The sequence below is a fragment of the Grampus griseus genome (assembly GCF_964374135.1).
Source record: "Grampus griseus genome assembly, chromosome: 6".
Lineage (NCBI taxonomy): Eukaryota > Metazoa > Chordata > Mammalia > Artiodactyla > Delphinidae > Grampus > Grampus griseus.
The window spans coordinates 88,414,277-88,536,172 of record NC_139000.1 but is presented as its reverse complement, the minus strand read 5'-3'; the positions used below and the strand labels follow the sequence as shown (position 1 = coordinate 88,536,172).

Below are 121,896 nucleotides of genomic sequence, written 5' to 3'. Positions count from 1 at the left end.
GAACGGTTCTACCTGGAATGAACCTGCCTGGTAGCAAGAACTATGGCCCTGCCTCTCAGACAGATGGAGGCTGATTTCAGGCTGAGGGTCTCGTCCTCACTTGGTATCAACCCAGCGACCATGTTGGGTCCTATACAAGTGCTCCCAAACTCATGCATCTGGGAAGAAAGATCTTAGGTCTTCCCTGCTTAGAGAGATCCCTGGATCTCCATCGGTCCTTTTGTCCACCTGTTGGTCATCTGGGCCCACTGGGGCTGGCGTTGTGCTTGTTGCTGAGGACTCAGCCATGAGCAGAATAGAGACCTCTCTGTGCTGTGTCACGTCACCTGAGTGGACAGTCATGTGGAAATGCAACGAGAAAAAATAAACCCATGTGAAAATGCAACAGCAATGATAATATGCTCTATGAAGGAAAATGCAGAGGAAAAGAGGAAATTACTATGGTGGAGGAAGGTGTCAGGGAATCCTCTGATGAATGACCTGGAAGCCAGGTGGGAATTACCCAGGCAGAGTTTGAGCTGCATCAGGGTGGGTACCCTGGTTGGCCTTAGCCTGCTGTGTCTGGCAGGCACTGGCACCCATAGCAGACCTAGCCAGACCACATCGCGCCACACCCCCTCGTGGCATTTGTGCATGTCCATCCCTGCAGACCTGAGTGACCCCAGTGTGGGCTATAGGAGGGCCACCCTGGTCCCAGTTGGACCAGAATAGCCTTGTTTGCCTCTGTTCTGGTGTTTTATTAATAGCACCCTTTTGGATAATAAATTATATGGCCATCCAGCTGAGTGAGTTTGGTCTACAAACTCACTGCTTCCAAACATCACAGGACCATCCTAGAGATGGACAACAAGAAGGGCACACTTTCGTACCCATCAGAAAAACCCAGAAGGCTTTCAAAGTTCCTGTGGCTTACTGTTCATTTCAACTGGTTCTGGTTCTGATCACCATGGTCCAAGTAGCCCAAGAAGCTCTTAGAATTTTCTTTGCATTCATCAGATGGATTCATCTGATACAAAAGCACACATCCAACCTTGAATTGGTATGTCCTTTCTGACATCTCCCCGCAAGACAGTTATTAGTTTTCTGTCTCCTGCTCTGGCATATGAGCTCCTTGGAGGTAGGAATGGTGTATGCCTTGTTCACTACTATGACATCTGCAGTAGTTGTGTGCCAACACATTGGATAACTAGATTAAATGAACAAATTCTTGGAAACATACAACTTACCAAAACTGAATCATGAAGATATAGAACATCTCAATAGATCTATAACTATTTAGAAGATTGAATCAATAATCAAAAACCAAGAAAAGCCCAGGACCAGATAGCTGCACTGAATTCTACCACACATTTAAAGAAAAATTAACACCAATCCTTCTTAAACTCTTCCCAAAAACTGAAGAGGAGGGAATACTTCCTAATCCTTTCTATGAAGCCAGCATTACCCTGACAAAAGCCAGACAAAGATTCTACAAGAACAGAAAACTACAAAACAATATCCCTTATAAACATTGATGCAAAATCCTCAACAAAATACTAGGAAACCAAATTCAACAGCATATTAAAAGGATCATACACCCTAACCAAATGGGATTTATTTCTGGGATGCAAGGATAGTTCAACATCCTTAAAATCAAGAAAAAAAAAACAATCAATGTAATACAGACCACATTAACAGAATAAAGGGGAAAAATAATCATCTCAATTGATGCAGAAAAAGCATTTGACAAAATTCAACACTCTTTCATGATAAACAAACAAACAAAAAACTCTACAAACTAGGATAGAAAGAAACTTCTTCAGTGTAGTAAAGGCCATATATGAAAAGCCCAAACCAAACATCATATTCAATGGTGAAAGACTAAAAAAAGCTTTCCCCTTAAGATCAGGAACAAGAGAAAGATGCCCATTTCACCACTTCTATTCAGCGTGCTATTGGATGCTCTAGCCAGAGTAATTGGGCAAGAAAAATAAATTTAAAAAGCATTCAAATTAGAAAGGAAGAAGTAAAATTATTTCTGTTCATAGATAACATGATCTTATGTCATGTAAAATCATCAAGATTTGGGAACTCTAAAGATTCTACAAATAACTGTTAGAACTAAAAAACAAATTCAGCAAACGTGCAAGATACTGAATCAACATACAAAAATCAGTTTTGTTTCCATACACTAAGAGTGAACAATCCAAAAAGGAAATTAGGAACATAATTCCACATACAATAGCATCAAACAAACAAAATACCTAAGAATAAACTTAGCCAAGGAGACAAAATATCTGTACACTGAAAACTTATATAAAACATTGCTGAAAGCTATTAAAGAAGATACAAATAAATAGGAAGACATTCCATGTTAATGGATCAGAAGGCTTACTGTTGTTAAGATATCAATATTACCCAAAGTGATCTACGGATTCAACACAATCCTTGTCAAAATTCCAATAGCTCTTTGTGCAGAAACGGAGAGGCCAATCCTCAGATTAATATGGAATTGTAAGGGGCCCAGAAGAGCAAAAACAATCTTGGAAAAGAAGAGCCAAGTTGGAGGTCTCACACTTCCTAATTTCAAAACTTACCACAAAGCTACAGTAATCAAAATAGCGTGGTGCTGGCATAAAGATACACAAACAAACCAATGAAATACAATAGAGACCCCAGAAATAAACCCTTGGCCCATATGGTCAAATGATTTCTGACAAGGGTGCAATGACCATTCAGTGGGGAAAGGAGTGTCCTTTCAACAAATGGTGCTGGGAAAACTAGATAACCACCTACAAAAGAATTAATTTGGACCCTTACTTCACACCCTATACAAAAATTAATTGAAAATGGATCAAAGTCTTAAACTTAAGAACTAAAACTACAAAACTCTTAAATGAAAACATACAGTGGAAAGCTTCATGACACTGGATTTAGCAATGGTTTCTTAGATATGACATCAAATACACAGGCAACAAAAGGAAAAAACAGATGAATTGGGCTTTACCAACTCAAATAAAAAATGAGGAAAAGATGCAAAGACATTTCTCCAAAGAAGGTATATAAATAACCAATAAGCACATAAAAAGATGCTCAACATCACTAATCATTAGGGAAATGCAAATCAAGACCACAATGATCATGGAGTTTCAGTAGAACCAAATTGTTGCCATTAAAAACTATTATATTGGGCTTTCCTGGTGGCGCAGTGGTTGAGAGTCTGCCTGCCGATGCAGGGGATACGGGTTCGTGCCCCGGTCCGGGAAGATCCCACATGCCGTGAAGCGGCTGGGCCCGTGAGCCATGGCCGCTGAGCCTGCGCGTCGGGAGCCTGTGCTCCGCAACGGGAGAGGCCACAACAGTGAGGCCCGCGTACCGCAAAAAACAAAACAAAAAACTATTATATTGCACTATACATTGAGAAATCAATCAAAATAAAAATATTTACTTCAAAAAAACCCCACAATGAGATACCACTTCCCACACATTAGGATGGCTTTAAAAAAAATTAAAAAAAAAACAAACAAAAAACAAATCCCAAACCAGAAAATAACGTGTTGATGAAGATGTGAAGAAATTAGGACTCTTGTGCACTGTTGTTGGAAATGTAAAATGCTGTAGCTACTGTGGAAAACAGTATGGTGGTTCCTCAAAAAGTTAAAAATAGGATTACCATATGATTCAGCAATTTCACTTCTGGGTATACACACAAAAGAAGTGAAAGCAGGGACTTGAACAGACATTTGTATACCCATACTCATGGCCAAATGGTGGGGACAACCCAAGTGTCCATCAACGGTAAGCAGATAAACCAAATGTGGCATAGCCATATAATGAAGTATCATTCGTTCTTAAAAAGGAAGGAAATTCTGACACATACTATACCATGGATGAACCTTGAGGACATTCTGCTAAGTGAAATAAGCATCACAAAAGGACAAATACTGTATGATGCCACTTATGTGAGGTCCCTAGAGTAGTCAAATTCATAAAGACAAAAAGTAGAATGGTGGTTACCAGGAGCTGGAGGTAAGGGGTAATGGGGAGTTAGGGTCAGAATTTCGGTTTGGAAAGATGAAAATAGTTGTAGAGATGGATGATGGTGATGGCTGCACAATATTGTAAATGTACTTAATGCTACAGAGCTGTACACCGAATAACGGTTAAAATGGTAAATTTTATGCTGTGTATGTTACCACAATTTAAAAAAAAAACCAAAAGCCCTGTACCTGCAATTCAGTACACTTTGTTGAGTAGTAGGTGAGTGAATAAATACATACTGGAAGATGCTGCTTTTCCACTGGGTAATAAGGTGAATAAAACACGTCTTGTCCTCAGATGCTCACTGCAGGGTATGCGGCACTGCAGTCATACTTCACCAGAGTGCCAGGGCGGAGGGGCAGCACATGGCCTTGTAGTTTGGAAGCCCAACCACCTTACCCCTACAGCATGCCAGGCTTCTTGGGGTGGGTGGTGAGGTCCTGATGCTGGCACAGACACATGGGTGCTGTGCCCTGGAGAATGAGGCAAACTTGGGGGACGGATGCTGAGGTAATGGGCAGACCACATGGAGGGGACACTGAGCTTAGCGTGGCAGAGTGCTAAGGCCACCCCTATTCCTTTCTGGGTCCTTGCAAGTAATTTCCCTTCGCTCTCCTTCCTCAACTCACCCCTTCCAGGCCTCTGCTTCCAGGTCACCTCAGGAGCTCTCCGCCTCTGCCCAGCCCCCAACCTGTGCCAGTTTCCCCAGGGCACTGTGGTACCCAGCCCACTATATGTGTTGCTGTCTCCCTTTACTGCCATATGAGCTCCACAACACTTGGGGCTGCTGAGTGCTCCATGGCTACAACACTGCTCAGCACACAGCAGATGTTCAATATATGTTGACGTAAATGAATGAGAAAGAGGGAGGACATAGAGATAAGGCAGGCTTTCTGATGGGGGATAAGAGGGAACTCATTGGGAGAAACCAAAGAGAGGAAGAGTCTGGGACCCATACTGAGTCTTATTTTAGTCTGTAGCTGGCAGGCAGCCTTGGAAGAGCTTTGAGTAACAGGAAAGTATTTCAGTGGACACTTCCAGATGCAAGTGGACACAGCTGTAGACAGGGGAGTCCTGGAGGGCAAGGAGTAGAGGTGGGTGGTGCAGGGTGACCAGAGCCATCCCAGAGGTCAGCAGTGAAGGACTTGGGGGTCAAGGATGGGCTCCCATGCCTAGTGTATGTGCTCAGGGTGCCCTGGGAGGTGAAAGAGGGGCGGCAGTGCAGGCTTAGGCCCTGGAGAAGTCTGGGTTCCTGGCTTGCTCCTTCCTCTCACTAGCCAGCTGACCTCCTCCATGAGGCAGTCAACTGCTTTGGGCCTCAGTTTTCACTTCTGAAAAATGGCACCAGTACTATACCTCTCTCTGATACCTGTTTATATACCTATCTCTAAAGTGGCAGCAGTAACACCTAAGGTGTCAATGTGAGTGCTGCGTATGTAATAATCACTACCCAGGGGGTATGCTGAGTGCTTTATAAGCAGCTGGGTGAGTTCTGGTCCATGTCTGAAGAACTAAGCACAGTGCACTGTACCTGGTAAGCATTTGACAAATGCTGGGTACCTACTATCATTATTTGTAAACTAGGAAATGGAAGTGGCAGAGATGAGGACTGCCCACAGTCAAGTTGGTCTCCAGAAGTTTCTGGCTTCGATGGATGATAAGTGGGGGGATGTGGACACTGCTAGTTTAAGTGCTTCTGTACTGCCATGGGGGAAGGTAACTCAGCAGTGCCCAGGCCAGGCTCTTCGGGGCCTCCTTGCAGACTTTGATCTACAGGCTGAGTACTGTTTATCCGCACCAATTCACATTAGGGTGTTAATTGTGGACAATGCTTAATAGTCACTCCCTAAGACTCTGGAGGGGAGCGTGGCGGCTAGAATTCAGGTTGGAAGACCTTGTGCTCCAGATCCTGGGCAGCTCACCAATGTGTGAGAGGGTGAGGGAGGGAGATCATCCCTTTCTCCCCATTTCCCCCTTCAACATCTTCTTTTTCCCACTCTCACATTGTCCCTGAAGCTGAACCACTGAAGCTGCGGTTGAGGGGTCACCTGTAGAGGGAAGGTGGCTGACAATGTGAAGGCAGATTTTGACTCAACAGGAGGGAGAGCTGCCTACAAGTGGAGCAAGTTGCCCTTAGCAGCTGTAGGTCTCGGCTGGGTACCTGTCAGGGATGCTTCTGTGAGGTGAGCTGGGCCAGGTTTCCTGCCCCAAGCCTGGAATTCTGTGCTTGTGGTGGCCAGCATCTCCTAGCACCATGCATATTTTGCTTAGGGAGGGTGGGGAAGACCGACAGAGTGAGGGAGCACAGACAGGTTCCTTACTCTGAATTAGGAGCCAGCTCTATTCTAGCATCCTGAAATGATCACAGATGCCCAAAGGATGCAGCAGCTGGGTAGGGGGCAGGGGAGAGCCTGCTACAGAATGCCTTGGGAAAAGATCCCTCAGAGCCAGGCCCCCTCCCCATCTCACACTCAACAAAGAGCCTGACCACCACAGGTGAGGAGGGAGGACCACTTTAGGGCAAAGGATGCTGGGCCCAGAGCAACAATGCAGCACCTCTCGGTTCCCCCCTCCTCCTATATCCTTGTTGCCACCAGCAGAACTCAGCAATTTGGGACACAGACAGGAGGCCTGGGACCTGCTGTCCTCCCTGCACCTTAGGTCTCCCAGGCCTGGGGGCTCCCTCCAGGGCTCCTGGGCAGCTCAAATTCCAGGTAACTCCTTTCTCTTTACAGAGCTGACCCGTCCCAGCATGCTCCCGGGTCCCCTGAATTCTGTCCTCCACTGAGGACTGAGCATCAAGGGAAGTCCATAGATCGTGTGAGGGAGGGTGGGCTGTCTCCAGCCAGGAGTAAGGGCGAAAGGGAAGTTGTATTCCAGCCAGAAACTCAGTCGGTAAGGTAGGAAGGAGGAGGGAACAGGAGGAACCCCCCACCCCTGGCTGCCCCCTGCTCCGCTGCTTATCAGATGAAACTTAGAGCCAAGTAGTTGCTCCTCGGCCTTCTTAACCAGGAAGGACGTCGTCCTCCTCCTCGGGGTTCCACCTCACACCCAGAGGGTCTCTCAGACCTGCCTTCCCCCTGTACCCCCAGTCCACATTCTCCCCGGGGAATCCCCCTACCCACCTTCTTCCAGGTGACAGTCTCCTAGCCCACCTTCTCCCCTGGAGGGGTGTCCCAGTCCACCTTCTCTCCCTGCAGGTCCCCCGACCCACCTTCTCCTGGCAGGTCCCCCGGTCCCTCTTCTCCCTCAGCAGTGTTCCCCCGGCCCACCGTCTCCCCCGGCGGTGTACCCCGGCCCGCCTTCCCCGCGGTCCCCGGCCCGCCTTCCCGCGGCGGGAGCGGCGGCCCAGGCTGGCGGGCGGAGGCGGCGCCACCCGGGGCGCTGACGTAGAGGCCGCTCGGCGGCCGGGGGTCCCTTCGGTGGGGCCGCGGCTCTCCGCCCGCCGCCCCCGCGCGTCCATTCCCTTTTGTGTCCCGCGCGCGGCCCGTCCCCCGCGCACACTCGCGCCCTGCGCCCCGCGGGCCGGCGGGCGGCTCCCGGCGCGGCCCTGCACCGCGCGCCCCGCTTTGTGTGGACGCGCCAGCCGGGTGCGCGCGGGCTGTAGTGCGCCCCCGGCCCCGTCCCCGGCCCCGTCCCCGGCCCCGGCCCCCGCCCGGCCCGGCCCGCCCGGCCCGACCCGGGAGCGCAGCGCGGGCCGAGGGGCGGGCGGGCGGCGCGGCGAACATGGCGACGGTGCCCGTGTACTGCGTCTGCCGGCTCCCCTACGATGTTACCCGCTTCATGATCGAGTGCGACGCCTGCAAGGACTGGTTCCACGGCAGGTGAGCGCGCAGCCGCCCGGCCCCGGCCCCGGCCCCCGGCCCCCGGCCCCGGCCCGGCCCGGTGAGCGCCCCGCAGGCCCCCGCCCGCCGCCTCCCGCCGGCCGCGCGCCCTTTTGTGCCCGGGGCGGGGGCCGGGGCTGGGCGGGCGCCCCTCGCCGCCGCCGCTCACAAAGCGGGCCCGCGGGGGGCCGCGGGTGGGGGCCGGGCCGGGAAGTTGGGGCGCCCGGCCGGCAGGGCCGCCTGACAGCGGGGCCGCGGAGGCCGGGCTCCCGAGGCCCAGGCCCCGCGCCCGCCGCCTCCCCCGCGAAGTTGCAGGAACTTTCCCCGCGCGGGCCCCGGAGAGGCGCGAGTGGCGGGTTCGGACGCCGGCGGGGCTGGGACGGACGTGGGGCCCGGCCAGGTGGCGGCCGACGCGCCCACCCTCCGCCGCGGCCCGGAGCTCCGGCACCTCGTCCGGGCGGGCGGGACCCCTGCCCGGCCCCAGCAGGGCTCCTGGACCCGGCCGGCCTGCATGTCCCCGGGCGGGAGTGCGGGTGACAGAATGGTGTCTCTGTGTGGGTGGGGGTGTTGTGACTTTGCCGCCTCCTCCTTGGCCATCACATTTCCCCATTCCCCTCCTCTCTGTTTTCAGACACAGGCCCACCCTGGTTTTCACTTGACCTTATGCTCTCAGAGGAAGATGGGGTGGGGGGAGGTAAAGCTTGGCCTTTGCCTGTGACCATGACCTGGCCCTGTGCCGAGTTTTCAAAAGCCCGAGGCCCCTTCCCACCCGAGGCCCCTTCCCACCCAGAAGTAAGTGGAGGAGGAGGAAGAGGAGGTGATACTGGTGCCCAAACTGCTCCAACAGGTTCTCATGTGTTTGGGCCTCAGCGGGACCGCCAGAGGCTGGCCGGGGTAGTGTACTCTCCTATGCTCCAGTCTTAAACCCAGCAGGAGCAGGGCTGGGGGCAGGAGATGGGTGTGTGGTGGTAGGTGGTCCCTCAACCCCCAGAGAGGAGAGCCTCCCCCTGGCTTTAACTGTGGATGGGCCGGTGGCCCTTAAACATGGACTGTGGTGTCTAGTCCTGCCAGTTTACATGTGGGGAGCCAGGCAGCCAGATGTGACAGGGCTCGCTCAGGCTGATCAGCACAGGCCTGATTCCCAGCTCAGCGCCTGTGACGGTGACCCCAGTGAGGATGGGTGGGACTCCATGGGACAGGGACTCCCACTGAAATCTCCTGGGCTTCCTGGGCTGCCTTCCCGTGGATGTCCAGGGTTGCAGAGACCCCACAGAGCAGAGGAGCCCAGAACACTGCTACTATGCACACCCACCAGTTGGCATCCTCTCAGAGTTCGTGGCTGGATCAAGGGTGAGAGCTGCCATGTGATCCTTCATGGCTCCTCAATTCCAGAGATACTGAGAAGCGGGCCCTGAGTGCCCTGAAAGTGGTAGGGCCTCTCCCTCCTCCCCACCCCTACCGGGGGCCTGCAGAACTCCCTAGGTGCCCAGGCTGGGGGAGTGTGAGCGCCTGGGAGGACCCTTGTCTGGCTGCCCAGGGGCCCTTTCCTCTGGGTGGGGAAGGCAAGACCAGTTCTGAGCTAGACTTCGAGAAGGGAGGTAGTGGGTGGGAGGAGTGGAGGAGGTAGGGAGAGACCCAAGAATGCGGGGCAGGCAGGGGAAGGGGGCTGAGGGCTGGCCTGAGGGGCTGGTGGCATTTGCTCGATTGGCTTAGGCAGAGGCAGGGAGAAGGATGCGTGCTGACACCTTAAAGGGGATGTTTTTGGGAGGTCTTATTTCTTTATTTCTTATTTTTCATGTGAGGTCTTTGATTTGATCTGATATACGCACAGATCATTTTGATCAGCACAGATTCATTTCCACTTATGTGGGGTCGCCCTAGGGTCTGAAGGGGGCTGTGCTTTCCCCCTGCCATGGGGCACATCTTCTCTGCATCTAATCAAGGGTCCCTTAAGGAAGTGAGTGAGCCCTGAGGCCAGAACACCTCCTGTAGTCCTTAGTCCCCTGGGTGGCTCAGGGGAGGTGCTGTGATGCGGGAACACAGGGTCAGGGGTTGGGACCTTTGTGGGCAAGGCTGCATGCGGCCCTCACAGCCCTGGGCAAACCCCCCACCTCTCTTGGTGTGGCCCTTCTCCACTGTGACAGGAAGGTGTGTGACAGGACCCACATGTTTCCAAATCTGATATTCTGGATGGATGGCCCTCCACTCTTTCCAGATCCGTGTATCATTTGTACTGTTGTTTACTTCATATTCAACAGCTCAACTCACTTTTTAAAAGTTTGAATACTTTGTAACTTCTTATTTTGAGAGAATTTTAGACCTAAAGAAGAGTTAACAAAAAAGGTACAGTTTCCTTCTATCCCACACCCTGCCTCCCCTGAAGTTAACATCTTATCAAATTATGCTGGAAGCATGGAAACTATGCTGAGGCAGAAACACTAGGACAGTACTGCTAACCAAACTCCAGGCCTCGGGCAGATTTATTTAGTTCTAGGACCCCATTTCAGTCTTGTGTCTCCTTACTCTCCTGAATCTTTCTTTTCCAAGGAAACTTCATATCATTCCCTGAAATAGAACATTAGTATAACTTGCCATAGACAGTACTTGTAAAAATAAACATAACTGTGAAAGTAACAGGCTCCCTCTTGTTCCGCCTGTGACCCCTCACATCCCTACAATGCACCCCATTTTGGATGGATTGGAAGGGGGTCTCTGAGGTTACTTTCACTCACAGTGGCCAACTCTTTGCTGGTAGGACTCTAGCAGCATCTCTGGCTGAGATCATGGTCGGGACAGTCCCCTTCTAGGGGAAGAACCTGCTCCCAGGATGTGTCCACCTCGGCAGGAATCTTTGAGCAGCCTGACCACCCCTCCTGGCATTCTTTGGGGAGGTCTCTCCGCTGGACTGTGCTGGTACTCATTCAGCCAGGAAGTCAGGAGCTCGTGTTCCACCCCATCTTGACCATGGCTAGTCACTCCTGGGGCTGGGATACCCTGTCAGCCTAGTCTGCCTTCACTGGCACCTGCTGTAGTATCGCCTGGGAATCGGCTTTGACTGGGAGGGGATGGATTTTGCGGCTGGTTGTCTTCAAAGCTGTCTTATCTGTGTGTTTGATAGGGAAGCACAGCACTACTCAGGCATTGGGACACTTCTTCCCCAATTAAGGTGCCACAAAGCCACTTAGGGACAAGAACTGGGGGGCTTCTCATGACTGTGTCTTCTGTCAGACCCCGTGTGTCCTTCCACCCCTGCCTTCGGCAAGGCATCTGACCACGGACCAGTCACTCTAGGGAGTGACCTGGGCCTCTCACCTTGTCACCATCTTGATGTGAAGAGTCTCTGTCTGTGGGAAATAGGAATGATTCTGTTAAAGTATCAGATATCCTGAAGCTTCCTGGCCCTCTTTAAGTTCCTGTTGTATTAAACTTGAAGGGTTTTTGGAAGCATAATCAGTAAAGTTGATTTTAAAGAGTTTGAAAGCTGAAGGTGCTGTACAAGTCCTTCAGTGGCAGAAGTTTCATTTATCCCTCAGTAAGTACTATGGGGTGCATGTTCTGTGTGGGGTGCAGTGCTGGCCCTGTGGGTTCCTGGGGTAACAAGGCAGCTCCCTTGCCTCTTACAGGGTGTTTTCTATGGGAATCAGACTTGTGGATCAGGAGTTCCATGCCAGCCTGGGGAGCTGTTTCAGAGCCCTGAGGAAGCACTGTTTGGGGCAAGGAAGCTGCATCAGGGACGGCCTGCAGGTGTGGCTAGGAGGCAGGAGCCACAGTGGGGGCTCTGAGCAGAGCAGCAGTGGGAGGGGACTGAGGATTTGACAGGGTCCTTCTGGCTGCTGTGGGCACAGTTGGGGAAGAGGGTGGGGAGGGACAGGAGCCTTTGTCCAGGTGAGAGGTGACAGGCAGGACCTGGGGGTGGGGACTGGGGTGTGCAGAAGGGGTCGAATTCTGCAAGTACTCAGAAAGGTGGGCTGACTAGACTTGCCTCGTGCAGATCCCCTCTGATTCCTGTGTGTTTGTCCTTCCACCTGGGGTCTGCCTGCCCTCCTCTCCAGGGCCCTATCTCTGTGCCCATCATCCCCAGGACTGGTTGGCCTTTGTGGGCTCTCGCTGTGTCTTTCACTCCATCCAGCCTTAAGCTTCCTGGGGCAAAGCCTCTTCCTGAGTCCTCGGCCCTCATGGCTGCTCAGTACCACAGAGTGAGACTGTTGGCTGGCCCTGTTGGCCAGCAAAGTGTGCGCACTTGGAGGGAAAGGAGGGCCTGCCAGGGGGTCAGGCCTCAACGTCGCAGTCTAGGTGATCAGAGCTGACAATTCAGCCTTCCAACCTGAGATCCCTTAATACTGGGGGAAGTACCGTTCACATGGCAATGGAGTTGTGACGTGTTTGACGTGGTTAGGAATAACGGTTCATCATTTTTAAATGAGGAATTCTCACTGTGTGAGTTTAAGAAGTTCCAGAGGAGGTTGGGGGAATGTTCTGCCAACTTACAGAGGGCAGAGCAGATGTCCCCTGTCCATTGATCCTTTCCAAATGAGATGAATCTCAAAGGAAGCGACTTGGAGCTCGTGGTAATCACCAGAATGTTTGCTTTTATTGAAAATATTGGCCCAGAAACATGCTTGGTGTGAGCCTCTGTACTGCAGCCCACATTTGTTTGGGGCTGCTTTGGCTCAGGTGCGGCTGCAGTTGGCCTGAGATCGGGCAAAGATTTGAGGTACTTCATGTGGACCCTGCCACTGCTGGGTACCCAATCCTCTGGGGCCATCACTTCGCCTCTGTGCTCGTGGCACCTGGCCATGTGGCAGGGCCTTTTTCAAAAAGAATGAGCAGATTTGCTGTTGGGAGGGAGCATTGGCCAGAAAATAATGTTCCATGACAAAGTGTGCTAGAAGAATCTAACTCCTAAGATTCCGGTGTGGGTAAGGCAGAGCCGTCAATTGACTTCTAAATGACTGATGTGACTAATAGCGCTGCGGGGCTCACACTCAGGCTGGCCTTTATGGCATCAGGATTAGTTCACAGTTATCCTCTTTATTGGTTCTCACAGCTACCTGGGTGGTGGGCCAGGTGGGCCACCTTGTCCTCCCACTTCAAGCAGATGAGGGGGTCGTCTCGTCTCCTCACCTGCAGCAGGTGTACGTACCTCTGCCAGGTGCAGGGACAGAAGTGGCGTTTGGCATATTCTTGGCGGAGGGTGCTGAAAACCCCATTACTGTCCACGGTTTTGAAATGCTATGTGGATGGAAACATCTTCTCAGCAGGAAGGCCACATCTGGTGCCAAGTAGGGAAGCTGGGCCCTCTGCAGCACCCTCTGTGTCTCAGGTGTGCCCAGTGTCCCGCTGGCTTCCCATTGAGAGTTGTGCCTCCATCCCTGCACCTCTCCTTCTCTGTCTCACTCCATTTCCATTCCCCTACTGCTGCCTGTCTTGGTTCTCAACTTTTTGGTTTGGTGGGAAGTGAGCCTAACCGTGCTCTTTGGAATGGGGCTTGGCCCTCTGCTTCAGGGTGCAGGGTCTCTTCACTTCCACCCAAAGTGCTGGGTCATCCGTGGAAAAACATCTGTGGAAAAACATAGTTAGAATTCCAGCCAGTGACTGGCTTTGACCTCAGAGCATAAGAACTGAAGGTCTTGTGGTTTGTCCAGCAAATGGTGAAACCCACCTTTCATCCTTTTTTAAAAATTTAGGGTGAAATTCATATACCATGAAATTAACCATTTTAAAGTGCACAGTTAATAGCATTTAGTGCATTCAGAATGACTTGCAGCCATTATCTCTATCTAGTTCCTAAACATTTTGGTCACCTCAAAAGAAAACCCATTAAACAACTTCCCTGTCCCTCCCCCTCTCAGCCCTGGACAACCACCCATCTGTTGTCTGTCCCTGTGGATTTATCTATTCTGGACATTTCATATAAATGGAATCAAACTATATGTAACAGTTTGTGTCTGTCTTCTTTCACTTAGCATAATGTTTTTTAGGATCAACCATGTTGTGGCATGTATCAGAACTTCACTGATTTTTTTATGGCTGAATAATACTCCATTGTAAGGATATACCACAGTTTGTATATACATTCCTTTGTTTATGGATACTTGGGCTTTTTCCACCTATAGTTATTGTCAGTAGTGATGCTGTGAACATTTGTGTAAAATATTTGTTTGAAGACCTGTTTTCAATTGTTTACGGAATTGCTGGGTCATATAATTATTCTATGTTTAACTTTTTGAGTAACCAACAAACTTTTCCACAGCAGCTGCACCGTTTTACATTCTTACTACCAATGCAGGAGCAATCCGATTTCTCCTCATCCTTATCAACACTTGTTGTTTTCTATTTTAAAAATTATGGGCATCCTAGTGGGTGAGAGGTGGTATCTCATTATGATTTTGTTTTGCATCTCTGTAATGGCTGATGATGTTGAGTATGTTTCCATGTGCTTGTTGTCCATTTGCATATCTTCTTTGGAGAAACGTCTGTTGCAACAGTTTGCCCATTTTAAAATTGGGTTCTTTTTTTTATTTTTGAATTTTAAGAGTTCTTTATATATTCTGGACACTAGACCCTTATCAGATACAAAATTTGCACATATTTTTCCATTTTGTGGGTTGTCTTTTCACTTCTGTGGTCATGCCCATTGATGCACAAACATTTTAATTTTGATGAAGTCCAATTTGTCTTTTTCTACTGTTGCTTATGCTTTTGGTGTTATATCTAAGAATCCATTGCCAAATCTGAGGTCATGAAGATTTACCCCTTTGGTTTCTTCTAAGAGTTTTATAGTTTTAGCTCTTGTATTTAGTTTTTGACTCATTTTCAGTTAATTTTTATATAAGATTTGAAGTAGGGATCCAACTTCATTTGTTTGCATGTGGGTATCCAGTTGTTCCAGAACCATTTGTTGAAAAGACTATTCTTTCCCTATCGAAAGTCTTGGTAGCCTTGTTGAAAAATATTTGACCATATACATGAGGATTTAATTCTGGACACTATTCCATTCCATTGGTCTGTATGTCTGTTCTTATGCCAGTACCATACTGTTTTGATTACTGTAGCTTTGTAGTAAGTTTTTTTTTTTTAAATTTTTTTATTGCGGTACGCGGGCCTCTCACTGTTGTGGTCTCTCCCGTTGCGGAGCACAGGCTCCGGACGCGCAGGCTCGGCAGCCATGGCTCACGGGCCCAGCCGCTGCACGGCATGTGGGATCTTCTTGGACCGGGGCACGAACCCGTGTCCCCTGCATAGACAGGCAGACTCTCAACCACTGCGCCACCAGGGAAGCCCTGTAGTAAGTTTTGAAATCAGGAAGTATGAGACTTCCAACCTTGTTCTTTTAAAAAAATTATGTTGACTTTTTGGGGCTCCTCGCAATTCCATATGAATTTGAGGATTGGCTTCTCCATTTCTGCAAAAAGAGCTGTTGGAATTTCGACAGGGATTGCATTGAATCTGTAGATCGCTTTGGGTAGTATTGACATCTTAGTATTACGTCTTCTGATTCATGAGCATGAGATGTCTTTCCATTTATTTAGATTTAGGTATCCCCTGATTTCTTTCAGCAATGTTTTGTAGTTTTCAGTGTACAAGTTTTAAATTCTTGATTTAGTTTATTCCTAGGTACTTAATTCCCTTGGATGCAATTGTAAGTGGGATTGTTTTTGTAATTTCCTTTTTGTATTGTTCACTGCCGGTGCTTTTACCCTTTTTATTAAAAAAAATCACCCTTTAACATGTGGCAGCTGACTTTCCAGAACCAGACATGTGTGGGGTGTGGGTGTTCATGCATGTGCTGGGGTGTGCACACACTCAGCTGGGTGCCTGTGGATGTCCTGTGTCCAGAGTGTGTCTGCATGCCCTGGGGGGTGTGCTGCTTTCCTTTTTAATCTTAAGTGTTTGTTGAGCCTTGCCTATGTCACATCCTGGGCTAGGCATTTTTCATACACAAGTGTTGGGGGGCTCCTTCTTGTATTGTGTGGGGGTCGCCATGCAGGTCTTTATCTCCTTTACCCTGACTGTTGAGGAAGCTGCCACTGAGTAGATCAGGGCCCACTGCTGGGCATGTACTGCACATGGCCTTGCTGAACTTCGCACTGCCCCTGAGGGCTTGGTGGTGGTGGGCTGCTCTGATTGGGAGGCAAGCAAACTGAGGCTGGAGAGATCAGCTCCCTGAGGTTAACACTACAACATGATAGGCTGGGACAGCAGCAGTGTGTGTGTCCTGGAGCTCCCCCTGCCAGCGCCCCTTCATTGATGTTAATGACAGGGGACAGTGCCCAGGACCCCAGAAGGCAGGAGGTCCCAGGGAATGCAGACCTGTAGCATGGGTCGGCACTGCTCCTTGGGTTGAGCAGGACATGAGGGCAGTGAACAAGCCCCTGGGATGGTAGCCCAAGCTGCTGACTAAACCGTGAGCCTTATGCTGGGGTGGGCCAAGTACCTAGGAAGCTTTGGGCACAGTCTCTGGCCTGGGTCCTTCAAGTGTGGTGCCGTTTTCTGCTTCACACAGAAGTGCAGAGTGGAACTCATTTCTTCTTGTGCCCTACACACCGTGGACTGGGCACAGGTCCCATGGTGCCGGTTAAGTGTGAATGGCTGGATGGGCTTTGGAGAGTGCCCTGGGGCCAGGTCTGAGCTCACAGATACCTACCCTTGGGACAGCCAGACTTGGGCTGGCAATCCCAGACTGATGTACAACCAGCCCAGCTACACGAACTCTGATACTTGAAAATCATCTTGTAACTTTGTGAATTTGCCTCTCATTTTATCCATCCCCTTAGAACTACCCCCCGAGTCAGAGTCTGAATGTGAATTTCAGGGAAGTTGGGCTAAGTGGGAAGGGCAGTGAGAAAGTGCTTCTTGGGGACATGAGCGTGTCCCAGTGAGGCACAGGACCCTTCCCTGCCCAGACCCCATCTCACCACCCTCCTGGGCTGACTTGCCATCAGCTGGAGAGATGACACAGATTTAGGGGTTCAGCTCCCATTTCCTGCAGAGGAGACTGAGGCCTGGTGCAGCATGACTTTTGGCACCCTGGAATAATCAAGAAACTGCAGCCTGATCCAGTGTGCCTCCCAGATGAACAACGCCCAGGGAGGTGTGCAGCGAGCTCCCCAGGAGAGCTCCCCAAACCCTGAGGGGAGGGGGATCCCTCAGCACTGCATGAGGCAACACAGTGGGTGTGCATCAGAGCTCGGGGTGGGTTCTCACTAAACATCCTTCTGCTGACATTTGCAAAACTCCAGGATTATTTGCCATTGGTGCTTGTAGAGTTTCTTTCCTGGAAAGTCTGACATAACTATGGCTAATCTCCCAGCTGTTTTGGAGCTATAGCTCGTAAAAAAAGGGGCACCTGGGACGGTGAGGGGTGTTTCTTGCCTCTTGTTTGCTCCCAGCAACAGATACTTTCTGTCCTTTCAGCAGCTCCCCAAGGGCACTAGACTTGGGTCTGCTTAGGAGACTCTGGCTCGGAGAGGGCCAGCAGCCAGCCTGGGTCACTGGCTGATAAGTGGCACATGCGGCTTTGCCACTCTGACTTCCCCTTGGCAAGCTCGAAGTCTGCCAGGCACTGCTCTTTCCCCATACTTCACCCATGCTGTTGGAAGGTGGAAGTCTTAGCTGCTGTTCAGCCTCCTGGTTCTCATGGTACTGTGTTGTTATGGTGACCTTTCGATCCCAGTCTGGGTGCTTGTGTAGCCGGCCCCCATCTGATCCTGGTACTGCCCCTGGGACTCTCCAGCATCCCCCTCAGCAACCTGGACCCCTGGCTGCCAGGGCGCCTGCCACCTGCCCACTGTACAAGCATCAGGCATTTGCATTTCAGCCCTTGGCTCCAGATGTGGAGGTGGACAGGTAAACCTGGGGGTGGCTCACTAAGTGAGGGTGGGGCATCTTTGTGAGTCTAGGGGCCGGTCATATCAGCCCCCTGTTCACTGAGCCACAGCTAGGTGTGGGACTAGGGATCTGAGGACCTTTTACCTGGGTTCTGCCCCAAAAGACAGGTACAAATGCTTTTCCCGTGTTCTCAGCCCAGTTCTGCCCAATGTGTGCTGTGTGGCCCTCTCCTGGCCTTGAGATGTCCCCTCCCAAGTCCCACAGCCACTCCCCCCACCCCGACTCTCTAAAATCCCTATGGGGCCCGAAGGTAATGCTGGGCAGAAGTGAGGGAGAGACCCTGGAGCAGGGAGCCATGAAGCCACTTTCCCAGGCCCCCCATGCCGTGTCCCAGTCCTGCCCATCCCATGCCCTTCTCCAGCTCCACAGGGCACGTGGTTCCTTTCCTTTCATCCACAGATGATGTGACCCTCTGGTATAGAAGGTGGGTGTTGGTGGGACCAGAGAGCACCACATGGCTCTGCTCATCCTTGCGCTCAGCGGCTGAGCTCCGGAGGTGCAGCCCTGCGTGATCCTTCCTTCTGCAGAGCAGCCGTCCCAGCCTCGGGACTGTGAAAAAACCAAGTGCTGGATTGAAGCTTGGAGAATGAGGCAGGCAGATTTGCATTCAATTTGAGAAACAACTTTTTAATAATTGAAACTGACCCCAGACTGGACACGTCTGGGGAAATAGTGTGTACGTTAGAGTAGGGTTTCTCAGCCTGGGCTCTGTGGACATTGGGCCCAGAAAATTCTTTGCTGTACAGGATGTGGAGCAGCATCCCTGGCCTCTGCCTACTAATCCAGTAGCACCCGCCCCCCCAGCTGTGACAGCAAAAGTGCCTCCAGGCATGGCCGATGTCCCTTGAGGGACACAGTTGCCGCCAGTTGAGGGCAAGGGGCGACTGAACTTCTGCAGAAACATATTCACCTTTATTGGGTAGAAAATGGAGCTTCTGACCCCTTTTCTTTTCTTATGTTTATTGTGATAAGGAATAACTGCATTTGTTCACTTCAAAATAGTTAATTGAAAAATTTGCAAACGGAACACTAGGACATGGGTTTTTAAAAAGGAGTATGAAAGAATATGTAGTGAAAAGCTGTCTTCTCACCAGAACCAACTCGATGGCAGCCCCTTAGGAAAAACTGCAGAGAGATTTCTGTCTAGACAACGTTTGTGTCAGGCAACCACCCCCCTCTCTCTTTTCTCAGGCACATAGGCACACAGACACACGTTGCGGGCATGGCTCTGCCTGGGACATGGTTCTCAGACAGGGCTCTGTTGTGTGGGCTGCGCTCAGGGATGCGTTTTCCCTGTCTCCTCTGGCCTGGTTGGCGTTAAGCTTGTTTCTCATCTGGAGCAACTGCAGTTTTGCCCAGGGAGCATCCTGGTACATACGGTTACGTGTGCATATGGGCAAATTTATCTGTTGGATAAATTCCACGACATAAAGGTGCTGAGTTGAAGGGAAGCGTTTCAGGTTTTAAAATCGCCAGATAGGTTGTAGAGATTTCTCTACGCACTGGCAGCACATTTTCTGAACTTTTTGATCTTTTGTCAGTTCAGTCTGGAAGGTGAAAAATTGTATCTCACTATGGTTTTGTAGTGCAGTTTTTATATTATATATTATTATATTATCATTTCAGTTTGTAGTTGTCTAATTATTAAGCTCACTCACTTTTAAATCCTTTTCTCCCTACAATTGTAGGATTTTGTAAGTGGCCCAGATGCTTTCTAATAAAGACAAAAAGAGCAGGTTGAATCTGAGAAGTGAAATGAGAGGCAGCCTTCCTCTGGTGGGTCTGGGCAGCGGGGGGCACTCCCGTCCTCTCCCTCCTCCTGCTGCAGCAGTGCTCTGAGCCCCTGCGAACCTCCGGGGCTGGCAGAGGGTGAAAGCTCACTTGTTTGCCAAATATCCCCTCTCCCTTCCTTTTGAGTCTTACTGTGAAGTCAGCCTCATTTGCTTTTATTTTCTTCATAAACTTTTATTTTAGACTTGTTTTAGGTTTATAGAAAAGTGGCAGCCATGGTAGAGTTTGTGCATGCCCCGGCTCAGTTTACCTGATTGTTAGCATTTCACATCACTTGGATACCCTGGTCACAGCCCTGGAGTCCATGTCGCTCCATTGCCATGCACTTCCTACCCCTAGTCCTCCCCACAGAACCAGGTTTACTGGAGGCCTTGCACACCCATCTGCTCCAGTTGTGGTGGCTTCTTGGACCCCTTTGTCCTCTGATCCTGACCCTGAAGATCCTTCAACGTTTGTGTACCTTTGAGGAGCCATGTCTCCAGCTCGTGAGGCCTCCCCCCAGGCGCCTTCACACATCCCTGAACCTAGGACCCCAGCCCCAGTGAGGGCACCCTGACAGCTCGCGGGGCTACCTGTGACCCCGTGAGGGAGCTGAGTGTCACCCAGCAGCCCTGCGGTGGTCCCTGCAACACGGACATGGGGCGCTCTCCACGTGGTCCTGATCACAAGGGCTACCATTTAGGACCATGGTGCTGGTCCCCTTTCACAGTTTCTTCTAGATCTCAGACTTGTATTGTTTTATTAGATTTCAAACTACTCTTTGGAAAAGAAAGATGTAATTAGAGTGCTTTTTGCACTGCCTCTCTGAAAAGCTAAGAGAGCAGTTCCCCGCCCCCCCCCGCCCCCACTCTTACGCTCTGCCTTAGGGGCCAACATTACCACCATCCACTTGAATGGCTCCCGCCCTCCAGACACACTACTGGAATAGGATGTGCAAGTTGGGCCTCCCAGGGAGGACTTGGTCCAAGCCCCTCTTTCACAAACGAGAAATAGAGGCTGCCCAGCAGTCTGTGTCCTTTCTCAGCCTGGTGCTCTTTCCAGACCCTGGGGTGTTCCCCACAGATGGGCTGGAACCCTCTTGGTTGGTTCTGCCCTTGGGGAAGCCCCCCTGCCCCCAGTCCTGAGCAGCACACGTTTGAGTGCGGGAAGCCCTGTGCCTCTGTGATTCGGTGAGTGACGACTGTCGGCCCCCATTCCAGAACACCTCGCTGTGTGGCTGGGCTGCCTGTCTGCAGTGGGAGGCTGTGACCAGCTGGCCTTGAGGTTCTGGGGTCAGGAGGAGGTGGCCTGATGCCTGTCCTGGTAGAGGCCTGCCCCGCTCTGGGGTCATCCTGCTGGGGCCTCCCTTCCCTGCCTGCCCATTTGCCTTTTCCGCAGGACCTCTGTGTCACCCGGGCGGCCTGGCCAGCTCTCCAAGGTCCCTTGTTGGAACCAAGGATCAGGATCCAGCCCATCTTCAGCCGCCCTCAGAGCTGGCCACTGGAGACCTGAGGGGTGGCAGAGCTGGGCCTGGTTGTCTCCTTGCCATTTCCCTCCCAACACTCCGGGGTTCCAGGATTCAGATTCATTTTAAACTCTTGGGGGAATCCCTGCGCAGACGGTCCCTGTGATGAGGCCGCTGGTCTGGATGACGGCACGTGGTCACAGAGCCTTGTTGTACCAGCGTGTCCCCTCTGGGAGCGCGCAGTCACCTCCCGGCACCGGCCTGTTCACCGTGATCTGCACACACTGTCAGTTAGTGAAGGAAAAGGCTTTTGGCGAGGTCACCCAGCAACACTTGGCAGCCTGCCATTCTTACCCGTCGCTTGGCAAGAGAATCCTTCAAGGCCTTCCCGGAAGTGTCCTGTCTGTCGGGGGGAACTATGGACAAGGCCTAATGCTGTGCTTGCGGGTATCTGTCAGTGTGAGTGTCCCTGGGATGGACGGAGGGCTCTGGTGCCCTCTGCACAGTGAGGTCCAAGGTATGTGTGTGCCTCATCTTGTCCTCAGGACCCGCTCCATGAGCCAGGCGAGGTCCTTGATTTAGGGATGGCAACATTGATGCTCAGTGTTCCCAACACACCCCTAGGTTGGAGGTGATCAAGCACAGCCAGTGTCCTTTCACCACACTCCCTGCCCACTGGTCATGCTGGCTGCTGTTGAAGTGTGCCTTGAGGCCCAGCTTGTACCAAACTAACCTCATGGCCCCCGTCTCCTCTGGGATAGGGTCCATCCAAAGGCCCTCACCTCAGGGGGCCACAGTACATGTCTGCTCCAGGCCCTACACCTTGCATTTGTGCCTCCTGGGAGTCTGGGGCAAGGGCCCGCTGGAGCCCATCCAGGTTTCAATATCCTGATCTTTGCTTTTCTTGTCCTTTATGGTTAAAAAAGGAAAAAAAGATAAAGAACAGATATTAGAATGTTCCAGCAGGATAGGACCTTGGAGCACACCAGTCGCTCCTCCCTCCAGATATAGCAGCAATCGGGACCACAGCCTTCCCTTCATTCTGGGCTGCCCCCTGTAGGGTCACAGCACAGTTTGTTCCCAGGCCCCACCTCTAAACACCCTCCAAGTTGTTGCCCTCAGGGGTGTGGTAGGGGCTGAGGACAGGGGCCTCACCTCTCTTAGTCTAGAGTGGTATTTCTGTTAACATGACCTTGGATTGCATTTGCTCTCAGGTGAAATTTGTCTTCCCAGCCACCTTGTGAGTCTCTGAGGGTTTTATCCAGATGGAAGGCTGTAATTCCCAGAGCTTCCTGACAGAGGTATTTGCTCTATAGCTGCATACAGTTGGTTTCCCTAGAAACTGCTGGAATAAATACTCCAAAACCTGCTTCTGATTTTTAAAGAGACCATGCCATTTATCTGGAATATCTATTAAAAATCCAGTGGAACAGGTTCAAAAATATATGAAGAGAGATTTTGAATATTCATTTAATATATCAAGGATTCTAGACTCTTAGATGATAGAATTGAGGGGAGGATTAAGTAAATTATAATGTACTCACAATAGGACATTATTCCGTCATCAACAGTGATGTTCACAACAAGATTTCAATGATACGGGAAAATGTTTATGCTATAATGTTAAATGGGAAAAACCCCCAAGATTCTACGTTGTCTATATAGGATGTTAGTTGGTTTGAATCAGTTAGAAGACATGCTGGAAGCAAATGTTAGAGGGTTGAGAGTGGTTTTTTTCCTGTTGCTTTCATACTTATCTCCACTTTCCAACTTGTTTTCCAGGAGCATAATATCACTTTTATAATCAGAAATAAAATAAGCATGAAAATGAGATTTCAGAGTACAGAGGTCATCCTGCCCTGCCTCTCATTTCACAGGTTTAGTGGACTACAGGTTTTATAGACACTTGGGCTTGAGTGTCTCCCACTGCACAGCCGCCTGGAGGCAAGGGTGAGGGATGCTTTCTTTAGGACCCTTGACTCTAAAGGCCCTTCTGGCAACCCCTCTTCAGATGTCACCCCCCCACCCCAATAATGCACGCTAGCCTAGCCTGTGGCCTGTCTGCTGAGGACGGGCTCCGTCAGCCACCCAACAGCCCCATCTGCCCCAAGCATCTTTCTGCAAGTGGAGCTTTAAGTCCCATAGGACCCTGTCCAGTCAGAGGCCCCCTTTGGGGTCATCCCAGGGATGAGGCCTCAGGCTAATGGGTTGAGGTTGGGCCCCCCCACCACTACCACCTAACTAGGAGCAGTGACTGAGGCCCCATGACCACTTCCCAGAGCAGCAGGACCATCCTGTTACCAGCTACACTCACGCCGGAGTGTCCCACCCTAGGTGGGGACCAAAGCATATGGCCAGCTTTGGAGGACAGAGCCTGTAAGCCAAGCTCCTTCAGGTCTGTCCTCACATTTCTCTCCTGCAGACTGGCAGCTAAGCCCCTAGTTACTGCATTCCACATGAGAGAAGAAAAGTGAGGCCTCAGTGCCACAAAATGTGTGGTTTGCAAGGCTGATGGGGGTGTGACACAAGAGGGGGCCCTTGGGGAGATCCCAGCAGACACCAGCCTTACAAGACATGCTGAAGGCACAGGCCAGCATAGATTAGTTCCAGTCTGAGAAGCTAAACACTGCTCTATGAACGGGGAGTCCTCCTTCACAGAGCTTTAAACCATTACTTACAGATACTAAATGATTACTCAAATACACTTGGATACTTACAGATACTAAATTATTATTTACAGATGCTCCTCCTAAAGATAAAGAGTAGAGTAACCTAAGGCCAAAAATATGGGGAGCCACTTCCAATCGGATCTTCTTTAGGAATGACAGCAAAGAATTCTGAAAATACAATGTAAGCCTTGAGAGATTTAGGATTTGATGTTACAGAAAATATTTCCTGGCCACATTCATTGTGTGACCATTCATTTTCAAAATGCTCATTCTGGTGACGCTGGGTCAGAGGATGGAGAGAACTATTAAGAACACTGTAATTTCTTCTTGAGTCAGAACTGCCATGTGGCTGACAGGGTTTTGGTGCTCCGGGCGGGTGTCAGGCCTGAGCCTCTGAGGTGGGAGAGACAAGTTCAGGACATTGGTCCACCAGAGACCTCTCGGCCCCACGTAATATCAAACAGCGAAAGCTCTCCCAGGGATCTCCATCTCAACGCTAAGACAGAGCTCCACTCAATGACCAGCAAGCTACAGTGCTGAACACCCCATGCCAAACAACTAGCAAGACAGCAATACAACCACACCCATTAGCAGAGAGGCTGACTGAAATCATAATAAGTTCACAAATACCCCAAAACATACCACCAGACGCGGTCCTGCCCACCAGAGAGACAAGATCCAGCCTCATCCACCAGAACACAGGCACCAGTCCCCTCCACCAGGAAGCCTGCACAACCCAGTGAACCAACCTTAGCCACTGGGGACAGACACCAAAAACAGTGGGAACTACAAACCGGCAGCCTGCGAAAAGGAGACCCCAAACACAGTAAGTTAAGCAAAATGAGAAGACAGAGAAACACACAGCAGATGAAGGAGCAAGATAAAAACGCACCAGACCTAACAAATGAAGAGGAAATAGGCAGTCTACCTGAAAAAGAATTCAGAATAATGATAGTAAAGATGATCCAAAATCTTGGAAATAGAATGGAGAATATACAGGAAACGTTTAACAAGGATCTAGAAGAACTAAAGAGCAAACCAACAGTAATGACCAACACAAGAAATGAAATTAAAAATTCTCTAGAAGGAATCAATAGCAGAATAACTGAGGCAGAAGAACGGATAAATGACCTGGAAGATAAAATAGTGGAAATAACTACCGCAGAGCAGAATAAAGAAAAAAGAATGGAGGACAGTTTCAGAGACCTCTGGGACAACATTAAATATACCAACATTTGAATTATAGGGGTACCAGAAGAAGAGGAGAAAAAGAACAGGTCTGAGAATATATTTGAAGAGATTATAGTTGAAAACTCCCCTAATATGGGAAAGGAAATAGTCAGTCAAGTCCAGGAAGCGGAAAGAGTCCCATACAGGATAAATCCAAGGAGAAACATGCCTAGACACATATTAATCAAACTATCAAAAATTAAATACAAAGAAAAAATATTAAAAGCAGCAAGGGAAAAGCAACAAATAACATTACAAGTGAATCCCTGTAAAGTTAACAGCTGATCTTTCAGCAGAAACTCTGCAAGCCAGAAGGGAGTGGCAGGACATATTTAAAGTGATGAAAGGGAAGAACCTACAACCAAGACTACTCTGCCCAGCAAGGATCTCATTCAGATTTGACGGAGAAATTAAAACCTTTACAGACAAGCAAAAGCTAAGAGAATTCAGCACCACCAAACCAGCTTTACAACAAATGCTAAAGGAACTTCTCTAGGCAGGAAACACAAGAGAAGGAAAAGACCTACAATAAAAAACCCCAAACAATTAAGAAAATGGTAATAGGAACATACATATCGAGAATTACCTTAAATGTAAATGGATTAAATGCTCCAACCAAAAGACATAGACTGACAGAATGGGCACAAAAACAAGACCCGTATATATGCTGTCTACAAGAGACCCACTTCAGACCTAGGGACACATACAAACTGAAAGTGAGGGGATGGAAAAAGATATTCCATGCAAATGGAAATCAAAAGAAAGCTGGAGTAGGAATTCTCATATCAGAAAAAATAGACTTTAAAATAAAGACTATTACAAGAGACAAAGAAGGACACTACATAATGATCAAGGGATCAATCCAAGAAGAAGATATAACAATTGTAAATATTTATGCACCCAAGATAGGAGCACCTCAATACATAAGGCAAATGCTAACAGCCATAAAAGGGCAAATCGACAGTAACACAATCATAGTAGGGGACATTAACACCCCACTTTCACCAATGGACAGATGATCCAAAATGAAAATAAATAAGCAAACATAAGCTTTAAATGATACATTAAACAAGATGGACTTAATTGATATTTATAGGACATTCCATCCAAAACCAAAAGAATACACTTCCTTCTCAAGTGCTCATGGAACAGTCTCCAGGATAAATCATATCTTGGGTCACAAATCAAGCCTTGGTAAATTTAAGGAAATTGAAATGTTATCAAGTATCTTTTCCGACCACAGTGCTATAAGATTAGATATCAGTTACAGGGAAAAAAATGTAAAAAATCCAAACACATGGAGTCTAAACAATATGCTACTAAATAACCAAGACATCACTGAAGAAATCAAAGAGGAAATCAAAAACTACCTAGAAACAAATGACAATGAATACACAACGACCCAAAACCTATGGGATGCAGCAAAAGCAGTTCTAAGAGGGAAGCTTATAGCAATACAATCCTACCTCAGGAAACAAGAAACATCTCAAATAAACAACCTAACCTTACACCTAAAGCAATTAGAGAAAGAAGAACAAAAAAACCCAAAAGTTAGCAGAAGGAAAGAAATCAAAAAGATCAAGATAAGAAATAAATGAAAAAAATGAAGGAAACAATAGCCAGGATCAATAAAACTTAAAGCTTGTTCTTTGAGAAGGTAAACAAAATTGATAAACAATTAGCCAGACTCTTCAAGAAAACAAGGGCGAAGACTGAAATCAAGAGTTAGAAATGAAAAAGGAGAAATAACTGATACTGCAGAAATACAAAGGATCATGAGAGATTACTACAAGCAACTCTATGCCAATAAAATGGACAACTTGGAAGAAATGGGCAAATTCTTAGAAAAGCACAACCTTCCAAGACTGAACCAGGAAGAAATAGAAAATATAAACAGACCAAGCACAAGCACTGAAATTGAGACTGTGATTAAAACTCTTCCAACAAGCAAAAGCCCAGGACCAGATGGCTTCACAGGCGAATTCTATCAAACACTTAGAGAAGAGCTAACACCTATCCTTCTCAAACTCTTTCAAAATATAGCAGAGGGAGGAACACTCCCAAACTCATTTACAAGGCCACCATCACCCTGATACCAAAACTAGACAAAGATGTCACACACAAAAAAAACTACAGGGACTTCCCTGGTGGCACAGTGGTTGAGAGTCCGCCTGCCGATGCAGGGGACATGGGTTCGTGCTCCTGTCTGGGAAGATCCCACATACTGTGGAACGGCTAGACCTGTGAGCCATGGCTGCTGGGCCTGTGTGTTTGGAGCCTGTGCTACGCAATGGGAGAGGGCACAATAATGAAAGGCCCGCGTACCACAAACAAAAAAAAAAGAAAGAAAACTACAGGCCAACATCACTGATGAACATAGAAGCGAAAATCCTCAACAAAATAGTAGCAAACAGAATCCACCAGCACATTAAAAGGATCATATACCATGATCAAGTGGGGTTTAGCCCAGCAATGCAAGGATTCTTCAATAGGCGCAAATCAATCAGTGTCGTACACCATATTAACAAATTGAAGGATAAAAACCATATGATAATCTCAATAGATGCAGAAAAAGCTTTTGACAAAATTCAACACCCATTTGTGATAAAAACTCTCCAGAAAGTAGGCATAGTAGACATAGGAACCTATCTCAACATAATAGAGGCCATATATGACAAACCCACAGCCAACATCATTCTCAATGGTGAAAAACTGAAAGCATTTCCTCTAAGATGAGGAACAAGACAAGGATGTCCACTCTCGCCACTTTTATTCAATATAGTTTTGGAAGTTTTAGCCACAGCAGTTAGAGGCGAAAAGGAAATAAAAGGAATCTAAATTGGAAAAGACGGAGTAAAACTGTCACTGTTTGCAGATGACATGATACTATACATAGAGAATCCCAAAGATGCTACAAGAAAACTACTAGAGCTAATCAATGAATTTGGTAAAGTAGCAGGATACAAAATTAATGCACAGAAATCTCTTGCATTCCTATACACTAATGATGAAAAATCTGAAAGAGAAATTAAGGAAACGCTCCCATTTACCACTGCAACAGAAAGAATAAAATACCTAGAAATAAACCTATCTAAGGAGACAAAAGACCTGTATGCAGAAAACTATAAGGCACTGATGAAAGAAATTAAAGCTGATAAAACAAATGGAGAGATATACCACGGTCTTGGATTGGAAGAATCAATATTGTGAAAATGACTCTACTACCCAAAGCAATCTACAGATTCAATGCAATCCCTATCAAACTACCAGTGGCATTTTTCAAAGAAGTAGAACAAAAAATTTCACAAGTTGTATGGAAACACAAAAGACCCTGAATAGCCAAAGCAATCTTGAGAAAGAAAAATGGAGCTGGAGGAATCAGGCTCCCGGACTTTAGACTATGTTACAAAGCTACAGTATTCTAGACAGTATGGGACTGGCACAAAAGCAGAAATGTAGATCAGTGGAACAGAATAGATAGCCCAGAGATAAACCTGCACACATATGGTCACCTTATCTTTGATAAAGGAGGCAAGAATATACAATGGAGAAAAGGCAGCCTCTTCAATAAGTGGTGCTGGGAAAATTGGACAGCTACATGTAAAATAATGAAATTAGAACACTCCCTCACACCATACACAAAAATAAACTCAAAATAGATTAAAGACCTAAATGTGAGGCCAGACATTATAAAACTCTTAGAGGAAAACGTAGGCAGAACACTCTATGACATAAATCACAGCAAGATCTTTTTAACCCACCTCTTAGAGAAATGGAAGTAAAAACAAAAATAAACAAATGGGACCTAATGAAACTTAAAAGCTTTTGCACAGCAAAGGAAACCATAAACAAGATGAAAAGACAACCCTCAGAATGGGAGAAAATATTTGCAAACGAAGCAAGTGACAAAGGATTAATCTCCAAAATATATAAGCAGCTTATGCAGCTCAATATCAAAAACCAAACAACCCAATCCAAAAATGGGCAGAAGACCTAAACGGACATTTCTCCAAGGAAGATATACAGATTGCCAATAAACACATGAAAGGATGCTCAACGTCACTAATCATTAGAGAAATGCAAATCAAAACTACAGTGAGGTATCATCTCACAGTGGTCAGAATGGCCATCATCAACAAATCTGCAAACAATAAATGCTGGAGAGGGTGTGGAGAAAAGTGAACCCTCTTGTACTGTTGGTGGGAATGTAAATTGATACAGCCACTGTGGAGAACAGTATGGAGGTTCCTTAAAAAGCTAAAAGTAGAACTACCATATGACCCAGCAATCCCACTACTGGGCATATACCCTGAGAAAACCATAATTCAAAAAGTGTCATGTGGGCTTCCTTGGTGGTGCAGTGGTTGGGAGTCTGCCTGCCGATGCGGGGGACGTGGGTTCATGCCCTGGTCCGGGAGGATCCCGCGTGCTGTGGAGCGGCTGGGCCTGTGAGCTGTGGCTGCTGGGCCTGCACGTCCGGAGCCTGTGCTCCGCAACGGGAGAGGCCGCAACAGTGAGAGGCCAGTGTACCACAAAAAAAAAAAAAAAAAGCGCAAAAACCAAAACCAAAAACAAAAGAGTCATGTACCACAATGTTCACTGCTGCTGTATTTACAATAGCCAGGACATGGAAGCATCCTAAGTGTCCATTGACAGATGAACAGATAAAGAAGATGTGGCACATATATACAATGGAATATTACTCAGCCATAGAAAAAAATGAAATTGAGTTATTTGTAGTGAGGTGTGTGGACCCAGAGACTGTCATACAGAATGAAGTAAGTCATAAAGAGAAAAACAAATACCATATGCTAACACATATATATGGAAACTAAAAAAAAAAAGAAAACCGTTCTTAAGAACCTAATGGCAGGACGGTAATAAAGATGCAGACATAGAGAATGGACTTGAGGACACGGGCAGGGGGAAGGTAAGCTGGGACGAAGTGAGAGAGTGGCATGGACATATATACACTACTAAATGTAAAATAGATAGCTAGTGGGAAGCAGCCGCATAGCACAGGGAGACCAGCTCGGTCCTTTGTGTCCACCTAGAGGGGTGGGATAAGAGGGTGGGAGGGAGACGCAAGAGGGAGGGGATATCGGGATATATGTATACATATAGCTGATTCACTTCGTTATACAGCAGCAACTAATACAATATTGTAAAGCAATTATACTCTAGTAAAGATGTTAAAAAATAAATATATAAATATAAAACTTTTATAAAAGTAAAAAAAAAGAAAAGCCTATTCTGAAATGCCCTGAGAACACGTGTATCTGTATGCCGGTGCACACACCCTTTCTGAGTGTGCTAGGTGCACTTTGCAATGCACGAGGATGAGCATTCCTACAGATGCACCCACTGGACACACGTCGTTTACAAATATGTGTGTCCACATGGCTGGTGTGCACCAAATATGTGCATATTCAAAGATGCCCTATTCTTTTTTTCTTATACATTTTACAAAATTCAGTTTTATTCTTTCCAGCTTTATTGAGTTGTAATTGACAAAATTGTAATATATTTAAAGTGCACAATGTGATGATTTAATATATGTATACATTGTGGAAAGATTCCTGCAATTGAGTCAATTAACATATCCATCATCTCACATAGTTTTCTTTTTCTTTTGGTTAGAACACTAAAGTTTTACTCTGTTGGCAAATTTCAATTATATAATACAGTGTTATGAACTCTAGTCACTGTGTTATACATTAGATCCTCAGACCTTATTAATCTTACTGCTGAGAGTTTGTGCCCTTTTACCAGCCTCTCCCCACCCCCCGCTCCCCCAAAGATGCCTTCCTTGTTCTTGGAGGGATGGTAGACCTGGAATTCCTAAGACGATTGCATCAAACAGAAAGTCAATATCCCTAAGTTGACCACTTCCTTTACTTCACCAAGCTTCGTATTATTGTTAGTTTTGCTCCTGTACTGTGTCAGATTTGGTAACTGGTTTCTGTTTGAATTGTTGTGTCCACGGCAGCCAGCAGGAGTGGACATTTTCCCAGCTCCTCATTTACCGACCATCCATCCTCTTGGGTGAGCTGCCCCCAGCCGTTCCTGACTTTTCTTTTGAGCCGGGCTCCCTCCTGTCCTGTTTTCTGGTTGTGGGATCTGTGCTGAGACATCTACAGGGTGCTTGAAGCAGAAGAGGCAGAACCAGGTTGAATGGGTGGCTGTCCTGGGGGGTAACTTTGAACAACCGTGGGCGAGGAGAAGCCAAGGAGGTTTGCTTGTTTCTGTCAGGACCCAGTGCCAAGAGCGGGAGGGAGGGAAGCTGCAGGTAGTGCTGGGACAGCAACCCAAAGGGGTCTGGAGGTGCCCCCTGAGAACCAGGGCAGAGACTATTCTATAGAGACTGGTAGCCTTGTTGGGCCACGACTTCTTCACTTAGCTCAACCCAGTTCTGCACCTGGCAGGTTCTGGGCCTCTGGGAATGATGAGCAGTGTGGGCTCACGGGCTGCCAGGTGTGTCCGAGACCTCTGTAGGAGGAGACAGGTGATGTCAAGTACTTTCCCAGCCCTAAAATCCCACACTTCTTGAATCTGATTGTTTTCTGTGGTGGGTTGGGTCTATCCTGGTGAGAGTGAGGGCTCCTGGTGGTCCCAGCCGGCCCCACAGCTTTGAGGAGATGGCAGGCAGGGCAGACGGGTGGGGTTGTTCTCCCTTCCTGGGGCTTCCCTCCCAGGATGATGCTGATACAGACAACTGAAGGTGTGTCCCTGGGCAGAGTTAGGGAAATCATGCCTGAGAGTCTCAGAATTTCTGCCACGTCTTAAAAAAATAAAAAGTACCTGGCTTTGAGGTTCTGGAAGACGTGCAACAGGAGTGACAGGCGTTCTGGGACTTTCGTCCTGGTTCCTCTTGGTTCCCGGACCCCCGCCTGCTGGCTGTGGGAAAAGCAGAGACAGAGCCCTGGAGGGAGGAGCTGTGAAGGGGCGGGGGAAGGAGAGCAGAGGCTGCCAAACCTCAGTTTCCCTACCTGCAGAGCTGGAAGCAGCTGTTTGCTGGGTGCACGGGGCTGGTGGACGTGCAGTGCCCATGGAGGGGTGTGGCTTTAACAGCCCTGCCTATGCTGGGATGCAGGAGATCTGCTGGGGAAGGGCCCCTGTTGTCTCTAGGAGGAGCCTGGCACATGCTCTCAGGGGGGCTGGGACCTATCCTGTAGGTGACATTTCAGTCCCCCTGCTGCTGAAGCCCTTTCATTCATCTCCTGCATTTGTGGGTTCTTTCAGCCTCCCTTTCTATACAGTGTGGGAAATACCCATACAGCCACGAGTAGGGGGTTTTAAAGAACTCCTCTCTTCTTGGCTCTCTGCTTCTCTGATTTTCCACCCCCTTCCCTCCCCAGGACAGCACCTCGGCCTGGCATCCTCCTCCTCTAGGCACCCAGAAGGGGGGTGTGCTAATGTGTGCAGTGGTCCTCAGGAGCACCCTCTCCCAAATTCAGCACTTCCTGTAGCTCAGCTGTTAGGCCTCTGCACTTCGTCTTTCCAGAGGGCTCGCTGGTCTGCCCCTGCAGCCTGCGGCTGCTCAGCCTTGGGGGGAGGCCTGCTGCATGTCTGATGACCACCAAACCGGGGTGGGGAGGCGCAAGAGTCCAGATGCCCCTAAGAGAAGACAGGAAAGCCTGGCCCGTTCAGGCACGCAGCCCACCGTGAACCCTGATTATTCTGACAGGTGAGAACCAGGCTGACTGACTGATAACGGTGGCACCAACTCCCTATGAATGTGGCTGTGCTTTGTGGGAGCCTTGCCGACTTCCTCATCGCCAGAACTTTGAGACTTGGCTCCTATCCCACCAGAAAGGCCATGGAGAGGGACACTGGGATGGGCAAGGGATGGGCAGCCATCAGGGTCCCTGTGGGCTGGATCAAACTTCCACAAGTGATGATGATGAGCAGGGAAAGCCACCAATCTCCATCAGAAGCGCCGTGCCCATGCTGGTCCTGGCCCTTGCAGCTGTCGCCTCTGGAGGAGGGCGTGGCCCCGCATCCTGGTACCTCCTGGGAGGCCCCACTCACCTTTCATGCTGTGAGAAGGCCCAACAGGCTGGCCCTGAGGCTTGGGGCCGGGTCCCCTTTGCTGGGAAGATGGACAGAAGAGGAGCTTCCATAGGCCTTCCGGGCCAGGCTGGCTCCACAGCTGGAAGTTTCGGCTGCCATGTGCTCAGTTCTCATCATTGTTTCATGTCCCCAAGAATGGCATCCTTAATGCTGGCCCATGTGGGCCTGGGTCTCTCTGTCCCAGGACTGGCTGTGGTTGGTCCAGGGAAGAGCCTAGTAGGGTGTCCTATTGGCCCTGAGCCCCAGAAAGTACAGTTGTCCTCCAGAGGATTCTGCCACAGGCATGTGCGGTGAGTGTGTTTTGGTGGACCAGCTACCTCTGACCCCACGAGAGGGTCCAGCACAGAGGTCCCCATGCAGGGGACTTATGATCACCTCCAGGAGGGCATTTCCCTAAGAAGCTGCATCCCGTGCCATCCTGTTGGCCTCGCTCTGTCCCCACACTGCTGGGGGTCCAACATGAGCCCCCACCTTTCCACATGTTTGCTTCTTGCCTGCACCCTCAGAAACTGTTTTTATTGTGCATGTTCTTCATAAGTGATTTCATTTGTACCAGTTGTTCTTCAGCCCCTTCTTCCCTTCAATGCAGGCCTCAGTGAGCCAACCCAGTTGGATACCCTCAGCTGTTCCAGAGCCCCCAGGGTCTGCTGACCATGCCCCTCACGGAGGTGGAGCAGCTCAGACACCTGTCCCTATGGACCCTGCAGAGGCTCCCGATGGCAGTTTCGGAGTGGCTTGTGGGGCTGGGGCTATTCTCAGGGTTAGTTTTTATGTCCAGCACATTCACTTCCCTATGGCAGTGACAGGCAGAGATTAGGCGCCACTGGCATGGCCTGAAAGCATACATGTACCCGCCGGAGCAGGCTCACGGCACACAGTGACGCTGCTGCCCTTCCGTGACCTCCGGGTCAGCCTTTCTGTTCTGTAAGTCCAAGAAGTGAATTTTTAGAGGGATCAAGGAGGGGGTTTCAGACAAATTCCAAGTGAGTTATGGTCAAGGTCGTGCAAGGAGGTGGGGTTGGAAAACCAAGTAAAGGAGCGTGCTGCATACATCATTTGAATGCCAGTGTTTCAAAATGAGATCCCGTGCCAGTAAACAGCTCATGGGGGAGCTAGTCTACCACCTGGAGTGTTTGATGATCACCCCTGCATTTCACCTTTCCTGGTCTGCACTAAAGCACGAAATGTCTCAGCTGGGACAGACAGGGTCCAACTCTCATTTCGCACATTGTGGGATTCAGAGTCAGAAGGAACTTAGAAATGCAGGTAGGGGTACCAGATAAAAACTCGTTTGAATTTCTTTTTATTGGAAATTCATATTTGACTGGGTGTCCTGTATTTTTATTTGCTAACTCTGGCTACCCTAGGTGTAGCCCAGCCCTGTATCTTTGTCAGTGACGATGTTGCAGCCAGGAAGGGTAGGACTTCCTCCATCCCAGCACTTCTCAGGGAGGGAATCTGGCTATTGGGATGCCTTGTGCCCCCCCAGCTTGGTCCAGCCTGCTTTACCAGTGAGAGGAAAACCCTGCAGTGGTGTGTGTGTGTGTGTGTGTGGGGGGGGTACATGTGGGGTGTGTCGTGTGCGTGTGTAGAGTGTGTGTATGTGTGTAGTGTGTGACATGTGGGGTATGTGCGTATGTGTTGTGCATGTGTGTGGTGTGTCTGTGAGCATGTGTTTGCATGTATGTGTGTATGGTGTGTGTGTGTGTTATGTGTGGTGTGTGGGGGGGTTATATGTGTGTGTATGTTTGTGTGGCAGCCACAGGGCGGTGGAGTAGGATATGGCTGCCTGTGTTCAGCACCCTGAGAATTTGGGGGGAGGCCCTCATAAACCCTCAAGGCCATGGATTCCGCACATGCTTTCTCTTGAAGGGAAAGCAGATGCACTAGGAGGAGAGTCTAGGAATTTTCCAGAGCATCGCCTGTGTGAATCTCTTAGTCTGAAATCTGTCCTCACTGTGGGAGCCGGGGCCACTGCTCCACTGATGTGAGGCTGCCTGGCCTTCCTACAGTGTGGGATGGCTTTGCAACCTCAGATCTGTGCGGCCACCTTCAGCACATGGCCTGAGTGAGCACCTCACCTGGTACAGTTTCTCACCTGTAAAGTGAAAGTGACAGGGCCACTTTGCATGTTGTCATGCAGATTGAGTCCCAGGCCAACAGCCACTCTTTGATCACATCCTGAGGCCTGTCAAACTCAGCGGGCCAGTGTGGATGGCGTCTCAGCCCCACAGCCTGGAGGCACTTGGCCGGAGCCCCATTGGCTCAGCACGGGAAGTTCTAAGTAGCATCACGTCATAAAAGAGTTAAGTTTTGCTCAAGCCTGAGAGAGGGAAAGACTATCATGAAACCACAGTCAGGCTCTGACTGGTGGAAAACACACAAAGGGTGTCTAATCCTTTTTTCTATGTGTTTATTTGGTAAAGAATAGAGGATAAATTGGGCAACTATGGACTTTAAAATTCGGTGTTTTGGATTACTTGGCATTTCAGGAGGGGTAATTGTGTGCTAGCAGGAGGATTGGCACCCCGACCCCGTGCACTGTTGCCAGGAGGGTCTCTGTGGACCTAGGAGGACCTAGGAGGTAGATCAGTGCCCAGTGAGAACCCCAGTGCCTAATGGGCACACCAGAAAGGCTCTCAGGAGGGTGGGAGCAAAGCCCAAACGTTGTTTCTGGGGGATGAGGGGACTGTTTTTTCCAGGACACTCCAGGTGGCGAAGCAGCTGCTGTCCCCACTCCCCCACACCTCCCCGCCCCAAACCTGATGGCAGTGATGGGAAGAGATTCTTGGAGAAGGGGAAGCAGGGCCCTGACTAATGCAAGTGGCAGCAAGGTGGACGTTATGCTTCTCCAACTACTTACAGTCCATCCTGCTGTGGCTTTGCTTCCTAGAGCTGAGCTAAGCCTTTCTTCAATTCCATACAGCCCTCAGCCTCCATCTCTTGGCCTCTCTTCCATTCTCTCCTCACCTCCTGAAGCTGTTTTTTCTTGTGTTGGGCCTTCTCATTCTCTTTCATGACCCTTTACTTTGCTTTCACATTTTCCCATATCTTCTTCTTTCTGTGTTTCATTCTTGGTGACTCCAGTTCACCAATTCTCTGAATTCCATGGGCACATTAAACAAATGTGTCTAATTTGTTGCTTACACTGTTCATGGAGTTTTAAATTTTAATATCATTTTTCATTTCTAGAAGTTCTAGTTTTTCAGATTTGTCTGATCATTTTATTTTTCCAGCATGTGTGAGTGTGCGTTTAATGCTTTTGAATCTTTTTTTTTCCTACGATCATTTAAAATTGTTTTATATCTTCTATTAGATGACTCTGTTATTGTATAATGTACTTGGGGGTTTAGTCCTACTTTCCCTCAGGGTAGGTCATCTCCTTGTGTTTGGAAATCTGTCCTCCTGAGGCCCCAGGGAGCTGCCGTCCTCCCCCAGGTCTGTGGGGCACAGCCGGCACCTGCCCCACGGTGTGGTTTCTAGGGGGTGTTGGAGCATCTGAGATGGCCCCCTGAAGTGTGCCCCCTCTTCTCTGCTCCGTGGGCTCTGGAAACCCCACCCCTGTGCAGAGGCTTTCAGCCGGCTTCTGTCTGATATCCTGTGGGCCTGGGCTGGTCTTGCGTTGATTTGCCTCTCTGACAAGGCCTTTCAGGGATTGGTGCCATGACTGAGCAGTGCAGAACTGTGAGAAGAGTTATTGGTCAGTAAAAACACCTGCAGTGTCATGAGGAGAAATGAGGCCCGGCAGCAGACCCACCCATAGTCTACCATGGACTGCAGCCCTGCTTCTGTTCCCCTATTTCCACACGGCTGGAGACACATCCTGATGTTGTAAACGTTTTCCTGTGTTTTTCCACGGCCTCAGATTTCTCAGGGTGTGGCTCACTGTGAGTCCCTTGGTTAGTGGCATCCCTGCGTCAGGCCTTCCTCTGTGGAGCACCCGGAACATCAAAAACATCCTCTTACGTTCTTTGGAATCACATCTTTGGGGCACAGTCCCAGCAGTGAATTTATTTGGTCAAAGGACCTGAGGCTGGTTGTATAGCTCATTTGTTGCGATATTGCCCCTTAGGGCACTCAGGGGTGGCTCTAGTGCTGTGACAGACCTTCTAATTCTTCCAGAGCCTGGGGCTGGGGGCCCTGCCTAGGAGTCTTTCCAGCAGGGAAGGGTGATGGACCCCTCCCTAAGAGGGAGGACCCCTGAGTCTCCTGGACCAGTGGAGGCACAGATGTGGGAAGGAAGCTGAGAAATGAAGATGGACTCCCAGGTCTGTGGCTTCCCTTCCCAGGGACCCAAGGCTGCAGAGGCAGCTAGCCCAGATGATGGCACTGGTGCTGGGAACCTCATATTGGTGCCCTGGGCCACAGTGCACGGGCAGGACAAGGCCCAATCTAGATACTGGGTCCCCTCCCCTAGGGCCCTGTCACCACTTGGTGGGAGCGGCCAGGTCGGGAAAGGGATGGGTGGCTCCTGGCTGGGCCTGGTGTTTCCAGCACAGAGCACAGGGCGTTCACAGGCCTTGGATACAGTTTGTCCTTTGGTTGACTTTGAGGTGCCGTGGACCCCCCCAAAGTACTACTGGTGCTGGACTCCCCCTGCCCACACAGCTGGGGTCACAGCCCCTCCCCCTTCCCCAGGCTAGCCCTCACCTCAGGGCCTTTACAGATGGTTTCTGTCTGCAGCCTCTTCGTTCAAGCCCGGCTATACCTGCTGCCTGAACATTCTCTCCACTAGGGTCGACCACATGGAAACCTGGACGCCCCCATTGTCTGCAGATTCAAATGGCAATCCGCAGCCTGGGTCGGGACATGCTGGGTGCACCCTGAGTCCCTGCCAGCTTGTCTTGAGCCAGGACCACACAGGCTCCTCGGTGTACACTGCACCTTTGCCCAGCGGCACCCCTTACTGCAAACCTGCTTGTGGAAGGAAGCCTTATTCTCCCTTCAGGATGGCTTGTTCCAGATGCTGCCGGAACTCGTATCTGATGGCATCCGCATGGGGTCGTGTGGCCTGGCACAGTGCACTTACCTTCAGTGCTCACCTTGTTATTGCCCCATTAGTCAACACCTGGAGGCTACCCAGTGGCTGCTTCTGGATCCCCAGCCCACAGCCAGTTCTGGTCCAGATGGGCTCAGGGTCTGGGGTGGGCCAGTCTGCACCCACTGGACACTGCTAGTGTGTCTATGGTCGTCTCAGAAGACTGCTGGCCAAGGGGGCATTTCTGCTGTTTGGGGGGACACCCTGACCTTGACTTGTGAGCATATGAGGAAGCACCGAGAGTGTGGAGGAGAAGACCCTGAGATAAGGAGGCCCCTGCAAGATGGGAGAAGACAGATGGTGCTCCAGACATCAGACTAAGAGGCAGATGGTGGGTGGTGGGTGCACTCACCAGGTGGGTGGTGGGTGCACTCACCAGGTGGGGGCTGAGGGTCAGGCACAGTGGAGGCCTCAGCCTGGAGCCCTGAGCTCTGCTCCTGGCATCAGGGAATCAGGGAGAAGAGTGGGCTTAGAGGGGGTGAACAGGAGGCCTAGGCCTTGCTTTTAAATTTAGAGAGATGATTTACATTAGCATAGGATTCCAAAATTAAATAGCAGCATGTTTCCCCATCTCATTACCCAATAAGTCAGTATTTCTAATATCCTAGTCCTTGTCCGTTTGCTTGCTCATTTTAGGTTATTTTAAGTAATATCTGAGGTAGATATTATTTCTATAGGTTTTTATCAGTATTTCCTTCGTAAGATTTTCACGTAAGGTTTTGGCAGCGTTTCTCCAGCATTCTCACCAGATGGCTCCGCATGTCTCTCTAGGATCTTTCAGTTAGTGAGCATGTGGACACACGTGGAACTTTTCCTATCTGATTGGAAAATGACTTTTTTAAAGAGTACTTTTAGATTTACAGAAAGATTGAGTGGAAAGTGCAGGGTCCCCATGTACCCCTTCATACCTGCCCCCAGCCTCCCCTATTATTAACATCTTGCATTAGTGTGACGTATTTGTTATAATTCATGAGCCAATATTGATACATTATTACTAACTAAAGTCCATAGTTTACATTAGGGCTCACTCTTGGTGTTGTACACTCTGTGTTTTTGGACACACGTATAATGACACGTACCTGCCATTATATCAATGTATAATACAGAGTATTTTCACTGCCTTAAAAATCCTCTGTGATCCCTCCCCCTATCCCCCCTGGCAACCACTGATCTTTTTACTGTCTCTGTAGTTATGGGTTTTCCAGAATGTCATATAGTTGGAATCATACGTATGTAGTCTTTTCAGACTGGCTTCTTTCTCTTAGTGATAGGCATTTAAGTTTCCTCCATGTCTTTCATGGCTTGATAGCTCATTTCTTTTTAGTGCTGAATAACATTCATCATCTGGATATGCAGCAGCTTATTTATCTATTCAACTACTGCAGGCATCTTCGATGCTTCTGAGTTTTGGAAATTATGAATAAAGCTGCTATAAACATCCATGTGCAGGTATTTGTGTGGACATAAGTTTTCAGTTCATTTGAGTAAAAACCAAGGAATGCCATTTCTGGATCGAATGGTAAGAGTACACGTAGCTTTGTAAGAAACTGACAAACTGTCTTCCAAAGTGGCTACACCATTTGCATTCCCACCAACAATGAATGAGAGTTCCTGTTGTTCCACATGTTCACCAGCATTTGATGTTGTCAGTGTCTCAGGTTTTGGTCATTCTAATAGGTGTGTAGTTGTATCTCATTGTTTTGTTTTAATTTTACTTATTTTTGGCTGCATTGGGTCTTCGCTGCTGCGTGGGCTTTTTTTAGTTGCGGCGAGTGGGGGCTACTCTTCATTGCGGTGCATGGGCTTCTCATTGCGGTGGCTTCTCTTGTTGCAGAGCACAGGCTCTAGGCGCGTGGGCTTCAGTAGTTGCAGCATGCGGGCTCAGTAGTTGCGGCTCGCGGGCTCTAGAGTGCAGGCTCAGTAGTTGTGGTGCACGAGCTCAGTTACTCTGTGGCATGTGGGATCTTCCCGGACCAGGGATTAAACCCCTGTCCCCCACACTGGCAGGCGGGCTCATAACCACTGCGCCACCAGGGAAGTCCCGATACCATGCTATCTTGATTACTGTAGCTTTATAGTAAGTCTTGAAGTTGGATAGTGTTAGTCCTCCAACTTCTTTCTTCTTCTTCAACGTTGGCTATTCTGTCTCTTTACTTTCCATTTAAACTTTAGAATCAGTTTGTCAATGTCCACAAAATAACTTGCTTTCCTTTTCATTGGGATTGCATTAGATCTATAGATCAAGTTGTGAAGAACTGACATCTTGACAGTATTGATTCTTCCTATCCATGAATATGGAGTATTTCTCCACTTATTTAGTTCTTTGATTACATTCATCAAAGTTTTATAGTTTTCCTTATATGGATCTTGTACATATTTTGTTAGATTGATACCTCAGTATTTCATTTTTGGGGGTGCTAATGTAAATTGTATTGCATTTTTAATTTCAATTTATAATTGTTCATTGTGGTATGTAAGAAAGCAATTTACCTTTGTATATTAACATTGGTATCCCACAACCTTGCCCTAATCACTTACAGTTCCAGAAGGTTTTTGTTGATTGCTTAGGACTTTTTATGTAGACAATCATGTCATCTTCAAACAAAGCCAGTTTTATTTCTTCCTTCCCAATCTGTATGTTTTTTATTTCCTTTTCTTGTCTTATTTTATTAGCTAGGACTTCCAGTACCATGCCGAATAAGAGTGGTGGTATTGAATATCCTTGCCTGGTTCCTGATCTTAGGGGAAAAACATCTAGTTTTTCATATTACATATGATGTTAGCTGTAGTTTTGTGTGTGTGTGTTTGTTTATTGTTTTTTTAGAACTTTGTAACCAAGTAGAGGAAATTCCCCTCTATTCCTAGTTTCTTGTGAATTTTTACACAAAGGAGTGTTGGACTTTGTCAAATACTTTTCCCCCATCTATTGGTAATGATTATATAATTTTTCTTCTTTAGCCTGTTTATGTGGTGGACTATGTTAATTGATTTTCTTTCTTAAAAATTATTTATTTATTTATTTTTGGCTGTGTTGGGTCCTTGTTGCTGCACACGGGCTTTCTCTAGTTGTGGCGAGCGGGGGCTACTCTTCGTTGTGGTGCACAGGCTTCTCATTGCGGTGGCTTTTCTTGTTGTGGAGCACGGGCTCTAGCCGCGGGGGCTTCAGTAGTTGCAGCACGTGGGCTCAGTAGTTCTGGCGCGTGGGCCCAGTAGTTGTGGCTTGCAGGCTCTAGAGCGCAGGCTCAGTAGTTGTGGTGCACGGGCTTAGTTGCTCCGTGGCATGTGGGATCTTCCTGGACCAGGGATCGAACCCATGTCCCCTGCATTGGCAGGCGGATTCTTAACCATTGCACCATCAGGGAAGTCCCAATTGATTTTCAAATACCGAAGCAACCTTGCTTAGGTGAAATAAATCCCTCTTGGTCTTTTTAACATATTGTTGAATTTGACTTGCTAATGTTTTGTAGAAGATTTTTGCATCTGTGTTCATGAAAGATATTGGTCTATAGTTTTCCTTTCTTGTCTTTGTATGGTTTTCCTTTCTTTGTCCTTGTCTGGTTTTGGTATTAAGATAATGCTGGCCTCATTGAAAGAGATAGGAAGTATTTCCTCTGCTTCTAATTTCTGGAAGAGATTGTAGAGAATTGGTATAATATTGTCCTTAAATGTTTGCTAGAATTAATCAGAGAACCCATCTGGGCCTGGTGCTTTCTATTTTGGAAGGTTTTTAAATATTGATTCAATTTCTTTAATAGATACAGTCATAAGCAGATTATTTCTCCTTGCGTGAGTTTTGGTAGATTGAACCTTTCAAAGAATTGGTTTATTTAATCTAGGTTATCAAATTTGTGGGCTTAGAGTTGTTCATAATATTCCTTCATTAACCGTTCAATGTCCATGGGATCTGTAGTGATGGCCCCTCTTTCATTTCTGACATTAGTAATTTGTGTCTTCTCTCTCTCTTTTTCTTTGTTAACTTGGCTAGAGGCTGATTAATTGATTGATCTTTTCAAAGAACCATATTTTGCTTTCTTTGATTTTTTTTCTATTTGCTGTTTTCATTTTCATTAATTTCTGCTCTACTTTTTTTTAAATTTATTTCCTTCTGCTTACTTTGGAGTTAGTTTTCTTTTCTTTTTCTAGTTTCCTCAGGTAGAAGCAGAGATAACTGATTTTAGATCTTCTTTTGTAATGTTTGCATTCAATGCTGTAAATTTCCCTTTAAGCACTACTTTCACTGCATCCCATACATTTTCTTAAGTTGTGTTTCATTTTCATTTAGTTAGAAATATTTTTAAATTTCTCCTTAGACTTTGTCTAGGTGTTATTTAGAAGTGAGTTATTTAATCTCCTAGTATTTGGGGGGTTTTCTAGATATCTTTTTGTTATTGGTTTCTAGTGTAATTCCATTGTGGTATGTGAGCATCCTTTGTATGACTACTAGTCTTTTAAATTTGTTAGCATGTGTTTTATTGCCCAGAATGTGATCTCTCTTGGTGAATGTCCTGTGTGAGCTTGAGAGGAATGTTTATTCTGCCTTTGTTGGATGATGTATTCTATAAATGTCAATTAGATCAAGTTGGTTGGTGGTGTTGTTCAGTTCAACTATATCCTTACTGAGTTTTTGGTCTGTTGGATATGTCAATTATTGATAGAGGGTGTGGAACTCTCTAATATAATAATGGATTTGTCTATTTCTCCTTGAAGCCTATCAGTTTTTGCCTCTGGTATTTTGATGTGCTGTTATTAGGCACAGACACGTTCAGGATTGTTATATCTTCTTGGAAAATGAAACCATTTATCATTATGTAATGCCCCTCTTTATCCTGATGATTTTTCTTACTCTGAAGTTTACATTAAACTCTGAAATTACTTTAGCTATTCTGGCTTTCTTTTGACTAGCATAAGCAATGATATATCTTTCTTCATCCCTTTACTTTTTCTCCTCCACCTAAATTTTTATTATTTTCTAACAGACTTTTATTTTTTAGAGCAGTTTTAGATTCAAACTGAGGAGAAAGCACAGAGTTCCCATACCCTCCCTGCCCCTACATTGTCCTCTACTTTTTAAAATTAATTAATTTTTGTCTGCGTTGGGTCTTCGTTGCTGCGCACAGGCTTTCTCTAGTTGCAGTGAGCGGGGGCTACTCTTCGTTGCGGTGCACAGGCTTCTCATTGTGGTGGCTTCTCTTGTTGCAGAGCACGGGCTCTAGGCGTGCAGGCTTCAGTAGTTGTGGCACGCGGGCTCAGTAGTTGTGGCTCGTGGGCTCTGGAGCGCAGGATCAGTAGTTGTGGTGCATGGGTTTAGTTGCTCCGCGGCATGTGGGATTTTCCCAGACCAGGGATCAAACCCGTGTCCCCTGAATTGGCAGGCAGATTCTTAACCACTGCACCACCAGGGAAGTCCTGTCCCTTTACTTTTAATCTATCTCTTTATTATTTAAAATGAGTTTCTGATAGAAAACATGTGGTTTTGTTTTTTCCCCCCCGACTCTTACAGTCTCTGTCTTTTAATTTGTGTATTTAGACCATTGATTTTTAAAGTGATTATTGAAAATGTTGGATTAATATCTATTATATTTGTTTTCATTTTCTATTTGTTGCCCTTGTTGTTTGTTTAGGTTTTTGTCTTCCACTCTTTTTCTGCCTTCTCAGGTTTTAATTGAGCATTTTACATGATTTTATTTTTTCTCCTCTCTTAGTACATGTACTTCTTTTTAAACCTTTTCTTTTAGTGGTGGCTCTTGAGTTTGCAATATATGTATTTATGGCTAAGCCAAGTCCACTTTCAAACAATATACCACTTATGGATAGTACAAGTTCCTTATAACAGAGTATCCCCTATTCCTCCCTCCCATCTCCTATGACGTGGCCATCATTCATTTCACTTATCCATAAGCTGTAATCAAGTTCATTGTTGCTATTATTATTCTGAACAAATTATCATCTGCTAGATCAATTGAGAATAAGAAAATAAAAGATTTCATGTTCCCTTAATTTATGCCTTTTCTAATGCTCTTCTTTTCTTTATGTAGATCCAAATTTCTGACTTATGTTCTTTTCCTTCTCTCTGAAGATATTCTTTTAACTTTTCTTGCAAGGTGGGTCTACTGGTGACAGATTCCCTCAAATTTTGCTTGTCTGGTAAAGTCTTCATTTCTCTTTCACTCTTGAAGGATAATTTTGCAGGATACAAAATTCTAGGTTGGTGTTTTTTCTTTCAGCATTTTAAATGTTTTACTCTGCTTTCTTCATATTTGAATGATTTCTAAAGAGAAGCCCATATAATTCTTATCCTTGCTCTTCTATGAATAAAATGGTTTACCCCTATGGCTTTTGTTTCAGGGTTTTCTCTTTTTCTTTTTTCTGTTACAGTGTTTTTAATTTCTAGCACTTCCTTTTGTTCCTGTCTTAGGATTTCCATCTCTGTGCTTACATTGCCCATCTGTTGTCACATGTTGTCCACTTTTTCCATTAAAACCCTTAACATAGTAATCATAGTTATTTTATTTCCTTATCTGATAATTCCAACATCTCTGCCGTATCTGAGAAAGCATATCTCATGCTTTCTCTGTTTCTTCAGACTGTGGGTTTTTTTTTTTTTTGTCTTTTAGTATGCTTATTTTTTGTGCACAAAAGCTATTTTAAAGACAAGAAAACTGTCCCCCATCCAGAGGTGCTCACTTGTAACTGCTGTACACCACAGTCTCCCTCCCATCTCTTTTCTGTGTGGATGTTGGGATGACTCAGTGTGCTGTTTCCTGTACTGCAGCATAAGCGTGTCCCTGTCAGTACAAACCTTTGGGTGCATAATGATCTGTTAGGTGGAAACCGACTTAACAGCTCTCCTGTTGCTGGATACTTTAGTTTGTGAGTTTTTTAGTCTCTCGTGACCTGGGGAGGCTGAAAAGCAGGTTTTCTTGCTGTAGTATATGGACAAGGAGGCTGAGAGAGGCGCCCAGAGGGGCAGCACCCAGGCCAGCCTCCTCCCTCCTGCTCACCCTGATGCTCCTGCAGGCCTGGGCTGGACCAGGACTCCTGGCATTTCAGCATGCTGGCCTCCCAGCATCCTATGACCACATACCAGCTATGCTGTTAGTTCTGCAGGTCAGTGTCCCAGAGCAGCTCCAGGCCTAGCGTCTCCTAGGACAGATGCAGTCCCCTTGCTGCTGGACTGCCTTTCGGTCAGGATGTGTGCAGACCCTGTGTTGGTGGGGGAGGAGGGGTTGCTACCCCAGACATCATCACTGAGGTCTGGCCAAGGAGGGAGCACTGGAAGGCCTCAGAGGCCAGTGGGACCTCTCACTACCCTGGCACCGGGCAGTGGAGGAGGGCCTCAGGTGGGCTCAGCCGCCTAGAGCAAGGGAGTATATTCTGACCTGGTGATGGGGGCAGAGGCAGAGGTTGCAAACTGCCTGCTGGGCCACAGGTGTGTGCTGGGCCCATGATGTTGGTCAACACAGGGTTTTCAAAAACAGTTCCATTAGCTGCAACATATTAAAATCAAGAAATTTCACATAAAGATGTGCATTCCCACATTTTCTTGAAAAATCGGGAGATTTGACAGAGCTCTGTGCACATCCACAAGGTGCCCCCATGGGCCTGCTTGGCATTGGGCTGTGGTGTTCCCGTCTCTGCTGCTCACTGAGCTGAGTGGGGGCTGCACCTCTGCCCCCTCACACCTGCCCGCTCCTACCTGTGGGCATGCAGCATCCCCTGTGCACAGTCAGGGCCCATTTGATGGGTTGTTCTAGATGACCTTCAGATCCCTGCCATGTAGAAATGTGATGGGTCTCGGAGACCCGTGAGTGCTAGGGCTTCTGTCCTTTCCTTAGAGCTGTGTCAGGGAAGGCTGTCCCTGTGCATTGGGCTGACTGCTTCCTGCCATGTCCCAGAACAACATTAAACTGATTTGTTGAAGGAATTAGAGCAGGGTGGGTAGGCCCACTGCCTACGCTTGGCCTTAGTGTCCTCGTCTCACAAATGAGAGTGCTGGGAAGGATGGATTTTTGCTGAGAGTCCATTTTTTTTTTTTTTTTTTTTTTTTTTTGTGGTATGTGGGCCTCTCACTGTTGTGGCCTCTCCCGTTGCGGAGCACAGGCTCCGGATGTGCAGGCTCAGCGGCCATGGCTCACGGGCCCAGCCGCTCCGCGGCATGTGAGATCCTCCCAGACCGGGGCACAAACCCGCGTCCCCTGCATTGGCAGGCGGACTCTCAACCACTGCGCCGCCAGGGAAGCCCTCCCTTCACTTTTGATGCTGCAAGAGCCTTTGATTCTTACCTGCTTGAACCTGCTCTCAGAAAGTTTTGAGTACGTACCATAAGCACACGCCAGCACTTGCTTATGACCTACATTCTATGCAGATATATTTTCGAGAGTCAGAAGAGTATATCTTTAAAAGTCTATTTTCATCCTTTAAAAAAATCAAATAGCTCTAATATGAATCTAATCAGTTTATTGGGATTACAGTTGTTCTTTATAATGTTTAAAGGGAGATAGCAATATGCACACACAGGAAAAAATTCAACAGTCAGGAATTTGTCTTCGGTGGCAGCTCTGTCTCCTCCCTGCTAACCACCAGTCTTCTCCAAAGGTGGCCACTTGGGTTAGGTTTCTGAGTCTTTGCAGAACATTCTGATTACAGAGGAGCATGTGTATGCATTTCTTTCAATGCCCCACAAAAAATGGGTGTATGCCCTGGCCCCTTCTGTAACTTGTGCTCTTTGCTGCACAATAAATCCTGGAGATTGTTCCAGATAGAAAGTGTAGAGTTTGTACTTCTTGGCATTCCAGACATTTACCTAAGTCTCCCCTGGATGGGCACCTGGTTGTTGCTGCACTAAACACCCTGTACACCCCTGCGCCAGTGTACCTGTGCATTCCTGGAAGAGGGCCACAGACAAGGGTACACGCGTTCTCAGTATCAGCAGCTCCCATCCTAGAGGCTGTGCCAATGTGTGTTTCTGCTGAGGACATAGAATGCTTGTCTGTCTGCAGCATTGACACACCAGGCGCTCTCCAGTCTCTTAGGGCTGTGCCAGCCGATAGGTGGAAAACCTTGCAGTTTTAGTTTGCGTGTCTTACTGAAAGTGCTGTTGTATCTCTTTCCATACGTTGAAAAACCACTATGTCCTTTTCTGTAAATTGTTTACTAAAAGCCACGATTTCAATCACTAGTCAGGCAGTTTCACTATGTTTTTTTCTCCTACAAAAAGTCTTTTTACCGTTTGCTCCATTCTTGACATGTGATCCAGACCTAAACTGAGGTCTCGCAGAGGCACGTAAGACTCCATGGAAAGCAGTCATTGATTTGGGTACTTGGTATTTTTCACTCCTGGTGCTGCTGTTCATTGTTTGGAATTGTTTGGGTTTAGTGTCCCTGAGGCCAGCAGCAGGGCACCCTGGCAGGGCTATGGGGAGGGGTCCCCCTCAGCTGTGTCTCTGTGAGGTGTGGGAAAGGCCAGGTTTCCCTCCCTGACATGGCCTTGGTTAATTAGTGCCATGAGCCTCTGTGTCCTGCTTACTTCTCTCCAGCAAACACTTACCTACACTAAACCTGCAGATGTGGTTTGTACTTTTAAATGCTTCAGGAATAAGATTTTAAGAAGGCACCCCTTAGGAGGGTTGTTTCAGCTAAGTCCACAGGAGCGTCGTGGACGCTTGAGTGCTGACCTCCCTCTGGTTCCATCCTGTTCTTGTTTGCTTATGGGTGGCGGTGGGGGGTGGGGGTGGCGGCGTCTGCTCAGTTGTGATCTCTACTGGAGTCTCCATGCCGACTGGAAATCAAGGACTTCCCTGCTTCCTCTGGGACGGAGCTGCCTATGGATTTCTAGGTCATGGAGCTTTAGTGTTCTTGGGACTTTGAAGATGCGCCGGCAAAGAAGTTTCCTTAGGGCCGAGTAACAGGACTCGTGGAGGAAAAGTGACTTCTGTCCCAGGGGGCTGTGCTGCATCTGTGGTTTCCACCAGTCACTCCTGGGGTTTTCCGTCAGCAAATATAGTCCAGAAATGAGGTTGAGCAGTGAATTCCTAGGCAAAGCTGGCACCTGGGCACAGACTGTGGCTGAGGGCCAAGGTTGCTAATCAGGAGCGAGCCTGGGACTCATGCTGTGCATGTGGACTGCTTTTCTGGAAGGGGTTGTGTGTCCCCCTAAGAAGGAAGTTATAGCCCCTATGGCTCATGGAAACCCCAGGTGAGAGCTGAGAGGAGCATAGGTCCGGCCCCACCTGGCTTCCTAAAATAGGCACTGTTGTAGCAGCTCCCAGACCCCAGCTTGTCTTTGGAAATGGGCCTAATCCAATAAGTTAGGTGGGACTTGGGGTCCAGATCTTCAGAACCTTCCCAAAGGCTCTACCATCTTGTCTGGACATATTGCCAAGACAATATAATTGCTAGGACATATTGGTAAGTGGAAACCCCAGGGCAATGACTGGATCAGCCCTGGACGCTGAGGCCGCAGGTCCGACGTTGTGGGGACAACAGAGTGACCCCTCACAAAGTCGCTTCTTCATCACCTGATAGTGGACTTGCCCTGGCCAAGAGACTCCAGGGTGCATGCCCATGGGGGCACAGCCTGACCCGAGTCTGTGACCTGCACCAGCACCACCCATGGGGCACTCGTGTCAGGTGTGCTTGGGCAGGAACACCAGATAGTCCAGAACTCAGTGTCTGTAGGAGATCACTGGCTTGGAGCTTGCAAAAGGCGATAGCGCCAAAGACAAATAGCATCCCTCACCCCCATTTAAGGAGCCCAGAGGCTGGGCAGCTGGTGCCATGTGTGATTCTGGGTCAAATATACAAACAGCTGTGAGGAATGTTGTCAAGACAACCGGGAAAATGTGACTATGTAGACATGTGCATTAGGATACATCTTACGGTGTTAACTTTGATGTTGTGGTTATGGTGGCGACAGCTTGGTTCTTAGGAGACTGCAGGCTGATGAATTAGGGGGCCGGTCCTCATGTCTATAACATATTTTCAAGTGTTTCAGAAAAAAACTACAGAGATATAAAGCAAATAAGGGGGAATTGTTAACCATTGGAGAACCTGAGTGAAGGGAACATGGGCATCCATTGTAATTTTTCTATAGGGTTTAAAATTTCAAAATGGGAAGTGGGTCGGGAGAGCCCTCTCAGGTGATGGTGACATTGAGCAGGCAGAGACCTGTCACCTACCTCCTCTGCCTGAGTCCCTCACCTGTGCCAGGGGAGGGCCTGGGTCCTGTCCATCTCATAGTGGCACCTGTTTGTAGACTCCCCAGGGCTGTACTCCGCCCAGCTTGGGACCCTTCCCGGGGCCTCGTGCTTGCTACCCGCTGCCCTGCTCCTCTCTATCCTGTCAATCCTCTCACCGCCCCTCATACTGCCTTTGGTGCCTTTACCAGGTGAAGGAGACTAGGGACGTGAGTCACTTGCTCCAAGGTGGCTGGCAAGAGAGGTGTGTGGACATTGGAGACCTTGACCTCCACCTGCACCCACTGGAGTGGGTTTTGTAAACATCAGTTTATAGGGTCATGACTCACCTTGTTTAAACCTTTGAACTAAGAGAGAGGAGAAACCCCACATGTCCTACAAGGTACATCTATGAATGTTTGCTTCCACTGTAAGTATGGACGCAAGTGTTTCTTTTAGAGATTGTGATAAATTGGGAAGTTAAAGAAGTGAAGGCTCTTTGGGCTCTGCTTTCCTCCCCTGCAGTGGTGCTTCCTCCAGATTCCTGTGAGTGGTGCTCTCTGGGTTGGCCTGGAGGATGACGGAGACTCCTCTCCAGTGTGTCTGCCTGTGGCTTCCATCCCCCCATGGCTTTCCTCCCCTCCGTGGCTTTGTCCCCCCGATGGCTGCTGTTCCCCCATGGCTTCCAACCCCCCATATCTTCCATCCCCTGGAGGCTCCTGTTTCCCCTGGGTGCCCCATCCTGCTGAGGAAAGTGTGGAGAAGCACAAACAAAGGTATTACGGCCAGGAAGGAAAAACTTTGGGCAAGATGGGGTGGGGCTCAGCTGGTCAGAGGCCACTGGCACCTTATTCTCTCCTTGGAGATAGGGAGGGGCTGGGCTGGAGTCCATTCACCTCAGAGTCCTGGAGGAGTGGATGTGACACATCTGGAAAGAAGAATAGATGTTGACATTCTTTCCATATGGATTCTGTGTTTCCCTCTGGAGTTCTGCTCTCAGCCACTTGCTGACAGATATGAGAGCATGTGTCATGATCCATCAGACCAGCAGGAGAAAATGCTGCTGCTGATGATAATGATGATGATGATGGTGATGGTGATGGTAGTGATGATACTGGTGATGATGGTGATGACTGTACTGATGATGATGGTGATGGTGACGATGACTACAACGAGCAGTAAACTGTCTGCAGGCTCCTGCTTGTGCCAGGCATGGCGCTGGGCACTGTACATACGATCCTTTTTGAGCTTACCTGCCCCACTGGCAGGGGCTGGGAGGACAATTGTTCTTCACATTCTGGAACCTGTTTTCATTTCTTCTGAGTACGCAGTCCCTCCCCATAGTCCTGGTTATCTGTGGCTGTGTAATAGTCACCGCAAAACATAGTGGTTTCTGACAACAACTGTGTGGATTTTCCCCACAAGTCTGCATCTGAGCTCAGCAGACAGACCTAACCCCCCCAAATCTCTGTCATTGCTCTGTGGCTGGGTCCCCACGAGGTCCAGGTGGAAGCCACATGGTCTGTGTGACTCTTGGGGGTCCTGATATACTGATTCCCCGGGCTGACTGCCCTCCAGGGTTGGTAGTGAGACCCTCCTCTGTGGCGCAGTATCACCTACCGCCCCCCAGGCCATGGCAGACACCCTGTCATCCCGTGCACACAGGCGCCCCCCTCCCTGGGGGCCAGACTTTTCCAGCTGGGTCAGGTCTGGCTGTTTTCTCTTTCCCCTTTCCTGCTCCTCTTTATGAACTTGTCCTATGAGGGCTCAGGTGCCTCAGGGGTCCAGTCCTTACTGCACCCTCCACCTCCTCCTGTGGCAAAGTGTTTGCTACCTACTCCTGCACAGCAGGCCCTTGGCTGACTGGAAACTGTGAAGGCTCCTGAGCCTGGTGTACGAGCTGTGGGGTGCAAACAGACTTGGCTGCCCCCACCTGCTCTTACCACCTTTTCGCGTGGTCCTGGCAAATGCGGACCTCTCAGAGAGGCCCTTGCACAACATGCCTGAGGCTCTTAGGGTGAAACCACAAAACCCATGGACAGCTGTTGCCTGGGGGCATCCCGAGGTGGGACCCAGACACACTGCCTTGAGCCCATGTGTGGCTCTGAGGGTGTCAGTTCCCTTCTCCCACTGTGATTTCTCCCCTGTCGTGTGGAGAAGGTTGTGTGGCTCCTGGACTAGTGGCTGGGCATTCAGTGATTTAGTGGTGGTTACACGATTAGGGCCTAAAGGACCACCTTAAGTTTGACATGTGGCTGATGACCATCTTGAAGCCGAGTGGTGACCGAGTTGTGGTCCCCATGGCTGCATCGTGTGGAATTGTGTCAGTGACCAGTTTCTGGGTATCCTTTGGAGACTGCAGGCTGGAATGGGGGAGGATGAGGGAGGAAGGGGATGGCCGTGAAGTGGGGCTGGCTTGACATAGGATGAAGTCATCATGAGGGGAATCACTGAGCACCCCCATGCCTTCTAGGGCTCCTTGGCCAGCCCAGGCTTCCATGCAGGTGTCCGCCTGCCCTGCCTCTCCCTGTTGTCTCCAACGTGGCCTCTCCCCTCCATTGGGCTCCCTGGGGGAGACCCAGGGGCCCTGAGATGGCTGTCCCAGCCTTGCTGCAGGGTGGACAGCTCAGGAGCCCTTCTCAGTGGGGCACCAGGACCCAAGAAATGTGGGAGGAGGTGAGCTGGGAAGGGGCACCGTTCTGACTTTCCAAATAAAGCAGGAATTTTGCTGCTTGTTATAAAAAGAATACACACTCATTTTCAGTGATTTAGGAAAGTACAGAAAAGTGTAAAGAGAAAACAAGCATGCCACTGCCTGGCACCAGTGTGGAGCCCTTCTGTATCACTGTGTGCCAGGGCTGTAGTTTTAGTGTCTGCAGATCTTAAACATGTAAACTCAAAAATAAAACCTGAGTTTTGATGACTGCATAATATTCTGCTGTGTGAGCATAGCATGACCTGGGTATCTGACCTCCTGGCTGGAAAAGTTTACTGCTCCTAATTTTTCGCTGTTTTAAATAATCTTGAGGTGGACCATCTTGCATGTGACTCTTGTATGCATTTCTACTTTCTGCCTTATAACAGGTTTGTAGTTGTGGAATTACTGGCCTGAAGGATAAAATCCTTCTTAAAGCTCTTGGCACACACGACCATATTTGGGGAGACTGCTTCCCATGTTCACTCCTCCATGGGCAGGATGAGTGCCTGGTCCCAGTGGCCCCACCTGCATCATGGCCATTATTGACACATCAACCGTGCCACCTCTGAGCTCCGCGGTGCTTTACATTGCAGGGGCTGGCGTGTGAGGCGAGGTTTGCCCGTCCCCCTCCCCTCGGGAATTGACAGGGGCCACTTCCTTTTTTGAGGCTCCTCCCCTGACTTAAAAAAAAGTCAAAACAGTGTTACAGAAGTTTTGGTTTATGTTAAATTAACGTTCTTGACAACACAATAGAAAAAAACCACAATGCAATCTAATTGTGGATTCATGAGAAAATTCCAGCCTTGATTCTCAAAAGCTGAGCAGAGGAGTGTGGTGGGGTGCCCAGGCCGGGCCAGGAGCCTGTGCCCTCGGGAGCTCCTCTGGCAAGGCTCTCACCATGAGGTCATACCCTGCATGCTTGGGGCTGGGATTCTAGAAAGTCCTGCTGGAAGTCGCCCTATTGGATGGCAGAGCAGGGATTACTGTGGGACGACCTCAGAAGAGCCGCTTCCTCTCTCGGTCCCCCTGGCCCTTGGTGTCACAAGGGTCTCACAACCAGAGCATCTCCAAGAGGCAGATTCAGATTTTGCACAAAGAGCAGGGAACCCAGGCTTCCTTGGGAGCAGGACTTCCCAAGGGTGGCTGGCCACTTTGGCAATTCTGACGATTTTGCCACCTTTGCACGTATCTGAAATCTGCAGCCTCCCACCCCTCAGTTCCCTTTTTCTTGGTCATTTTCTTTGGTGTCTTATCCCCCACTCACCTCTGCCTTTGAAAATTCTGTTGTCTTTCTACTCACTGGGCTCTGGGTACCAAATTACCTTTAATATTTGTTTGGGGTTGACTTTCTGGCATGCTGGGGTTGCTCGTGGCTCAGATCAAACCAGTTCCCGGCCCCACTGGGTCGTGAGCCCCTGAAAATGCAGCTGCATCTCTCCTTGTTTCTCACCGCCTGCCCGCTCAGTGTCAAGGTGAGTGCGGTGGACTGAATGAGCACATAGACAGGAACACATGGGCCCCCACACACACTTGCACACACATGTATGCACATATGTGCAACTTACATATGTATGCACACATACATGCAGTGCACATACACTCACGCACACACACACACACACACACACACACACATTCACACACCCCATAATTTTGTTCTGGGTTTTCCACCAAGAGAAATTATACCATACACATTCTCCTATTACCTACGATTTTTCAGTTTACAATTACTGTGGATATCTTTCCATGTCAGGATGTAAAAATCTACCTCATTCTTTTTATCTTTAAATTAGTTTAGCAGTATCCTGCCCGCCCAGAGCATTCTGCATTACCGTCTGCGTTTGCTGGGCAGGTGGTTTCCAGGTTCCCTTTATGCTGTGAGGCCTGGGTCCAACCTCGGTCTGTGTCCCAGCCTCTCCCTCAGCTGTCACATGGACAGAGCCATCCCTGGGCCCCTGGGAGGTCTACAGGTTGGTGGAAACATCACTCATTCATTTGAGTCTTCTCCTAGGCACCTGGAGTCCTGGGTGCCAGTGACCTGGGTTCTCTCCAAGGGAGGGAAAGCGGGGTCAGCAGGATCCGTGTTGATGTCTTAGGTGGCCCTGGCAGCCTGTGCTTCTGCCTGCTGCCCACCCCCTGGGTGGGCCACGGCTTTCCATCCTGGGCACTGGGGCTGGGCAGGCTGGATTTGGCCCCTGAAGCTTCTGTCCTTTAGGAAGCCATGTGGCCTATGGGGTGCTTGGGGGACTGCTGCTCTCACCAGAGTTAAAAAGGACAAACGCCACAATTATCTGGCTGAATGCGTCTTTTCTCCAAGGTGTCAGGGCTGTCGCAGTTGGAGCTCTGTTTCAGAACTGATGTCCTGGGTGATTCTGTCCCCATCTAGCCTCGAGGTTTGTGTAGGGCTCCCCTGCCTTGGCCCCACAACACCTCTCCCAGCTGCTGGTCTTTTCCCCTGTGCCCTGAGTTACCTCCCCCACTCTCTCTCCCTGCCTCTACCCCTCTCCCTCTTACCCTTATGCCCTCCCCCAGTCACCACAGTGTGCTCACCTGGCCAGCCCAGCCCAAGGCCTGGCTGACCCTCCCAGGCTGCAGCTGGGGCTACCTTGTGCAGTTGTGATGATCTTGGGGACACGGATGCAGCTGGGCCCAGACATGTCCAGGGCCCAGCTTGCAGGTGATGCCCCTCATCCTCCTTTCTCCCTTGGACCATTTGCAGGTAACTTCGAGCCCCTGCTTGGGCCTGGAGTGTATGGCAGGCTCTAGTGCCTGCTTCCCAGGAGAGTGATGCCCACCTTCCACCAAGAAGCTCATTGTATCCTCATAGAGCTTTCGTCTGTTGCAGTCCTACAAGGGGCAGGGGGCAGGGGACAGGTGAGGCTCTTGGGTGCCTTGCTGTAGACACAGGAGGACTAGCAGGCTGGGTGTGCTGAGCCCCCCACGTCCATCAGGGCAGTCCTTGGGTGCCCAGCTCTTGTTGTGAGCCAGCAGTGGTCTCCATGGGGTGGGTGGCCTGTCTGCCCCTCCTAGGTGAGGGGTAGCTCTAAGGTGTTCCCAGCAGAACAGAACCCACCTTCCCTGCTTCTCACTTTCTCTTTCAGTCCCGGGGCCTTCCTGCACAACATAGCAAACAGCCAGACCCATCCTGGCCCAGGTGAGACCTGAGCCCACCAGGTGGTGGTGTTCTAAAGACCCCCAGGGGTGGAGTTGGGGTGTCATGCACAGTGCACATGGTCGTGACTCCCGTGTCTCAGCTTCCACACCTGTCATAGGGGCCCCTGCCGTGGGCTTTCCAGAGCATGATGAGGCTTCAGGGATGTGTGGGACCAGCAGGTAGTGTTTGGGGGAGCCAGTCCCAGTAACTAGGCCTGAGGAACGCCAAGTGGGGTTTTGTATTTTAAGGCACATTGGTTTCCTTCCTTTTGATTGACCTGGAGCCTCCATCAGAGAAGCCCCTTGGACCTTCCAAGGTGCACCTGACTCCCGACCTCCTGAAAGGGCCCTAAGTCTGTGTCATCTGACCTCAGACATCCTGCCCACCTGTAGGGTCAGTGCCGGCACATAGAGGCCTTGCAGCAGAACCTGCTGCAGCCTCCTTGTTTGTCCCTGGGGCCCCTGGGACCTGGGCAGGCAGGGGTTCACACCGGGCCATGGGACAGAGGCAGACCCATCAGGGGAGGTCGGCCATCCTCAGTGTTTGTGAGCTCCAGGGGCTGCCAGTGAGAAGATAGCCTGGAGCCCCTGTCCAGTGTGGACGTGCAGTATGCGCTGTTGACCTAAAATCATAACACAGCCAGCTGTTTTACCAGCAAAATGGGTTTATTCAGGCACCGCAAAGAACTGCAATTTGGGACATGCAATCTCTGGCAAGCCACAGGAAAGTCCAGGGAACAAAGGAGAGTAACATTCTTTTATAGAGGAGAAGGGAGAGTTGGGAGGAGCTGTTGTAAAACAAGAGTCCATTGGAGGAAACTGGGAGTTCGAAATATAGTGGCTTTCATTGGCTAAGTGTGACAGCCTTTGGTTGGCTGGGCTGTTGCCAGGCGAGGAGAAATTCTTCCTCCTTCTGGGTAGTAAAGTAGTAACATTCTTCCTGTTGGAGATACAAAGGTGTAGACTCTTCCTCTGGGTCTATAACTGACACTGAGTGATAGGGTGTAAGAGCTCTCCCTTATGGCCTCCTGACTCCATTTTAAATGAGGGTCTGTTTATTAATTTTCACAGGACTCCAGGTGTGGACGTGGGGTGTAACTTCTGGGTCCAGTCTCTGGACCTGGCCAATCCTGAGCAGTTGCAGGGCTCTGCCTTTGTCTCAGTCCATGGCTTCTGGTGGGTATGGGTGATGGGGGCTCACTGTGTGCCCAGTTCTACAGTTGCTGGGTTTGAGCCATCTTCACCCTGGTGTGATCGCTGGTATCATGAGCCCACTTTATGGATGAGCAAACTGAGGACAGCCAGCTCGGGGCCTGCCATGCAGAGGCGACCCAAGGCACAGGACCCTTCTGTAGCCTGACTCTGGAAGGCAGGGGCTTGGAGAAGACTGGTAGGGAAGGAGCAGAGGGTCAGGCCTGGTGGGCTAGCCCTGGGGAGGGGGTGGGGGTTCAGGTGAGCCAGCTCTTCCTCCTCCTGGGTGGAGAGAAGCTGTCCTCTGCTGCCCCAGCCTCCAGGCAGTGCCCCATGCCTGGGGGCTGGGAAGATCTGGCTGTGTTTACTGTCCTCACTGTGCCTTTGCCAATGTGGCATGCTACCAGTTTAATGTGTTCGGTTTTGGTTAATTTGTCAGTTGAAAATGATATGTATTGTGATTTTAGCTTGCCTTTCATGGGTGGTTAGTGAGGTTGGGTATCCTTCTCACACAGCTGTAGCATGTGCCTGTTCTGTTCCTGGCTCTGCCCTGTTCTGTTGGGAGATCCCCACAGTATATATAGTTCATGGAGGAAGAGTAGAAAAACTTTGCTATATTTGCTGTACATACTTTTCATAGCACTTTGAAGTTTGTTTTCATGATTTGGAGCACTGTTTCAATCCATCAGTGTCCTCTCCGTTTTCCTTTCCATTTTCTTTTTTGTTTGTTTGTTTGTTTAGAAAGTCACTTTGCGTCATGAGAGCAAATGTGCCCTCATGTTCTGATTTTGATGGCTTTGTCTTTTACATCTGACTCTAGATTTCTTTCACTTTATTACCGTTTACGTTCTGAAGTGAAGACCGAACTTTATGTTTTCAAAAAACACTTGCCAAGGTCTTTCTGGGCTTCAGGCTCTGTTCCCAGGGCTGTCGGACTGCGGCAGCTGTGGCAGGCAGTGTCCTGCCCAGGGACCCTGGGGCGTTGGTGGCCTGCAGAGGGTCTTGTCTGCTGAGTGCTCCTCCTGGGCCAGTGGCTGAGGGTGGGGGGAGAACTGTCCCTCTGAACGGTGAGGAGACCTTTGGGTGTGGGCAGATAGCTAACCTCTCGTGCCTCAGTTTCCTCATTGTACAATAGGGCTAATGATAATTATCCCAATTACCGCAAGGTTGTTGCAAAAAAATGAATGTAGAGTTCTTGATGCTACCAGATGCAGAGTCAGCACTCAGCCAGCCTTAGTGATGATGGGTGGTGTCACTCTCACAGGGCCACCAGGTTCTTTTCTCTTTCTTTTTTGAGATAAAATTCACATAACATAAAATTAACCATTTTAAAGCGAACAGTTTGGTGGCATTTAATACATTCACAGTGTTGTGCAACCATCACCTCTATCTAGTTCCAGAACATTTTCACACCAAAAGGAAACTCTGTGTGCACTAAACAGTCACTCCCCATTCCCCTCTGCCCCCACCCTCTGGTGCTGCCAGTCGGCCTCTGTCTCTCTGCATTTACCTATTCTGGGCATGATCATGTAAATGGAATCACAATATGCGGCCTTCTGTGTCTGGTTTCCTTCACTCAGCACAATGCTTTTGAGGCTCATCCTTGTTGTAGTGTGCATCAGCACTTCATTCCTTTTTAAGGCTGAATACTACTCCATTGTATGGCGGCACTGCAATTTGTTCAGCCATTCATCAGTTGACAGACATTTGGGTTGCTTCCATCTTTTGGCTATTGTGACTAATGCTGCTGTTAACATTTGTATACAAGGATTTGTTTGAGAAACTCTTCTTAGTTCTTTGTGGGTCTATACCTTGGAGTGGAATTGCCAGGTCATATTATAATTTTCTGTTTAACTTTTTGAGGAACCACCATACTGTTTTGCATAGAAAATGTACCATTTTATGTTCCCACCATGAACGTGAGAGGGTTCTAATTTCTCCACATCTTCACCAGCACTTGCTAGTTTCCTGTTTGTTTTTTTCTTTTTAAAATTATAGCCACCCGAGTGAGTGTATAGTGGTATCTCATGGTTTTGATTTGCATTTCAGTGGCATCCAGATGACTTAAGGGTGTTGAGCTTCTCTTCATGAGCGTCTTGGCCATTTGTATTTCTTCTTTGGAGAAATGTCTGTTCAGATCCTTTGACCATTTTTAAATTGATTTGTCTTTTTGTTGTTTTGTAAAGTTCTTTATGCATTCTGCATGATAGACCCTTATCAGGTAATATGATTTGCAAATATTTTCTCCCATTCTGCATAGTGCCTTTTCACTTTCTCGATAGTGTCCTTTAATGCAGAAAAGTTTTAAAGTTTGATGATGTCTAATTTATGTCTTTTTCCTTTTGTTTCTTGTGCTTTTGGTGTCATTTCTAGGAATCCATGCCCAAATCCAAGGTCATGAAGATTCACGCCTGTGTTTTCTTCTAAGGGTGTTATAGTTTTAGCTCTTATATTTAGATTGTTAATCCATCTTCAGTTAATTTTTTGTATATGGTGTGAGGTAGGGGTTCAACGTCACCGTTTTGATATCCAGCTGTTCCAGCACCATGGTACAGCTCCCTGGGGAAGGTGACTTAAAGCCGTCCCCTTCACGGGGTCCGGAGGGGCCCTGCCTATGGCTGCAAACTGCCTATGGTGAAATGGTGGGGGTGCCCTGGCTCTGAGACACGCCCCCCCCACCCCCCACCCCCCGGCCTCAACCTCCCTGGGCTCTGTGGGGACAGGGCAGTAACGGCCCTCATGGAGGCAGGCCCAAAGGATGGCTGGTTCCCTCTGCCTTTCCCAGTCACATATGGTGAGGTCTTCCTTGACCCTCCCTCTCCACTTCGAGTCTCCCATCCCATCCATGTGGGCCACTGTCCCCACACACACTCTGCCCCAGCTGCCGTCATGCTACCCTGCCCTTCCTCTTGAAAAGTGAGTGGGAGGTGCTGCAGATCTTTGCAGGGGAAGCTCTTGAGGAGCCAGCTGACTGCTGTTAATGATGTCTGTTTCTCCTTCGTTTCAGCTGTGTTGGAGTGGAAGAGGAGGAGGCCCCAGACATCGACATATACCACTGCCCAAACTGTGAGAAAACCCATGGGAAGTCCACCCGTAAGTATAGCACCATGCTGCTGCTCCTCGGATCTGACAATGGGAGCAGGGTCTCTGCTTGGCCTTGACCCCAACCCCAACTGGACCCCACCTTGCTGACGTGAACCGCCCTGTGTAGTTGCAGCCAGAGGACTCTGGTATCTAGGAACCACCTCCTGCCTCATTTATTGCCCCTCATGGCCTTGCTGGGCCCACTGTGGCCCCTCCTGGTCATCTCCTGCCTGCACATGCAGCTGGGGCCCCTCACGGCCTTTGCAAAGAGCCCACCAGCCTTCAAAGGCCTGGGCAGGGGTTGCAAAGTCCAGCATTTGCAGTGACCAGGCAACCTGAGATGGGTACATAGGCTGGGAAATGTCCAAGGGACCATCCATCCCAGCCCTGCCCAGCTCTGCCCAGCTGGCCATCTCTCTGCAGGGGTCCAGGAATGTGCATTGTTGCAGATTTGCTCTCCTTCCCTTCTCTAGCACCCCCTGCATGGAATCTTAGGTGTTCACCTTTCTCTCTCTTTTTTTTTTCCAGCAATGAAAAACATTTTATTTCCTGTCAGTTCTACATTATTAATAAGTGAGAGTACAGGGAGGAAAAATAATAGTTGTTTTTTTTTTTAATTGAAGTATACAGCCAAGGAATTTTGTATTTTTGAAATGCAAAAGAATTCTCTTTCTCAAACTATTTGTGCATTACAAGGACTTTATCCTCCTCCCCTTCCATCTGGCCCTCTGGGGGCGTGGGAGGCCCAGTGGGGGCTCCCCAAGGCACAGGCTCATCCAGGGTGGCCCACATCATGGCTGGGAGGCAAGTTCTAAGGCCGGGTCTGTGTGGGGGAAGTGCCATGACCTTCTGGGGCTGGACCCCTGTAGTCCTTGTGGAGCGAGTCCTGTGGATCCAGTGGGCATAGAGGGAGGACACCAGCACAGGGTGAAAGCCCACCTCCAGCACCCCTGTTCTGTGAGTCGTGGCCAGCCAAGGGAGCCCAGCCCAGCCCCTTAGGAAGCTGGGTGAAGTGGGGTCTCACCTCTCCTTGACTTTTCTTGGGCCTCTCTTTGTGCCTGGCCTGTGCCCCATCATCACTAGGTGACCATGGGAGCTGTATTCATTTCGGCTCTTGTGCTCTGCCCTCCAGCGCATGTGGGCATGAGGTAAATGCATGAGAAGATGAAGAAGAAAAGGCCTGGTGGCTTCTGAACTTCCTAGGCATGAAGATTCTCAAGTTCCTGACTTACCCTCATACCCCTAGAAGTTGGCAGCACTGATGCTCACAACACAACTCCCCTAAACGACCCGATCCTCCTGGTAACTGCTTTGCAGCAGATACAGGAGGATGACTGTCACCCCGTGGCTTAACCTGAATTTCTGGCGCCTCATGAACCTCCAGGAAAGCTCAGGGCCTGGGAGAGACAAACAGGGTGTGGACCCAGGTCCTGCATCTCGTGGCCCTGGGTGTGGAGTGGGGGGCTGATCAGGGCTGGGGCCGGGAGACAACCCCCTACCATATAGAGCTGAGTGCCTGGGTAGGCGCTACCCTGGGAGGTGCTCAGGGAGGGTGGGGGGCAGGGCCACCTCTGTGAGCGCTGTTCTAGATCAGCAGACAGTGTGGGACTTCAGCCTGGCAGGACCTGGCAGCCCCTCCTTGGCTGTGTGTGTGTATGTGTGTCTTGCATGTGTGCACGCGTGTGTGCGTGCATATGTGATTTGTAAATTCTGTGAACCAGACTTCTTGTTGTTATTGAGGCCCGTGTGCCCATCAGGGACGAAGGCACTGATTTTAGCATCTTCCGCCAGTGTGCACTCCTAGATTGCCCATCACCCTTTATTTTACATGTGTGTGCCCTGACCAGAGCCTGTCTGTGACACACTGATTGGTTTTTTCTGCTTGGATTCCAGTCACACCTTCCACAGTAAGGCCCCTCGATGACCCTGTGCCCCCTGGGGGCCACCTAAGCCCATGAGCCTGCCTCCTTTCCTTGCCCTGGCCTGGGTGAGGTTTGTGACGGGCACAGTGAGGTGGGGATGGCAGGGGGAGGACCAGAACAGGATAGAGTTGGGGAATGGAGCACCGTGATGGGATGGAGGCGGAGTTCCCAGGGTGAGCTGGGCCTGAGGCCATATCCCTCTAGCTTTGCGTGTCTTACCAGATCTCGGGGTTCTCTCCCCACGCTGTTGCCACCTGTCCCTTGGACTGATTTTGGTCTGTGACCCTCAGGCCCACAGGTTTACGCAATTCACAAATTTAGAGTGAGACCCAGGAGTCCCTGTGGGAACTCGGCAAGGTATCCTTACTGACACGAAGGCTCACGGGAAGCGGGTGACATGGCCCTTAAAGGGGTTCTGAATCCTGGTGTTGCCTCTTGTTAGCGCTATGACTGCTTAAGAGGTTACTTACTAATTTCTTACTTTCCTCCTGCTGAGGCGGGTGTAGCTGTCACATCTTCCTGGTGGGATGAACCACGCTTAGGACGGTGGGCCGGGCTCTGGTGCTGATTGCCTTAGGGACACCTCTTGCCCCCATAACCCGGGGGGCCCACTGAGACCCACCAGCTTCCTGCTGTCTCCTGGGCACCTTGTCAGAGGGTGCCTTGGGCCACCATAGGCAGGAGAAGTCTCAGCCTCTGGGCTTAGGAGGGTCATGGGACCTGGGGAGGGAGGGAGCCCACCAGCCAGGGCTGCAGAGGGGTTCAAGGGTAGCCCCATGGAGCTCAGACCCTGCCTCACAGCTTCATCTTTGGCTGTGGTCCCAGCATACCCGCTCCAGCCACAGTATCAGGTGTATTCCAGCCTCTCCACGAGGTTCTTGGAGCTGCCCAGTCCCGAGTGAGGGCCTGGGAAGCCCAGGTGGCCCAGGACTGCCACTGGCCCCTGGTCAGCATGCACTTCTCAGGCCCAGCTCCTGGCAGGCAGTGGAGATGCTGCTTCTCTCTCCTGCTGCCCACTGCTCCCCTGCATGTCTGCTATCGCTGGGCTGCATGCCCCCTCCAAGACTTGGTTTCCCCACATGGCCTTCTGACACAGGGCACTCCATGCTCACGAGGAGCCTGGGAAGCCAGGACTAGCATTAATGGTGAAGCACAGAGATACCTAGTAACTTGCCTAGGGTCACATGACTACAAGATAGTTGGATCCCTTTGGATCTCCTGTCTGCCTGGTGCTGCCACCAGAAGTTCCAGCTCCAGACCTCCCTTCGTAGGATCTTGACAGATTTCCATAGTATCCACTCACACCTTGGTCTTGGAGACCAAGCATGATGTAAATATCACCTGTTGTAGGAGACAGTCTCAAGGAGCTATGACTTGATGAGACGGGGAAGGGGTGGCAGTTTGGAACAGAGGTCAGCTCAGCCACCACCCACCTAGCGCTTTCCCCTTCTTGCTTTAGGCAGGTCCTACTCAGGGGCAGTTGTCAGCTCCCTTCATCCCCACAACCACCGGGATGCAGGAGGACTGCAGCCCCCACCCTGTCCCCGTCTGTGAAGGACAGGCACCCTGAGGGCCCCACCAGGTCTCCCTCACCTCCAGTCTCATCACAGCCTGTTTCAAACCCTTCCAGGCAGCCCCCAGGGATGGTCTCCATGCCTGGCCCATCTTCACTCACCGAGTTATCTGTGGCTGCCCTGAATGGGGGCAAGGGTATCAAGGAAATAGCTTCCTTCCCTCTGGGGGCTCCAAGTCCAGTAGGGGCAAACGTTAGTGTGTATGCGTGTGCGCGTTTGTGCTTGCGTGTGTGTGTGTGTATGTGTGTGCTAGTGTGTACGTGCCTGTCCCAGTCCAGTAGGGGCATGTGTGCTTGTGTGTGGGTGCGCATGCATGTGAATGTGTGTGCACACATGTGTCACAGCCCAGTAGGGACAGGTGTGTATGCTCACTTGTAAAAAGTCCAAGGTGGGTGTGTCCAGTGCCCTTGGAGCATGTGTGACAATAGGACAGCCTGAGGGAGTGGGCAGGGGGTGGGGAGGGCAGAGGGCACAGCAGGTGACGCTGGCCTGCCCTGCCTGTGAGTTGTGGTCTGTCATGGCAGCAAAGGTCCCAGCAGGGAAGGACAGGGTTGGTGCTGTTTGAGGGCAAATCTGAGGGGAGGCCAGGTGGGAGGGGTCCTGAATAGTGAGCCTTAGTGGGACCTTCTCAGGAGGTGCCTCTGACGAGTTCTCAGCAGACTGAGTGCTGAGTGACATGGGGTCCCAGGAAGGCCCCAGCTTTCGGGTACATCGTCTGAGCTGGCAGGTCGGGAGGTGAGGTGGGGGCTGTGACTCAAGGATGTGGAGGGTGGGGGCTCCTGACCATGTGACAACTTGGGGTCCTGAGAGGCAGGGGAGGCGGGGTGGGCCAGGGACAGGGAACCCCAAGTTCTTTGCCTCTGAGGGGTCTGAGTCTTGCGGCATTCACGGTGGCTGCCCTCCCGGCCGGGTCCCTGGAGGCAAGGGGAGGGGGCTGTGGGTGATGACCTGCCTCTTGTTCCCCCACAGTGAAAAAGAAGCGAACCTGGCACAAACATGGCCCGGGGCAGACTCCCGAAGTGAAGCCCGTGCAGAATGGCAGCCAGCTCTTCATCAAGGAGTTGCGGAGTCGGACCTTTCCCAGGTGAGCAGGTGGCAGCCTTTTCCTCTCCAGACTGCCTGCTCCCTCCGAGGTCTGGATACGTACCCCACCACTAGGGCTCCAGGGCCATGGGTTTCCCTCTGGGGGAGCAGCACAGTCCCCGAAATTCCAGGTGCTCCCGGCATGGGGGCTGATCTCTCCCTTCTCAGCACCTCCGAGGACAGTTTATGGGGACCCTCTTCACAGCCCGGGAGGGAAGGGACCTACCTCCCCCACCTGGTATGGGCCTTCCCATGGAACCTTCCTGAGAGAGAGGCTACCGTCCCCATTTTATGGACCAGGAGTGGGGGCTGGCGTCCAGCCTGAGACCATCCTCTGGAGGTGGCAGGTCCTGGTGTCAAATGGCTGTGGGCTTTCCTCTGTGTCCATGGCCTGGTGGGGTGTCCCTAGGTCTTCTTAGAGCACACCCTCCCCCTGCGCAGCCTTGTCCTATATGAGGACCGAGGGCAGAGAGCAGGATCAGGGCCACAGGAAATGGTTTCTGGTGAGGGGGGCACCGTGACTGCATGGACGTGAGGTTGTACAGACAGCTGCTCTGGAACACCCTTGTCCCTTCACAGCTGGAAGACAGTTTCTGTTTGTCTGACAAAGTCTTTACAAAGTCTTTACTTCTTCTTCACTTTTGAAGGATAATTTGATGGACACAGAATTCTAAGTTGGTGGGTTTTTTCTTTTAACACTTTAAATGTCTCATCCCATGCTCGACTTGAGTGCATGGTTTCTGGTGAGAAATTCAGTGTAACTCTTAGCCTTGCTGCTCAGTGGGTAAGGTATTTTTCCTCTCTGGCTTCTTTTTTATTTTCTTTTTTTCCACCTTTATTGAGATATAGTTCATACACCATACAATCCATCCATTTAAAGAGTACAGTACAGTGTATTCACAGCTCTGAACCACCACCAGTCAGTTTTAGAATGTTTCCATCACCTCAAAAAAAAACCTGTAGCTTTATCATCCTCATTCCTCCCCACTTCTCCCCAAAGTCCTATCACTAATCTGCTTTCTGTCACTGTAGCTTTGCCTATTCTGAACATTTCATCAAAATGAAATCGTATAATATGTGGCCTTTGTGACTGGCTTATTTCACTTAGCATAATGTCTTCAAGGTTCATCCAGGGTGTAGCAAGTGTCAGTGCTCCATTCTTTTTTTATGGCCGAATAATATTCCGTTGTATGTATAGACCACATTTTGTTTATCCATTCATCAGCTGATGGACATTTGGGTTATTTCTGATTTTGGGCTACTGTGAAGAATTCTACTATAAATGTTCTTGTAAAATATTTTGTTTGGACATATATTTTCATTTTTTTTAGGAGTAACTCAATATTTAATTGTTTGAGGAACTGCCAGACTGTTTTCTAAAATGGTTGTATCACTTTCCATTCCCACCAGCAGCGTCTGAAGGTTTCAATTCACCAGAACTTGTTATTATCTGACTTTTTTTTTTTTGGCTGCGTTGGGTCTTAGTTGCGGCACGTGGGATCTTTGTTGAGGCATGCAGGATCTTTGTTGAGGCATGTAGGATCTTTCATTGAGAAGCACGGGCTTCTTTCTAGTTGTGGCATGTGGGCTTCTCTCTAGCGGGCTTTTCTCTAGTTGTGGCATGTGGGTTTTCTCTCTCTCGTTGAGGCGTGCGAGCTCAGTAGTTGTGGTGAGCCAGCTTAGTTGCTCCGCAGCATGTGGGATCTTAGCTCTCTGACCAGGGATCAAACCCCGCGCCCCCTGAGTTGGAAGGCGGATTCTTTACTGGTGGACCACCAGGGAAGTCCCTTATCTGACTTCTTGATTCTACCTATCCTGTAGTTGTGAAGTGGTCTCTCACTGTGGTTTTAATTTGCATTTCCCTGATGACTAGTGATGTTGAGCATCTTTTCATGTTCTTGTTGGCCATTTGTCGTTTGCCCATTAAAAGTTTTTTTTTTGTCTTTTTATTATTGAATTGTAAGAGTTCTTTATGTATTTTAGATACAAGTCCCTTACCAGATATATGATGTGCAAATACTTTCTCCACTTTTGTGGGTTGTCTTTTCACTTTCTTGGTGTCTTTTGAAGCACAAAAGTTTTAAATTTTGATTAAGTCTAATTTATTTATTTTTTCTGTTGTTGCTTTTGCTTTTGTTTTAGACAAAAACAAACCATTGCCAAATTCAAGGTCATGATGATTTATGCCTATGTTTTCTTCTAAAAGTTTTATAGTTTTAGCTCTTATATTTATGTCTTTAACTCATTTTGAGTTAATTTTTGTATATGGTGTGAGGTAAAGGTCCAACTTCATTCCGTTGCATGTGGGTATCCAGTTCTCCCATGCACCATTTATTGAAATGCCTATTCTTTCGCCGTTGAATTATCTTGGTACCCTTGATGAAAAACAATTGACCATAGATGTTTGGGTTTATTTCTGGACCCTCAGTTCTGTTCCATTGATCCTTATGTCTCATATTATGCCAGTACCACACAATCTTGATTACTGTAGCTTTGTAGTGAAGTTTGAAATTGGGAAGTACCCTCCAACTTTCTTCATTTTAAAGACTGTTTTGGTTATCTGGGTGCCTTGTATTTCATTCAGCATTCCAAGTTCAGCATGTCAGTTTCTGCAAAGTAGTCAGCTGGTATTTTGACAGGGATTGTGTGGAATCTGTAGATCAGTTTTCCATTATTTCTTGAATCCCACTCCTTCCTTCTAGATTTGGTTTCCTCCTTGTTGAATTTTATCCGTTAGTAGTTCCTTCAGAAAAGGCCTATAAAAATATTCTCTGTGTCTGAAAATATTTTGTCTTTATTCTTGCATGATTCTATTTTCTAAAATGGATCTAAAATTCTAGAGTAAAAGTTATTTTCCTTGAACTTTTTGGAAATACTATTTTGTTGTCTTTTGACATTTATTGTTACTGATATCAGTCTAGCCACTGGAGTTTTTGTTTTGTTTCATTTTCATTTTTGGTAAATAATCTGTTTATTTCTCTGAAAACTTTTGAGATTGTTTTCTCATTTTTAATATACTATAGGTATACTGCAGTGCTTCTAATGTGCATTTGTTTTTATTTATCCTGTTCAGGACTCAGTAAGTGCCTTTAATTTGAGGTGTCATATTTTATCGCAATTCTGAAAAATGTCCTGTTTTCTCTTTTAATAACACTTCTTCCCCATTCTGTCTTATTTTTCAGATCTTTTCATCAAATTCACTGTTTTTTTTCAGCCAGCTACCATTTAATGTATCTACTGAGTTTTAAAAAATTTCAATCATCATATTTTTTTTTCTACAATTTCTATTCCTTTTTAGTGTTGCCTGTTCTTTTCCTCCTTCTCTGTTCTTTGCCTTATCCTCTCATTATCCCTTTGGATGTGTTTAATGTACTTGTCTTAAAATGGCCTTTTCAATTATCCTATTATCCTCAGTTCTTGGGATCTACTCTTCTGGGCAGATGAGGCTGCTGGCTCTCCCTCCTGGGGGTTCACCTCCTTCTGTGAGGTGTGATCTTCAGAGGGCATCATTCCCATGGCAGCCAGTCTGCCCTGGGCTCTGAGGTGTCCCTACAGGATGGTTTCGTGTTTGCCTCTTTTTTTTTTTTTTTTTTTGCTGTATGCGGGCCTCTTACCGCTGTGGCCTCTCCCGCTGTGGAGCACAGGCTCCGGACGCGCAGGCTCAGCGGCCATGGCTCACGGGCCCAGCCGCTCCACGGCATGTGGGATCTTCCTGGACTGGGGCGCGAACCTGTGTCCCCTGCATCGGCAGGCGGACTCTCAACCACTGCGCCACCAGGGAAGCCCTCGTGTTTGCCTCTTGCTGGGTCCTCATGGGTTTCACAGTTCCAGACCCAATCCATGGGTGTGAATTTGGAACTCTCACTAGTGAGACAAGAGCTTGGGATTCCAGTTTATCAAGGGCGACCTTCTACCTCTGGCTTGTAGCTTCCACAGCTGACTCTGTGCTGTCCCAGTACTCCCAGAGCTTCTCACAGCAGTTGCCCACCACACTACTTCTTCTTCCTCACCCTCCACTCACTCCTTCTGATTTATCCCTAACACTCTGTCACCATGGTATCAAACCCCAGGATCACTCTTCAGTCCTCACCTTAACTGACCCTTGTCAACATGTAGCAGTGGTGCAGTCCCCTCTCCTTGAGTCCTGTCCTCTGTAGAGACCATGCCACCATGCTCTGCTGGCTGTCCTTCCCTGCCCGGCCTCCTTCCCTGCTGACGACTCTCCCTGAGGGATTCTGGGAACTCTGCTCAATCCCCACCATCTTTTTCCCTGGCCTCATAGATTGTCCCTTGGCCAGCAGCTCCTCAACTTCTTTCTGCAGCCACTAGTCCTTCTGAGCTCTTGACCTGTCTGTCCAACTGGTGCATCCACTGGCCAATCCCAACAAGTGTGTTCCAACTCAGCTCTGGATCTGCCCCCACCCCCATTCCTGCCCCACCTCCAGGCCTCAGTCAGTGGCCCTGGTCCCTTGGTTACTCAGGCCAGTCCCTTGGCCATTCACCTTTGCCTCCCCCTGTTCTCCCACCCCCATCTGATCTCCTGAGTCCACCACCTCCCTCTCACTGTCACCTTCTGGTCCAGGCACTGCATGCTGAGCCTCCTCCTCCGTGGTTGCCCTGCCCCACCCTGGTCCTGCTGCTATCCACTGTACATCCGCACAGCAGCCAGATGAATCTCTGACCGTCACTGCCCTTCTCAAGTTGTCCAGTGGCTCCCCAGTGCTCTTGGCATGAGGTGGCCTGGCCCACCACCTCACCGACTTGGGTGCTTGCCCCCCCCCCTGCCCCCAGCCCCCCAGGTCCTTCTTATTCCTCACACTTGCCACATCCTCCTCCCTCCAAGGCCTTTGCTGGTACATTCCTTCTACTCAGAGCCCTGCCCCTCTCACTCCTGCTCCCCCAGGCTTCGACAGGCCCAGTCTGACACTGCTTCCTGCTGTCTCCACCACAGCACTGCTCTCAGCTGTGGGTTAATGGCCTTGCATGCTCATCTGATGAAAGCCCCTCTCCAGCGTCACCACACAGGGGTCTTTCCAACTGGGCCCCACAGGTCTCTGACGCCCAGTGCAGCATCCGACACACAGGGAGGCAGGAGAGCTGCTGACCACAGCATCCCAGCCCAGCCCTGGGTCCTGTGTTTGGCTTGTCCAGGGGGTAGGTTCTCTCTGTAAAGGGGTTTATCTCCATCTGCTGTGTCCTTAGACCTACCCCCATGCAGGGGTCTGATCTCTGAGCACTTGAGAGGAATATTATCGAGTGGAGGGTGAGTGGAGAGCAAGGGAGGTGGGGGAGGGATCTCGCTCACATGTCTGGAGGCTCCCTCTGCCATAGTAAGAGGGATGGGTGCAGTGTGTCCCCATTCTCTACTCACCACGGCCCTGGACAGGTGCCCAGACCTCCTGGACCTCAAGGTTCCTGTCTGTGATGAGTGTGTGGGACCCTGTCATGTCTACCTTGTGGCTGCCCTGTGACCACTGAGTGTGGCACCATGACAGGTCCTCCTTCTGGGGCATGGGTGGTGTGTGCCTGGAGCTCAGGCTCCGTGTCTGCAGCCCTGAGGCCCTGTCCAGGCCTATCATGGAGGCTGGGACCTGGGCTTGATGTGACCCCTGACTTGTATTTCCCTGCAGCGCGGAAGACGTGGTGGCCCGCGTGACGGGCAACCAGCTCACGCTGGGCTACATGGAAGAGCATGGCTTCACCGAGCCCATCCTTGTCCCCAAGAAAGATGGGCTGGGCCTGGCGGTCCCAGCCCCCACCTTCTATGTCAGCGACGTCGAGAACTACGTGGGTAAGTGCCCTCTCCTGCAAGTGAGTTATGGGCTCCCTGAGCCAGGAGTCCCTGTATACGCTGCCTAGGCCCTGACTGTGTCTCAGAGCCATGTGAGCCAGTGTGACTCTGGGTCTCCTTGTTCCGTTCTGGGTGCTCTTCTTAGAATGAGACCCCATGCCCCAGCAAATGATGTGGGACCCAGGCCCCTTCCCTTCTCAGTTACTCTGCCCACAAAATGGGGGCTTCGTGGGGACCCCTGGGTTCTGCCAGCTATAGTACTGTTGGGCGCTAATGATACTCATGCCTGGGAGGGCCCCAGCTGTGTTGTCCACAGTTCCTGATGTTCGTGCCATGTCCTCCTCAGCCTCTGCTGGGGCCAACCTGGGGGCTGACCTCCCTTGTCTGCCCTGGACACGCCGTCCCATGGCCCCAGGACTACCTCCTCTTCTGGATCCCTTTGGGTTCTAGCTAGTGCTATTGGCGCCCTGTCTTGTGTTCCCTGGCAGCTCCCGGTGCTGTGGACACCCTCGGTCAGGACACCTCTGGGTGGATGAAGTGCTTGTATGTGCTGGGACATCATCTGGCACAGAGAGGCTAGCATGTGCTTGCAGTGACCTTGGCAGGGCTGGTGGCCTCACAGCCGTGGCTCTGAGGCCCTCATGGTTGCTGGGGATTGGGGTGTTCACAGGGATGCCTGGGTGGCCAGTGAGGAGAGGGGAGAGGAAAGACCCTGAAAAGGCAAATGCCCAGGCCAGCTCTGGCCGCACACTGGGCAGGAGAGGGCACAGGTGCTGAAACCCTCAGACGAGTTGTTCCATCACTGAGCTCTTGACCCTCTGCATCTCTAAGGCTTATGAATGGGGGGCAGGGGGCAGATGGGTGTGAGGATTAAATGAGATCGTCTGTACAAGCCACACAGGAAGCCAGTGGCATTCCAGAGAACAGGGGGCGGGGTGGGAAACACGCCTTCTCTGGAGCCGAAGCCCACCAGGGGAGGCCCCAAGCCTGGCTGGCTTGTGGCAGGGAGGAAGAAGGGACTCATGTTTTCAGTCTGGGAATGACCACAGTCCAGGACTGTCTCTGCCATGTTGTAGCACCTGTAATAACAGTTAATAACTAGTGAGTGTCTACCAGGTGCCAGGCATTTTTCTAAGCTGTTTCTGCATAGGAGCTAGTGTTGTCCTGCTCACAACTCTGTCATCCAGGCCCCAGGCTCAGCCAGCTGCAAAGGGCAGGGCCAGGTCTGCCGCAGTTCCTGCCTCCCCCCAACCCCCCAACCAGTTGTGCTTACAGGAGTGGGAAGCAGCTTACTGAATAGGGGAGGAGACGGTCCAGAGGTTTCCATTGTAAATGTCTTTCTTTCACCTCTTAATTTTTTTATTATGCAACTTTTCATACACACACAAAATGAGAGAAATAAGCAGTGAACCCTCATGTACCCAGTACTGGTCACAAAACCCATCAGCTTTTGGCTGTGTTCCTGTCTCCCCAACTCCCCCCTCCCCCAAGTATTTGAAGGCAAGTCTCTGGTACATACATCATTTCGCCCATGAAAACTCCAGTACACAGCGCTAACAGACAGTTTAAATAAGTATATAATCACAGTTCCATCTTGCACTTTACGACACTAACAATAATTCCTTAAAATCACCTAAGGCCACCTAAATTCTCCCCAGTTGCCTCAAGAACACCTTTTTATATTTGGATGTTTGACTCTGAATCTAAACAAGACCACACACTACATTTGGGTTTGATGTCCCTTCAGTCTCTTCTGTAACAGCCCCCATCCCCTTTCCATTCCCTTGGTTTGTTGGAGAAATGGGGTTGTTAGTCCTGGAGAATCTTGCTTTTTTTTTCTTTTTTGAATTTTATTTTATTTATTTTTTTATACAGCAGGTTCTTACTAGTTATCTATTTAATACATATTAGTGTATATATGTCAATCCCAATCTCCCAATTCATACCACCACACACCCCAACGCCCTGCAACTTTCCCCCCTTGGTGTCCATATGTTTGTTCTCTACATCTGCGTCTCCATTTCTGCCCTGCAAACCGGTTCATCTATACCATTTTTCTAGGTTCCACATATATGCATTAATATACAATATTTGTTTTTCTCTTTCTGACTTACTTCACTCTGTATGACAGTCTCTAGATCCATCCACGTCTCTACAAATGACCCAATTTCGTTCCTTTTTATGGCTGAGTAATATTCCATTGTTTATATGTACAACATCTTCCTTATCCATTCATATGTCAATGGGCATTTAGGTTGCTTCCATGACCTGACTATTGTAAATAGTGCTGCAATGAACATTGGGGTGCATGTGTCTTTTTGAATTATGGTTTTCTCTGGGCGTATGCCAAGTAGTGGGATTGCTGGTTCATATGGTAATTCTATTTTTAGTTTCTTAAGGTACCTCCATACTGTTCTCCATAGTGGCTGTATCAATTTACACTCCAACCAGCAGTGCAAGAGGGTTCCCTTTTCTCCACACCCTCTCCAGCATTTTTTGTTTGTAGATTTTCTGATGATGCCCATTCTAACTGGTGTGAGATGATACCTCATTGTAGTTTTGATTTGCATTTCTCTAATAATTAGTGATGTTGAGCATCTTTTCACGTGCTTCTTGGCCATCTGTATGTCTTCTTTGGAGAAATGTCTACTTAGGTCATCTGCCCATTTTTGGTTTGGGTTGTTTGTTTTTTTAATATTGAGCTGCATGAGCTGTTTATATATTTTGGAGATTAATCCTTTGTCCATTGATTCGTTTGCAAATATTTTCTCCCATTCTGAGGTTTGTCTTTTCATCTTGTTTGTAGTTTCCTTTGCTTTGCAAAAGCTTTTAAGTTTAATTAGGTCCCATTTGTTTATTTTTGTTTTTATTTCCATCACTCTAGGAGGTGGGTCAAAAATGATCTTGCTGTAATTTTTGTCAAAGAGTGTTCTTCCTATGTTTTCCTCTAAGGGTTTTATAGTGTCCAGTCTTACATTTAGGTCTCTAATGCATTTTGAGTTTATTTTTGTGTATGGTGTTAGGGAGTGTTCTAATTTCATTCTTTTACATGTAGCTGTCCGGTTTTCCCGGCACCACTTATTGAAGAGACTGTCTTTTCTCCATTTTATATCCTTGCCTCCTTTGTCATAGATTAGTTGACCATAGGTGCATGGGTTTATCTCTGGGCTTTCTATCCTATTCCATTGATCTATATTTCTGTTTTTGTGCCAGTACTATATTGTCTTGATTACTGTAGCTTTGTAAGATAATCTGAAGTCAGGGAGTCTGAATCCTCCAGCTCCGTTTTTTTCCCTCAAGACTGCTTTGGCTATTCAGGGTCTTTTGTGTCTCTGTACAAATTTTAAGATTTTTTGTTCAAGTTCTGCAAAAAATGCCATTGGTAATTTGATAGGGATTGCACTGAAGCTGTAGATTGCTTTGGGCAGTATAGTCATTTTCACAATATTGATTCTTCCAATCCAAGAACATGGTATATCTCTCCATCTGTTTGTATCATCTTTAATTTCTTTCATCAGTGTCTTATAGTTTTCTGCATACAGGTCTTTTGTCTCCTTAGGTAGGTTTATTCCTAGGTATTTTATTCTTTTAGTTGCAGTGATAAATGGGAGTGTTTCCTTAATTTCTCTTTCAGATTTTTCATCATTAGTGTATAGGAATGTGAGCGATTTCTGTGCATTAATTTTGTATCCTGCTACTTTACCAAATTCATTGATTAACTCTAGTAGTTTTCTGGTGGCATCTTTAGGATTCTCTATGTACAGTATCATGTCATCTGCAAACAGTGACAGTTTTACTTCTGCTTTTCCAATTTGTATTCCTTTTATTTCTTTTTCTTTGATTGCCGTGGCTAGGACTTCCAAAACTATGTTGAATAATAGTGGTGAGAATGGACATCCTTGTCTTGTTCTGATCTTAGAGGAAATGCTTTCAGTTTTTCACCATTGAGAATGATGTTTGCTGTGGGTTTGTTGTATATGGCGTTTATTAAGTTGAGGTAGGTTCCCTCTGTGCCCACTTTCTGGAGAATTTTTATCATAAATGGGTATTGAATTTTGTCAAAAGCTTTCTCTGCATCTATTGAGATGATCATATGGTTTTTGTTCTTCAGTTTGTTAATATGGTGTATCACATTGATTGATTTGCATATATTGAAGAATCCTCGCATCCCTGGGATAAACCCCACTTGATCATGGTGTATGATCCTTTTAATGTGTTGTTGGATTCTGTTTGCTGGTATTTTGTTGAGGATTTTTGTATCTATATTCATCAGTGATATTGGTCTGTAATTTTCTTTTTTTTGTAGTATCTTAGTCTGGTTTTGGTATCAGGGTGATGGTGGCCTCATACAGTGAGTTTGGGAGTGTTCCTTCCTCTGCAATTTTTTGGAAGAGTTGGAGAAGGATGGGTGTTAGCTCTTCTCTAAATGTTTGATAGAATTCACCTGTGAAGCCATCTGGTCCTGGACTTTTGTTTGTTGGAAGATTTTTAATCACAGTTTCAATTTCATTAGTTGTGATTGGTCTATTCATATTTTCTATTTCTTCCTGGTTCAGTCTTGGAAGGTTTTACCTTTCTAAGAATTTGTCCATTTCTTCCAGGTTGTCCATTTTATTGGCATAGAGTAGCTTGTAGTAGTCTCTTAGGATGCTTTGTATTTCTGCAGTGTCTGTTGTAACTTCTCCTTTTTCATTTCTAATTTTATTGATTTGAGTCCTCTCCCTCTTTTTCTTGATGAGTCTGGCTAATGGTTTATCAATTATGTTTACCTTTGCAAAGAACGAGCTTTTAGTTTTATCTTTTCTATTGTTTTCTTTGTTTCTATTTCATTTATTTCTGCTCTGATCTTTATGATTTCTTTCCTTCTACTAACTTTGGGTTTTGTTTGTTCTTTCTCTGGTTCCTTTAGGTGTAAGGTTAGATTGTTTATTTGAGATTTTCCTTGTTTCTTGAGGTAGGCTTGTATAGCTATAAACTTCCCTCTTAGAACTGCTTTTGCTGCATCCCATACGTTTTGGATCATCGTGTTTTCATTGTCATTTGTTTTGAGGTATTTTTTGATTTCCCCTTTGATTTCTTCAGTGATCTCTTGGTTATTTAGTAACATATTGTTTAGCCTCCACGTGTTTGTGTTTTTTACTTTTTTTTCCCTGTATTTGATTTCTAATCTCATAGTGTTGTGGTCAGAAAAGATGCTGGATATGATTTCAATTTTCTTAAATTTACTGAGGCTTGATTTGTGACCCAAGATGTGATCTATCCTGGAGAATGTTCCATGTGCACTTGAGAAGAAAGTGTAATTTGCTGTTTTCAGATGGAATGTCGTATAAATATCAATTAAATCTGTCTGGTCTATTGTGTCATTTAAAGCTTGTGTTTCCTTATTAATTTTCTGTTTGGATGATCTGTCCATTGGTGAGGTGGAGTGAGGTGTTAAAATCCCCCACTATTATTGTGTTACTGTCGATTTCCTCTTTTATAGCTGTTAGCAGTTGCTTTATGTATTGAGGTGCTTCTATGTTGGGTGCATATATATTTACAATTGTTATATCTTCTTCTTGGATTGGTCCCTTGATCATTATGTAGTGTCTTTCTTTGTCTCTTGTAACAGTCTTTATTTTAAAGTCCATTTTATCTGACAGGAGTATTGCTACTCCAGCTTTCTTTTGATTTCCATTTGCATGGAATATCTTTTTCCATCCCCTCATTTTCAGTCTGTATGTATCCCTAGGTCTGAAGTGTGTCTCTTGTAGACAGCATATATACGGGTCTTGTTTTTGTATCCATTCAGCGTGCCTCTGTCTTTTGGTTGGAGCATTTAATCCATTCACGTTTAAGGTAATTATCAGTATGTATGTTCCTATTACCATTTTCTTAATTGTTATGGGTTTGTTTTTGTAGGTCCTTTTCTTCTTTTGTGTTTCCCACTTAGAAAAGTTCCTTTAGCATTTGTTGTAGAGCTGGTTTGGTGGTGCTGAATTCTCTTAGCTTTTGCTTGTCTGTAAAGCTTTTGATTTCTCCGTCAAATCTGAATGAGATACTTGCTGGGTAGAGTAATCTTGGTTGTAAGTTCTTCCCTTTCATCACTTTAAATATGTCCTGCCACCCTCTTCTGGCTTGTAGAGTTTCTGCTGAGAAATCAGCCGTTAAACTTATGGGAGTTCCCTTGTATGTTATTTGTCATTTTTCCCTTGTTGCTTTCAAAAATTTTTCTTTTTCTTTAATTTTTGTCAATATGATTACTGTGCGTCTCGGCGTGTTTCTCTTTGGGTTTATCCTGCCTGGGACTCTCTGTGCTTCCTGGACTTGAGTGGCTATTTCCTTTCCCATGTTAGGGAAGTTTTTGACTATAATCGCTTCAAACATTTTCTCCGGTCCTTTCTCCTTCTCTTCCCCTTCTGGGACCGCTATAATGCGAATGTTGTTGAGTTTAATGTTGTCCCAGAGGTCTGTTAGGCTGTCTTCATTTCTTTTCATTCTTTTTTCTTTATTTTGTTCCATGGCAGTGAATTCCACCATTATGTCTTTCAGGTCACTTATCTGTTCTTCTGCCTCAGTTGTTCTGCTATTGATTCCTTCTAGTATATTTTTCATTCAGTTATTATATTGTTCATCTCTGTTTGTTTGTTCTTTAATTCTTCTAGGTCTTTGTTAAACATTTCTTACATCTTCTCAATCTTTGCCTCCTTTCTTTTTCCAAGGTCCTGGATCATCTTCACTATCATTATTCTGAATTCTTTTTCTGGAAGGTTGCCTATCTCCACTTCATTTAGTTGGTTTTCTGGGGTTTTATCTTGTTTCTTCATCTGGTACATTGCCCTCTGCCTTTTCATCTTGTCTATCTTTCTGTGACTGTGGTTTTTGTTCCACAGGCTGCAGGATTGTAGTTCTTGTTGCTTCTGCTGTCTGCCCTCTGGTGGATGAGTCTGTCTAAGAGGCTTGTGCAAGTTTCTTGATGGGAGGGACTGGTGGTGGGTAGAGCTGGGTGTTGCTCTGGTGGGCAGAGCTCAGTAAAACTTTAATCCACTTGTCTTCTGATGGGTGGGTCTGGGTTCCCTCCCTGTTGGTTGTTTGGCCTGAAGGGACCCAACACTGGAGCCTACCCGACTCTTTGGTGGGGCTATTGGCAGACTCTGGGAGGGCTCACACCAAGGAGTACTTCCCAGAACTCCTGCTGCCAGTGTCCTTGTCCTCATGGACAAGGAGACCCTCCAACACTAGCAGGTAGGTCTGGTTCAGTCTCCAGTGGGGTCACTGCTCCTTCCCCTGGGTCCCGATGCACACCGTACTTTGTGTGCACCCTCCAAGAGTGGAGTCTCTGTTTCCCCCAGTCCTGTTGAAGTCCTGCAGTCAAATCCTGGTAGCCTTCAAAGTCAAATCCTGGTAGCCTTCAAAGATTCTCTAGGAATTCCTCCTCCTGTTGCTGGACCCCCAGGTTCGAAAGCCTGACGTGGGGCTCAGAACCTTCACTTCAGTGCGTGGACTTCTGTGGTATAAGTGTTCTCCGGTTTGTGAGTCTCCCTCCCAGCAGTTATGGGATTTGATTTTATTGTGATAGCATCCCTCCTACCATCTCATTGTGGCTTCTCCTTTGTCTTTGGATGTGGGGTATCTTTTTTGGTGAGTTCCAGTGGCTTCCTGTCGATGGTTATTCAGCAGTTAGTTGTGATTCCGGTGCCCTTGCAAGAGGGAGTAAGCGCATGTCCTTCTACTCCGCTACCTTGAACCAATCTCTCTGGAGAATCTTTCATATTTGCAATTTGGGAAGATCTTACGTTAGGGATTTGGCTGACAGAGTCCCTGTGGTGTCATCTAACGTGTTCTTCTGACCCTAATAGTTCCTGTAACGGGTGGTTAGAGGTTGCTTAGATTTGTGTTCAAGTTGTTGGCAGGACTCCTTCTTGGGGTAGGGGTGCTGCCACCCACTTCTTTTCAGTGGTCAAGGCAGTGCAGTCTCATCTGTTCACAGAATGCTCCATCAGCCTTTCAGCTCTCTGTCTGAGCAGCCAGTGAGGACTGTTGCAAAGGAAGAGTTTGCTAATTCTGTCCTTCTCTCTCTGTCTATTGTGAGTCTTCTGTAAAGAACTTTCCCTTATTAGTTACTTGGTTATCCAAAACTCTATTTCTGTCATCAACAGTTTTTACCCTGAACTTTTCCCATCAAGTATAGAAAATGTAGGATAAATGTTTTTCCTTTTATTTTCAATTTTCAGAATAATGAGTTGGTGTCCTAGAAATGCAAGAATTTTTTTGATTTAAAAAATTTTTTATGTATAAGTATGTCCATGCATTATTTGGGACATATTTGCACTAAAAACACATCTTCATTGTTTATCTGAAGTGTAAGTTTTTACCTGGCGTCCTATATTTTTACTTGCTTGTCTGGCCACCTTAGCTGAGGCTCATTACTGTGCCACCCCACTGTACCAGGGGGTCTTCATGGCCACCCAAGGGAAGGAGCAGACAGGGCAGGTGGGGGGAGGGTCAGACGTTAGAGCCTAGAGCCTCAGCATTCAGCCCTCTCTGAGTTGTCTTCTGAGGATGAGTGAGCATTTCCTCTGCACATCCTGGACCCCGACCTCACAGAAGGCCACACCATCTTCCCTGGGTGTGCTCACCCTCCCCTGCTGCCTCCCCAGGCCCAGAGCGGAGTGTGGACGTGACAGACGTCACCAAGCAGAAGGACTGCAAGATGAAACTGAAGGAGTTTGTGGACTATTACTACAGCACCAACCGCAAGCGGGTCCTTAACCTCACCAACCTTGAGTTCTCTGACACAAGGTGAGTGGGGCCAGGGTGGAGGGATGGAGAGGGATAGCAGTTTGGAACATGCTGGAGATTTAAGCCTGTGAGTGAGGCTGTTGAGGTCAGGGTGGCCTGGCTTATGATTTGCGAACGTCTTGTCCGAGCAGGCATGGCCTTGAAGGCAGAGATGTGGCCAAGGCAGCAAGAACACTGAGACCCGGTTCTCAGCTTGGCTGAAGTGTCATTGCACAGGTGCTGCTGAGCTGGATGTTTTTGGTGCAGTATTGTGCATTCTATCCAGGACAGTGACATTTAATAGAATCAAAGGCTGCCTTTGCCTTTTCTCATCTTCCCTGGAGATCAGTTATCTGGTCTGACATGGCCCAGCGTGGCAAGGAGTTGCAGGCACCCCTGTTGTCTGCTCTGGAGAGAAGTGGCTTTTCCTTAGGCGTTGACAGGAAGCGCCTGGGCTGTGCATGAGCAATGATATTTACTCTCAGGGCTCCATCGTGCCCAGCGACACTAGAATGAGCCCACCTGACAAGTCTCTTTCCAGTTCTCCAGGAAGGAAGTTGTTTCTGGGGTAGATGGTTCTCAGGCCTTCTCCACGCCTGTCCTTGGGTGAGAGCTCAGTGTTGGGTGCCTGCCGCAGCCACACCCAGCAGCTGGGCTCATTCTGCCCTCTGTGAACCTCAGTTTGCTCATCTGTAGAATGGGAGCAATGCCATGGAGCCCGAGGTGGAGAAATAGGCATGGGACACACATCTCAGAGCACCTTGCCCATCCTGCCCAGTGGGCAAAACAACTGTGCTGACGGTTCCCATCACTGCTGACTGTTCCTGTCCGTGCCCCCAGAATGTCCAGCTTTGTGGAGCCTCCTGACATCGTAAAGAAACTGTCCTGGGTAGAAAACTACTGGCCTGACGATGCACTGTTGGCCAAGCCCAAGGTGACCAAGTACTGCCTGATCTGTGTGAAGGACAGCTACACTGACTTTCACATCGACTCCGGGGGTGCCTCTGCATGGTACCACGTGCTCAAGGTGAGCGCTGGCCTCTGCTCCCCATGTGGGCCCTATGGGGGCCTCAGGGGCAAGACCTGCTCTTGACCAGGCCACTGTCCCCCTGCAGGACTGTTTGTAGTCCCCACAGGCCCTAACAGTGGCCAGCATCAGGTGGGATGAGGGACAAGATGTTTCTCCACAGAAGGGACACAGACGTTGGGCCCTTGGGAGGCATGGGGGTTGGGGGGAGCACCTCAGGACCAGAGCAGCACATGTGTGTTGCCTTTTCTAAAGATTGAGGCTCATGAAGCAATTGGAGGAGGCCCACTGCAGTGGTGACCAAGGGCTCATGTCCAGGGAAGGGAGAGCTGTGCTGGGAAGACTTCCTGGCAGAAGGGATGAGGGAACATGCCCCACTGGGAGGATGAGGGGGTGGGCTGGGGGATGGGGAGCAAGGCTGCAGTGGCATCTGAGTGGCAGAGAGAGCTAGGGGACTTCTGGCTGGGGACAGGTAGGGAAGCTAGGGGAAAAGGGAGATGTGAAAAACAACAAAAAAGGAGAACCTAAGCCTTGGGCTCACCACCTTGCCTCGGGTCTCCCCAGACCCGCTAGAGCCCAGGCTAGGGTAGGCAGCTCAGCTTCTGATCCTAGCCCTTCGAGGCCCTGAGCAAGTCCTGCCCCCGCCCCCCGTTCATCCCCACCCTCAGCCTGTGTGCCTCGTGAGTGAGGACCTCTCTAGTCTATATCTCCCTAGTCCAAGTGCAGGGCTGGACTGGTGCTGGTGCTGGCAGCAGGGCCGTCCTTCCATCTCCATCTGGGACCCAAGCCACTCTCAAGAGCAGAGCTTTCTTGTAACTTGTCAGACAGCAGGTCACAACGTTGTTCCCCTTGGTAGATAGCCATCCATAGTGCTGCAGAGATATGGTGTGTGGAGTGGTAGGGGTTGCCCTGAACATGCCGGAGGCGCCAGTGCCTAGAGTCTTCCTAACACGCAGACATCTGAATTGCAAAGCACATATGGTCCCAGTGTTTCAGGGGAGGAATGATGGGCCTGGGCAGGATGCTGTTGAAGCTAGGACCCATCCCCGGGACACGGTGGGCTCCATCCCCTCTCAGCATCCCCAGGACATGATGGGCACTGCCCACCCCCAGCATCCCCAGCATATGACAGGCTCCGCCAATGGCCTCTTGTTGGCAGGGGGAGAAGATCTTCTATCTCATCAAGCCAGCTTCGGCCAACATCTCCCTGTATGAGCGCTGGCAGTCGGCCTCAAACCACAGTGAGATGTTCTTTGCTGACCAGGTGGACAAATGCTACAAGTGCACCCTCAAGCAGGGCCAGACGCTCTTCATCCCCTCGGGTGAGTGCCCTGTCCTCATGTTGTGTCTCCCACCTCTGACGTCTGCCAGGGGAGGTCATGCCCTGGCTGTTCCCTGCCTTGCCTTGGGGTCAGTCCTGCTCTGTGGTCACCTCTGGGGCCACCTTGGGGCCATGAGGCCCTACAGCTTCCAGCCTGGCTGTGCTCACAGAGGCCAGGCACGTGGGATTGCATGGGGCCCCAAGAGCCCAGCCCAGAGAGCGCAGCCACACTGTCAGAGATGGTGTTCGCTGATCTCAACATCTCAAACATGCAGAAGGAGGAAAAATGACATGAGCAGATAAATGCCCTTTACAGATGTCATGTTGCTTCACCCATAAATATTTCACCGTATCTGTAAGGTTTCCTTTTAAAGGTAACATAATTACAATACTGTCATCACACTTTAAAAAGGAACAGTTAACAGTTCCTTAGTATCACCAAATAGCCAGTCAGTGTTCAGATTTTCTAATTGTCGTATATGGAGGCCCTCACATTTCCACTGATTTATGTGCCTCTGAGTGCCTCCTGATCTAGTCCCTACCCCTGTTTCCTATAATCACAGTTATTTCCCGAAGTCTGTAGGGACAAACCCAGCTCTCCCGGGGCGTGTGGCAACTCTGCCTGTCTCTTTCCACCCCTGTATGTGGAGATGAGGGATGCCAGGCAGCGTAACCCTGGGGTGGGTCTGAGCAAGTCCCCTTGGCTCCTGGGCCTCAGTTTCCCTGTCTGTACCATACAGGGCTGGATAGAATAGACTGTGAGCTCGGACACAGTCTGTCCTTCTGGGAGGGCTCACCCACTCATTACACGGAAGCCAGGGCCAGAGCACCTTCCAGGGGGCCCGGGTGGATGGGGGCACAGAGGAAGGGCTGGCAGGAGTCAGGCCCGGTGGCTGCCAAGAGCCTGGCACGAGAGCACTGTTAAGAGATAGCCCCACCCCTGTCTCCCCAGGCTGGATATATGCCACACTTACACCCGTGGACTGCCTGGCCTTCGCGGGACATTTTCTGCACAGCCTGAGCGTGGAGATGCAGATGAGGTAGGGCCACACCTGACTCCCAGGATCTGCTGGGCGGGGTCCCCACCATCGGTATGATGGTACCTCTCCTGAGTCCTGGCTGGGCCTCTGGGTGGTGGGAGGGAAGGAGGAGGGGGGCCATGATCTTACCAGGGCCCCTGAGGTGCCTGGTCGCTGGACAGCCTCGGGACTGTAGTGGGTTTGGGGTGAGCTGAAAGGCCGAGCTGCCTTCTCCTTGCGCACTGACCCAGAGCTCTAGAAGCCGCGGCCCACGGGGCTTGCCCTTAACGCAAAGCGCTCATCCTGATGTGGTCCTCTGGTCCACCTTGCCACGTAGTGCCCAGAAGGGAGGCCTGAGCGGTCATGGCCTAGTTGTGGCCTCTGGTCGTAGTGTGGATTCACCTTCCTTTATCATTGCCTGCTCAGGACTTAATGCACTGAATAGTTCTTTGCTATGGCTTCCAGAGCATACGAAGTGGAAAGAAGGTTGAAACTGGGCAGCCTGACTCAGTTTCCCAACTTCGAAACTGCCTGCTGGTACATGGGGAAGCACCTGCTGGAGACGTTCAAAAGTACGTCCCCTGGTCAGCGTCTCAGCCTGCGGCTCTGGACAGTTCGTTTGCGTGCGGAGCTCAGGGACGCCGGGGAGTGGTAACAGTTCTGCCATCATGCAGCAGGACGGCTGGGCCCTGGGGAACAGGCTGAGCGATGCCTTCATGGGCCCTGAGCAAATCTCCTTAGCTCACGGGCCTTGCTTTTCCTGTCTGTGTGCTGTGGGGCTGGACTGGACTCCTGCCTGCAGGGTCATCTGGTGTTGCAAAAAGAGCACTGGCCGCATGTTCCCAGACCTGGTGTGTGTTCTGCTCGGTTCCTGTGGCCTTGTGTGGTTACTGACAGGGCTCAGTTGGGATATTGAGAGGCCTCCAGGGACCCCTGCAGCATCCCTGCTGTACTGTGGGTGGGTGGGTGTGCATGCCAGAGTCCCCCGTGGAAGGCCTGTGAGAAGGGGTGGGCTCCACCGGGTCCATGCCCTCTGTGGGCATGGCCCTCCATCCTAGGCCCTGCCAGGCCATGCCTTCGGGATCAGCGTTTGGCTCCTGGTGGCCACCCCCTGCTCAGGTCTGCAGACTTCCTGCAGCGGGTGAAGGACCCAGGAGGAGCATTTACTTTCATGGAGAGCTTCCTTTTTCTGCAGCACCCACCCTTCCAGGAAGCTGCTGTTTTGTGTTCCGATAAGAGCTGAGTGGAGACCACCACCTTTGCACTTTGGCTCTAATTTGAGATGAGAAAGCTGAAAATGGTTCTTAACCTGGGCTGGCCAAGTTTCAGTGAAATTCTTCCATCGCTCTCTAAATTCAAGCCCTGTGCTCCACCCTGGCAGAGCAAGTGCCCTGCCCTAGGGGCCTCTTGCCAGGGAGACGGAATGGGGGTCGTGTGGGTGGAGTCACACTTGGGGACATTGGGACAGCCTGACCAGGGTGACCGCTGACTAGCTGGGCCTCTCTGAGCTGCCCCTGCCTCTCTGCCTCAGGCCTTCCTCTGTGAAGGGGCTGGCAGCTCAGCAGCCCCAGAGCTGAGAGGACCCAGGGATTTGCCACAGGCCAGACAAATGGTCACCCGGTGGTGTCGGAGCTCGGGGCTGCTCTGCCTCCACGCTGAGCTCTCTGCCTGAAGGGGGAATGCCCTGTCCGTTTTGTTTGGGGCTGGCTCCAGCTCCCAGGGGTGTGTTTGCGGTGGTGCTTGCCCTGAGCCACCCCAGTGGGAACTGGACCCACTGCCCAGCATCCTTCAGCTATGCAGGGGGCAGTGTGAGGGTGGGAATCAGAAAGCATCTAGGGATGCTTGGTTTGGGGCATGACTCTGGCCCCTCACTGATGCAGGCTGGGGACCAGGTGGAGGGAGGAGCTGGGCCACCTGCATAAGGGGCCTGGTGTGTAGACAATGGGAAGGCCAATCCTGCCCCTCGCAGGGCATCGTAGGTGGGCATCCCCGAGGTTCCAAGAGGAACCGTTGGCAGTTGGGCAGGTGGCAGTGGGCAGAGGCCTCTGAAAGGTCTGGCCCTGAGCGTCCCCCACCACGGGGGCTTTGAGTCACCTGCAGGCAGCAGGTGAGAGTGGGCACCCTTCTGAGCAAACCCGTCTGTCTTCCCCCAGGTTCTCACAAGTCTGGGAAGCAGCTGCCCCCTCATTTAGTCCAAGGAGCTAAAATTCTCAATGGTGCTTTCAGATCATGGACGAAAAAGCAGGTAGGGATGTGTACTAGGCGTGATCCAGGGCAGAAGGGAGGGTGGCAGGCGAGGAGTCATTCCCAGGGCTTGTCCTTCCTTTGGTGGGAACTAGCATGTGAAAAGCAGGTGGGTGCCACCTGGCCAGGTCAGACACCTGTTGGTGGGGGCAGGTGCAGGACAGAGCCCTCCATCTAGGGACCTGGCCTGAGGGGTGGGGGCTGGGCGGCAGGGAGATTCAGTGGGCGGAAATCAGGTGGTGGAGACAGCACTGCGCGAACCCAAAAGCACAGGGAGCAGGGAGGACTCGAGTCGGTGACTGGTTGGATGTTCAGGGCTCTGAAGAGGAGAGTGGAGATGTCCTCTTTGTCCTACTGGCTGTCCCAGGCATCAACTCAGAAGCTGGTTTTGCTCTGTGACTAGGACAGTCCCTTTGCCCCATGCCCCTCCATCACCCCCCCCCCCACCACCACCACCACAGTAGCACTGCCCTTTGCCCCTCATGGCTCTCTTGAAGCAGCATGTCTGGGCCCCACCTCATGCCCCCACTGTAAAGCGTTAGCACCCTCACTAGCATCCATGCAGCAGCTACTTCTAATGGAGCCTCCAGAGAAGCAGCTTCCAACTTCCTTTGGCATCTTGCCTGGATTGTTGGGACAGAGGGAGTGGAGAGGCCTGGTCAGCCTTGGGACTCCCTGTCCGCTGCCAAGGGACTCTCTCCCAATCAGGGGTGCCAGCATAGTCTGAGCAGATCCCATCAGGCCTGCAGGAGGCCTTGTGGGGGTGGGGAGTCCAGGAGGTGGGGCAGCAGGTACCCTCCTAGAGCCCCCTTTCAGCTACATCTTCTCTTGCCTCAAGGCCTGGAGTAATGCAGGGTGTCCCTCCTACCTCACGTCAGCTGTATGGCCAGGCGGAGTGGCCTCGTGCCCAGGAAGAAGGGATGGCCCACATTCACTTCACAACTGGTGGGGGACTCAGGCACCCCCTCCTCTCGGGGACTTGTTTGTCCACCTGTAGGGTGGAGTCACGGCAGGGCCTCCTCGTTGGGGCAGTGTCTGGCCGGAGTGGGCTAACTCCCTTAGGACCCCATGCAGCCAGTCCACACCTGTAGGGTGGAGTCACGGCAGGGCCTCCTCGGTGGGGCAGTGTCTGGCCAGAGTGGGCTAACTCCCTTAGGACCCCATGCAGCCAGTCCACACCTGTAGGGTGGAGTCACGGCAGGGCCTCCTCGGTGGGGCAGTGTCTGGCCAGAGTGGGCTAACTCCCTTAGGACCCCATGCAGCCAGTCCACACCTGTAGGGTGGAGTCACGGCAGGGCCTCCTCGTTGGGGCAGCGTCTGGCCAGAGTGGGCTAACTCCCTTAGGACCCCATGCAGCCAGTCCACACCTGTAGGGTGGAGTCACGGCAGGGCCTCCTCGTTGGGGCAGCGTCTGGCCAGAGTGGGCTAACTCCCTTAGGACCCCATGCAGCCAGTCCACACCTGTAGGGTGGTCACGGCAGGGCCTCCTCGGTGGGGCAGTGTCTGGCCAGAGTGGGCTAACTCCCTTAGGACCCCATGCAGCCAGTCCACACCTTTGGCAGCACCTGCCCTTGTGCCTGTTGGGACGGCAGGGGGGCCAGAGGTCCTGGGTGGGTAGATGGGGGGACAGCCTGGAGGGACAGAGGGCCTGAGTCAGGAACCACAGAAGCTGAGGCTGCTTGGGGCCCCTGTGGGTGGAGGGTGGGTGGGCATCGGTGCCCAGACTCGGTGGCTGACCCGCTGACCCTGTGCGTGGCTGTCCTGCAGGCTTTGGCGGAGCATGAAGATGAGCTACCAGAGCACTTCAAACCATCGCAGCTCATCAAAGACCTTGCCAAAGAGATCCGGCTCAGTGAGGTAGGGCTGACCTCGGGGGCCCGCTGACCCTGGTTGAGGGAGGCCTCTGCCTGTCTTCCCTGGGTATCCCTCCAGAGATGGCCATGTGTGAGGCAGCCCCTCCTTTAGCCCTCTGGGGCGGGGTCACCTGCATGATGGCTCTGGACTCCTAGGTCCCGGTGGTAGACTTGCAGTCTTCTGGTGGGAGCCCTGGGAATCAGTGTGGGGTCTCCCTCCAGCTCCCTGTGGGGGTGGGGAAGGACTCTGCAGGGGGGACTTCAGCCCCTTGAGACCCTGCTTGTGTGAGCCTGTCTAGTCCCCACCAAGGAGGTAAAGGGGTCAAGTGGTTGGTGATGTAGATGGATGGCACCCTGCCTCACGGATGGTGTGGGACAGATGTGAATATGTCACACAGATGGTGTAGATGGATGTGAGCCTGTCACACAGATGGTGTAGGATGAATGTGAGCGTGTCACTGATGATGTAGACAGATGCTCCTTTTCCGCTCGAGTGTCTCCCATGGCCTGGGGCTGTGAGACCCTCCTGGCAGGGTGTGGTTGGTCACCTCTCCCTGTCCTTTTCCCAGAATGCCTCCAAGGCCTCCCGACCTGAAGTAACTGCGGCCGTCTCCTCGGACGAGGTCTGTTTTGGGGACCGAGAAAAGGAGGAGCCCCCATCCCCCATTGAGGCCAGCCCTCCTCGGTCCTTCCTGGAGAAAGTGTCCAAAAAAAAGACTCCCAAAACCGTGAAGATGCCCAAGCCGTCCAAAGTTCCCAAGCCCCCAAAGCCCCCCAAGCCTCCCAAATCCCTGAAGCTCAAGGACGGGGGCAAGAAGAAGGGGAAGAAGTGCAGGGGCTCGGCTTCACCCACCATCCCCAACCTGGACCTGCTGGAGGCCCACACCAAGGAGGCACTGACCAAGATTGAGCCTCCTAAGAAGGGCAAGGTGGGTGGCCTCACCCTCCCCACCTCTAGTCAGCAGGCCTGCAGACACCTCCGAGGACCAGGCCTGCGGGATGGTGCTGGGGCTGCCATGTTCTTATGCTAGAGACCCAGGGCAGCTGGGCTCTGCCCCAACAAGCTTGGTGTAGTGGGCAGCTGGGGAGAGACCCTCACGATGAAGGCAGCAGAGTCTCTGCTGGGTCAGGGTGGCACCACTGAGGGTCATCTGGGGGGACAAGCCGGCTGAGTCTTCCCTGGGGCCCAGACATTGGCTGAGACCTGAAGGTGGGTGAGGCACCAGTGGAGGGCAGTGGGGAGGCAGGGGAGGAGCCAGTGATGGGGGCAGGTCCTTGGGGGGCCTGAGCCCCTGTGGCAGTGAGAGAGGCAGGCCTGGCCCTGAGGACCCACCAATGTGAGTAGAGGGTCTTAGGTGTGGGCTTTGGGGACCATGAGTCCCTGAGACCAGGCCACATTGAGTGATTTCCTGCTGGTGGGCGGTCATTGCTCACTTCCCAGGGGTTTGGTGGCCACTGGAGCTAGTGTTGCAGGGCTTAAGTGGGGCACATTGATCTTCCCTTCCTCAAGGCGAAGAGGGTAGGTGAATGTATGAATGAATGAATGGATGGAACGAAGGAAGGAGAGAGGAAGGAAGGGAGGGAGGGAGGAGTAAGAGTAGATGAATGAATGTGTGGGTGAATGGTTTGATGGATGGATTGGTGGATAGATGGATGGTTGGTGAATGTATGAGTGGATGGGTGGGTGGATGGGTGGTTGGGTGGATGGATGGGTAGATAGATGGGTGGTGGGTGGATGGGTGGGTAGATAGGTAGATGGTGGATAAATGGATGGGTGGGTGGATGGATGGATGGTTAGTTGGATGGGTGGTTGGGTAGATTGATTGACGGATTAGCTGATGCATGTAGGCCAGCAGGAGGCAGGAACTCACTTTGTACTGTAGCCTGATGGAGGCCTGCTGCCCACCCATGTCCGCTACCAGATAATGGCTAGTATTTTCTAGGCCACAAAGAATGTCCTGAGTGTGCCCAACAAGGAGGTTATCAGCACGCAGAACGACGTGGAGAGGTTGGAAATCCGAGAGCAGACTAAGAGCAAGTCGGAGGCCAAGTGGAAGTACAAGGTGAGATGTGTGTGTACAGGTATGCTGGTGAGTGAATCTACCCTCAGGGAGGTGCTATGTTAGTGAAAGAAGGTGGTGTGTGGGCCAAGTGTGGGCTTGGTGGTGTGTGTGTGTGTGTGTGTGTGTGCCTGTGGGGGATGTCAGGTGTGTGTCTGCCTGTCTGCAGGTGGGCAGTGCCGTGAAGGTCCTTGAGGGTCTGGGTGTGCACGAGGCTTCCATGGAGCTACCTTCTGAGGGGCTGGCCTGGGCACATCTCGGCCTAAGAGCATGGACGGCGTTGCCCTTTGTGGCCTGCCCTGGTTCAAGCTCACACTCCCTGGAGCTGGGCAGCATCCGAGGGCAGGTCCTGTGGGCAGGTCCTGTGGGGCTGCAGTGGGTCCCCAGGTGACATGTCAGAGGGAGGAGGCTGCCCAGTCCAGCTGCCTCTGCCCACTGGGCTCCTGTGTGGGGCTCAGGGATGGTCCTGGGTTTGCTTTTCAGAACAGCAAACCCGACTCCCTACTGAAGATGGAGGAAGAGCAGAAGTTGGAGAAGTCTCCTCTGTCAGGGAACAAGGACAACAAGTTCTCATTTTCCTTCTCCAACAAGAAACTGCTAGGGTACGTGCGTGCTCGTGCCAGGAGGGGTTGGTTGCACGTGTGTCACGTGCCACACACACACCCTGAACACCGCCCCCCCACATCACACACACACATCCCCTGCTTGTGCACACACGACACACACATACACCCTCCTGGAGGGCTCCGCGGTGAGCCCCCCTTCGGAGCTGGCTGCACCCAAGCCACAGCCAGGGCTGTGTTGCTCAGCACACCCCTCATGAGGGCCTCCAGGCAGACTCCCTTCCTGCCTCCTAAGCCAAAAGGCTTGGGTAGGTGGGGAGGGGCAGTGGTGTGCGCCAGCAAGGAGTAGGAGAGTGTGACTGGGCAGATGTTAGCCGAGTGGCTGTCCTGGGCTGGCACAGAGGACGTGGTGGGGGTCAGGATCTTGACCTTGGAGTCTAGAGGCCAGTGGGGAGAGACTGGTATGAATCCAACACTCTCAAATCCATCTAAAATTATGGCCGTGATGGGGGCCATGGAAGAAGGATTTGTGGGGCCTGGGGTGCTGTGGAGGCCTTGTGTGTCCAAGGGAGTTGGTGGGAGGGCTTCCTGGAGGAGATGGCACTGAGCTGAGAGATGGGGGCACCTCGCCTGGGAGGGTATGTGTGTGTGAGCTGGTGTGTCCGGGTTCTGGACTGTATAAGGGGTCTCCATCTGCTGACCAGTGTGGTGGGCTGGCCAGATGGGAGGTTGGTGGGCCAGACACCCTGTGCCCACCAAGAAGCCCCTCGGTGGCTTCGGTCCCACACCCAGTTGTATGCTGAATCCAAAGTCCAGGGTGGGTGCCCAGCAATCAGGAAGCAGACACGTCCCAGTGGGAATGGGGCCACTTTTCTGCTGTAGGCCTGAGTTTTCTCATCTGCAAGCTGGGGGGAGAAGGCCATTTTTAGGTGGTGGGGGAACAGAGCCTGTCAGCATCTTGTGCTCTTGAAGAGCCTGGCACAAGTGGGCCTGTTATTCCCAAGAGCTCGCGGCAATGTGCCAAGGCTGCTTGGTGAGCAGGTGGGTTGGGTCTGATCTGCAGGGGCCCGGTTGCCCTGACTTCACGGCCCTGAGCACGGCCTTGATGTATCTGAAGCTCAGCTGCTGGGTCCCGGGGAGCTTCTGCACAGCATTAACTCTATGACTGACCGACTGCGCTACAGAGTTTAGAAATGGAAGGGAGAAAGGGAGACATGATTCTATAACTATGGCACACCTGTGTGTATGTACATGGGTGTGTGTGTACGTGAGTGTTGTGTTACGTAGCTCATGACTACACCCAGCAGGGCTCACTGCCAGCCGTCCTGTGTGTTTCCGTTGTTGGGAATCAGAGCTGTACCTGTTGAGAATCGCAGATGCCTGTGCCCTGCCTGCTGTCCCCACTGCTGAGTGTGCGCTTGTGCCCTCAGCTCACAGGGAGACAGCGGCTGGAGCGCTGGACTCTCCTCGTTTGCAGTAGCCCTATCTTGCCCCAAGAGAGAGATGAGTTGTGTGAAACTTTTTAGACTATTGTGTCTACACCTCGGCCCTGAAATTATTTTTCTAGAATAGCTCTGTAGAAAACCCAGGCCAGTTGGCACCGGCTCCATCTGACACTGGGCCTATATCAGGCCCCAGGGCAGCCTGAAAGAAGGCGTGCTCATCCGTTGGCTAGGGTGAGGGGGCAGTGGGGGGCACAACCTTAAATAGCCCGAGAAAGGGCCAGGCATACACCCTGTGGGTTGTGCGCTGTCTTCACTGGGGTCACGACATTGGAGAGGAGGCTGTGGGGTTGGGAAGGCTCCAGCCTGGCTGTTGGTCCTCCAAGGCCTGTGGGGGGTGGTGCTGGAGGCACTAGCCAGGCTGTGTGAATGTCCACTGACCGGCCTACTTCTGCCGCCCCAGCTCCAAGGCCCTCAAGCCACAGCCAGGCCCAGGGGTGTTTGGAGCCTTGCAGAACTTCAAGGAGGACAAGCCCCAGCCAGTGCGGGATGAGTATGAGTACGTGTCGGATGACGGGGAGCTCAAGATTGACGAATTTCCTATTAGGAGGAAGAAAAATGCTCCGAAGAGGGACTTGTCCTGTGAGTTGGGGGGACATGGGGAGGGGGCAGGCCCAGCCCCGTATAGGCCATCTCAGGCATGTGGAGTGGGCATCGGGTGTGGCTGGACCAGGGTCCCCCTCTGCTCCTCCAAAACTGCTGCTGACTCCCATATGCTCTGCTTTCAGTCCTACTGGACAAGAAGGAGCCGCTGCCCACGCCCATTACGAAGCCAAAGCTGGACTCGGCTCTCTACAAGGTAAGCGAGTGCCTTCTGGGTGACTGAGCTTTCTGCGTGGAGAGCAGAGGGGGACGTTCTCCTGGGGAGGCTGGCTGGGCTCCAGATGTGGAGCTCTGAGCCCCGGGACCCTGCACAAAGGGACAAAAGCAGATGTGGGACTTGTGGAAGGTCTGCAGGTCTCTGTGAGTGGTGGGGCCTTGGGAGCTGCCCTCCGTAGTCAGATCCACTGTGAAGATAGTGCATCTCCTTGATGCCGGAGGACTGGGGTACAGGGAGTAGCAGGCCAGACCTGCTGGGGCTTGGGTCTTGCACCAAACGTGTGGGGGTTAAGTTAGATGTCCTCCAAGGCCATGCATGTCCAACCCAGGATGCAGTGGCCGTCTCCAAGAAAGCCAGGTTCCCTGTTGGGGTCATACCCTGCCTGCAGAGCCCAAGGTGTCCCTGCAGAGCCACTTGCCAGGGGCTATTAACCGGTGTCCCTCAGGTGCAGGCACACTGCCTGTTCCCAGTCCAACCACGCCGACTCCTCTTGTATCTATGTTCAATATTGGAGTCTCACGTAAGGTCCTGTGAACCAAGATTCACCTGGGGAAATGGTGCAGGCGGGGCTCCAAGATCCCAGCGCAGAGCTCTGGCACCTGTGCCCTGCTCTGTGTCTGGTCAGCCAGCCCCATGGTGCTCATTACAAGGACAGGCTCTTTAAAAACCTCTTTTTCTCACTGAAGGGAAACAGTAGTCCCTACCCCTACCCCCAAGTCCTTTTCCGACCAGCTACTCTGTCCCCACAGCAGAGTGATGACTCCTCTGATGAGGGTTCGCTGCACATAGACACGGACACTAAGCCCGCCCGCAATGCCAAAGTGAAGAAGGATGGCGGGGGTTCGGCTGCGGGCATCTTGGACCTGCTGCAGGCCAGCGAGGAGGTCGGCGCGCTCGAGTACAACCCCAACAGGTAGGCCCGGTGCCCACGGGGAACTTGGGGAAGTGGGTGCTTCCACAGAGGTGGGCCAGGCAGGGCTCCGTCAGCCCACGTCCCAGAGGCCAGGCGGCCAGAGCAGGACCCCTGCCTGGCAGAGATGGTGCCAGGTGGCCAGAGAGGTGAGAGGGGGCTGGCTGTGCCGGTCCTGTGTGTTGCAGAGCTCCTGAGCAAGGGCACAGAGCTCTGAGGACGGATGATTCTAGATGCTAGATGGGGAGTCAGGTGAGAAGTCGTTCCGCGTTGGGGCCATGGAGGGAGGAGTCTGTGGGGCCACCATACCTCTAGGTGCCTGTGGGGAAGCAGGGCCAGGCTGGGCACCTGGAGGGTGTCAGGGTTGTTCCAGGCCAGGACGCCCAGCTGTCTCTGTCTCATCACTTCCTGAATGCCATAAAAATAACATAAGAAAAATTCCACAGTGTGTGCCCAGTGTCGGGCTCAAGGGCATTTAATGGGCCTCTCTGGGACCCCAAGCTGGCTTCCCTGCAGAGCCCTTACCTGCGGCAAGGGAGATGATGGCTTCAGAGCTCGGGGACGTGAGAGCCCACTCCCTGAGGAGGGGCTGGGTCGGCCAGGGGTCCCAGATTCCCACACCAGCTGGGGGGTGTGTGGGAACCAAACCACGCTGTCCTCGAGACCTGTGTGCATCCAGATCTGCGGCCTCAGGAGCCCACTGGCTGCTGGTGTATATGCTGTTCTTTCCCGGAGGCCCTGAGATTCTGGGCGGTCGGGCAGGCCAGGACATGTGTCTGCTCAGCTCAGGCGGTCTTCTCTACCTAGGCCTGCCCAATTGCAGTCCTTTGCTTTGAGAGAAATGGATTCATCCTCTTTGGGTTTTGCATTGGTGGAAGGCCACTGGGCTTGTTTTTCTCATGGTGGTCCCAGTTAAATTCTCTTTTGATCCCAATTAACTTTTGTTTTTATGCATCATGGCCATTTTTTTTTTTTTCCACATGTACCACAGACAGACAACCAAGGGATCAGGGCCCACGCCCCCTGTAGCCTCCCCATTCTGGGGACCTCAGCCACCATGGTGGGGGGTGGCTCCCCTCCTAGTCCTCGAGCCAGCAGGAGAGTCCTGCTGCACTGATGGGGAAACTGAGGCTCAGAGAGCTTCGGTGACTTGCTCAAGGCCGCACCGCCAGGAAGTGGCAGAGGCAGGGCCAGAATCTCCATCTGCTGATAATGGAACCCAAGCGTGGGGGTCTTGGAATGTTAACCATGCTGGGCGGTGACATCCATCCAGAAGGGACTTGGCTTGAGGAAGTCAGGGCTCATGTGACCTGCTCGGGGTTCGCTTGGTCCTCCAGATCTGCGCTCCACCCATCCCCCTCTGCCTCTCAGTCTGTGCTTCCAGAATCGAGGTCCAGGGGCTACATGAGCCCGTGGAGGCAGCACGTCAGCCCCGTCTTAGACAGTGGGACTCCGGGAGGCGGATTAGGGCTTGATTGAAAAGCGTTCTTGCTAGATCAAATGGTTGTATTTTCTTTCATAAATTACCATTATTTGTGCAGTGTTATGCTCACAGACAGCCATAGGCGCCTTCTTTCATGGGAGTGGAGTGTATGGCTGGAGGCTTCTACAGAGCTGTGGGGTGCAGATTTCCTGTTCAGCATTAAGTGGTTTCTGTAGATGAGCAAACCTAAGCCCCTCACTGCAGAGATGCCCTGTGGCCTTTGCAGTGGTGGGAGGGACCCAGACCTGAGGCCCTTTGCCAGGAGGAGAAGCCTGGCTGTGAACCCCCTTTTCCTGGAAGGTGCTGGTGCCCGGGCTGGCCCCTCACCTCTTTGGAGGTGCCTTTCTTCTGGGAAGGCTATGGCTAGCTGGGACCTCAGTGACCGGTTGATGCTCAGACCCTGGAGAAGTGCCCTACACACCCTGGGTCCCCCATGAGTCCCAGGGAGAGGCACCTCTGGGATGAGGGCAGATGGGGCTGGTGCCAGAACTCTGCATGGAGCTGGGACACGGGTGCTGCAGCTTGGGCTCCTGACTGAACCTGGATGCAGCCTGCCGGGAGGAGGGCAGCCAGTTTGAGGATGCGCTGTGAACTGCTCCGTAGGCACACACGTATGTGCTCACACACGCCTGCACACGTGCATGTGTGCCTGCTGGGGCTGGGTCTCCTCGGCCGCCGCAGGCAGTTCCTTTCCCAGGTCTCTCGTTTGGAGTGTAGGTCAGTGTTTGATGGTCCATTTGCTCTGTTTTAAGTATTTGCTGTTTGGAAAAAGGCAGCTGAAGAAAATGGAGGAAAATATGTTAATTTCTTGTGGATGGTTTCCTTAGTGTTTACTGCCTGGGGGCGAGGGAAAGAGAGGATTTTGGTATGATAATTGGAGGATTAAGGTATTATTTTCCATGCGCACTAGTTAGACTTTGCTCCTTGATTCGCCGGCCCACGTGGACAGCCTGCAGCCCTGGGCTCCAAGGCCCCTCCCTCTCAGGTTGCAGCCGAGCTGGGCTGGGACCATGAGGTCCAGACTGCACAGGCAGGCGGCTGGCTTCCATGTTGGCTCCCGGAGGACCCTCGTGGTGAGTGTCCCGGCCCCCACCCTCCCATCCCTGCAGGAAGCCAGGTGTTTGTCTGGGCCATGAGGCTGGGTGAGGGTGCCTGAGACCTTCAGGGTGAGCCTGGAAGGGCCTCATTCGTAGAGCACTGGAGAGCCTGGCAGAGGATGGGGGCCAGCTATCAGCTCTTGCTGGCTCTAGTGCTGGGTCGGGGACCTGTCCGGGCTCAGAAAGCATCAGCGATGATGGTACAACAATGATATTACCGCTACCAAATGCCGTGTGCTCTTGGCTGGGTCTGGGTAGCCCTTTGCCGTCATGGCGCGGGACAGTGGGGGTCGGGGGTATGCTGGGGCAGGTGGAGAGTCTGCTGGAAGGCTCCCGACTCTCCACAGCGGTCTGACCATACTTGATTTTTCCCATTGTTTGGGCCTGTGGAGCCGTAATCCATTTGCTTCCAGCAAAACCCCAAAACGCTGTGGTCCAGTGTGTCTCGGGCAGGGCTTGGGGAAGTGGTATTCGTGCAGCGCTGCCCAGAGAGGCGCCTGCCCGTCGCCTCCTCCTGGCTTGGGGCAGAGTCCTTGGCCTGGAGCCCAGCAGTACCCCTCACAGGATGGCTTTTGTCCAAGCTTGCCTCGGTGGGCCCCCAGGCCCACAGGGGACCACCCTCTGTGTCTGTGCTTCCTGGGGCCAGCTCCATCTCCCTGCACCCTCCAGCCTCAATCTTGGGAACCTTATTTCTGAGCAGGGACTCCTTCTTGTTCTAATGTCTTACTAAACATGCTTCCAATACTTCTCGGAAGTGGAGGAGGGAGCAGGGACCATGCAGAACCACCAGGGGCCCATGTGGACTGGCACTTTTGGGGGCTGCTTCTGGGTCTGGCAGCCCTGCAGGTGGGTCCATCCCCTGGGGGCACATGGGGCAGGCAGGAGGGAGCCTGGATGTCAGACACACAGGGCGGGCCCGCTGCTGGGGCTCCTGGGCCTCCTGGGTCTGCGACCAGGGAGGAGGGCTAAGCAGTGCCCCACTCCAGGTCCTGCTTCCTAGGGTCCCAGGGAGCAATGAGAGGTATGGCCAGGCTCCCCAGAGGCCGGGGTGGGCCATCCTGACCCAGGTGGACAAAAGCCTGGGGTGATGGGCAAGGGTGAGGGTCTGGGTGCTGGTGCAGGTGCAGTCATGAAAAGATGGTGTGAGTCACCTGGGGAGATCGAGTGCCATGGGAGGGAGAGGGCTGTGCTGCCCCATCTCAGGTACCAGATGGGAGGATGCCCTTGAAGACATGGGGGAGGGAGCGCTTGGGGCTGGGGCTGAGCGCAGGAGTCCACGGTGGGTGGAGGCGTGCACAAAACCAGCTGGAGTGGAAGAGGGAGGGAGGAGCGTGGCCTGGGTCCCTGGGGGAATCTGCTTGTTGACCTTTTGGTAGGAGAGATCAGGAGTTATGGCACCTTTGTCTACCACCTTCTATCCCTCTGCCCCTCTTCATCCCCTCCCTCTCTTCTCTCTTTATGCCCCTCTCTGTCCCAAGGCCTCCAGCCCTCCTTTGGTGTTGGGGGGTGGGAACGGAGGGTAGGGGACGGGGATAGCTGGCTCTTTCCATGGGGGAGTTATCAGCTACCACTATCCTCCACCCCACACCCTCTGCTGGCTGCTGAGTGGGAGGATGTGTGGGCCATGGGCTGAGTGCCTGTCTCTCTGTGCCTCCAGCCAGCCCCCCGCCTCCCCCAGCACACAGGAAGCCATTCAGGGAATGCTGTCCATGGCCAACCTGCAGGCCTCCGACTCCTGCCTGCAGACCACATGGGGTGCTGGCCAGGCCAAGGGCAGCTCGCTGGCGGCCCATGGCACCCGGAAGAACGGGGCTGGCAGTAAGAGTGCAGGCAAGCGGCTGCTGAAGAGGGCGGCCAAGAACAGTGTGGACCTGGATGATTACGAGGAGGAGCAGGACCACCTGGACGCCTGCTTCAAGGACTCGGACTACGGTGAGCGCCGCTGTGCGGGGAGGGGCGCTAGACCTGGGGGTTGGGAGCCGGGCCCTCTTATGGATATGATTCACAGACCTTAAAAGTCACCCTTTAAAAGCGTGTAACTCAGGGGTGCTTAGTGTATTTGGAGGGATGCGCGTGCCACCATCATCATACCCAATTTGAGAACGTTTCGTCATCCAGAAAGGAAACCCTGCGCTGTACCTGTTAAGAGTCAGTACGTCTCCTCTGGCCCCTGGCAGCCACTGATTTATGCTGCCTTGCAGATATTCCTAATCAGGGTGTGTCACGTGAACAGAATCGCACAGTGCTTGGCCTTTGGTGCCTGTCTTCTTTCATTAGCATACTCTTCAGGCTTCATCCACGATGTAGCACATGTCAGCTCTTTGTTCCTTTTGATGGCTGAATACTATTCCACCACGTGGACACACCACATTTGTTTATCCCTTTATCCATCCACAGGCACTTGGATGGCTTCCACCTTTTGGCAGTTGTGAACAGTGCTGCTGTGAATGTTGGTGTGCAGGGAGTTTTGTATGGCCTGTGTCTATGGTGCTCCTGTGGTGTATACCTGGGTCGCTGCCTGTTTCACCTTCTGAGAACCTGCCCAACTGTTCTCCACGTGGCTATACCATTTCAGACACATTGAGACCGTGTCCATCCTATGTCTGTGTAGACAGAGAAACTGAGGCCCAGAGTGGCTTTGTGGCCCTGAGTCTGAGGTGGGCAGTGAGTTGGTGGCTGGGCCATAGCTGTGGCCTCTGCCCAGGGGCATGGCCCCTCGCCTCCCACTGCAGCCCTTCCTTCCAGGCCTGGCACTTTGGGTTCCAACGGGCTCTGAAGGAGCTGCTGTTGGCCACCTGGGAGGGGACTTGGAGTGAAGACCTGCCTCCATGCCTCAGCCCATTGCCTATAGATGTCCCAGCCCCCGCAGGGTGCGCTGTGCTCCTCAGGGTCAGGGCCGTGCTGGCCCCCATGGTGCAGGGCCTGTTTTCAGTTCAGTCCTGATGGTCTGAGGGCAGTGTATTTGTCCTGGAGACCCTGTCCCTGGAGAGCCCTCCCGTGGTGAGGCTGGAGCTGCCCTATCTGGTGGACACTTTCAGGCCTCACTGAGGGGCCTGCCGTGGTCTGACAGATCAACAGCGGAGTGAACTCCATTTTCTGGGCACCATTTTCTGAGTTCGGGTGTCACAAGCCTTGGAGGTTGAACCTGTAATGGGAGGAGGTACCCAGTGAGTCACCCAGGGCTGCCGTGTGGGTCTCCCTCCTCCAGAGACTTGCTGAGGTTAGCCTGGGGTCCTTCAGAGCCACTCAGTTCCGTGGACATCAGATGTTTTCTTCTCTGATAGCAGCAGAGGAGACGTTTTGAGAATTGGGCATTCAAGTGGGTGCGGTGGCCAGGCTGGGGTAGGAACAGCTGGTCATGGGGGCTGGATGGAGCCCCTTGTCTGGCCCTCTCTGGACCTCAAGGGGGCCTGGGCTTGACAATTTCAGAGGCCACCTGTGCCTATGCGTGTGGCAGCCACACCAGGAGGGCTGGTGCTCTGCAGCCTGGGGACAGCCTGGGGGATGCCGGTCATAAGCTCTGCCAGTAGCCTGCAGCAGCCACCCTCCTGTGGCCACACCAGCAGCCCAGCCCTTCTCCCCTTTGCCGCTCTAGTTTACCCCTCCCTGGAGTCGGATGAGGACAGTCCTGTTTTCAAGTCCCGTTCCAAGAAGAGGAAAGGCTCAGATGATGCTCCCTACAGCCCGACAGGTAGTGCTGGGGGCTGGAAGGGGAGCTCCATCCACACACGAAGGCCAGCAGCCGTGTTCCACACCCACTGGCTCTGTGCGGGGGCTCAGACGGGGTGTCACTTGCCTGCGGGAGCCTGACTGGGGTTCCACTTCTTTCTCCCGGGACCTCAGCCCAGGTGCTTTTGCAAGCTCGCCCAAAGGCATCCCAGCTCCTGCCAGTAGGGCAGTGCGGTGTCCCTGTCTTGAGGTGGCCCTCTGCCTAGTTTCTCCTCAATGAACAGCCCTGGGAGGGTCACGATTGCACCTGGCCCCCCATCATGGCAGCCAGCGGGGTGGGGGTCTGGCTCACCTAGCACGTGACTTCCCTCCTGACCTCTCCTGTCTTGCTGGTGTAGGGAAACCAGCCCCACACCAGGTTGGGGCCCATGCTGACACTCCCCGAGTTGTCTTGTCCCTGGGATTTGGGGACAAACTGGGGCAGGGCTGGGGGATCCCAGGAGGGCGCACAGGCAGTGGGTGGCTGCTCGAGGCAGGCTGACCTTCTCTCCCGCAGCGAGGGTCGGCCCGTCGGTGCCAAGGCAGGACAGGCCTGTGCGTGAGGGGACCAGAGTGGCCTCCATTGAGACCGGGCTGGCAGCTGCTGCAGCCAAACTGTCCCAGCAGGTGAGGAGGGGGCCCCCTCCTGGGCTCAGGCTCCCCAGATGCCTCTGCTCCCCCCACCTTCATGTACGGAGACCACCCAGTCTGGGGCTGTCACAGCCTTGGGGACATTTGAGTATTGCCGACCCCGGTTCCTCTAGGCTCCCAAGTCCCTGCTAGTGGGAAGCAGAGAAGCTGGGAACTGGTGGCAGGAGTCTCATGGCAGCTCGGAGTGGGGTGGTGGGGAATGGAGGGGGTTAGGGTGATGGGGGCGGGGGCCCATACTACGTGTCCACCGATAGGTAAACTCAGATTGAGGCTGTCCACTACAGCTGAGTGCTGGTGCCACATCCCGCACGTCCCTGTGTCCGGGACGGCCCACCTCACAGAGGGGGGCCTGGTGGTCTCTCCACAGGCCCCAGTACTGCTCTGCAGAGCTCGTGGTGGCTGGCGGTGGGGCTCGGGTGTGATCCAGCCCTTTCTGCTCCTGCAGTGCTGGCTCGCTCAGCTCCATGGGAGAAGCCTTGTGCACAGCAGACCAGGCTGCTCCCAGGCTGCAGGCTGCTTCCCAGTGTCCGAAGCCTGGCCAGCCCTGTGGGGTGACACACCTGCATGTTTTGTTCAAAGGAGGAGCAGAAAAGCAAAAAGAAAAAGAACACCAAAAGGAAGCTGGCTCCCAACACCACCTCCCCTTCCGCCTCTGCCTCTGCCGGCACCACCTCGGCCTCCACCACCTCGGCCTCCACCACCTCGGCCTCCACCACCTCGGCCTCTACCACCTCGGCCTCTACCACCCCGGCCTCCACTACCCCGGCCTCCACCAGCACGGCCAGCAGCCAGGCCTCACAGGAGGGCAGCTCACCTGAGCCCCCACCAGAGTCCCACAGCAGCAGCCTGGTTGACCACGAGTACACGGCAGCCGGCGCCTTTGCTGGGGCCCAAGCCGGCCGTGCCTCTCAGCCCATGGCCCCTGGGGTCTTCCTCACCACGAGGAGGCCCTCCTCGTCATCCCCCAACAACACCGCTGCCAAAGGTACCTTGCCCGCCGACCCTGAGTCACCTAGACTTGCAGACTGTCCCTGTGGATGACCACAGGTCTCCTTTGTCCCTGCAGCCAGGGGTGTGTATGTCCAGGCACTCCGTCAGTATGTGAAACAAATGGTCCCTTTCAAGACCAAGAGCTCTGGTTACTCACCAGGGGGGTTCTGGTTACCTTGGAGTTAGGTCTGGCCCTTCAGACTCCCAGGGCCTCGGCTTTGGGGCCTGGCTTGAAGTCAGAGTGTGGTTGGTGGTTTGCCGAGGATTCACTGGGAGGAGCCTAAGGTGACCCAGGCTCCTCTGTGTGAATTAGGGGTGGGACGGCTGGCCGGGTCTCGTGGCATTCCCCACTGTCACCCCCCAGACCCCTTGCACCATGGGCGTGAGGCCCAGTCGGCCATGGACATGGGGAGTGTGGCTCTAGGTGGCCCTAATGCCATCCCTGGCCTGTCCCTACCCTACTCACCACGGCCCAACCCCTTGTCGACATAGCCTCTGAGTGGGGTGCTTTGTTGACAATTGGTGGTTTTGGAGGGATGCAGAACTCCCTGGACCTGGGAATTGCAGGCCCATTTTACAGACAGGGTGGGGGCTCGGGAGGGTTACAGACCCCCATCCCACATGCTGCTCCTGTCACTCATCTGTCCTTTTTGTGTCTCTGCCTCCCCCAGGAAAGCGTACAAAAAAGGGCATGGCCACTGCCAAACAGAGGCTTGGGAAAATTTTGAAAATTCATCGGAATGGAAAACTGCTCCTTTAAAGTTTGGAAAGCCAGGATCCTTCTGCTCCGCTCAGGACCCTTGGAGCCCTGCTAAAACATCAGCCCCCAGGAGGGTGGCCTTGCTGCCTCACCCCAGGGAGGGCCTGGCCTCTTCCCGGCAACCATCCCCCTCACATGAGCATCTGTTGCTTCAGCGGGCGGAGCTCACCAATACGGACAGACGTCCTTTCTCAAGTTGCTTAGAGTGACCAGTTCCCGAAACGTGGCCCTGCCAGTTTGAGGACCATTCCAGTTTCAGGACAGCCTCCAGGCATCCCCGAGCATGGGTGTGATTGCAGGGCCTTTGCAGCTCTGCTGGGAGCATGAGTCCTTCAAGGAAGGAGGAGTGAGCCAATGCTCACCAGGCCCAGAGTCTGAGCTGGCCACAGGCTGGTAGCCTCCAGAGGCTTTAAAAAAGGCAAAGAACACTAGAGAGGAAGAGGAGGAGAGATCGGGGTGTGTATGTGCCCCCCTTCTCTTCCCAAGTGATTCTCAGACAAGTCCAGAGACTGTTGGGCCCAGCCAGGAGAGGAGCCTCTGTGCTCCCCGGCTGGTGGGTGGTGGGCCGGATGGTGGGTGTTGCACCCTGAATGCCTGGGGCATTTCTCAGGGCTGGCTGGGGCCATCAGCAGGGTCAGTGTGTCAGTGTTGGGGGGGAAGCCCTCATGGGGTCCCCAGGGAAGGGTTCAGGCCCAGACACAGTGTGGGGCCCAGGGGGCCCAGGCTAAGCCACATGGGTGGTCCCCGTCCAGCCTGACCATCTATACTCCGAGAAGCACTTCCCAGCCAAGGCACCCCGCCATACGCCTGGTGGGGCAGATGGTGGCCGGGTGGCCCGAGGACTTGGGGGCCAGGCACTTCTGTCTTGTCACCTGTTAACGTTTGGTGTCGAGTGCATGGGTGGCTCCTGGACCACGTGTCTGCCCATCGACACGGAGGGGCTGGATTTGTTTCTCAGGCAATCCTGTATTTTAATTTTAGATGTATTTCCTGAAGCATATTTTTCATAGAATGTAGCGTGTAAATAGCTTTTTAAATAACTTCTTTTTTATAAGAGTAAAAGTATCTTTAGGAATTTCTTTCTATAGAGTCCTTCATTAACATTTATACGAGTTTTTTGCCGAGTATGATGAACAGTTGGGTTTCCGATGCTTTTCCTTTTCCTTCTTTCTTTGTATTATTATGGTTATTATTATTATTTTTTCTTTTAGGAACTAAGGTATTGCCTGAAAAACAAGTGATGTCTTTGCAGCCTTATATCTGTCTTTACAGAAGCAAACAGTACACAAAAGATCTATTTCAGACACATTTGAAGAGGAATCTTCAACTTGAATACCAGCTCTTTCTTTCCTTCTTGTTGATGAAGGGGGTGGGGGTACAGTTATTTTACTAGCACCTTGTGAAGTGTTTCTGTGTTTTGTGATGCTGTAATTTATTAATGTTTGTAGCTTTTTATATTTGTACATTTCTTATGAGCTTTGTTTATATGCCCATCCCTGGGTGTTCTGTCCATGAGGAGAGGCAGCTTTGCGTGGGCCTTGCCACCCTTGCTCATCCTGTTTGGGGGATGCAGCCCCGGGACCCAGAGGCTGGGAGGGGTGAGCCTCGTGGGGCCCTGACTATTCCGACCCGGCGTTTTGAAGGTTTCCTTTCCTGTCCTTGTTGAACATTTATATAATCTAACCTGGCCATCAAGCTGTTCTCTCTCTTCCTCTCTCTCTCTCTTTTATTTTTTTAATTTTATTATTATTATTTTGGCAACATGTACATTTCTAACAAAGTTTATTGTGGCTATTAAAGTGTTTTATTTCCCAATTCATATTACTCTTGTATCGAGTCCATGAGGTCTAAGGTAACTTAGATCAAAGTTTTAAAAGAGTAAAAATATTTCAGGTTTTGTACAGAACCATGTCTGTGTCATTTCTGCCTTGTTCACTGTCATCCACTCTGGTGGTGAGGACGGTGGGGATCCTCGACGTTGGGGAGAGGAGTGGGCCAGTGAGTGGTCTGGGTGTGAGGGTGGGCAGTCAGGCCAGGCCCCCTACCCAGGCCCAGCCCTGGCTGCCAACTTTCCCCTTGGAAAGCCTTTGGATTGCCCACAGGGCATATGTACTGCCCTGTACCCCAAAGCTGCAGCACCCTGAGCCAGCCTGCAGGAGTAGGCAGAAGAGACCCTTGGTCAGAGTGGGCAGCCTTTGAGACCCTGACAGTACCAGCCCCAGCCCCTAGCATCCTCAGGAGCCTCTGGTACCTTCTCAGTGTTCACAGGTGTGAAGTTTAGTTGAGTCCAGTGAGAGGCACCCGAGAACATGTACAGAATTTCAGTCTAAAGCTGATGTTAGGGACTTCCGTGATGGCGCAGTGGTTAAGAATCCAACTGCCAATGCAGGGGACATGGTTTCGATCCCTGGTCCGGGAAGATCCCACATGCCGTGGAGCAACTAAGCCCGTGCGCCCCAACTACTGAGTCTGTGCTCTAGAGCCCACGAGCCACAACTACTGAGCCTGCGTGCCACAGCTACTGAAGCCTGCGTGCCCTAGAGCCCATACGCTGCAACTACTGAAGCCCAAACGCCTAGAGCCCGTGCTCCACAACAAGAGAAACCACCCAATGAGAAACCCACGATCCGCAACGAAGAGTAGACCCCGCTCGCCACAACTAGAGAAAGCCCACACGCAGCAACGAAGACCCAATGCAGCCCCCCCAAAAAAGCTGATGTTACTCACAACAAATGAACAAAAGCAGACCCCTCCCCACCCCCCACACATACACAGATGAACAGTGTAGGGCACAGTGAGGATCGAGGATTAGGGAGAAAGAATGGCCAACTGTGGGCATTCACCCTTCCTGGCAGCTGTCCTGTCCCTGCCCGGATCCAGCCAGATCCTGCCCTGCGGCTTCCCCAGGGGTCCCCGCCCCCTCACCCCACAGCCGCTGGGGGACCGTGCCAAGCCCTGGGCTGTTCTGTACAGCCCACCCTCCCGAGGCCTGGCTCTGGCTGCCCAGCCTCTGAGCTGGAGTCCTTGAGGCTGAGCTATCTGGGTGCTCCTTGGGTCTTCCCACCCCAGCATGGCTGTAGGGACTGGGTCTTCAGAGGGCCATCTGGGACCTGGGGCCCTAGGCTTGGGAAAGACCTCCCAGAAGGTACCCAGAGCCTCTTCCCTGTCCCTAGGCCCTATCCTGCGCTGCACCCACACCATCCTGGTGCAGCATGGCCTGGGCGTGCCCTGGGCCGTCGCTGTGGCCCCAGCGGCCCTTGTGTTCGGGAATGTCTGTAGGTGGACTAGAGGCATGCATTTCTGGGTGTGCCTGCAGCATGGGCAGCAAGGGGCCTGTGTCGCTCTGTGCTTGGTGCTGACTGTGGCCCTTCCAGGGTCTTCTCCCCATCTCCATGCAGGGCCAACAGCCCTGCGACAGTGAACTGGGAGGGGAGGGGCTGAGCAAGCTCCCTGCGCGGCCCCACGGACCCAGCCCCTCATTTGACAGGTAGATAAACTGAGGCCCACACTGAAGCCCTCCATGGATGAGACTTGAGTGCTCCAGGATTGTCCCCTGCTCACCGTAATTTCTCAGCCTCCTGGCAACAGGTGTAAGTGGAACACCACCATCGTGTTGAGGCAGCTCCTGGGGGCCGCAGGATGCCAGCAGCAGGGTCCTGGAGAGCCACCTGACCAGCAACAAACTTCGCAAGAGGAAACATGAAGGGTTGCACGTTAGGCCTCTGAGAGGTTGGGAGCTGTTTTTTTACTGCAGGCTGCCTAGCTCTGTCTGAGACTCACCTGCGGCTGTGTCCTGTGTACCGAACATGGCATAAATAAACAAATTGCCCCTTAAGTCGGCTTCCAAATTTCAGCTGAATTTTAGTCATTTCCCGAGCACTTACTGTGTTCCAGGCTCGGTGCTGAGAACCTTCCAGAGGCTTCATCGGGGCCGATTTTGCCAAGTAGGACTCCAAGCTCAGAGGGGCCACCTGTTCCCCTGCTCCTCTTGGGAAGCCTGGGCTTTGCCTGGGACCCACACTGCCACCTGCTCACTTGTACAGAAGGACAGGCTGTGATGAGACACACCCATGGTGTCGTGTTACACTCCAGGTGAATGAAGGGGGTCTGGAAGCTTCCCTCGAGCAGCCCATGAGATGAAAATGTCTTCAGCAACACAAGCAAAGGCCCCAGGGCAAGTGACCAGACCTCAGGGTGGTCAGATGGTGGGAGATAGGGCTGGAGCTGGCTCAGAGCAGGTGGAGGGTGTCCACACAGTGGGGAATGTGGCAGGCCCTGGGGAGCCCCTGCAGGTTAGCAAGCAGGTGCAGTGGACTCTCCGGGAGAGCAGCCTCTGCAGGGTAGGCTGAGGGCAAGGGGTTTACTCTCCCCCTGGCTCACATTCCCCTAGGATCCCCCTCCTCCTAGGGCTCCCTCTCCCCTCAAAGGCTCCCCCTCCCCCAGGTCTCGCCCTCTACCCCTTGTGCCCATCAGGCACGTGTTCCCATCGTCTCTGTGCAGGTGCTTAGCCCCGCCGGCAGCCCAGTCTGCTTTGCATGGTCCTGCCTGGGTGCTCAGAGCCTTGGACGGACCCAGAGCCAGTCCCCAAACCTGCAGGAAAGAGTCCCACTTGGTGCCTTGGGGCAATACTGAGAGTGACCACCAGGGGGCAGGGGAGGGCCATGAACGAACAGTCCTTCAATCGAATAGCAGTTCATTTAGCACATGTTGTCCTGTGGGCAAGACCCTGGGGCTAACTGCCGAAGGGACAGCAATGGGCAAAGAGAAATAAAGTTAACAGCCTACTGTGAGCGTTGGGAAGGAGATGATAATAATCAGATCAGCTTGGTCCTGAACTGTTTAAGGGCTGAGTGTGCCGGGACCCGTTTAAGTATCTGGCCTGTATTAGTGCATTCACGCCTCACAACTGCCCTCTGAGGAAGGTCCTACAACTGTCTCTATCCTATCAAGGAGGAAACTGAGGCACAGAGTCTCACAGTTAGTGGAGCTGGCAGGACAGTTACAGAGCCCTTGAGCTTATGAGAGACACCATCCTGCAGACAGCAGCCAGGAGGGCAGCTCCCCAAGGCCCAGGAGGAAGAGCTGTGCCAGCATAGAGAGAAATTGCACAATTGCTACCGTTCAAAGGCCCTGAGATGGGGACAAAGTGAGGTGCCGTCTTTGAGGATGGCTGGAGCGAGGGGCTGAGCACAGGGGACGGGGTGGAATGTTGGGCAGGGCAGCAGGCTGGGCCATCCCCTTGCCCGACTCTCCCTTCCATCATGGGGCTCTCCCTCTTTCCCAGGCTGCACAGAGACCTTCAACCCCCACTTTCCCCCAACCACACTTTCCCCTCTGGACCCAGCCCACCCTGCCTCTGTGCACAGCCCTGAACCGGGAACCCTCTTTGCAGATGAGGACACTGAGGCAGGTCTTGTGTTGGACACATGGCTGCCGGGGTCTCTGCCCTCCTTGTCCACAGTACTGAGCGCTGGATGGTGTGTGGGAGGAAGAGTGAAGAGGGCTCACTGTCCAAGGGCTAAAGAAAAAGATGCTGGGCTTCCCTGGTGGCGCATTGGTTAAGAGCCTGCCTACCAACGCAGGGCACACAGGTTCAAGCCCTGGTCTGGGAAGATCCCACATGCTGAGGAGCAGCTAAGCCCGTGCGCCGCAGCTACTGGGCCTGCATTCTAGAGCCCGTGAGCCACAACTACTGATCCCATGTGCCACAACTACTGAAGCCCGCGCGCCTAGACCCCATGCTCCGCAACAAGAGAAGCCACCACAATGAGAGGCCCGCGCACCACAACGAAGAGTGACCCCTGCTTGCTGCAGCTAGAGAGCGCCTGTGCACAGCAACAGAGACCCAATGCAACCAAATATAAATAATAAATAAATAAATTTTAAAAAAAAAGAAAAAAAAGAAAAAGATGCTGCTGATGTAAAACTTCGGGCTGTGTTCCCAGCCCTGTGAAAGCAATTCTCCATAACAATAATGATAATGGTGCATAAGCTTCATATCAAAGACATTAGAGTCTGGTGCTGAGTTCCATAGGTTTCATGTAGTGATTGTGCTGCCAGTGTGGTCCCATTTCCTGAGTGCCTACAGTGTGCTGGGAAGGGTGCCATGAGCTTTCCCAAGGCTAATCACTTACCACTGCCCCTACACCTCAGGCTCGGGTCCTGGGACCGGGAGGCCTCTCTGAGGAGGTGACCTTTGAGCAGAGCCCAGAGACCATGGAGGAAGAGTGTTGCGACCAAGGGAACAGTAGAACAAAGGCCCTGGGACAGGATCCAGCTTCGTGAGGAACAGTGGGGGCAGTGTGGGTGGAGAAGTTGGCAGGGCCAGGGTTCCAGCAAGGCTTTGTCTGCCTCAGGCCTTGGTCCAGGCTGCGCCCCCTGACGTGAGTGGCTATACTCTTCACTGTTGTGGCGTCTCCCGTTGCGGAGCGCAGGCTCCGGACGCGCAGGCTCAGCGGCCATGACTCACGGGCCCAGCCGCTCCGCGGCATGTGGGATCTTCCCGGACCAGGGCATGAACCTGTGTCCCCTGCATCGGCAGGCGGACTCTCAACCACTGCGCCACCAGGGAAGCCCTGAGTGGCTATACTCTTGGCCCAAGGAGTCCATGGCAGGCCCAGCCCAGCCTGGCTGTGGAACCCTGGGGCTGGCCTCACCTTCCTCATCTGCAGAGTGGCTGATAGCGTGACCCCACACAGAGGTGCTTCAGGGCTGACTTCTCCCCAGAGGCCCGCCATTCCCACCTGGCCCTCTGCTGGGGCATGCCCCACTCTACCTGCCTGCCCTGACAGCCTGTTTGCTATGTGATCTCAGGCAGGACTTCCCCTCTCTGGGCCTCTTCTTCCATCAGCCTCCCTGATGATGAGGAGGGGGATGGAGTAGGGATCTGGAGCTGAGGGGACAGCATGTTCCCACCTGGTCTGCCCTACATCTTCTCTGCTATGGCCTGCAGAGGACTGCCCACACAGGAGGCAAGTCGCAGCAGGACACAGGACACAGCCCGGCCTTAGGTGGCCAGACCTGGCCTGAGAGATCTGTCAACAGACATGCCATGTGCACCCCGACTTGCAGAGGTGTGAGGTGTGGAGCAGAGGCTGCACCCTGGGCTGGGTGTGTACCCAGGTGGTTGTGTCGATGATCAATTAAATGTTTATTCACATCCAGTTTGCAGTCTCCTTCCCATATTTTGGAGTGGATCCTTACTTTTCACGACTCACGGTTTTGTGTCCCCAGAGCCCGGTGGACGGAGGGACACCAGGTGGGGCTGCAGGGTTGAGGAGGGGTGCTGGTGTGAGGGGAGCACTGCGGGCTGTCGGGCAGCCTGACAAATGACCTCCCTCCTCAGCCGCCAGCCCGCCTTTCCCAGGCCGAGTCCCATCGGCCGCCTCATCCAAACATCCCAGGGGATGCCACCTCGGCAGAAAAATGATGCTGTTCCATTAACATCTGACACGGATTTGCAGGCCCCAAACAGACGAGCGTGCATGTAAACACCCGGCCTAGCTGGGCCCTCGCCCGGCTCAAAGCGGGATCCTCGTAATTAATTGTCCGCCTGCCGGCCTGCCGGCCTGAACCCACACTCCAGCCCGTGTTATTTCAAGATCGCAATCCGTCCTGTCCCCCCGCCCCACCCAACTGCATTTACCAAACAGCGGATGTGCTGGAGCTTGTAGGAAGGAGCAGAGAGATGGTCCTGGCTCTGCAGTCCTCAACTTCCTCCCTGTAAAATGGAGCCATCGCCCTGGCCTCCCTGATGGTCGGCAGAACAGGACCCATGTGCCTGGCTTGAGTTGGGCCGGAGCATCTGCACACTCACGAGCATGCTGTCTCGGGCTGCCCAGCCCGAATGGGTCGGTTGTTGAGAGAGTGCAGCCCCGACGGGCCACCAGGGTCTCCACACCCCGGATGTGGGCTCAGCTCGGCTGACACTGCTGTTTACCTTTTCTACTCATTTGGGCTGATTTAGTAAGTGCGTAAAGCCACATGTGTTACAATATGTGCCTTTTTACCTTGAAGAGGGACGATTTTTTGTAGAATGCTGTTCTAGAATGTTGTCTAGAGTCAGTGATACCTTGTGCATATGTGTACACCAATAATACCTCTTCTGCTTATCAAAGAGAAATCTCATATAAATGGGCCACAATTCTGAGTAAGCTTTGGTCTGCCACATTTATATTTCCTCCCTTCCCTCCTTTTTGGGTTAATTTATTTTAGAGTTTAGGAAAACTGCATGACTTTGCCTGCGATGGGCCATCAAGGGTCCCCCTGCTCTGCACCTGCAGCTGGTGGAGATGCCACCTCTATGAGCTGTGACTTGGGGACAATGATCTTACCTCCTATGGGGTCATAGGGATAAACCAAAGCCAGGCTCACAGATGGGTCCCTACAATGTGTTCTGGGATCAGTATCTTTGTTCAAATGCTTAAATCTGGGGGAAAAACCCAGTCCTACTTTCTTATTCTTTTCTTTTTAAACGATCTAACTATGACCACCTGGGATGAACTGTAGTTAATGGCCAAGAGCAGGGATCCCAAGTTTATCCTCTATCAACATCCAGGTATTTGTGGCCCATATCACACAGACATTTGTTGGTGGGTTTCTCTTGGTGGCTGTGGATTAAGCTCTGGCAAAGTTTATTGGTGTCTGTACTCTGCTCTTCCCAGGGAGTTACCAGGAGCAGTGCCAGGGTTAGGGGTTAGGGGGTGGTTCCACGAGAAGGAGGCATCTGGGGGCTTGTGGCAGATGTAAATAAGGATACTTTCTGGGGAATTCTTTCATTTTTTGTTTCTGTTTATTCTGTTCTAGACTCAGACCATATAGTTTTTGTGACTGTGGTTTTAGGATATATTTCCAATCTATCAAACGCTCCATGTGCTTCTTGAATTGCTGTGCTGCAATCTGTGAAGCAGCTCTGAAGGCGGGGGAAAGGGGGCTCATGTTCCAGCTATGGTCTCCACTCAGGGAGGAGGGGTGCCTTCTCCATCTGTTCAAAACCTCCCTCCTCCTCTCCCCTGATGTGGGTATTCTCTGGGTTCAGCTCTCCTGCCCTCACCCTGCAGTCCTCTGGAGGGGACCCCTCAGCTGTGCCCACTCAGCTGCTCCAAACCTTCACTCCTCAGTGACTTTGGCCTCAGGGGCCCTTCTTATCTGTCATTCCACCAACACGCTTAGATGGGTTGATTCTGGCTTCTTCAGGTCTCATGTACCTGCCTGCCCCAACTTAGCCTTCCCCAGGATGCCTTATACCAGCCCTGTCCTGACTCTGTTTCCCTGATTCCCTCCTTCACGGTCCCCAAATTCAGTCCCAGACACCACCTCCTGTGGTCACTCTTCAGCTCAGCCACCTTCTGTGGCTCCCCATTAACTGCCTACAGGATCCCCACAATCCAGGCCTTCCATTCTTTCATGCCTCAGTGCCCACAGCCCCAGCAGGGCATCCTCTGTGTGGTCAAATGGACACCCTCCCGGCCCATTTCACCCCAGAGGATAGTCTCTGTCCTCAACGTGGGCCTTGGAGCAATGGGGAGCCCCTGGTTCGGGGTAGACAAGGGCACCAGTGGCTGGTGGATAGTGGGAAAGCAAGGTGGATTGAAGGACCAGGGACCCCAGAGGAAGGAGGGAACAGGAAGGTGGGATAGGGCAAAGGGGGACTTTGAGAAGAGGGATGTTTCAGTGGAGAGAGGGTGTTTGTAAGGAAGAAGCCTCCAGGCAGAGGGACTAATGGCATGTGTGGAGCAGGGGCTGTTAATTCCTGCCCTGCAGGGGTGGATTAGGACAGACAAGCATCCAGGGTGGCCCTTCTGAAGCCTGGGGTTATCACTGCTTCCTCTTGTGAGGCTGCTGGTGATTCATGGTCTGAGGGCTGATGAGCAGGAAGTCAGGGGCATGGCTAAGCCAGCAGGGAGGGGCTGTGGCCACTCACATTGTGGTGGGCTGGGCTGACATGTGCAGGCAGGCACAGGCTCCTGGGAGCCCAGTAGGCAGAGGGCAAGATCCCCAGCCACAGCCTAGGAGCCCATTCAGACAAGTGCTGTCTGGTCTTCAACCCCACACCCCTAATACCTCTGATGGGGCGCTCACATCCTCCTGGATACTCTGTCTCACTCTCAACTTGGCTGGACTCAAAGATCTGGAACCTGCCTTCCTAGGCTGGCTCTGGAGGGCCTGGAGAGGAGGTTCCCTGGGGCTTGGCTCTGGGGCTTAGGCCATAAACCAAATCCAAGAGAAGGGGCCATGCAGCTCTGGGGCTGGTGGCATTTTTTCCTGGTAGTCCGGTGGGTGGCTGAGGCCAAGTGATGTAAGTGACATGATTGTTCTTGGTGGCCCATTTAAAAGCGGGGGCTGCTCCTAGCAACCATGGCTCAGGCCTATGGGGGAAACAGATCATGCTCTGCTGGGAAGTCCTGTGGGAGCCCAGGTAATGGGAGCACTGCAATTTGTGAAGGGTGGTGCAGGGGCAGATCACTGTGTTGGAAGCTCCCTCTGGAAGCAAAAGTGGAGAACAGACCGTTGGGACTGAGAGGAGGCAAAGGGACCAGGAAGAAAGGAGGTGGCCACAAGGCCTGAGCTGGGACCAAGGCCAGGGTCAAGAGGACAGGATGGTTTCAAGACCCACCTGGCTCTCCCATGACCCCTAAGAAGCTTAGAGAAAATGCCTAGCTAGGGGAGATGGGACTAATTGAGAAACAGACCTCCTTCCCTCCAGAACAGGCCTTACCAATAAACTATTTGGAATGATGAAAATGTTCATATAGTGTAGTTGAGCACTTGAAATGTGGCTAGTGTGACTGAGTTTTGAATTCTTAATTTTATTTACTTTTAATTGCTTTTAGTTTAAATTTAAATGGCTGTGTGAAACAATCAATGAAATAGAAAATAGAAGAATAATAGAGAAAACCAATGAACTCCCAATTTGGTTCTTTGAATAACACTGATAAATCTCTAGCTGGACAGATAAGAAAAAATGGAGAAGATACACATTTCCAATATAAGAGTGAAAGAGTGGTCATTACTGCTGATCTTACAGACATTAAAAAAACAACAAAGAATATTATGATCAACTTTATGTGAATGTTTGACAACTGACAAAATATGGACAAATTCCTTGAAAGACACAAATAACCAAAATTGGTGCAAGAAGAAAGAGAATATCTTGTTAGCCTTCTGTGTATAAAAATTTTTGAATTAATAATTAAAAAGCCTCCCTGCCCCCCCTCACAAAATTCTAGGCCCAGATTGCCTTACTGGTGAATTCTAGCTAACTTTTCATAATGATATAATATATAAACTCTTTCAAAAAATACTGGATGAAGCAACACTTCTTATTTCATTTTATGAGGCCAGAATTACACTGATGTCAAAACTAGAGATATAACCAAAAAATACAAAGAAACCTATAAACTTATATCCCTTATGAATACAAACATAAGATTCTCCATAAAATATTAGCAATCAAATCCAGCAATATAAAAAAAGGATCATATATTTAAGTGGGGTTTATCTCAGGAAGGTGAGGTTGGTTTAACATTCTCAAATAAGTCAATGTAATTCACCAAATTAAGAGAATAAAGAATAAAACCATATGATCATTTCAAAAAACAAAAACAAACAAACATAAAACAAACCACTTGATAAAATTAGGCACCCATTCAAGACAAATCTTTCATGAAAATATATAATAAATAGAAGGGAATATCTTCAACTTGATAAAAGTCTAGATACTTCCTCCCAAAAACAGAATTGAGGTAAGGAAATCCATTCTAACACTTCTATTCAATAGTATACTTAGCCAAAGCAATAAGTCAAGAAAGAAATAAAAGACCTATATATTAGATGACATTCCAGATGCTATTATTGTGTACATAGGAATTCCTAAGGAATATGCAAAAGAGCTACTGGAACAAAGACCTGGAGCATAAATCAGTTTTATGTATAATGAACAAAGAAAGAGAGAAAGAGGAAAAAGTATTAAGACTGGAGAGACTGGCAAAGGCCAGTTCAAGGCCACAGAATACAGGATCAGAATTTAAAAATCAATTGTATTTCTATACGCTAGCAATGAACAACTGGAAAAATGAAACTATAAAATGATACTTTTCACAATAGCATAAAAACATAAAATGCTTAGGGATAAATTTAACAAAAATATTTCCAAGACCCATACACTAAAAATTACAAAAACTGCTGGAAGAAATTAAAGACTTAAAAAATGAAGAGATAAATTGTATTCATTGTTAAGAAGAATCAATATTTTTGAGATGTTAGTTTCCCCCAAATCATTCTATACATCTATTGCAATTCCAATCTTAGCAAGCTTTTTTGTAGAAATTGACATAGAAATGCAAAGGACCTAATACATCTAAACCAAACAATTTTAAAAGAACAACATTGGACTTACACTGGTTGGTTCCAAGACTTGACATAAAGTTATAAAGACTTGTTATTAAGCTAAGCAAAGTAGATATAGAAAAATAAAACTGGATGGCATGTTCAGAAATTATCCAAGAATGTCTATATGTATATAGTCTATTGATTTCCAGCAAAGGTACCAAGGCAGTTCACTACAAAAAGAAAATTCTTTTCAACAAATGGTACTTGAAAAACTAGATATCTACCAGGAAAAAAAATAGAGCTTTGGCCCTTACCTCATTCATACACAAAAATTAATGTCAAAAGGATCAGAGACCTTAAAAAGCTAAAACTATACATCTTCAAGAAAACATAGGAGAAAATCTTCAAGAACTTGTATAGGCAAAGATTTCTTAGAATGGACAAAAAAGAACAAAAAGTAAGTTTAAAATTGGCAAATTAAACTTCATCAAAATAAAAATATTTTGCTTTTTGTAAGTTTCCATTAAAAAATAAAAACCAAGCCACATGAAAGACATAAACCTCCAGATTCAAGAAGCTGAGTGTTTCCAAACAAGATAAATCGAAAGAAATCTACACCAACCATGACACATCAGAGTTAAATTTGTGAAAAGTAAAGACAAAGAAAAAATATTTTTAAAATTCAGAAAGAAATGGCACATCACATACAAAGAAGCACCAATTCAAGTGACAGTAGATTCCTCATTTGAAACTGCGAAGTTCAGAAGGAAGTAACACAATGATTTTCAAATGAGAAAGAAAAGAACTGTCAACCTAACATCCTATCTTCAGTGAAACTATCCTTCATTAGTGAAGGGGAAATAAAGATACACTCTCAGATGATCAAACAATAAGAGAATTTGTTGCTAGCACACCTACTCTTAAAAAATAGCTAAAGAAATCTCTCCAACATAAAGGAAGTGATAACAGAAGAAGACTGGGAACTTCAGAAAGGAAAGACAACAGAATAGGTAAAAATAGAAGAAGGAATAGATAAAAATATAAGCAAACACAATAGGTAGAAAGAGAAGTAAAATAGAAGTAATCTCTTTACCTCAAGAATTTCTTTAATCATATTTTGTTGTTGAAACAAAAGTAATATCACCCTTGTGTTGTGGTGCTCAAAATATGTAAAAGAAATAATTAGGAAAATTATATTTTAAAAGTTGGCAGGGTAAAGACAGTCTAGATGGAAGAAAGGTTTTTACACATCACTCAAAGTGGTAAAACACTTACACCACTAGGCTGTGACAAAGTAGTGTCTATATGTGGTAATACCTAGAGCAACCACTAACGAAACTATACTTATCAATAGATTTAAAATTATTATAAATAAATCTAAAAAAGGAATCTCAGAACTGTTCAAATAACCCACAGGAAGGCAAGAAAAAATAAACAGAGGAATAGATACAAAAGGAACAAACAGAAAATAACAATAAAATGGCAGATTTAAGCCCTAACATGTCAATAATTGCTTTAAATGTAAATGATATAAATACATCAGTTAAAAGACAGAGATTGGTAAAATGATAAAAAATGTTCCAATTATAGGCTGTCATCAAGAAATTCACTTCAAGCATAATGGCATAGATAGGTTGAAAGTGGAAGAATGGAAAAAGATAAATGCATTCAAAGCATTAATTTTAAAAAGGATAAGTGGCTATGTTAATATCATGTAAAGTAGAATTTAGAGCAAAGAAATTCCTAGGGACAAAGAGGAACATTACATAATGATAGAAGCAACAATCCACCAAGAAGGTATAGCAATCCTAAATATCATGCACTAACAGCTCTTTCAAGTACATGAAGCAAAAATTGATAGAGCTGAAAAGAGAAATAGACAAAGCCATAATTATGTTTGGGAATTCAACACCTCACTCTCAGCAACTGAGAAAACACAGAACACATCACCCAGCAACAGCAGAATACATATTCTTTTCAAACAGCCATGGGATGTTTACCAAGATAAGCCATAAAGCAAACTGCAACATATTTAAAAGAATTGAAATCATACTGAGAAATCAATAAGGTAAAGACAAAAGGTACATCTCCAAACACTTGGGAAGTAATCATCAACATATTTCTAAATAATCCATTGGACAAAAAGAGAGTTTCAAAGAAAATACAATAATAAATAGAACTGGGTAAAAATAAAAACATAGCATATCAAAAATTGTGGAATACAGCAAAAGCCATGCTGAGAGGAAAATTTATAGCACTAAATGCTTATATTAGGATTTAGAGAAGTTCTCAAAACAATAATATATGGTCATACCTCAAGAAATTAGAAAAAGAAGAGCAAAATATATCCAAAGCAATCTGAAGGAAGGAACTAATAAAGAACAGAAATTTATGACACTGAAAAGAGGAAAACAATACAGGAAATTAATGAAAAATATCATCAAAATTGATAATCTTTTAGCAAGACTAAGATAAATAGAGAGAAGACCCAAATCACCAATATCAAGAATGAAAGAGAGGGTATTACCAGAGGTTGCAGCCATTTAAAATGTAGTAAGGGAATACTGCAATAAACTCTATGAGAATAAATTTGACAATTTAGAAGAAATCAGTTGACCAATTCCTCAAACACTAAAAACAACAAAAACTCAATCAAGATGAATGAGACAAATTGAATAGTAATATAACCATAAAATAAATTGGATTGGTAATTTTAAAACTGCTGGAAAAGAAATCTGCCGGCCAAAATGATTTTTCAACAGGAACTTCTAGAAAACATTTAAAGAAGAATTAGCACCATTTCTGCAAAATCTATCTCAGAAAGTACAAAAAGAGGGAATACTTGCCAGACTTATTTTATGAGACCAATGTTACCCTGATACCAAAACCAGAGAAAGGGGAGAGGCAGAGAGAGAAAGACAGAATGAAAGACTAATATCTTTCATGAACCTAGAAGCAAAAATTTTCAACAAAATATGAACAAATCAAATCCAGGAATGTAAAGCAAAAAACTGTACACTCATAGTGGGATTTATTTCAGGAATCAAGTCTGGTTTAATATTTTAAAATCAATCAATACCATCAGCATCAACTGGTCAAAGATGAAAAATATGACTATAACCATGGATGCAGAAAAAGAATTTGACAAATCCAATAGCCATTTATTATTATTATTTTAATTTATTTATTTTGGCTGTGTTGGGTCTTTGTTGCTGCACGCGGGCTTTCTCTAGTTGTGGAGAGCGGGGGCTACTCTTTGTTCCGGTGTGTGAGCTTCTCATTGTGGTGGCTTCTCTTGCTGTGGAGCATAGGCTCTAGGCGCGCGGGCTCCAGTAGTTGTGGCACACGGGCTCAGTAGTTGTGGCTCATGGGCTCTAGAGCACAGGTTCAGTAGTTGTGGTGCACGGGCTTAGTTGCTCTGGGGCACGTGGGATCTTCCCATACCAGGGTTCGAACCCATGTCCCCTACATTGGCAGGTGGATTCTCAACCACTGTGCCACCAGGGAAGCCCCTATTTATTATTTTAAAAAGCCTCAACAAACTAGGAATAGAGAGGTAAACTCCCTTAACTTGCTAAAAAGCATCTACCAAAAAACCTATAGCTAACATCATACTTAATGATGAAGGATGCTTTCTTTCTGAGTTCGGGAACAAGGGAGAGATGTTTGCTCCCACCACTGTTATTTCACATAGTACTAGAAGTTCTAGCCACTGTGACAAGGAAAAGAAAAAAGCACACAGGTTGTAAAGGAAGAAATTAAACTGTCCCTATTTGCAGATGAAATGATAGTATATGTAGAAAATCCAAAGGAATCTGCAAAATATATGAACAGACTCTTAGAGGAAATACGTTAAGTCAGCAAGGTTGAAAGATAAAGGATCAAAATACAAAAGTCTATTTTATTTCTATATACTAACAATGAACATTTGAAAATTGACATTAAAAACATAATACCATTTATACTCACTCCACAGAAAATAAAACACTTAGGTGCAAGTGTAACGAAACATGTATAGGATCAGAAAAGCTGACAATTACAAAATGTTGATGAAAGAAGTCAAAGAATACCTAAATAAATGGAAAACCATACCACCTTCATGAATTGGAAGACTTAACATGGTAAACAAGTCAGTTCTCCCCTAGTCAATCTATAGGTTTAATGTAATTCTTGTCAAAACTCCAAAAAGCTTTTGAGTAGACATAGACAAATTCTTTCTAAAATTTATATTAAAAAGCAAGGCTTTAAAGTAGTGTTATGTGTTGAATTGTGTTCCCCAAGATTCATATATTGACAACCTAATCCCCATACTTCAGAATGTGACCTTATTTGTAGATAGAGCCTTTTTTAAAATTTAAAAGATATAATTGGCTTTATTGAACAAGTCATGAATCAGGCAGTTTCCCATCTAGCCAGTCAAGAGGAGCTGTACTTATGATATCACTTATATGTGGAATCTAAAGTACAACACAAATGAACATATCTATGAAAAAGAAACAGACTCACAGACATAGAGAACAGACTGGTGGTTGCCAAGGGGGAGGTGGGGTGGGGAAGGGAAAGATTGGGAGTTTGGGATTAGCAGGTGCAAATTAGTATACATAGGGTGGATAAGCAACAAAGACCTACAGTATAGCGCAGGGAAATATATTCTATATCCTGTGATAAACCATAATGAAAAAGAACATGAAAAAGTATACATATAATATGTATAACTGAGTCACTTTGCTATACAGCAGAAATTAACACGTAAATCAACTATATTTCAATAAAATTTTACAAAAAGAACTATGAAAAAAAAAAAAGAGGAGCTGTACTGGGGAGTACTTCATAGCTACGGTCTGCAAGACACAAACCAATCAAAATCAAATAAGTCTAAGAAAAACCCCATTGAAAGAGTCACCTTTTATGCCAAGTGGCTTGTTTAATGATCTCATGTAACTGAGTCTCAGTGGAGATAGAGTCTTTACAGAAGTAATCAAGTCAAAATGAGGTGATTAGAGTGGGCCGTAATTCGAAGCAATGAACCTCAGTCTAAATGTCACACCTTACACAAATATGAACTCAAAATGGATCATAGATTTAAATGTAAAACTAAATGAATTTTAGAAAAAAATTAGGACAAAATCTTTGGGACCTAGACTAGGCAAAGAGTTCTTAGACTTGATATCAAAAGAATGGTCCATAAAAAGAAAACGAATCAAAAGTAAAAACTTTTGCTCCTCTGTGAAAGACCCGTATTGAGAGGACGAAAAGATAAACTACAGACTGGGAGAAAAATGTTTGCAAGCCACATATATGACAAAATACTAGTGTCTACAATATATAAAGACCTCTCAAAGTCTAACTGTAAGAGACAATTCCATTAGGAAACGGGCAAAATGCATAAACAGGCATTTTGCCAAAGATAATCCACAGATGGCAAATAAGCTTGTGAAAAGATGCTCATAAGCAGTAATCATTAGGGGAATGTGATATTATTACACGCCTATCAGAACAACTAAAATAAAAAAGTGTGACAATGCCAAATGCTGTGGGGATGCAGGGAAACTGGATCCCTCGTACATTCCTGGTTTGAATGTACGATGGTGTAGCCACTTTGTAAAATACTTGGGTAGTTCCTTTTAAACTTATTAATGAAATTACTTAGAATACCCAGCAATTGTACTCTTGGGCATTTATCCCAGAAAATGAAAATGTATTTTCACACAGAAATTTGGACAGGAATGTTTATTTGTAATAGCTAAAACCTAGAGAGGATCTAGCGGCCTTCAACGAGTGAATGTGGAAACACTGTGGTATATCCATACCATGGAACACACTGCTTGGCAAGAAAAAGGAATGAATATTGACACACACAGAAATATGGAAGAATCTCCAGGGAACTAGGCTGAGTGAAGAAAAGCCAATTTAAAAGGACACATATTGTGGAGTCCTTTTATATAACATTTATTAAATAACATAATTATAGAGATAGAGAACAGATTACTGGTTGTCATGGGGTAGGGATAGGATGCGAGTGGCTATAAGGGGGCAGCATGAGGGAGACTTGTGGAGTGTCTTGATCCTGGGGACAGTTACATTAAGCTACATGTGATAAAATTGCATAGAGCTGCACACACACATGCACACACACACATGCATGAGTGTACCTATAACTGGAGGAATCTAAATAAACTCCATGGACTGTATCAATGTGAATCTCCTAGCTTTAATTATGCACTACTGTTAATGCAATATGTTAAGCTTGAGGGAGGCAGAGTGAAGGGTGTATAGGACTCCTCGAAAATCTTTTGCAACTTGCTTTAAATCTATAATTATTTCAAAATAAAAAGGTAAAAAAGAAAGGCAAGCCAAAATGCAGAAGGGAAAAAAATCTAAGTAGATTTTATGTGTCCAAAACACATAAGGCTTACAACTCAGTGATAAGACACAGCAAAAAAGGACAGAAGAGTTGAAAGACCTTTTTCAGAAGAAGATATTCAGATGGCCAGTAAGCACATGGAATGGTCTCAATATTACTCATCAGGGAAATGCAAATTACAACTGTAATGAGATATCACTCACTAAGTATCCACTAAAATGCTGACATTACTACGACTGACACTATGAAGTGTTGAAGAAAACGTGGAGCATGTTGGAACTTGTATATACTGCGGGTAGCAGTATCAAATGGGCCCCCATGTGTGAAACATCTTGGTCGTTTCTTGTTAAGTTTAGACACATAGTTACCCTAAGACCCAATATCTCAGTAGAGTTGACTTAATAATGCCTTCTATGTTTCCCCTCATTTAAGGCTGAGATCCTGCTCCTTTAACAACCCCCAACAGCCCAGCTTGGCTGAAAGGCTCACCATTTACTTCTGGAATGGAATCTTCTATGTGAAAGCATTTTTCTTCTTGTCTCCTTTAGGTAACTACGTACAAATCACTGACTCTCCTCGGACCAGGTTGGCCTCCTCTCAGGGTGCTCTCCTCTCACGGAGACTTCCTTCACTCCTGGTCTGTCCTCTCCTACTTTATCTTTCCAGTGTCTGGTTCAGGCAGCTCCTCCGTCTGGAAGATTTTCCTGATTCCCCAGGCTGAGTCAGGCCTCCTGTGGATCCCCCAGTGTCCCCATGGTGTCACAGCACTGACTTGCTGCTTTGTGCCCCCTTCCCGGGGATTTCCTCTGGGTTGGGCCCTCCGTCCCTGGCTGGCACAGAGTCCTCGCATCCTTGCTGCTGGGCACGCGGGGCCTGCCTCCTGCCCCAGGCTTGTCCTAAAGGACACTGGGGACGTCTACCCTGTGCGGGGGACTGAAACCTGCGTCCAGTCTCCCAAGCGGCCATACCTGTGTTTGGAAATGCAAGTTTGACAGGTGGGTTGGGGCTGGCGCTCGAGTTCAGGGCTGATTCGTTAAAAGGTTTTATGAAAGCATGCTAAATAGACCATGCAATTGCGAGAGTAAGTCCTTCTCTGGTGGAAATTACTCAGCCATTTGGTTTTTATTTTTGTAAAGGCGGTTCGGCCCTTTTGAACACTCACTTGATACGCCTTCGCTGCCAAAGCAACAGGAAGATATGCTTTGAATTCTCTGTAAAACCCCCATGTAAACACCAGGCTTACGGGTAATTGCAACAGAGCACCGGCTCCACTCCGGGAGCCTTCACATGGCCTGCCTTCCCCGACTACTGAGGGTAAACACACATTACCCTTGGGAGTCCCTGCCCACCCCCAAAGCACCCACTCCCCAAAGCTTCAAGGGTTGAAAATGAGCCATTTGGGCCCCCACCCCAGACTGAGAGGCAGGACTTCTGGAAGGGTTCTCTCTGTGGGGAAAGGGGGCTTCCAGCTTCCGGAGGCCTCTGGGTCCCCCATCTCTCGTGGTTAGCTCTGTTCACCCCTCAGCTCCGATCCACAAAGTCTAGTCCTGGGGAGCCTTCCCTGACTTGGCTCAGGTCTGAGCAACTCCTGCCCGGCTTCCTGATGGTGTCCAGCCTCCAGGCTCATTCCTCCAGGCCCATCCTGCAGGCCCACCCACCTGGGCCTGCCCCTTCCAGCCTCAGCTTGGAAGACACTCCAGACACTTCCATGATGTGTGCCACCTTGGCTCACCTTGCCTGGCTCCTGGGGAGGCTCTTACCTGGGACCAGCCATTTGCAATTCTATTCAATACTCATCTCCTGCTATAACTCAGAGCAGCCTTTCCAGAACTCCCAGCTGCATGACTTTCTCTTGCTTCACAGCTTTCCTGAATCTTCTCAGGGTGATGTGTGTGGCCTTCGTCCGTACTGAACTGGATCATATTTGGGCTCTGGGTTGGGCCCTGTGCCTGCCTGGGAAGCCTTGGCCAGGGTGCAGGACTGTTAAATGGAAGTTTCAACCAAAGTCCCCCGATACAGTACATGGGACATTCCAAAGGCAGATTTGAAATTCCTGCAACTCTGACCAGCAAGGTCTAGGGAAAGGGGTCAGTGTCCTGTGGGACCTGCAGGGGGTTGTGTCTGCCGTTGAGAGACCCCTGGCCTGGATGAGCAGAAGGGGTCACCAGGGGCTGCTGGACAAAGCCTTATCTCAAGGCCTGTGATAGCAACTGGTACAGGGACCCCACTTTGTCTCCTGAAACCCAGGCAACTCTCTGGGTAGCCCTGATGGCTGCCCCTGCCTTACACCCTATGGTCAGTGCTGGATGCAGCATCAGGTTCCAGAGTAGAAACGACAGTGACAGTAGGGTGACTGCCCCCTCTCGGGACCTGGAGAAGTGTGGATAAGCTGGTGTCCATCCTGGGCTGGTATGGGGGTCCACTGGGCATACGTAAAGGGATGGAGGGGGCAAGCATGCCTGTATGAGATAGCCTCTGGGGAGCCACGTGTTTATACCTCCATATACTCTGTGAAGAGTTGGACACCGGGACCCAGAGAAGGGGTGTGTGCAGCCCACATCACGCGCTCCTTCACTTCACTCACTCATTCACTCGTCACCCCCCAGCAGCTGCTGGCCACTGGGCCCTCTGCTGGGCATTGCTCTGACCCAGGGTGAGTCTTTGAGGGGCTCAGGCTGGTGGGGAGGCTGACGCAGAAATGCATGTGACCCCACAGGCTGCCAGGAGAGGAGGCAGGAGTGGGGCTTCAGAGCCCAGAGGAGGCCCTGGAGAGGGGCTGGCCAT

At 49.9% G+C, this 121,896-nt stretch overlaps 1 protein-coding gene across 2 annotated transcripts; it reads left to right on the top strand.

Annotated features, from left to right (window-relative positions):
• The first annotated feature begins 7,745 nt into the window (after window positions 1–7,745).
• PHF2 (PHD finger protein 2) lies at window positions 7,746–102,324 on the top strand. Of its 2 annotated transcripts, none has more exons than XM_082655914.1 (22): window positions 7,746–7,844; window positions 59,204–59,289; window positions 63,746–63,860; window positions 69,490–69,650; window positions 78,290–78,431; window positions 79,251–79,437; window positions 80,597–80,759; window positions 81,711–81,798; window positions 82,243–82,349; window positions 83,931–84,022; window positions 85,789–85,878; window positions 86,444–86,803; window positions 87,818–87,937; window positions 88,418–88,536; window positions 90,403–90,581; window positions 90,728–90,798; window positions 91,572–91,732; window positions 95,967–96,241; window positions 97,905–98,000; window positions 98,535–98,644; window positions 99,248–99,653; window positions 100,330–102,324. In XM_082655914.1, the coding sequence occupies exons 1-22, from the start codon at window positions 7,747–7,749 to the stop codon at window positions 100,416–100,418; spliced, it is 3,315 nt and encodes a 1,104-aa protein (XP_082512040.1). In that variant the 5' UTR covers window position 7,746; the 3' UTR covers window positions 100,419–102,324. The 2 variants fall into 2 exon arrangements, with proteins under 2 accessions (XP_082512040.1, XP_082512039.1); XM_082655913.1 differs by having other exon boundaries at window positions 91,569–91,732.
• The last annotated feature ends 19,572 nt before the right edge of the window (window positions 102,325–121,896 follow it).

Excerpts from the sequence above, each read along its gene's own strand:
- PHF2 (XM_082655913.1), top strand. The coding sequence starts at position 7,747 with ATGGCGACGGTGCCCGTGTACTGCGTCTGCCGGCTCCCCTACGATGTT. Across the intron at positions 80,760-81,710 it reads GACGCTCTTCATCCCCTCGG|GCTGGATATATGCCACACTT; the intron begins GTGAGTGCCCTG and ends CTGTCTCCCCAG. Across the intron at positions 91,733-95,966 it reads CTCGAGTACAACCCCAACAG|CCAGCCCCCCGCCTCCCCCA; the intron begins GTAGGCCCGGTG and ends CTGTGCCTCCAG.